Consider the following 144,179-nt stretch of genomic DNA (forward strand, 5'->3'; position numbering starts at 1 on the left):
GTTCGAACTCACTGAGCTCTCATGTTCTCCTTCTGTTCCTGCTTCTCTGCACACAACACAATACTACCAGCCTCTTTTTATACATCTAGTACTCAAATCTGCATTATTTATGCTGTCCAAATACTTCTCACCAGATAGTCTATGTCAAGTATAATTGAAAACAAGGAAGCCTTTTAACGCGGCAGATGAATATTTCGTGACTAAATGAAGATGTTCATTAATAAATACTTATTTTGCATATTTTAGAATCTGTTCTGTTTTATTCTGGAATCTATTCTACTCTAAAATCTGCATATTTCAGAATTTAAGCATGGCTGCTGCAGCAACAGAGCAAATCTAATACACACATCAAAAAAAAGTTTTGCATCACCCCGGTTTCGAGAGTTCCGGAACCCGTATAGAAAATAGGAAAAGAGATCAACATAAACATAATTTCCTCACTTTTTATTGCTCATGAAAACCATACATTCCACGTTGTACCATCATACAGCGACACCTTCAGAGCTGGTGGTCCAGATTTCTGTACATACCGGTACCTCTAATACCCAGTAGCACGTCCTCTTGCGTTGATGCATGCCTGTATTCGTCGTGGCGTACTAACCACAAGTTCATCAAGGCACTATTATTCCATATTGTCCCACTTCTCAATGCCGATTCGGCGTAGATCCCTCAGAGTGGTTGGCGGCTCACGTCGTACATAAACAGCTCTTTTCAGTCTATCCCAGACATGAGCACTTGCCCGCGAAAGGCAAAGGTCCCGAGCTCGAGTCTCGATCCGGCACACAGTTTTAAGCTGCCAGGAAGATTCGATAGGGTTCATGTCTGCAGAACATGCTGGCCACTCTAGTCGAGCGATGTTATTCTGAAAGAAGTCATTCAAAAAATATGCTCCCTCGGGGCACGGATTGTCGTCCATGAAGACGAATGCCTCGCCAATATGCTGCCGACATGGTTACACTATCTGTCGGAGGATGTCATTCACGTATCGTACAGCAGTTACGGCGTCTTCCATGACCACCACCGGCGTACGTCGGCCCCACATAATGCCACACCAAAACAGCAGGGAACCTCCACCTTGCTGCACTCGCTGGACAGTGTGTCTAAGGCGTTGAGCCTGACCAGGTTGCCTCCAAACACATCTCCGATCATTGTCTGGTAGAAGGCACTTGCGGCACTCATCGGTGAAGAGAACGTGATGGCAAACCTGATTGGTCCATTCGGCATGTTGTTGGGCCCATCTGTACCGCGCTGCATGGTGTCGTCGTTGCCAAGATGGACCTCGCTATGGACGTCGGAAGTGAAGTTGCGCTTCATGCAGCCTATTGCGCACAGTTTGTCGTAACAAGACGTCCTGTGGCTGCACGAAAACCATTATTTAACATGGTGGCGTTGCTGTCAGGGTTCCTCCGAGCCATAATCCGTAGGTAGCGGTCATCTACTGCAGTAGTAGCCCTTGGGCGGCCTGAGCGAGGCATGTCATCGACAATTCCTGTCTCTCTGTATCTCCTCCGTGTCCGAATAACATCGCTTTGGTTCACTCCAAGACGCCTGTATACTTCCCTTGTTGAAAGCCCTTCCTCGTACAGAGTAACAATGCGGACGCGATCGAACCGCGGTATTGATCGTCTAGACATCGTTGACCTCCTCCCTGGTGGTGGAATGACTGGAACTGATCGTCTGTCGGACCCCCTTCGTCTAATAGGCGCTGCTGATGCATGGTTGTTTACATCTTTGGGCGGATTCAGTGACATCTCTGAACAGTCAAAGGAACTGTGTCTGTGATACAATATCCACAGTCAACGTCTGTCTTCAGGAGTTCTGGGAACGGGGGGATGCAAAACTTTTTTTGATGTGTGTTGCGGAAGGTAGTGGCCAAAAGCTCTTGACCTAGGTTTCAACCCATATAAACGGGGCATCACAGAAGTCTTATTATATTTTACATGCTATTCATGATGTGCCTTCAATAAGCTTATTATGATTAAGCTTTGAAATTGTCTGTGCTACATTTTCCAACAGGAAAGTCGTAAAAAACTTCAGCGAAACCTGTACTGAGGGAGAGGAATGCATTTCCAGCACAGAGGTCGTGGTACAATAGTTAATGTTCGCCTACTCTTTCATTATTCAGTTTATTCCTCCGAAACTCTTTAATCCACTACGTACCAACTACCTTCCGAATTAAACTCTCGACAAAATCAGTTCACTAACAGTCAAATGTTCACGAAGTATTCAATGATTAGCTTTCCTCTCCAAAATATTACACAGTTCCTTACTCCTCAGGGATCTTGCCTCACTAGGTGAAGTCTGTCTAATATGTATACCACTCAGTGTTATGAAATACTTCAATGAAGTTATTTTTCAATTAATCTAACAAAATTTTTGGTAAAGGCATCTAAATCGGATATTAATCATGTTTGCTAACATTTTTTTCTGTTACAGTGTTCATCAACAGTATGCCTTATGGAACAGAGCCACTAAGAACACGTATTTTCCCTGTGAGAATCAGAATTCTACTCCCCCATAATTCAGCCAATAGAGCCAATTCGTCAACCAGTCCCAGGACGTGGGGTCACGCCCAACTCTGAGCGTTGTAGCTGCTCTTGTATAGCTGGGTGCTTCACCTATTTGCCCAACAGTAACTCTTAAATGAATTTACGTATTATGCCGAAAGGTATTCTCAAAAATTCCAGACCAACTTTAACTAACAATACCATTACGTGTCTGAAAATCTATAGGAAAGACTTCTTTTAGTCATGTTGTGCCACAAACTGCTTTTTTTCGGAGTTCGATTCGGTACCTCGTGTTTAATTACTGGATCTACAGATATAATTCTCTTCTGCTACACCATACTTCAAAAGCATATACTCTCTTCTTGTCTGAACTGCTTATCGTCCACGTTTCTCATCCGCATAACTCTACATTCCACAAAAGTGCCACCGAAATAACTACCTGACATTTAAATTTATATTCGGTGTTGACAGGTTTCTCTTCGTCAGTAACGCTTTTCTTACTGTTATCAGTTCGCATTCCATATTCCCTTAAATTCGGTTATAGTGATTTATCATACTATGTAAATAGCGAAACTCATCTACAATTTTTAAAGTATCGTTTCCTAATCTAATTCTGACAGGATCATACAATTTAATCCCACTACATTCCGTCACTCTCATTTTACTTTCGTTGATATTCGTCTTGTAACGTCCTTTCAGTACTCTATCCATTCCCTTCAACTGTGCTTCCAAGTTCTTTGCCGTATCTGACACACTTAACAATGTCATCAGAAAACTCAAATTTTTTATTTCTTCTCCCTGGCTAACATCGAGTAGATGCTAGAACTCTGTATCACTGCCTCTTCACCTATAGCTTCCCTCTCATCTCCGACTTATGAATGCAGTCCGGTTTCTGCAGAAGCTGTAGACAACTTTTTGCTCCCTCAGTTTTATCCATGTGTCATATCGTGATTTCAGAGAGTCTATTCCTGACGACATTGTCACAAGCCTTCTCTAAACTGTTCATTGTTGATAGAAAGACACGTATTTTGTTGCAGCTGCAAGGACAGATTAACAATAGCTTCCTCTAAACCTTCAAATGCTACAATTGTAGGCTTGCCATTCTTCAGTCTCTCTCGGGTCACAATGGCCTCACAGGTTCCTATTTTCTGAGTAATCCAAACGAATCTTCCCCGAGGTCGTCTTCTACCAATTTTTGTATTCTTCTGTAACTAGTTCGTGTCATTACTTTGCAACCATGACTTATAACATTGATGTTCCAGCAATTCACAACTGTCAACATCTGAGTCCTTTGGAATTGGAGTTATTACATTCTTCTGGAAATCTGAGGGTATTTCGTCTCTGTGACAAATAGCAAACACCAGGTGGAATAATTTCGTCATGGTTGCCTCTCCCAAGGATCTCAATAATAATAATGATGTAAGAAGATTTACTTTTAAAAAAATTTTATCCTTTAGCATTAGGCACTCTTAAAAACATTAGGCTGAGCGCTGATGCCCAATCTTTGGTTAAGTTCACAGACATACAGGTGCGAAACCATTCTGGATGTTTTGTACTCTCTTGCATAATGTTCATATACTCCTCAACTGCCTACTTGCTTTACCAGCTTGCCATATTAACCAGCTTGCCATATTACTGACGATAAGAATGTCCTCTTACAGAGCAAATATGTCCCACATCTACTTCTGAAAGTTTTGACATCTGAGCACAGAACTTTACATTATGTTTGTTCTGTTTACCACATGAATCTGAAAAAAAACTGCTCTATTTATATGCGGCATTTCTTCAAATTTTAATATAATAAAATTATACAGAAAAGCAACAGAAAGTATTACTACCATCGTTATTACAATGTAAATTGACAGTGTAAAGCCACAGCAATTTTTTGTAGAATTGAGCAGCTATATTTAGGTGTGGGAGAGGGAGGTATTGAGCCTGATCAAATACAACTTGAGCAGGTTACAATCATTCTTAATTGTATCTGACAGAATTCTTGGTTTGCTATTATTGTAACTTTCAACCTATTGTTGTGAAGGAGATATTGAATTTTTCATTCACTGTCTGGATTTACTTTCAGGGATGTTGCACATTCAGTACAATAATCTTTAACATCTGTTCCTGACTGTCTGGAAGAGTACTCACTGTGTTCCTTGTAGTATTTATGGTACGTATTACGTCATGTTCAGTGGCTTTCCTGTGTTATAAAAAGAAACTGCCTGAAAATGCTGTAAAGCTTTACAGTGCTTAAATCAGCATTTCCAGAATACTTTCATCTCGTCTTTGATCTGCTGCAATCAGTTTATTTCTTACGAACCTTTGTTTGGGCGGTAATAGTATTTTCCCCTATTCTCTGCTAGAAAAACATCTAAAAAAATTACGTGTTTCAGTTATCCTTAAAATATGTTATCCAGTGTCAAAAACTGTCCCTTTATTTGTACTTGAGCATTCCTGTGCTAAATTATTCCATTTTGTTGTATTTTCATTGTTGGTAAAATGTTAATTCGAGAGTGAATCTGCACTGAAAATACAAAATTGAATCTGGAAATAATAATAGCAGTAGTAGTAATGAAAGGACCAACCTGTTATAATATCATTCCTGAAACTTGTAACGTGTAGAGTAGAAGTTGTCATCATTTCGCACCTTTATGGAATAACTCCAGAAATGGTCCCCCTCTTTGTTTCGTTCTTTCTTCTGAAAAGCTTTGTCCTTATTCACGTACCCAAGAAACATCACATCTTCCAATAATTTATCCCCAATATCCCAAAGCAGATTCAAGTAGCCTGAAAACATACGTATTTTAACGCTTAATATTTCAGCTACTAATATTTGTCCACTTTATCGGATGTCTTCTTTTTCACTTCGTTTCCAGATGTACGAGGAACATAACTTTTCCCGCAGTTTCTTAAATGTTTACAAATTTCAGCACCTCTGCCTTCCATTTCACTACAGTTGCCTCAGTCACTTATGATTGTGCGGGATTCACAATAATTTATTTCACTTGCATCTACAGAAATCTCACCTATCGGCGCCCTACAAATGCAATAATAACTGCACGCGCAACTGTGACCTCTTTAAGCAGAATTAAGACCCAGATCGCAGAAGAGCAGTGTGTGCAGGGATTAAAAAAAAAAAACTATAATGCGATAACAGCGTAAGTGGCTTTACGCTGTTATTGTTTCTAAGTCTTCAATTCTGAGCGGCTGAGTGTATGATTCAGTGACTCTACACGCGCTAGCACTGCGTGCACTAGGCTAGATGATGCAAACATAACGTAGGAACGCATTTCTTGAGCTTATCTCCGAACAGAATCTGCACAGACGCTCAGCTACTGCTTCTTAAACAGTAATTACTTGTTGTTAAGCGACATTAGGCTGGAATGACGTTGACTGTAGAGAAATTAGTAGGTGCAGTTTGATGTTAGGTTGGTTGAATGGTTGATTGATTTGGTGGAGGGGACCAAACAACGAGGTCATCTGTCCCATCAGATTAGGGAAGGATGGGGAGGGAAATCGATTGGGTGTTTGGTTGGTTTATTTGGGGAGAGGCGACCAAACTCCAAGGTCATTGGTCCCATCAGATTAGGGAAGGATGGGGAAGGAAATTGCTTGGTTGGTTGGTATATTTGTGGGAGGCGACCAAACACTAAGGTCGTCTGTCCCATTGGATTAGGGAGTTGGTTGGTTGTTGAGTTGGGGGAGGGGACCGAACAGTGAGGTCATCTGTCCCATTGGATTAGGGAAGGGTGGGGAATGAAATCGGTTGGTTGGTTGTTGATTTGTGGTAGGGGACCAAACAGCGACGTCATCGGTGACATCAGGTTAGGGAAGGATGGGGTAGGAAGTTGGTTGTGCCTTTTCAAAGGAACTATTCCGGCATTTGACTGAAGCAAGTTTGGGGAAATCACGGAAAACCTGAATCAGGATGGCCGGACGCGGGTTTGAACCGTTATCATCCAGAATGGGAGTCCAGTGTGTTAACCACTGCACCACCTCACTCGGTTTGAAGTTAGAAAGTTGACGATTGCTCATCGGCGGTCGAAATTATCTTTCGATGTTCTTCACTGCATCTGTAGTATGAGTGTCAGGACCAAAAGTGTTGAGTAACGCTCATAAACGAGTCATGAGAGAGTCCGATGAAGGCGCCCAGAACGCGCATGAAGGTCGCTCGTTACTGGTGACCTTGGCCGCTGCTGGGGAATGAGAAACTCGCGGTGCAAGTGCAAGCGTTCACGAGCGAGAAGAACCCGTCACACTCTCTGCGGAAGGGAAGTCGAGGAATAATGACTGGACCGCAGCGCACACTCACACATGAGGCCTACGCGTTTCATGTACTCATTATTTCATCATCATCATATTTTTACTCTCCGCTCCACCCACAGAATGGAAATGAAGCTGAAGTGGGCATTCAGATGTATGTAATTGATTTTGTGTTGTCAACATAGATTGCACCGTGATCGTGTGATCTTGTTACGGCGTTGGTTTTGTCTGCATTAATAATAATAATAATCACCATCATCAGCGAGTTCAATCATTAAATGATGTGTGCTCTTCGAGTCGTTTTCAGGTAGGCTTTCAGCAGCCCAAGTGGAACGGTCTTGGGCAGTTCTCTGCCAGGTGCTACCAGCGATCTTCTCGATATCTTTGTTCCATATGTCCAGTGGTCTTCTTCTAGGCCTCCAGTGCTCACAGACCGGATGACATCTCCCCTTTTCCTATTCTTTCTTGTACAGTCCCGCACTGATCTGTAATGCTACATATAAATTTTAAATGTCGTTATACCTAGTAGAGAAAGTTCTCTTCTTAGCTGCTGTGGATTTCGTACGGGCAGTTTGTAAACACCATAACAATTTGCGTTTCATAACTGGAATAAATTAGCTCTTTCAAGAGCAATATGAACGGTCATCTTGTCACGGCACCGTCACATAAGCGTGTAGTTACACTGTCCGCCACGCGACGTCACGTCCAGTACCGAACGGCGAAAGTGAGGTTGTGCGTCGCCATCCGTGATACAAAAGCTCACAGTAGAGTATCGGAATTATGCAACTAACAAAGACAAAGTTTATTAATGTCCAAAGCAAGCTTCAGAACGAATGTTCTTCATCCGTTTTGTTTGATAAAGTGCTGAGAAGTGAAACAACATTTGAAAACATTGACTACTTGCTATAGAAAATATATACATACAAACATATCAAACAGCATCTTGAAAACAATAAATTAAGGCTGTTTTTCTTATCCAATATATTTTTTCCTCCAGTATCAATTTTGACGTTACTGAGTGGGAACCGGAGGGGAGAAGAAGAAGAGGACGACCTATGACAACCTGGCTCCAAAATGTACAGCACATAATGAGGAGAATGGGCGCAGAGGAAGAGGACACACAAGATCGAAACACCTGGAGAAATATTTTGAGATTATAGTTTAGGAACGTTTATTGTTTGTATTGTAATTTCCAAGTAAATTATTATGTTGGAGATAAGCCTCTGTAATGAGGAAAAGCTCAAAATAATAATAATAATATTTTCTCCTTACGTAACTAATAACGTCATAAACAAAACTGTATTTTTCGCCTACATTAAAGACGAACTTCTGTATTAAAAAATTCTGTAATGGAAATCGTGAACTTATGTTCCTATTTATACAGGGTATTCCCTTAAGACTGTGCAAAACTGTAACAGAGAGGATGCTCCATTGAACAATTTGAGGTGGGGAAACTGGGATCGGAGAAGTCAGCTTTATTCCTATTATATAAGCGTAAAATCACGTTACTGTGCATTTTTTATTTACATTAGTTACAGTTAAGTGCAAATACCATCACTGACACAGTGAACATACGATTCGTTCTGTATCTTACAAAATGTTCTGAAAGTAACCTCAGTGCAAGCATGACACTGGCGAACAATATTGTGACATATCCTGACGAAATCCCTGGTATGTTTCTAAACACATAACAGGCAGCTTCAGTTCTGGCAACTAATTTCATCTCCGTATGCACTGGGGTGTCATACGCAAGTGATTTTAGTAGCCCTACAGGAAATAATCGACGGGATTCGTGGCAGGAGAGCCCGCAGGCCATGGAATAGGACCTTCCCTTCCGATCCAGCGACCAGGAAATACTGTACCGCTACTCTTCCATCATATTGTACTATACGTCTCTGAACAGCACTGAATAATGTATGGGTCTGCCATTGATTCATAGAACGTTCTGATAATGGGCCATCTAAATACGATACAACAGACCCACCTTATGGACGATTAAAGTGAACAAAACCTGCATCATGACTTCCTGGTAATCAGGCTCGTCCTCTGTTCTGTTACGGTAAAACCTAAATAATTTTTCATATTCAGGTATCGAAACGCGCTTGAGTAATAGCACTCAATGGAAAAAAATATCCAAGTCGTCATGGAACATTTGAAATTTTCCACGAAATAAATCGTTATAATAAAATAAATGTTACAATGGCAAAAAGCATGAAACCCGCTACTATAGCACGATTGAGCACGGCGAAAATAGGTTAACTTGTAATGTTAGTAGACGGCGATACCGTCAAAACTTTCTTTCTCAGAAATCTTCAGGTGTCACCTCGTGACTTTACATGACAGTCCGTCAACGACCTGTGTGAAAGGCGCTATCTGAACTGCATTGTAGAATATTTTGACGTGATGTGATGTGACGTGACAGTCAATGTGAACAGGCCTTAAACAGTGTTCTCCCTAGATGACGTGATAATACCAGATTCCTATTGGTAACAAGCACAGAACGCAATGCTCACTTCATAGATGTTTTTCTGTTCTTGGGTTCCACCTTGGTTAAGGGTTGGGGTTGTTTGGGAGAGGAGACCAGAGAGCGAGGTCATCGGCCTCATCGGATTAGGGAAGGACGGGGAAGGAAGTCGGCCGTGCCCTTGCAAAGGAACCATCCCGACACTTGTCTGGAGCGATTTAGGGATATCACGGAAAACCTAACCAGGGTGGCGGACGCGGGATTGAACCGTCGTCCTCCCGAATGCGAGTCCAGTGTGCTAACCATTGCGCCATTGCGCCACCTCGCTCGGTCCTTGGTTGTTAGCATCTTTGGTCAGTAATTTAAACGTTCTACATTCCCGTGTTCGCTCGCAGTCTCTGCTTAAAATCTGAATAAAAATCATCAGTAATGTCGACCGAAGACTACCTCATAGTCACCCTCGTGCTGCCAAAGGCCTTGTCAAAGAGGGTGGAGGAGCAGGCAGAGGTTCGACCCTCTTGCCCGTGAAGATGCAGAAGGCCATGGAAACAACTGTATTCAAGATACACAGTGTGTGTTCACTGGGCATGTGTCCACAAACTGAAAAAGTTGAGGTCTAGCGGTTCTAGGCGCTCAGTCCGGAGCCGCTCGACTGCTACGGTCGCAGGTTCGAATCCTGCCTCGGGCATGGATGTGTGTGATGTCCTTAGGTTAATTAGGTTTAAGTAGTTCTAAGTTCTAGGGGACTGATGACCTCAGATGTTAAGTCCCATAGTGCTCAGAGCCATTTGATAAAGTTGACCTCTCTTTTGATAAGATGATTAGACGTCCAATCATCCTGTCATTCCTTCTTGTCATTTTCCATGTATTCTGTAGAGTACCTCCTCATTACTTACCTTACCAGCCCATCTAATTTTCAACATTCTTCTTTAGCATCACATCTCAAATGATCCACTTCTGCTTCGATTTCCACACAGTCCATATTTGACTAATGTATAATGCTGCTCTCCAAACGTACATTTTCAGAAATGTCTTCCTCAACTTAAGGCCTGTGTTTGATACTAGTAGACTTCGCTTGACCAGGAACACCCTTCCTGCTAATGCTGGTCCGCTTTTTATGTCCTCACTCCTCCAATAATCCATTTGGCTGCCTAGTAACAAAATTCCTCAACTCCATCTACTTCAAATGGCTCTGAGCACTATGGGACTCAACTGCTGAGGTCATTAGTCTCCTAGAACTTAGAACTAATTAAACCTAACTAACCTAAGGACATCACAAACATCCATGCCCGAGGCAGGATTCGAACCGGCGACCGTAGCGGTCTTGTGGTTCCAGGCTGCAGCGCCTTTAACCGCACGGCCACTTCGGCCGGCCCATCTACTTCGTGATCCCCATGTCTGATATTGGATTTCTCGCTGTTCTCATTTCGACTGCTTGTCAATACTTTCGCCTTTCTTCGATCTACTCTCAATCCGTATTCTGTACTCATTAGACTGTTCATTCCATTCAGTAGATACTGTAACTTCATTTTCTCTGAGGACAGCTATGTCATCAGTGAGTCTTACTGTTAACATCCTTACACCTTGAGTTCTAAACTCACTCTTGAACCCCTATTTTATTTCCGTCATCATTTCTTCGGTGTATAGAGCGAACAGTAGGGGTGAAAGACTACATCCCTGTCGTGCAGCCTCCGTTCTTTGTCTTCCAGACTTACTTTTCCCTCTTCGTTCTCGTACAAACTGTGCATTACCAGCTTTTTTCGATTTTCTCGCGATTTCGAACATCTGGCACCATTTTAAGTTTTCGAACACTTTTTCATGTCGACAAATCCTATGAACGTGTCTCGATTTTCCTTCAGCCTTGCTTCGATTGCCAACCACGACGTCAGAACCGCCTCGCTGGTGCCTTTATCTTTCGTGAAGCCAAACAGATCGTGATGTAACAGATCCTCAGTTTCCTTTTCCGTTCTTCTGTGTATTATCCTTGTCAGCAACTTGGATGCTTGAGCTGTTAAGCTGAATGTGCGACAGTTCTCTTACTTGTCGGCTCTTGCTATTTTCGCACTTGTGTGGCTCATGTTTTTGCGATAGTTTCGTGGTACGTTCATTCTACACACCAACGTGGTTGTTTTGTTGCCACTTCAAATGGTTCAAATAGCTCTGAGCAGTATGGGACTTAACATCTGAGCTCATCAGTCCCCTAGAACTTAGAACTACGTAAACCTACCTAACCTAAGGACATCATACGCATCCATGCCCGAGTCAGGATTCGAACCTGCGACCGTAGCGGTCGCGCGGTTCAAGACTGAAGCGCCTAGAACCGCTTGGCCACTCCGGCCGGCGTTGCCAATTCCTCCAAATAATTTAATAAATTCCGATGGAATGTTATCTGTCCCTTCCGCCTTATCTTAAGTCGTCCAAAGCTTTTTTAAATTCTAACGCTGGATCCCCTATCTCTTCCCTGTCGACTCCTGTTTCTTCTTCTGTCACGTCATCAGACAGGTCCCCCTCCTGACAGAGGCCTTCAATGTACGCTTTCCACCTATCCGTAATTCCCATTGCACTCTTAATGTTACAACCCTTGCTTTTGTGTGGACACTCAAAATGCAAGCGTAGTTCTCCTTCTCCCTGCAAACGCTAGACGTCACACAAGTCTTGCAGTGGCGAGACGAGCCCATAAAACTTCATAAAACCTCATTAACCCAACAGCCCGGATCTCTCACGTTCCAATTTCCACCTGTTTGGGCCACTGAAAAACGCACTCGGGGGGGGGGGGGGGAGGCAGTACATGAATGGTGAATGGTGGAGAGGTTACTGATGCAGCAACAGATTGGCGAGCAAGTAGCCAGTAAAGTGGTAGCATGCGGGTGCGTAGGCCATCCCAGTAAGGTGGCGTAAGGCCGCCGCATTGAACGGAGGTGACATTGAAAAATAGGGTTTTGTAACCAAAAGAATGGGGAATAATGTGGTGCATTGGAATCCTGAATAAAACCAACCTGCTTTCAGAAGAAATAGTGCTGTCTCACTTAAATTTAGATGATCTGCACGTTGTCAGTCTTTACTGGATTTCCCGAAAAAGGTGTTACGTCATGGCTAGGAAGAGATAGTTGGAACTTCCAATACGTCTTAATATAGCTAAGATGCTTTCCGAAGACATTACACAACTACTATTAATATATATTTTTTGCCGTTCAGCTTGGTATATATTTTTTTGTTATTTTTCAGGAACTTTGCTATTTTCCAAATTTTTTACAGATGTGCGTATTTATATTGCCAGCTTTCATATATGCTTATTCTGATTTACATATGAGTGTACATAATAATATGACACAACACAGATTTTTTTTTTTACCTGATGCATTTCCCACGCTTATACAAATTCTGTTGGTGCCTTGTTTTCACGATTCTTTGATTAGTCAGCATTTTAGTAGGTGACGTGGTGCTCGACAGGGAGAATCTTGCAGGTCGGTTCTCTTACTGTAAGCTTAGGTCTTGCACTTCTTTCCGTTTTCATATGCAAGTGCATGAAATTAGCAACTGAAAGAGACACCATTTATTTTGACATGTGTACAGCGGATCACATCCCTTGGGTGGTCTGACCGCTGCAAACTGTAACTTTAACATTTTTTTTATGTAACAAGATTTTGTGTCCTTTTTGTATATAGCCTCTATACAGCTAGTGTTCATTTATTTCTGATGCTACTTTGTTTTCACTGATACTATGAAATGTGCCATTTTTTTATGATGCTATGCTACTCCGCTTTGCTATTATTGCACACCCTAGGCAAGGTAGTATTACGACTGACATTTATGCTATTGTCAGATGAATTATTATCACATTGTTTGTTAGGTTAGTCACTCTTTGTACTTTATAATGTTGCCATTTTTCATTTATACCAAGTCTTGGGCTCTAATTTGATGTATATCTATTGTGCTTGATGATGTCATTAGTTTGCTTTCACCTATGTAGATTTAAGAACTCAATGTACCCTGTAACTCGTGTCCATTGCATATACTCATCCATTAGCTGTATTTTGCAGAACCAAGTCTCATTGTATCCAAACGAGACAATATGTTCATAACTAGAGGAGGAGGAGGAGGAGATTACTGTTTAATGTCCCGTCGACAACGAGGTCATTAGAGACGGAGCACAAGCTCGGATTAGGGAAGGATGGGGAAGGAAATCGGCCGTGCCCTTTCTAAGGAACCATCCCGGCATTTGCCTGAAGCGATTTAGGGAAATCACGGAAAACCTAAATCGTTCATAACTAGAAGCACATGGAATAGCAGGAAATGCAGTACATAGAAAGCACGACATAAGCAACGTACATGTAATATTAAACACTAGGCGAGTTGAACGGAATTATATCAGAAACGTACGTCCCTTCTGTTACATTTTGTAGGACGCCCTCCTCCGTCGTCATAGCACTGTGACACACAGCACCCTAGTGTCGACTTGCGAGAAATGCGAGCACAGTGGGAAGACATAGGCCCGCTGTGCGTCTGCGGAAATCTGCGACCTTGCGCAGCGCTCTGACGTTTACCGTGGCGCGTGAGAGGAGAGCGGCAAGCGGAAGCCAGCCTGGCTGTAGCGGTGAGCGAGTGAGTGAGTGGGTGTGCCGTCAGGCTGGTAACCGGGCGCTGGCCACCGCTGCGTTCTCCGGCTCTCGCCGCTGACCGCTCTCCGTCGTCCAATTACCTGCTGCGGGCTCCCTCTCATCAGAGCGGACCCCGTCTTGTTGGCCGGCGAGGCATCTATTTCACGAGGTACCTCATTACTATCACAGTCTTTCACCGAGAAATTTCCGCCTCTCGTTTGCAGAGAACACACCATGATCCTCGAGCCTGTAAAAGCCAGCGAGGTCTTTGTGCGAAACTATTATAGTAAACTTCCGCAATAATGAAAAACCTTACTGTCAGCAACAAAGAATGAGAACCAGTTAGGACTCTATATATACTAACAAGGGAACCTCCCCATCGCACCCCTCTCAGATTTAGTTATGAGTTGGCACTGTGGATAGGCCTTGAAAAACTGAACACAGATCAATTGGGAAAACAGGAAGAAGTTGTGTGGAACTGTGAAAAAATAAGCAAAATATACAAACTGAGTAGTTCATGGGAAGATAGGCGACATCAAGGACCCTTGGAACGCAGGAGCGCCGTGGTCTCGTGGTAACGTGAGCAGCTACGGAACGAAAGGTCCTTGGTTCAAATCTTCCATCGAGTGAGAAGTTTAGTTTTTTATTTTCAGTTTATGTGACAAACTCTTATGTTTCCATCACTTTTCTGGAGTGATTGTCACATCCACAAGAAAACCTAAATTGGCAAGGTACAAGAATCTTTTTACCCATTCGCCAAGTGTACAAGTTAGGTTGGTCGACAACATATTCCTGTCATGTGACGCACATGCCGTTACCAGTGTCGTATAGAATATATCAGATGTGTTTTCCTGAGGAGGAATCTGTTGACATATGACCTTGCGATCAAATGTTTTCGTTTCCCATTGGAGAGGCACGTCCTTTCGTCTACTAATCGCACGGTTTTGCGATGCGGTCGCAAAACACAGACACTAAACTTATTATAGTGAACAGAGACGTCAATGAACGAACGGACAGATAATAACTATGCAAAAATAAAGAAAGTAAAATTTTCACTCGAGAGAAGACTTGAACCAAGTACCTCCCTTTCCGCAGCTGCTCACGCTACCACGGGACCACGGCGCTCCTCAGCTCACATTGTCCATTATGTTGCCTATGTGGCCCTTGGACTACTCAGTTTGTATATTTTGCTTATTTTTTCACAGTTCCACACAACTTCTTCCTGTTTTCTCAATTTATCTGTGTTCATTTTATCAAGGCCTATCCACTGTGCCAACTTATAACTAAATCTGAGGGGGGTGCGATGGGGAGGTTCCCTTGTAAGATGGTATCTGTTCTTTCGGACATGTCCGAAAGAACAGATACCATCAGTGACCATGCAGCTCGTTAGAATGAAATTACAATGAAATGAACACCCTTAGCTGCTTACAGGCGTTGACATTCGTCAACGGGGAGAGACGAAAATGTGTGGCCTGACCGGGACTCGAACTCGGGATCTCCTGCTTAAATGGCAGACGCTCTATCCATCTTTTTTTTTTGTTATCTCATTTTGTTCGTTAAAGTTCGTTGCTTTTGTTCGTGGCCGACGTCCCCTGACGCCCGTTGAAGTTCATTATTCGTCCGTTGACTCAGTTTTTTATTACAGAGGGCAGCTAACCCTCTGACCGAACACAGCTACCGTGCCGGCTAGTCCATCTGAGCCACAGAGGGCACAGAGGATAGCGCCACTGCAAGGATTTATCTCTGGCACGCCTCCCGCGAAACCCACATTCTCAACGTATTGTCCCGCACTACATTCGTAGTGCCCCCGCCCATTATACTCATTACTCGCAGCGCATTGCCGATTCCCGTAAGAGTTCGCGCACTCTTTGTGCATTCGCACAGAAGAAGAAGATGTCAAGTGGCCAGTGAGCCTTAACTGTATATATACTAACAGGGCTAACAGTGCCCGAACTCTTATGGGAATCGGCAACACTACGCGAGTAATGAGTATAATGGGCGGGGGCACTACGAATGTAGTGCGGGACAATACGTTGAGAATGTGGATTTCGCGGGAGGCGTGCCAGAGATAAATCCTTGCAGTGGCGCTATTCTCTGTGTCCTCGGTGGCTCAGATGGACAGAGCGTCTGCCATGTAAGCAGGAGATCCCGGGTTCGAGTCCCGGTGGGGGCACACATTTTAATCTGTCACCGTTGACGTATGTCAACGGCTGTAAGCAGCTAAGGGTGTTCATTTCATTGTAATTTCATTTAGGACTCGGAACAAACTTCTCAGCTGCACGATAATTTGTAAGCCTGGTAAGTACAATGAGGTGACAGAAGTCATATGATACCTCCTGATACCGTGTCGGACCTCCTTTTACCTTGCATAGTGCATCAGCACCTGCACGAAATAGTCAACCATGCTGCCTGTGTAGCCGTCCGCAATTGCGAAAGTATTGTTGGTACAGGATTTTGGGCATGAGCTCACTTCTGCATTATGCCCCATAAATGTTCGATGCGACTGAGGTCGGACGACCTCGGTGGCCAAATCGTTCGCTCGAATTGCCATGGAGCATTGTCATCCATAAAAATTCCATCGTTGTTTGGGAACGTGAACGCAAATGGTCTCCAAGCAACCGAACATAAGTAGTTCCAGCCAATTACAGGCCAACGAAAATTTTTTTTTGAAAAACTTTTTTTACTTTGATAGCTGATCTTTATAGATTTTTATGAGCTGAATTCCAATCCAGCCTTAGTTTTTTTTGTATCACCCATACTTTTCTACCAATATACTTTTTACTATATGGTATAAAAATCCTATACTATACGGTAAACGGGGAAATTAATGAAACGCTTTGTTAAACATAGGCATGGTTTTTATTTACAGTAAGCTACTTAAAACAATGATATGTGTTAACAGAAGTTTCACTTGTCACCTGGAATTGGTTTGTATTTTCTTTCTCTTTTTTCATTGAAGCTTCTTGTGTAGCTTTTTCTACGACGAGTCGCTTGCTGAACTTCTCGGTGAAGTGACCAACAGTAGTCCCCCATCATGTTGGCGTTCCAGCGTCCTTGGTAGCGTTTTTCCGTCACATTAATGTCCTGGTGGAAACGCTCTCCTTGCTCCTCACTAACATCTCCCATATTGTCCGGGAAGTAATCAAGGTGACTGTTCAAAAAATGAACTTTCAGGCTCATTAAACATCCTAAAGGTTTAAACTTCTTTAACATTGTAGCTATAATAGAAACATATTCTGTTTTCAAGTCGTAAGAACTTTGTAACGACTTGCTTGAATGATACCCATGCTTCTTTCTCATTTAAGGTCATTGTGGATTCATCAATTTTCTAATTTCAGGTCCGACAAAGACGCCTTCTTTTAGTTTAGCTTCTGAAAGGTGTGGAAACTTCTGGCAGAGATACTTAAAACATGGCCTATCTTTAGGCAAAGCCTTTACAATAGGCCTAACTTTATATGTAGAGGTGTTATGGGTACGTTTTTTGGCTCTACAAGGTTTTTGTGTAGAATGTTCTTCTCACTAGGTTTTAAAGACTCCCTCACAGGGCAGTTCTTTCTGCACCGGTGTTGATCCCTAGCCCTAGAGCCCCTTTCACACATGAAACATGGAAATTTGGTAAAGCCACCTTGCTGACCAAGGAACATGCATGTTACTTTTAGATCGCCACATATCATCCAACCATGAGTAGAATAGCCTATTTTATTTAGTTATTCTTGGTTTTCTAATCTATTTCTTGGTTTTTTATAGCTTTCTTTCACATGTAGAGAATGTCCAACAGGTATAGATGCATACATGTTACCATTGTGTAACAAAACAGCCTTTAAACTAGTTTCGGATGAATAAATAAACAGCCTCCAGTCTTCCTTTTTGTATTCAGTGCCAAACTCATTCATCAGCCCTGGAATGTCCGAGCAGTACACTAAATCACCTTCTTGTTGAAAAAACTTGGAAAATTGCTGCTCTCTCTTTCTATACCTGTAGATGTTGGTCCCAACTGCCAATACTCTTTCTATACATGTCCATGCTGGTTCCAACTGCCAATAAGTTCTTTCCTTTTAATCTGGAGCCAAACAATTCAGCTTTTTCTTTCGTTAAGCCCAGATACCTCGGTCTAAGTAAACAATTTGGGCTCTAGACTTGCTGTATTACAATGGAATTCATCATCATCTGGTTCATCTAAATCAGACTGTTCATCAGAAAATACTTCTGTTGGAATAGAATTTAAATCATCTGGTGGTTCAGGAACCGGAATATCTACACCACTGGTCGGATGGCGGACGGAACGTTAGGGTAGCTTATTACCTTCTTGTTTTTCGAATTATGACCAGTAATATCAACACTGCAGAAGTAGCAATCATCGGAATGATTTCTTAGCTGCCTCCATATCATAGGAACAGCAAATCTAAAGCCTTCTTTTTCTCCTTGTTGGACAATTTCCTCAGATCTTCAACACACATATAACATACCTTACACGGCGCCCAAGATTTATCTTGATCACCAAGTTTAGATCAAAGTATGATAGATAAACCTTTTTCACAGTGTCTATAATGTTTCTTTGGTGTTTTTTAATCACAAATTCACCACAGATATAACAAAAACTGTCAGCAGAATTTTTACAACCACGATTAGACATTGTACTAAGCACATTACAGGAAACGGGAAAGTGAGGTTAGCTTGACAGTGAACAAAACACCATCTGTTAACACAAAAATATAACCGACCTTTTTTTGCCGGCAAATGTTTTTCAGCAGTGCTACCAACGTCATCTACATTAATTACACCTCCTTTCTAAATTATTTCAACCATATAAAAGCTGTTAAATTCTTTAAAAAATCGCTTAATTTAATAAATTTAACTGTAAAATGCGAAGAAAAGGTGGGTGATACAGCTTTTCAAGTATCATATTTGGATTTACCACCCTAAAAAACATAAGAATAAGGTATTTTCAGCAAAAAAGTTTTTCCATCGTTGGCTTGTAATTATCAGTTACACATGTTTGTATCATTTACACAGAATATTATGACCACCGACCTGCCATTGATGTAAACCTGTCCAAGTAGCAGCAGCGTCACGTGGCGAGGGATGACTGCTAGATACACTCACAGTGCATGTAGTATCAGTGAGTGTACTGTCCATGGGTAGAATGGGAAAGGTGCGCTAACTGTCTAAGTTTGACCAAGGGCAGATTGTGACGGCCTGGAGGCTCGGCACGAGCAATTTGGAAGCTGCACGGGGTGTCGGGTATTCAACACGTGCAAAACAAACGTGGGACCACTTCCAGACGTCGTGTTGGGCGGCTTCCCCTCATTACAGGTGTTGGACGTTGTAGGCTGAACAGCCTGATAGAAAAGGACAGGCGGCAAACTGTGGTGGAACTAAATCAGACTTTCATGCTGGGCAGAATACAAGTGTGTCTGAACGAACAGTGCACCGAAGACTCCTACCGATAGACCTCCTCAGCCGATGGCCTATGCATGTGTCAATGTTAACACCACGACATCGGCAACTACGACTGAAATGGGCATGCGACCATCGGCACTGGGTACTGGCAGAGTGGCAGAGCATTGCATGGCCAGACGAATCCCGATAATTTCTTCATCATGCCGATGGGAGGGTGAGAATCAGTCTTCTTCTAGAGGAATAGCTCCTTGACACGTGAACTCTGACATGGAGACAAGCTGGCGGCCGCGTTATGCTCTGGAGAACATTCACATGAGCATCCATGGGTCCAGTGGAGCTCGTGCAAGGCACTATGTTGGCCAAAGAGTATGGTACCCTCCTTGCAGACCACTTACATCGCTTCATGATGATCCTGTTTACCAACGGCAGTGGCATATTTCAGCAAGATAATGCGCAGCGTCAAAGGGCCAGGAGTGTGATGGAGTGGTTTGATGTGCTGGCCCCCCAGTTTGACAGATCCGAAGCTGATCAAACACCTTTGGGATGTGATTGAACGTGGTGTCAGAGTTGATTGCCCCCTCTCCAGAATTTATGGGAATTTGGGAATTAGATTACTTGTGTGTGTAGACGTGGTGCCAATTCCCCCAAGCGATCTACTAAGGCCTCATTGCTTCCATGCCGTGACACGTCGCCGCTGTTATCCATGCCAAAGGTGGATATATTATCTTGCCAAAAGTGGATATACTAGGTATTAGGTAGTTGGTCATAATACGAGTATTATGGCTGGTCAGTGTATAAATTAGGGGTGCGGCGAAAAACATTATACAGTAGGAATTCGAATATATGGCGCTCGAATCTTTCCTGAATAACATGTCATCTGATGTTTCAAGGTGGGTCCAGAGAGTTGTACACAAAAATCTGTATTCTGCTGTCAGGTTAGCAACAGAATTTGAGAAGAATGACATGGCAACAGGAGTATTATCCGCTAATGTGTAATGTTGTAGGTGTGGACAGATGGGACATGTCCAGAGGCCGTGTCTCCAGTCTCAGTGGGGCGAAAAATGTGGATACCTGCAACGGAATTGTGGATGCAATGACAGAGGTAGACGAGGTGGAAATGGACAAGCATTAAAAACACAAGAAGTAACCCCAAGTTCACCGAGCGCCTTTCCCATTAAATTTTGACGCAGAGAATACGTATGCGGAGGTGGAGTTTGCCATAAAACGGACTGTCAGCGGCAGGAAACATGGGTTTTTGTTGGACATAGGACTATCATGTGTCAGTTGCGAGTATGGACCTTTTGTGTCGGAATCAGCTGAACTCACTGTGCTACAGGTTTCACTGGGTGGGAGAAAATGTTTTGAGATCGGTAGCTTCAATGGGATTAGATTTCCAGGCTGGGGCAGTTAAGTTTCAACACTGTGTGTGTGGAAGTAGTACCTCATGTAAGCGAAGGTTACCGTAGAATTTCTTGGGTTTGACTTTTTATATGAAGATTACATACAAAACTGTCCTTCAATGACGTGTGGTGTAACTTAGTGAGACAACGGTGGAAATGAAATACTGTCGCAGACTGTGACTATCTTAAGGGACAAACCAGTTAAAATATGTACAAAAATACTAAGGTTTGATATGCATGATGCGAGAGGGCAATGGAAAGTTGCTCTGGGTAAATGTCGATTTGGAGTTGCCTGTTGATACGCTGCATGTAATAGAGCCACTAATGGAGAGAGTGGTTCAAATGGCTCTGAGCACTATGGGACTTAACATCTATGGTCGTCAGTCCCCTAGAACTTAGAACTACTTAAACCTACGTAACCTATGGACAGCACATGTAGTGTCGGCAGACTTGCCAACACTACGCACACTAATTGAAAGAGGCGGCCAAGATGCACGCGCTAACTCACGAAGGATGGAGTGAGGTCTGAAACAGGAGACTTAATGAATGTGATAAAGAAAATACGTAGCTTTGGAATAAACTTTTAATACATCCTTGTATACATCGTTCTTGATGAGACATCTGGAGATTGTGGCGATACAAGTGACTCTTTATATACAAGCTATTTAAGGCTAATGGCGCCTTGCTAAGTCGTAGCCATTAACTTAGCTGAAGGCTATTCTAACTGTCTCTCGGCAAATGAGAGAAATGGCTTCGTCCGTATAGTCGCTAGCAACGTCGTCGTACAACTGGGGCGAGTTCTCGTACGTCTATCGAGACCTGCCGTGTGGTGGCGCTCGGTCTGCGATCACACAGTGGCGACACGCGGGTCCGACATGTACTAATGGACCGCGGCCGATTTAAGCTACCACCTAGCAAGTGTGGTGTCTGGCAGTGACACCACAGCACACAACACCCAGCCATCATGAGGCAGAGAAAATCCCTGACCCCGCCGGGAATCGAACCCGGAAACCCAGGCGTGGGAAGCGAGAACGCTACCGCACGACCACGAGATTCACTAATGGAGAGAGACATATAGGATACACCACATTGTCGTCTAAGAAGGAGAATTGTATGCATACAGGAGGGAGATGGCAGGAAAGTGGTATATGTGAATCTACATAATTTTGGCGCTGATGAAGCAATGTTAAGAAAGGTGATGTTAGTAGCAACATTGGACATCCAGGAGCAGGATTACTGGAACACTGCGTGTGCAATATTGTCAGTCACAGTGCACCACTAAAATTGCATTACGTAAAAAGATGGCACATGCACAAGGGACAGAGAGAGCAGCAGTGGAGAAGTTACTATTGGAGGTCGAGGACTTGTTTTAACTTCAGGGTCTGCTAACAGTGACACCCATAACACCTCACCGAATTCCAGTGAGAAATGAAGCACTAGTATATCATAAAGCATGTCCTTTTATCTTAGGCTTTACAAAAAGTTGGGCAGCATTTCATATGCCAACAGTCAACCAGTGGAATGTTAAAGGAAAACCCTAGGTCGCCATTGTGGTTGTACTCAGAAAGTCAAGAGGTAGCTCCAGCAACAGTACAGGATGTCCGAAAAGTCTTTCCCTGATTACATAAATTGATAACTCAGGCTAGAAGTAAGATACAAAAATATGAAACTGGTGTCTAATTGTTTATAAACTATCAAAGTTTTTTTCACACATCAGTAAACTTCCACTTCCATTGTTGCCCAATGACAGTACACGTCGATATGACTTTGCGGTCGAAATGCTATCACGTATTGAGGATGATGATGGTTATCTCAGACGAATTGCCTTTTCCGACGAAGCGACCTTTTTTGTCAGTGGAGTAGTGAATCGCAATAATGTGCGCATTTGGGGTTCACAACCCCCCGGTGAGGTCATGGAGTGCACCAGACGCAGTCCAAAGGTGAATGTTTGGTGCGCGCTATTGCAAGATCGAATTATCGGGCCATTCTTCTTCGCTGAGGCTACCATCACATCTCCAGTGTATCTGGACATGTTGCAACTGTATGCTGTTCCTCAGGTGCTTCAGCATCACCCCGATGTCTTGTTTCAGCAAGACTGTGCACTGCCTCATTGGGGTTTGGACGTCCGTGCCTATCTCGATATGACCTTTCCTGGGCGATGGATTGGTCGTGATGGGCCAACGGTTTGGCCTCCATGCTCTCCGGACATAACCCCATTAGACTTCTTTTTATGGGGTTATGTCAAAGACGAGGTCCACCGAACACGTGTACCGTATCTTGAAACCCTGCGGCAACGGATAACCACAGTCGTTGAATCGATCCCTCCAGTGATGTTGGCTAATGTGTGGACGGAAATTGAATATAGCCAAGATGTGCTACGTGCTACCAAGGGTGCTCATGTGGAAGTTTACTGATGTGTGAAAAAAACTTTGATAGTTTGTAAACAATTAGACACCAGTTTCATATTTGTCACTTACTTCTAGCCCGAGTTATCAATTTACGTAATCAGGAAAGACTTTTCGGACACCCTGTAGATTCTCCTATGATTGTCACCATCATAGTCATAAAATAGTAACTGATACACACCCGAACCCAATGTCAAGGATAGCTTCAATAACCTGGGACTGTTCCAGCATTTCTCTAGCCTGGAATTAAGGAGCAGGTACAATCCATTAGAGCTGGTTCTAGTGGACCCAGCAATGACAGTGTTCTCAGTTCCTTGCGGTAACTATCTGTCCCAAAAAATGCTATTCAGAATAAAGAATACACCAGAAATATTCCAGTGGTTGTTGGACAGGATACTAATGGATTTGAAACCTCGACAATGTTTGATGTATTTTGATTATATAATTGGGTTTTTTATTGATATGTAGAACGTCATTTTGCGTTAGAGGAAGTGTGTTCCTTTGGACATGTAATTAGCAAGGAAATGATAGACAGCCCTCAGACTGATAAAATGGCACAGAATTTTAAGTTTCTAAGTGAATCACAGACCTGCATTTTTACCAATTTCGATTTTCCCTGACTATCAGAGGAAATCTTTGCTAACATGTGACATATGCAGTCAGGTATTAGGGCTCATTTAGAGCCATGTGGTGAATGGCGAAGAACATCGCGTGGCAACTCAATAATGCAGAGAAAAACTGTTCCACCACAGAGAAGGAAATGTTCCGATTCACATGTGGAATTACAAATTTTCAGTGATAACTTGCGTGGTAAAATATTCAAGATAGTATCCAATCATGTGGCTCTAAAATGGTTATTAGAGTTGGAGGACCCTTCTAACAGGCTCAAGTAGAAAATATTGAAGAAAGCATATAATCACATGCTATCCACGCATGGCAGTTATAGGACTATTAACTGAAAGGTAGCAGGTAAGTAATGATGGTTGTGGAAGAAGGAAGATGTAGACCAGAGTTGTATATTGTGTGTGTGGCAAGTGGATATGAACCATAGGTAAGTACTGCTGGGAAGGTTATCAGGAGGAATGGAGGTATCTGAAATGATAGAGGGGATATTTTAGGCCCATTTAGTTGGACTCCAGCTTGAAAATCATTTTGTTCTCACAACTGCTGATCTCTCATTACATGGAAATCGTCAGGATCCCAAATCAGCAAGCCACTATGGCGAAACTAGGCTTCGTCAACAGCTGGATGCTTACGTTTTATGTGCTTGAGACAACTGGTCATAGACCAGGGGACAAATTTCATGTCAGGCTTGATAAAACAATTGTCACTTGCTTCAGGTTCAAAAACTAAGAACTAGACTACTGTAGACACAGACTGTTGGTACAATAGAGCAGGTGCACTATATTACTGCTAAGGCGTTGAGTTACTACATGCCTTAATGACTGGGATATATATATATATATATATATATATATATATATATATATATATATATATATATATATATATATGTCCTGGTAGTATACAACTGCAAAGATTAGATTAATACTGGAATGTCTCCATTTGAGATAGTGTAAGGGAGACGGATATGATTAGAGAATTGTGCAGAAAGTAAAAACAAAGGCTGTGGAATGACAAGTGGCAGCAGTAAAATGCACTGGGAGATTACCACATTACCAGGTAGGGCAACAGGTAATGTTGTGAAGCCCACATATCCCAAAGCATAAAACAAAAAAATATGTAACAGGGGACTTTGGCGCATACCAAGAGATTCATTCAATGTCATCAGTCAACGCCAAACTCCAGTTACCGATGAAAACGACGACGGTGTATGTTGGACGCCGTCGACTTTTTCAAGGCACTCTAGATTCATTTTTATGGAAATCGGAACGCATCCCTGAGAGAAAGATGACGAGAAATAAGCAGAAGAGTGAGAATGAAGAAGTTTTGAGACCCATGGAGGAAGTACTATAAGTAGTGAAGTCGAGTAAGTGAGAAGGATTGTTGAATGTGTTTTTTGATACATGGTGTTGTAACCACTGCGTTAGGTGACTTTAGGGTATATATGTAATTATCAGAAGGTAATATTCTGTTCTAAGATTATGTAGGGACTAAGATTTTGTGAGCCGCAGTATCGTGATGTGTACGTGAAGGATCTATTTTCGTTGCATTTGTGATATATATCACTGGTGACAGCAGACCTTTCCGAAGGGGAATAGAGTGATGGTAGTCCTTCTTCTCAGGTTGACGCGCATCATGGATAAGGATGAAGGAAAATTTCTACAAGTGAGAACTGCTGAACTTCTGCTAATTTCGGAAGAGAAGCATAGGCATGCAGTAATGATGGTAGAAGAAATCTTGCACTGTCAAAGGGAAAATTTACTATGTGCCCAACATGAATAATTCAGGCTGGCGCAGATGCAAGCGAAATTCAACTGTTTCTAGGCGAAACAGAAGGACATGTGGTCCACAGGACATTACAGAACCTAAACTCTATTTCCAACAAGCAGGGCTACAGTGGATATACTCCATGAATGACATCATAGTGGTGGTAGCAAACTTCTATGAACAGGTTAGATTCTCAGGGTCAAAGCGATTGGAACTCAGTGGTAATGGGATATTAATTAATGGAACAACACGTGACATGAAGGACCAACAACCTATCCACCAGCCATGGTTACAGGAAATACCAGGTTAAATGTAACACAGCCACAGTTTTACTGGTCAGACCAGTCGCTGTAAGCACTTTTAGTACAGAATTTAACCTAACTCAGTAAAACATTGGAGCCAGACCTCATCCACTCCGTCAACTAGGTCGTAGTAACTCAATAAGTACACATTTTGGCCTAAAATATTCTACAACATGTGCAGCAGTGTCCGGAGAAACAGCATCACATGACTCTTGTTTTCTAAATGTTATGACACCTGGCACCATTGTAGCTCTGACTCTGTTTTCTGGAGCCTTATTCTGCTTTAGATAGAAAGCCAGCCATACTCTCCACCTTTTAGTATACGTCCCGGTAGACTGGTTTGCCAATCTTGCTTCAGGTACGAAGGAGGGAGAGTGAAAGTGATTGTTCTTCTGACACTGTGATTTGCATGGTAGTAAGAAACGTATTTCCTACCGTTTAACAGTTATAAGACTATTGACAGGCCATGATGACCTTAAGTCTGATAAGCGGTATATGGAGGGTTGTCAAGATGACGTGACTTGTAGGATATTAGTGTTTGTGTGTTGAATTTAAGATTCTAATGATAACTAATGGACTAGTAATTAGTGTGACACCAGTGTACCCATGTAGTTATAAGGAAGGATCACATGAACTAAACGTTGGAGAGTAATTCTGCAGTATCTGAACTAAGGCAACTGGAACTTAAAAAGTTGAAAGTCTTGTAAATATTGTACACTGTTGTCCATGCATGTTCACTTTTGTTGCAGACCAGTCCAGAGTAGAGATCCAGGGGCTGGGTCTTGCGAAGGACAGCGATGCTGTTATAACCGCCACTGTATCTTGGCGGATCTATACATAGGAATGCAGTACTGCAGGAACCATCGGCAGACAGTGAGCACAGTATATCAGCATGCCAGTTGCAGCAAAGGGACTGTTGACGTATTGTAGACAGACCAGGCTAAGCACAGTGAACCTGCCAGTGTCATGGAATGAGCAAAGTACCTTCTCCACTGGTGGACCATGGAAAGTTGCCAGGATCATGATTAGAAGCTGTGCACTCGTACAAAAAATGACATACTAACGAGAGGTTATGGCTACACCAGGCAGCACTGCACCATGCACCACCCCAAGCCCTGCCAGCTACCACCACAGTTCCATCTACTAGCTCCAGGCCCTGCTCCTGGGACTTGTTGGCACTGTATTAGTGGGCCACTCTGGCTCGCGTATTGGTACTGTTGATGTAGATGACAGATCAAAGTGAATAAAATCATAACTTCAGGGTAATGAAAGTCACCACAATCCGGGTAATGGTAGTCACCATACCAAATGAGCATGATTACCCCAATAGTACCTCTTTACCACGTGTCCAAGATAATGGTAGTCACTATGATTGAGGTAATATCTGTCACCATATCAAATGACCCTTATTACCGTCAATGTAACATTAAACAAAATTGTCACAGAATAACTTATCATTCTGCAGTGGAGTGTGTACTGATTAAAACTTCCTGTCTGTCAGACTGGGATTCGAATGTGGGACCCTTGCTGTTCTCAGGCAAGTGCTGTACTGACTGAGCCATCCAACCATGACCCTCCTTCACAGTTTTAGTTCCGCCTGTACTTCATTTCCTACCTTCAAAACATCACAGAAGTTCTGTATACCTTGCACGACCAGTACTCGTGGAAAAAAGGATATTGAGGAGAATAGCTTATCCACAGTCTAGAAGATTGTTTGCAGAATGACTTTTCGCTTTGAGGGTGGGTTGTGAATCATGCTTGGATAGCTCAGTCAACACAGCAATTGCCCGCGAGAGGCAAGGATCCCAGTTTCGAGTGCCAGTCCAGCACACCGTTTTAATCTCCTAGAAGGTTTCAAATCAGCACCAATTCCATTGCAGAGGAAAAAGTCGTTCTGGAAACAATCCGCCAGGATGAGGCTTAGCAATACCTCTGCAATGTCCATTTTTCCAGGATTGCTGCTTTCACAATCTAGAAGAACTTGGATGATGTTTGGAAGCTAGAAAAGTAGGTTCTAATAAAAGTAAAAGTAAGGGGGGGAGGGGGTGGGGTTCGTGGATTGTCCTTGGATGCTCAGTCGATAGAGCACATCCCTGCAAATAACAAAGATTCGAGGTTCGAGCCCTGGTACTGTAGACAGTTTTAATTTGCCAGGAAATATAAAAATTGTAACAAATTACTCCGATTTATATTTGATTACATATGAGTATGAGAACTAAATGGTAAGAAAATATTCCATATATCACCAGTTCCAGGTAAGCTTGAATAAAGATTGTAACATATTGTCTGGTTTTATATGCAGTTGCTCATAATAATCGAATAATATTGTAACAAGTTAGCCCATGTTATAATCAGTTATAGATAAATGTCAGACACATTGTAACAAACATCTCCATAGTTACAGATAAGCATCAAACAAAATTCTAAAATTTGTCTTATGCATCAGCATTGTTACAGATGAAAATCAAAGAAAATTGTAATAAATTGCTCCAAATGTCACCATTGGTGCTAAGATGTGTATGCACATTTGGGAGGGCTACTTGTAACAGTTTTACTTCATGCTTGTTTGTAACAAGGCAGTGTGTAACAACATGTCTCACCTCACATGCATAGCGTCATGGGGAGCAATTTTGTTACAATTTGTTATGTTGCAACAACCTACCTCATGTCACACACATGCTACAAATTATTTAACACAGACTACATTCTTTAGATCATGTGAAAGAAAACATGTGATGCAAACACATCTTTTGCAATAAACAATAAGGTTGTAGGTGGAGTAGTTTTGGCTCGCCGGTCCTTCATGAGTCGGCTGTGTGTGTGCACCGACTTCCAATTCTTTTCGTGTGTGCTTAGTTACTGTTCGGTATCGTTCAGGTCTTCGTGCAAGTGTTTGTCAAACTGTGTGTGTAGGTTGGCGTTATTTTCACTGACGACTATTTTAGATGTTGTCGGCATTCTGAGGGGAGTCGGTCGGTTGCTGCAGACCAGGGAATTAATCTCCGTGCGACGTAGTCGAATGGGCCGCTGGCGGTGTCTGCGCAGTGTCGGAGTCTGTCTGGAGCTGTCCGATAGGTACGAGCATCGGCGCTCGCCGACCCAGGACGTGAAGGTTGAGTGGTTTTGAGCATTACGTTGTTGGTTCCGGCGTTGCTGTTGTGGAGGTTTACCTGTGAGGAACAACGAGTGAAGTGTTCGAGATAGCCGCCGTCAGGTGGAACTGATTACATTAATTTATCCATAGTCAAGTGCACCAGCGGAATTTTCTGCCTTATGACCATTAGTGTTCTGGTTACCTGCCCTGGCCGCTAACGTAGTTTTTAGGCAGTGTCTTTTCCTCACCTGTTGTTGCTGTCCAACATGGTGGGTGGTTTTGGCAGCTCAGTTCACATACGCGTTTGTTTGGAGATAGTGTTACGTGTATTTTTTTTTTTTTGGTTGGGGGGGGGGGGGGTCTTTAATTCTCGGTTGGTCGGTCTGTCCGCGATTGTCCCTTGGTTGGCGTCGCAGAAATTAAGTGTAGTTGGACTCAGCACCTGCCTCGCCTAAGTGAACGAGGGCAGACCGATCCACTGGAGACTCCAGAGTGCCATTCTCTTAATTATCCTTTTGGCAGTCTTAATGCCGTTGTAATTTAACTGTATTTTATATTTTTAATTTGGCAAGGTTAGTTGTGGGCCTTCAGCCCTGGAAACATGTTCTCAGAGTTTCCTTCAAGTCTATAAACATTATCGCCTTCTGCTCTTGAAAGGTTACTGTAATTTCCTCTGAAAGATTTTACAAGTTATCGTGGGCCTTCCGCCGTTGGTGTTGCAAAAAGGAAATTGTTAAACTTAATGTATTGCTTTGCCGATTGTTGCAATATATATTCCCTCATTTGCAGAATTCAACTTGGCGGCCTTCAGCCATCTTATTGCGTTTGTTTATCTCTTTCTGTGCACATTGGGTGCCATCAGCCCTGTTAGCATCTTAAAATATTTTGACCTTCTGCCCTCAGTAATCATCATAGTATATTTGGAATTTTGAAGATTTAATCCGGCGGCCTTCAGCCATTCCGCATGCTGATCTCATATCTGTATACTTATACTAAAGCGTCTGTTTGGAGGCCTTCAGCCGCGAAGCAAATTTAATTCTTTCAAAGTGTATTTGTGAATGATAATAAATTACAACTTTGAAATGAATCCAGCTCCCTTGGCCCTTTCCACAATCCTAATTACCTGTTAGCCGTGCGTGATTCAGCGGGCGTTTCAGACGCGACAACTGACGTGGCACCCATATGGTATACAATTTACTGAACTGCAGTAAGCCTACATCATGAAAAATATTGTGTGCTGAACCACCTCTAATGTCCAAAATACTGGCAGATTTCTTCACAGTAAGTGGCTACTTTCCTTCACAAACTCTTCCACTGCGGCAATCACTTTTAACTGTGAAAGTTTCACAATAACTTGTTGCTCACGTTGTGAGTCACCCTGAGTCTTCAGTTCCTAGTGGTGGCTGTCCGGCACTTTGTCGCCAGTTCCAGAACTTCTCTTTTAATGACCAGAGGGATCAAAATGTGCTATCGTTTGATGGAAAGACAATAAAATATGTAATGTGACCGTACCACAGTCTTTGACTCAGAATAATAACTGCTACGTGCATTTTCCTCTCTTCGACACATCTCCTGTGATTTTGAGGTTCATTATTTCCCACACTTTGCTTATAGTGTTAATACCATCAGGTAAGGCAAGTCCAGTGTAGAAGCGTCTCTGCGGTCTTACTGTAGTAGCAGCAATGAACAGGAATACTTCTTCAATAAATGCCTTTTCTTTTCGCCTGCGTTGACTAGAGACAATAATCTCAAATAAACTCGATAAAAACTGTCGACACCTACACGATGCAAAGTGCCTGGCATTTTAGCTCATCGTGTTTGGGAGACGACAGTAAATTTAAGTCTGCATGACTGGAAGATAATTTGCAAATCATGATAGTATCCACTGCGTTACATTGCTCGCTGAAAATGCAGGATTTTTAGGTTCTTTCATTACTGAAGATAGAGAAGACTTGTACGAAAACTATGTGCTGCTCTCCACAGATACGTGCATGGTGAGGGCGCCACGATTTCAGATCCTGTTGGCACCAGTGTGGTTAGTCATGGAGGGTATGCACCCTCCTCTTGAAATATGACCGAAGCTCTAGGATAGAGATCTATGGGATAAACCTGCACTCCACGGACGTAATTTTGGCGGTTGATTGGAGCTGTTCTCAGAGTATTTTACTGTCAGGGAACTGTGATCTCAGGTGAATCGTTACAGAGTATTCGCAGTTCGTTCGATTTCTTACTCCTATTTTTCTTTGTATCTGTACTGGACTGGAAATAAGAGGTTATAAATCAACTTCTTCCGTTGACTCACAGTACTTGTTTTTCCTTTACGCTTCGTCCCCAAGCTTGGACTCAATGATGTTTGGTTCTGTCTCGGTTTATTTTATATGCAGTTTCAATTGTGCTTAACAGTGACAGAGGGTACTACAAATAAATTTGCCAGTGAAGAATTTGCAGATAGTGTTTGGGTAGACTGAATACAATGCGTCAGAGGATTGTTGCGTTACTCTGCGATTTGTGTCGTGTGTTTTAGTGACTGCATAGTGCAGACTTCCCCTCTGTTGTAATTTTCACAGAAACAAAGGTAATGATACTAGTAAAACCAATAAACCAATTAGAATTATGACTGTATAACAAAGCATGTCGGAAATGCTAATAAGACGACACGGATTCTTCAATTTTCATTACAGTTGCTTAGCGTACAACATACAAACATAAGGAACTTTATCCACAACTATGACATTGGAGAGTTAATCTCCTATCACCTGGCTCCCCGCGTCTAATCCAACAAATCCACGCTGTCTCGCCGTACACTGGCTTTTTCTGTTGAACATGCTTGAAGTTCACTGAACAAACTAGTCTACGGGAAAACAGCTTGTGTGATGTTAAGAAGACGCGACTGGTGGTTGACTTCGGTTAATAGGCGATAACGTCATAAGGAAAGCAGAGGGACAAGAGTTGCCTATTAAAGTAACACAAGGACTTTAAGTCCAAACATTAACAATTATTTTATTTTACGACCGGTTTTTAATGCGTGTTTGGGATGAGCTAAAGCGAATAGCCAGACGACGAAAGCTTCACCCTCGAAAAACGTATCTGTGGATAAAATAGTGATACGTGAGGTTTCCTCGCCGCGACTGAATAGTAGTATACCTCCGGGTGTGCGACCGAGTTGTGTCCAGTGTATGCGCAATAATATTTTTGTTTAAAAATAGGTTCTCTGCTAGCAGTCACGATTTTCTTTTGTACATATTTTACACAACGCGTTTCGGGAAATAATTCCCATTTTCAAGTGTGTATTTCTTGGTATTATGCCATTTTTACGGAATGTTTTCGATCTGTCCGGTTCTGCTTCGTTTGTTTTCTTTTAGTCCATTTTTGCAGGCTTTCACACATGTTAGAGTGTAACGGCGTGAAGTCAATCACCGGCACCCCAGTCGTGAACGATGGAGAAGAGATGAATGTGAGAAGACATCAGGCAATGGCAAGCTGAGCGGACGCCTCTCCAGGACGACAACGCGACAGCAGCGGCCCCTGTGTGAAGAGGACATAAGCGCCGTGATCGACTGGCGACGCCCCAGTTAAATAACAGCTTCAAGACTAGCGACTTGTATAGCAGCGACTTAAGATTGTCTATAGTGAACAAGCTTGTTTATTTCGTATGTCGCCCTTTGCTTGCGACCCATGTATGTAATCACAAAGTTATTGCCTCTTTCCATTTTGTAATAAAACTCATTAATACGATTTGTTTGAATTCTTTGTCTAGCGAACCGAGTACGTAGGATTCCTAGACTCCTCATATTCGACGACGAGCATAGAGACGTAAAATAGAGCATCACTCACGAGTTTCAGTGCACAGTGTACACATGTGTACATATGGAGATGTGTGCTGTGCAGTGCAACTCGTAAATTGGCTGACGGATCCCCAGCGTTGTCTACATCAAAACCTCGTTTTATCCATCCTACAAACTGGAGGTAGCGGTTATGAAGCTGATCGTTATAATTATTTAGCGTACAACACGAATGTGAGGAATCTTATCTAGAGTTCACACCGTACTTCTGGGAGTGCGACAGAGTTGCTTGTCCAATTTATGCAGAATAGTTTGACGACCGACCCCACCTGATTAAGACGACTGGGTACGTCGGTCAACGAAACATATGCATACACATTTGTTCACATCGAGAGTGATGCTTTAACGTGTGTGAAAGACTGCAAAAATGGACCAGTTATTTTTAAACAAAACTGTTATTGTGCATACACCGGACACAACTCGGTTGTACGGACGGAGGTATACTATTAAACAGTCGCGGCGAGGAAACCTCAGGTGCCGGCCGAAGTGGCCGTGCGGTTAAAGGCGCTGCAGTCTGGAACCGCAAGACCGCTACGGTCGCAGGTTCGAATCCTGCCTCGGGCATGGATGTTTGTGATGACCTTCGGTTAGTTCGGTTTAACTAGTTCTAAGTTCTAGGGGACTAATGACCTCAGCAGTTGAGTCCCATAGTGCTCAGAGCCATTTGAGCCATTTTTGAAACCTCAGGTATATCTACTTTATCCACAGATACGTCATCTAGCTATTCGCTTTAGCTCATCCTAAACATGCATTTCAAACCAGTCATAAAACAAAACAATTGAAAATGTTTGGACTTAAAATCCTTGTCTTACTTTAATAAGCAACTCTTCTCCCTCTGTTTTCCTTATCACGCTATCGCCGGTGTAGTTGAGCGGTTCTAGGCGCTATAGTCTGGAACCGCGAGACCGCTACGGTCGCAGGTTCGAATCCTGCCTCGGGCAGGAACACTGATTTTGTCCATTACAAATGTTTTTTTCTAAGCCTGTCACTGAAAACAATGGTTTTGTTTATAAATAACTTTTATGCTACCAGTCACCTCTGGCCATAATAACAGCCTTGATACGCCTGGGCAACGGTTAAACAGGGTTTGCATGGCCTGTACAGATACAGCTGCCCATGCAGCTTCAAAACGATACCACAGATCGTCAGGAGTAGTATTGCGTATTGCGACGAACCAGTTGCTCCGCCACCATTGACCAGATGTTTTCAATTGGTGAGAGATCTGGAGAATGTGCTGACCAGGGCATCAGTCGATTTCTGTATCCAGAAAGGCCCATACAGGACCTGCAACATGCGGTCGTACATTATCCTGCTGAAATGTAGGGTTTCGCAGGGATCGAATCAAGGGTAGAGCCACGGGTCGTAACAAATCTGAAATGTAACGTCCACTGTTCAAAGTGCCGTCAATGCGAACAAGAGGTGACCGAGACGTGTAACCACTGGCACCCCATACCATCACGCCGGATGATACGCCAGTATGGCGGTGACGAATACACGCTTCGAATGTGTGTTGACCGCGATGTCGCCAAACACGGATGCGACCATCATGATGCTGTAAACAGAAGCTGGGTTGATCCGAAAAAATGACGTTTTGCCATTCGTGCACCCAGGTTCGTCGTTGAGTACACCATCGCAGGCGCTCTTGTCTGTGATGCAGCGTCAAGGGTAACCGCAGCCACGGTCACCGAGCTGATAGTCCATGCTGCTGCAAACGTCGTCGGACTGTTCGTGCAGATGGTTGTTGTCTTGCAAACGTCCCCATCTGTTGACTCGGGGTTCGCGACGTGGCTGCACGATCCGTTACAGCCATGCAGAAAAGATGCCTGTCATCTCGACTGCTAGTGCTACGAGGCCGTTGGGATCCAGCACGGCGTTCCGTATTACCTTCCTGAACCCACCAATTCCATATTCTGCTAACAGTCATTGGATGTCGACCAACGCGAGCAGCAATGTCGCGATACGATAAACCGCAATCGCGATAGGCTACAATCCGACCTTTATCAAAGTCGGAAACAAGATGGTAGGCATTTGTCCTCCTTACACGAGGCATCACAACTGCGTTTCAGCATGTAACGCCGGTGAACTGCTGTTTGTGTATGAGAAATCGGTTGGAAACTTTCCTCATGTCAGCACGTTGTAGCTGTCGGCACTGGCGCCAACCTTGTGTGAATGCTCTGAAAAGCTAATCATTTGCATATCACACCAGCTTCTTCCTGTCGGTTAAATTTCGCCCCTGTAGCACGTCATCCTGGCGGTGTAGTAATTTTAATGGCCAGTAGTGTAGTAGTGGTAACTCAGTCCTAGGTAGGTTCGCGATATATCCGCACAGACAGCGTCCAGTGTGCGACTTGTCGTCTCCAGAGGTCTGGAGAAAGTGGGGAACGTCGCTGCAGCAGACACAGCTGTAGCGCTAATAAGCCGCACGCCGCAACCGTCAATGGCTGAGCTGCGGTTTCCGATGCGGTTTGCTCCGGCACGTCCGCACACTGACCCCACACACTGGTCACAGCTGATTCGCTGCCTGCGCCTCAACTCGGCTCTCTGTTACTGGTTCGCTTCTTAATCCCAGCCGTACTGACGTCGGACTAGACACTTTACAGTGTACGATGTAGACGTGTCAGATTCCTTAACGTAACATTTAAAGACAGAAGATCATGAGCGTCGTCATGAATAGCACCATCAGGTATCTCACACCAACTGCTGAATTAAGGGCCACTTGCTTGTGAATCTGGTTCAAAAATTCGACTTCTTTCTTTTTCGTCTTAAAAAGATGGTTAGTTTTTATTTAACAAAATGGTAAGTAAAAGAATTTAATTGAATATCGGGAAGTTATATTATTATAAATATTTTGAATGGGGGGAAATGGAGAGAGTTATTTTGCCGTTTGGTACCTGATGTTTTAGAAGATGTCGTTTTTTTAGCCTCGTTCGAGTACGCCGGACTTCGACATAAGCGCACCTTGTTCCGTGCAATGACGAGTCGGACACTTGAAAGAAGCGATAAATAATTTTGATATCGTTTTCTGGGAAACAAAAACGGGGATTGTAATCAAATTTTCGGCGGATAGCTTCTGAGCCTGGATTTCAATAGGATTACCAAAGGGACCTACGTTTGGAAATAAAGTACAGTGAATTACCATGCAGTGACGAATAGTAGTTTGCTGATTACGACAGCTTCTTTTAAGTCCCTTCGTTCTGTGGAACCGTCGATGATTTCTGTGAACATTTGTAGTAAAATGACAAACATTTATGAACATAGGGCATGAGAAATTGGTTGGTGATGCTATTTAAATAATAAGTCAAATAACTGCATTCACTTTAGAATTAACTTTTAATAAGCTAAAGAGAAACTTACTTTGAACATTTTTTCACACATTATCGTGGCTGGCAATGCCACGTAAACCAGCTTTTGTGCTAATAATTACAATTCCTCAGAAACAGACAAATATCCATTGCTTTTTTTTTATGTCTTACTTCTTGATATATTGAGACGTTTCACATCGAAACTATTCAGGTTACATATTTTTAATTATAAATTACAATGAACTATAATAACGTGCGTCAACACATACAGACAGACAAAACATAACTGGTATAGGATTTAGTACACATTTTGTTTTCACATTGTATCTCATATTTTGTTTCACCGCGGTCGGGCTTAAAAAATGTCAATGACCGTTTTTGAGTATATCGGATTTCACTCACTCTTTCATTCTCTAGAGAACTTATTCAGTTAAATTCGGTCGATCGACACACATAATGTTACAAAGCCGTTTAAAGACCAACTTAAAAATCTATCGCTGCGCGACCACACTCATGTTTCCGCGTCTTTCATACTCAACACACTCCCATTCGAGAAAGATATTATACTACATAACTGTTACTCACGTTGGCAGCCCTGTTAGAAGATATGTTTTCCGAAGTTCTTATGTTTCTCCTTGTATAACTTTAGTTTTCGAGCGTTATTTTGCTTATAAACACTTCTGTAGTTTGAATTTTTGCTATCTTGCAATTCTAGAAAATTATTACGCCCTCAAAAAATTGTTTTGGTACTAGTATGAAGTTCTACAGTTGCTAGGAATACTTTCTGGTTTCAGTATGAGGCAATCACTGGGGGCATTTGGCTCCATGAGAATGGCCGAACCTGAAAAATTGATCTTTGAGGCAACTAAAGAGACCAGGATAAAAAGCAGAAACAAGGGAAGGAAGAGAGAATATGAGAGGGCGTAAATCAAGGAGGTTATGCAGCTGCAATGTATCAGGAACAGACTTGTTTATTTTACGCACAAAAAATCTACTTGATATAGATGTCTGAATTTTTTGGGCTTTTCCAGGATTTTGTTTGAATTGCAGTAGGCTACAGATACTAACGCCTTACCAACAGAAAGAAAGATACATACATAGACTAGTAACCTTAATTTCGATAATCAGATGTAAACGTTCCTAGAATAAAAATTTGTAACTGAAACGACATGGTTGTAATCTGCTTTTTAGATGGACATGTTAATGTGTACGTGAAGTTGCAAGCTTCTAAGTAACATAGTTAGTCAGTGCGTAAATTCACAAAAACTGACCGACAAGTAGGACATATATTTCATTATTGATTTTCACAAAAAATTGTATTAAAGTTAATAAGAGAAGTAGAATGACTAATTGAATTGCATATCAAAATGTTCACCAAGAAGGACCCTTTTTGTCGTACAGTTTTCATTCTACTAAGAGTTCACGTTTTATAGTTACATCCACGTAAACTTTATGAAAGTATTTTTCCAGGCGTTCACAGGCAAATCGCCTTAAACCGCCTTGCATAATAATCTTCGGCTGTACACATATATACTATGTCTGCATGTATCACAATGTTATTATATTACTCACTTACTTCCCATCGGACATATGTCTCAGTTTTTTTTTTTTTTTTTCCTCCCACTGTTGGCGAGTAAAGTTGCAACAGCATCAAGGCCCATGATCTTTGCTATACGTTTAGATACGAGTGGACATTCTCATGCCAACAGCCTTATCGTAATGGTAATCCTGGTTCCTGTCCGATCACCAGAGTTAAGCGCTGTCGGGTTTGGCTAGGAGTTGGATGGGTTACCGTCCGAAACTGGCGAGCGCTATTGGCAACCGGCAACAGAGTCACCCCTACTCAGCTCAAATGATGAGCTGCTTGACAAGATACGAGAAATTAGGTTTCACACGGAGGCATAGAGATCGTCGTTTTTCCCTCACTCTATTTGCGAGTGAAGCAGGAAAAGAAATGACAAAGAATGGTACAGGGTACCCTCCACCATGCGCCGCACGGTGTCTTGCAGAGTATCTTCAGGGTGCGACACTCAAATCCGGACAAACTTCGCTTTGAATTTCCCACCATATCGTAGTTCCGCCGGAGGTCACGGTTGGCGTTCTTGAAAGTCACAGTCAGAACCTCAAAATGGCACAGAATTACGGACAAGTGCGGAGTACAACCGAAGAGCCGCGATTATCGAAAGTCTTCGCGCTGGGCGTTCGCCCGCTGAAACAGCTCGATTCTTCGGGTACCCGAGATCCTCTGTTTACGATATTGTGGTCGAGTGTTATGCTGAAGAGAAGTCTGGGATTCACGTCCTAGGTGATGCGTCTAGTGAGGCTGGTATCATCCCACCACATGTCTTTGAAAAGGGACAAACTGTCACAAAAAAAGTTTATCTGTAAGTTTTGACGAATGTCGTGAAACCGTAGATGGTAACTGTAGCCTCCGGGAGGCAATATGTTCTTGAACACAACGGTGCACCGGCTCATACGAGCCGTTTAGTTGAAAATTGGCTCTCGGATAACGTTGACATGTTCTGGTCAGAGGAGTTCTGGCTCCTGAGTAGCCCGGACGAACCGGCTCGACTACTACGTTTGGAACGCAGTCGAAAGAGTTAACAATAAGAACGAGGCACCCTAATGTCGCATCTCTACGCACGGCATTCGAAGCTGCATTTGCGAATATGGACAGCGCTATTTTAAAGGGTGCGTGAGATCGCTTCAGGACAAGACTGTAGGCGGTAAGTGCGGATGAAGGGGGTTACATCGATTAATGTTACTCGTGAAACATACCACTACTTGTATCTAAGAGGATCTCCAGCACGCTCACCCAGCTCCGTAATGGGCAGAGAGGGACTAGTCGCCGAGCGAACACTCACTACAACTCACCAGCCTCTACAACTCAGCAACTCTGGCCCTGAGCTCTAGCAGTGTGGTGTGATGTACCCGTGTCTGTCGTCCAGTTTCACTTCGATTCGACCCCTGCCACAATGGCAGCTCTGTACTCTGAATTTCACACTCTGTTTACACCCCCAGATTTCGTTATTTCCTATCGCTCCTACCGTTGCAGTTTTAACTTCGAACAGTTTACCCCTTGGCGTCAACGAAACAACTTTTACGATCGGACTAACATCGTTCCGCCTGTCTACATTTTCTACTGACTTACATCATCTCAGTCATAATTACATCTCCCACGTAATACATGCGTTTTAATCTTCAACACGCATGTATACACTGTCTCCTGAACTGCTCTTAGTTTCACTATCAAATGTTAACGCTGCTCCTACACACAAAATTTAAAATATCCCAATCAGAAACATGCGAAACATAAATAAGTCGTACTCACTGAGTCAAATGAAAACCTTAAGTATTTTTTTAAATGTTATTTATTGTGCAGAAGTGGTACAAAGATGTATCACTTTTAAACATTATCTCCCCCTTACTCAATGCAAGTCCTCCAGCGCTTTCCTTTAGAAAAAAAATTCTTTTGGTAGTCTGCGCAACCACTCATGCACCGCGTGGCGTACCTCTTCATCAGAACGGAACTTCTTTCCTCCCATTGCGTCTCTGAGTGGTCCAAACATGTGGAAATCACTTGGTGATGAGGAATGGCGCCATTCCTTGCTGGCTCTCTTCGTTTCCGGTTGGTGGAAGTGAACCCAGGTTTCGTCCCCAGTAACGATTCTTGCAAGGAAGCCATCACCTTCTCGTTCCAAGCGCCGAAGAAGTTCTTCACAACCGTCAACACGTCGTTCTCTCATTTCAGGAGTCAGCTGCCGTGACACACATCTTACAGACACTTTGTGAGACTGGAGCACATCATGCACAATGTGGTGTGCTGACCCATGACTAATTTATAGCCGGCCGCGGTGGTCTAGCGGTTCTGGCGCTGCAGTCCGGAGCCGCGGGACTGCTACGGTCGCGGGTTCGAATCCCGCCTCGGGCATGGGTGTGTGTGATGTCCTTAGGTTAGTTAGGTTTAAGTAGTTCTAAGTTCTAGGGGACTTATGACCTAAGATGTTGAGTCCCATAGTGCTCAGAGCCATTTGAACCATTTTTTGAACTAATTTGTAAATATGCTGCAATGTCATTCTGTGTCACTCGGCGTTTTTCCTTCACTATGGCTTCAACAGCTGCAATGTTCTGTGGAATCACAACTCGTGCCTGACCTGGACGACGAGCATCTTCCACTGAAGTCACACCGTTTTCGAACTTTCTACTCCATTCGTAGACTTGCTGCTGTGACAAACATGTATCACCGTACTGAACCATCATTCGTCGATGAATTTCAATAGGTTTCACACCTTCACTATGCAAGAAAACGAATAACAGACCGCTGTTCTTCCCTGGTACAAGTAGCAAGAGGGACAGCCATCTTTATACTGATACTGCGACGGCATGTGTGCATCTGCACTACGCTGCCACCTACAGGCCATTCTGCACGGTGATTGTATCACGCTTATCAACTTACAGGATAACAGCGCGAAATTTCGATTTGTTATTACAAATTTAAGGTTTTCATTTGACTCACCCTCGTATTCACGTATGGACCCAATAGTACCACGCGAGGCACAACCAATCAGCGTCGCCTTTGGTGTCTTTTGTACCCCGCCTGGAAGGCGGCCCGTGGGTCTCCTCCTGTAAACTGAAGGGTACGCCGAAGGTAGGAAGTGAGTAGGAGCAGGAAAAGGTGAAATTCTTCGGTACAGCGTTTAAATCTAAATCACTTTTGCTATAGGAAGAATTAGGATTACATTAGGCTTACGTAAATTTGGCTGAGACGAGCACGTAGGTGCGAAGCCGTACATCAATCAACCGTAACAGCTACTAGTAATTCGACAAACCACACTACTGGCCATTAAAATTGCTACACCAAGAAGAAATGCAGATGATAAAAGGGTATTCATTGGACAAATATATTATACTAGAACTGACATGTGATTACATTTTCACGCAATTTGGATTCATAGATCCTAGGAAATCAGTACCCAGAACAACCAACTCTGGCCGTAATAACGGCCTTGATACGCCTGGGCATTGAGTCAAACAGAGCTTCGATGGCGTGTACCAGACGTTTTCATTTGGTGAGAGATCTAGAGAAGGTGCTGGCCAGGGCAGCAGTCGAACATTTTCTGGATCCAGAAAGGCCCGTACAGGACCTGCAACATGCGGTCGTGCATTATCCTGCTGAAATGTAGGGTTTCGCAGGGATCGAATGAAGGGTAGAGCCACGGGTCGTAACACATCTGAAATGTAACGTTCACTATTCAAAGTGCCGTCAATGCGAACAAAAGGTGACCGAGACGTGTAACCAATGGCACCCCATACCATCACACCAGGTGATATACCAGTATGGCGATGACGAATACACGCTTCCAATGTGCGTTCACGGCGATTCCGCCAAACACGGATGCGACCATCATGATGCTGTAAACAGAACCTTGATTCATCCGAAAACATGGCGTTTTGCCATTCGTGCACCCAGGTTCGTCGTTGAGTGCACCATCCCAGGCGCTCCTGTCTATGATGCAGCGTCAAGGGTAACCGCGGCCGAGGTCTCCGAGCTGATAGTCCATGCTGTTGCAAACGTCGTCGAACTGTTCGTGCAGATGGTTGTTGTCTTGCAAACGTCCCCATCTGTTGACTGAGGGATCGAGACGTGGCTGCACGATCCGTTACAGCCATGCGGATAAGATGCCTGTTATCTCGACTGCTAGTGATACAAGGCCATTGGGATCCAGCACGGCGTTCCGTATTACCCTCCTGAACCCGCCGATTCCATATTCTGCTAACAGTCATTGGATCTCGACCAACGCGAGCAGCATTGTCGCGATACGATAAACCGCAATCGCGATAGGCTACAATCCGACCTTTATCAAAGTCAGAAACGTGATGGTACGCATTTGTCCTCCTTACACGAGGCATCACAACAACGTTTCACCAGGCAACGCCGGTCAACTGCTGTTTGTGTATGAGAAATCGGTTGGAAACTTTCCTCATGTCAGCACGTTGTAGGTGTCGCCACCGGCGCCAACCTTGTGTGAATGCTCTGGAAAGCTAATCATTTGCATATCACAGAATCTTCTTCCTGTCGGTTAAATTTCGCGTCTGCAGCACGTCATCTTCGTGGTGTAGCTGTTTTAATGGCCAGTGGTGTAACATTGAAGTAACAAAGTCTGTAATGGCTAGCCCCCTAAGAATTAGTACCTAAATTTCTTGGTCGTCGGCTCGGAATCAAATGGGCCGAATCCGGAGCGGCGCTCGTAGAGCTGCACAGCGCCTGCTAGAGGGCGCTGTCGTCGGTGTCGTAGTACCAACCTACCACAGCGCACCTACGTTGTGGCATCGTAGCTATCGATACCACGGTTTTGTTTCATGCTCTCAGAATGAAGTCTTTTTCTTTCATCAGACCACAGTGTTCCAGTTCGTTTTCTAATTTCTCTCTGACTAACTTTCCAATAAGTGAGTACCCGTGGTCTAGGGATAGCCGGCACGGTAGCTCAGCGTGTTCGGTCAGAGGGTTAGCTGCCCTCTGTAATAAAAAAACTGAGTTAATGGGCCAACCACGAACTAAAAAGGGTGTCTTGCTACGTCCGCCCCGGGCAGATACAACGAGCAAAAACAAAAAAAAGAAGTCTTCGGTCCCGCGTTCGATCCTCGCCACTGCCTAAATTTTGATAAAATAATTAGCATTGGCGACCGAAGACTTCCGGCATAAGAAGTCAGCCTCATTCTGCCAACGGCCTTGTCAAAGAGGGCGGAGGAGCGGATAGAGGTTCAGGGCACTCTCTTGTCCTAGGGGTGGGAAATTGCCCCTAAAGGCGGAAGAATCAGCAATGATCAACGACATGAGGATGCAGAAGGCAATGGAAACCACTGCATTAAAGACACGTAATGTGTATCCACAGGACATGTGGCCTGTAATTGAAGAAGTGTCATGATGATCTCTCCATTGGCAAAAGATTCCGGAATAGTCCCCCATTCGGATCTCCGGGAGGGGACTGCCAAGGGGGAGGTTACCATGAGAAAAAGATTGAATAATCAACGAAAGGATAACGTTCTACGAGTCGGGGCGTGGAATGTCAGAAGCTTGAACGTGGTAGGGAAACTAGAACATCTGAAAAGGGAAATGCAAAGGCTCAATCTAGATATAGTAGGGGTCAGTGAAGTGAAGTGGAAGGTAGACAAGGATTTCTGGTCAGATGAGTATCGGGTAATATCAACAGCAGCAGAAAATGGTATAACAGGTGTAGTATTCGTTATGAATAGGAAGGTAAGGCAGAGGGTGTGTTACTGTGAACGGTTCAGTGACCGGGTTGTTCTAATCAGAATCGACAGCAGACCAACACCGACAACGATAGTTCAGGTATACATGCCGACGTCGCAAGCTGAAGATGAAGAGATAGAGAAAGTGTATGAGGATATTGAAAGGGTAATGCAGTATGTAAAGGGGGACGAAAATCTAATAGTCATGGGCGACTGGAATGCAGTTGTAGGGGAAGGAGTAGAAGAAAAGGTTACAGGAGAATATGGGCTTGGGACAAGGAATGAAAGAGGAGAAAGACTAATTGAGTTCTGTAACAAGTTTAAGCTAGTAATAGCGAACACCCTGTTCAAGAATCACAAGAGGACGAGGTATACTTGGAAAAGGCCAGGAGATACGGCAAGATTTCAATTACATTACATCATGGTCAGACAGAGATTCCGAAATCAGATACTGGATTGTAAGGCGTACCCAGGAGCAGATATAGACTCAGATCACAATATAGTAGTAATGAAGAGTAGGCTGAAGTTCAAGACATTAGTCAGGAAGAATCAATACGCAAAGAAGTGGGATACGGAAGTACTAAGGAATGACGAGATACGTTTGAAGTTCTCTAACGCTATAGATACAGTAATAAGGAATAGCGCAGTAGGCAGTACAGTTGAAGAGGAATGGACATCTCTAAAAAGGGCCATCACAGAAGTTGGGAAGGTAAACATAGGTACAAAGAAGGTAGCTGCGAAGAAACCATGGGTAACAGAATAAATACTTCAGTTGATTGATAAAAGGAGGAAGTACAAACATGTTCCGGGAAAATCAGGAATACAGAAATACAAGTCGCTGAGGAATGAAATAAATAGGAAGTGCAGGGAAGCTAAGACGAAATGGCTGCAGGAAAAATGTGAAGACATCGAAAAAGATATGATTGTCGGAAGGACAGACTCAGCATACAGGAAAGTCAAAACAACCTGTGGTGACATTAAAAGCAACGGTGGTAACATTAAGAGTGCAACGGGAATTCCACTGTTAAATGCAAGGGAGAGAGGAGATAGGTGGAAAGAATACATTGAAAGCCTCTATGAGGGTGAAGATTTGATGTGATAGAAGAAGAAACAGGAGTCGATTTAGAAGAGATAGGGGATCCAGTATTAGAATCGGAATTTAAAAGAGCTTTGGAGGACCTACGGTCAAATAAGGCAGAAAGGATAGATAACATTCCATCAGAATTTCTAAAATCATTGGGGGAAGTGGCAACAAAAAGATTATTCACGTTGGTGTGTAGAATATATGAGTCTGGCGATATACCATCTGACTTTCGGAAAAGCATCATCCACACAATTCCGAAGACTGCAAGAGCTGACAAGTGCGAGAATTATTGCACAATCAGCTTAACAGCTCATGCATCGAAGCTGCTTACAAGAATAATATACAGAAGAATGGAAAAGAAAATTGAGAATGCGCTAGGTGACGATCAGTTTGGCTTTAGGAAAAGTAAAGGGACGAGAAAGGCAATTCTGACGTTACGGCTAATAATGGAAGCACGGCTAAAGAAAAATCAAGACACTTTCATAGGATTTGTCGGCCTGGAAAAAGCGTTCGACAATATAAAATGGTGCAAGCTGTTCGAGATTCTGAAAAAAGTAGGGGTAAGCTATAGGGAGAGACGGGTCATATACAATATGTACAACAACCAAGAGGGAATAATAAGAGTGGACGATCAAGAACGAAGTGCTCGTATTAAGAAGGGTGTAAGACAAGGCTGTAGCCTTTCGCCCCTACTCTTCAATCTGTACATCGAGGAAGCAATGATGGAAATAAAAGAAAGGTTCAGGAGTGGAATTAAAATACAAGGTGAACGGATGTCAATGATACGATTCGCTGATGCCATTGCTATCCTGAGTGAAAGTGAAGAAGAATTAAATGATCTGCTGAACGGAATGAACAGTCTAATGACTACACAGTATGGTTTGAGAGTAAATCGGAGAAAGACGAAGGTAATGAGAAGTAGTAGAAATGAGAACAGCGAGAAACTTAACATCAGGATTGATGGTCACGAAGTCAATGAAGGAATTCTGCTACCTAGGCAGTAAAATAACCAACGACGGACGGAGCAAGGAGGACATCAAAAGCAGACTCGCTATGGCAAAAAAGGCATTTCTGGCCAAGAGAAGTCTACTAATATCAAATACCGGCCTTAATTTGAGGAAGAAATTTCTGAGGATGTATGTCTGGAGTACAGCATTGCATGGTAGTGAAACATGGACTGTGGGAAAACCGGAACAGAAGAGAATCGAAGCATTTGAGATGTGGTGCTATAGACGAATGTTGAAAATTAGGTGGACTGATAAGGTAAGGAATGAGGAGGTTCTACGCAGAATCGGAGAGGAAAGGAGTATGTGGAAAACACTGATAAGGAGAAGGGACAGGATGATAGGACATCTGCTAAGACATGAGGGAATGACTTCCATGGTACTAGAGGGAGCTGTAGAGGGCAAAAACTGTAGAGAGAGATTGGAATATGTCAAGCAAATAATTGAGGACGTAGGTTGCAAGTGCTACTCTGAGATGAAGAGGTTAGCACAGGAAAGGAATTCGTGGCGGGCCGCATCAAACCAGTCAGTAGACTGATGACCAAAAAAAAAAAAGCTTTCCAATCAGATATCTTTTGTCTGAATGTTTTTCTATCCATAACGCCTGTCTGAGTCGCCTCCTTGTCGCAGCGACCCATTTAATTGGTTCAGTTTTGGCCTTCTTTTTGTTTTCGTAGTACTCTACTATTTTTTGTCAACCTAGTGGGTGCCATTCTTTTAATGTGACCATAAAATATTAGTCTTCGTTTTCTCAAACCACCATGTATGTCTGTGTATTCTTCTATTTCCTTATTACTTCTCAGCCTATAAGTTCCTCCGTCAGGAATTTTTGGCCTAATATTTTCTTAATAATCTTTCTGTATTTCTTCCGAATTGCTTCAATATCCCTGTTTCTATTATAATTATTGTTCTGCTCCAAAAAGAAATTCAGGTTTGATTACAGTGCTGTAATATCTAAGTTTACTGCATTCAGAAAGTGATTTTTTATTATAAATATTTTGTGTTAATCTGAATGCAGTTGCCATTTTTTGACAACGATCCTCTTTTGCTGCTTTTTCCAAACTGTTTTCTTGTATGGTCTCCCCGAATTATTTAACCTGAGAAACCCCTTTTATTTTTCCATATTTCGTGTTGGAAAACTTCGTTGCTTGTTTTTTGCATGTCATATATTCGAATGATGTTTGTAGTCCAACTTTTTCCACAACTTATTTAAGAATTTTAATTTGCTTTTGAGCTGTGGTAAAATTCCTAGTTAAAACTGGCAGGTCATCTGCAACGGCGAGGCAGTCTACTGTAATATTATTTCTACCTAGCTTGATTTATTGATCTACGTTTTCACTCTACTTTTGCTCTCGGCATTCTGTAATCACCTCTTCCAAAACACAGTTAAACAGTAATGGGGAGAGTCCATCTCCCTGCCTAACACCAGTCTTTATATCAAATGGTTCAGAAATTTCTCCCATGAATTTAACTTTACAGCTAGTGTCAATTAACGTTTTCTTAATCAGTGTTAGAGTTTGTAATCTTCCCTCTCCTTCCTTCTTCCATTTATTGTTCACATTAAACAATGCCCAGTCGATGAAATTAATAAGCAAAGACCTTTATGAAGATTTGAGAGGAGCGAAGATTACAATAAACTTTCAAGTTTACTTAGCTTGTCACGTTGAGATGGCTCCACTTCTTCTTCTCTAGGGGTCTTATTCTTGAAGCTGAAATTCTAACATCAGGTCCTCATGGTTGGTTTCAACTAAATAACTTGTAACATTGTTGTTGCAGAATTTTTTACGTAAATGTATTTTCCACTGATTTTATCACATTTCAGCATATCATACAGTATTTTGATTTTTCACATTAACAAAACCTGAATTACACTGTTCACACCTATTTTACAAAAATAAGTCCGGTCACATCAGAGGCAAGCTTACGACTCTCAAACACTCTGCGGAAATAACAATATTCGAATGGGCTTACAATTTTTCTTAACAAATGAATTCCTGCTAGATTTTGTTACATTATAAATGATTATTATTCCATAAATGAATCCATAAACAAACGTAGTAAACAGTACAGGATTGCGTGATTAATAACAGAAATTTTAAGTGTGCAAATAATTCGTAATTTCAAATATTTATAAAAAAAATAATTATACCTGTACATGCAGAACTAGTACTTATCGATTATAACATGGAAATTAAAATGTTTTATAAATTAATTCCCTTTCATAAATTTTAGCTTGAAATATAACATACTGTCTATAAAATTATCTGATAGTTCTCGGATAAGCAACTGAGATGGTACTGACCTGTCCAAAATTCGAAAAATAATTCTGGTACTACTGTTGATGAAAAGCAATGCTAGCAGAGGATGTCACGTTACAACTTTTATTATCTAGCCCTTGTTCGTTCAAAATTTGGAAAAGAGATTCACGATCAACTGAGTCGTAGGCCTTTTCTTTTTATTAAAACGTTGGAGGAATTTTTACTCTTGCGATAATTTCTTCTTATGTCCATCCAGCGGTTGTTACCAATTGCCACAATACGAATATTTATCAACGAGATCTATGACTCAATACTTGAGGAAGCTATGAAGTTCTTATTAGCACCTCGAAAACGACCGAGGTGGGACAGTGAATGTTTCGTAATAGTACCAGTACCTCCACTCGTACGTAGTCACCCTCAAGTGTACACATTGGACGAGTTGGAGTAGACTTTTTTTGTAGAAATCTGCATACTGGCTGCTCAAGAAACGTTCCGCCTCCAAAATCAGCCCGTCATCATTCTTGAAAGGCCTCCCGCTCGAAGCTTTTTGCATCCGACGAAAGACGAAGAACTCAGTCGTCCATAAGTCAGAAGAATACTAGCTCTGAGGCGAAATTTGTGTAGCCGACGTAAGCAGCAAGTGTGACGGTGCCCTCTGAAGAATGAATTGGGGCGTTGTCGTGGGACGACACTGTCTGCGAGACGATTAAAAATAGCGAATAAGGGCGGAGCAAGGAGGACACCAAAAGGATAATTTTTAACATTTTTATGCAGCGACAGCAACTGATATTGTTTATATAAGAATATACAGCCTACAGTTGTAGGTTAACTTTATCGTTTACCTAGCTTTCAACGTTAGTAATAACGTCTTCTTCATAACCTGCAAAAAGTTAATATTATAATGCGCTAGTAAATTACATTAGATATGGTCATCTTACAGGATGCAACGTGTAGTACTTACATAAAATACACTCCTGGAAATTGAAATAAGAACACCGTGAATTCATTGTCCCAGGAAGGGGAAACTTTATTGACACATTCCTGGGGTCAGATACATCACATGATCACACTGACAGAACCACAGGCACATAGACACAGGCAACAGAGCATGCACAATGTCGGCACTAGTACAGTGTATATCCACCTTTCGCAGCAATGCAGGCTGCTATTCTCCCATGGAGACGATCGTAGAGATGCTGGATGTAGTCCTGTGGAACGGCTTGCCATGCCATTTCCACCTGGCGCCTCAGTTGGACCAGCGTTCGTGCTGGACGTGCAGACCGCGTGAGACGACGCTTCATTCAGTCCCAAACATGCTCAATGGGGGACAGATCCGGAGATCTTGCTGGCCAGGGTAGTTGACTTACACCTTCTAGAGCACGTTGGGTGGCACGGGATACATGCGGACGTGCATTGTCCTGTTGGAACAGCAAGTTCCCTTGCCGGTCTAGGAATGGTAGAACGATGGGTTCGATGACGGTTTGGATGTACCGTGCACTATTCAGTGTCCCCTCGACGATCACCAGTGGTGTACGGCCAGTGTAGGAGATCGCTCCCCACACCATGATGCCGGGTGTTGGCCCTGTGTGCCTCGGTCGTATGCAGTCCCGATTGTGGCGCTCACCTGCACGGCGCCAAACACGCATACGATCATCATTGGCACCAAGGCAGAAGCGACTCTCATCGCTGAAGACGACACGTCTCCATTCGTCCCTCCATTCACGCCTGTCGCGACACCACTGGAGGCGGGCTGCACGATGTTGGGGCGTGAGCGGAAGACGGCCTAACGGTGTGCGGGACCGTAGCCCAGCTTCATGGAGACGGTTGCGAATGGTCCTCGCCGATACCCCAGGAGCAACAGTGTCCCTAATTTGCTGGGAAGTGGCGGTGCGGTCCCCTACGGCACTGCGTAGGATCCTACGGTCTTGGCGTGCATCCGTGCGTCGCTGCGGTCCGGTCCCAGTCGACGGGCACGTGCACCTTCCGCCGACCACTGGCGACAACATCGATGTACTGTGGAGACCTCACGCCCCACGTGTTGAGCAATTCGGCGGTACGTCCACCCGGCCTCCCGCATGCCCACTATACGCCCTCGCTCAAAGTCCGTCAACTGCACATACGGTTCACGTCCACGCTGTCGCGGCATGCTACCAGTGTTAAAGACTGCGATGGAGCTCCGTATGCCACGGCAAACTGGCTGACACTGACGGCGGCGGTGCACAAATGCTGCGCAGCTAGCGCCATTCGACGGCCAACACCGCGGGTCCTGGTGTGTCCGCTGTGCCGTGCGTGTGATCATTGCTTGTACAGCCCTCACGCAGTGTCCGGAGCAAGTATGGTGGGTCTGACACACCGGTGTCAATGTGTTCTTTTTTCCATTTCCAGGAGTGTATTATTTGAATGTTTGCCTAAAACAAGCCATGTCCTAGGTCAACTTTATAAAACTTCATGCATAACCGTACGGTTTTGTCACTTCCACTAAACAAGCTGTAGCACATTCACTTTAAGCCCGTTGTGTGGGCCTCGTCGTGTGACTAGAGACTGCGGACCGCGAGGGCTTCGCGGCCTGCCTCACAGAGGGCGGCGCGCATGCGCGAGACGTATAGAATGAAACTCTTATCACGCACGCGTCAGATAACATTTTTGCTATGAATTAATTTTATACTTTTCTATTGTAACTTAATTACAGTATCCACCATGACTACGTTTTACATTCTACTACAGAGCCATATAAACTGACCAACAAATCTCGTATAAACATCTGTAGGAAAGGTTCTATTATTAGAGAAACTGTAATGGTCACATGCATTATGAATTATTGTAAACCTAATATAGGCTGGAAGCCTTCGAAGTATGCCCTATTTTTTTGGATACAGTTGATCGTTTAGTAAATTGCCTCTATCTGTAATTAGGTGTGCATAAATTTGTAGTTTCTCAAGCGTGTCGAGTTTAATAGAAGTGACAAAACATTATGGTTATGCATCAAGTTTTATAAGTTGACTTAGGACATGGCTTGTCTTAGGCAAACATTTAAATAATATTTTATGTAAGTACTACATGTTGCATCCTGGTATATGGTCACATATCTAATATATCTGGTATATGGTATATGGTCACATATCTAATATAATTTACTAGCACATTCTAATTTTAACTTTTTGCAGGTTCTGAAGAAGACGTTATTACTAACGTTGAAAGCTAGGTAAACGATCAAGTTAACCTGCAACTGTAGGCTGTATATTCTTATACAAATATCAAAAGGAGACTAGCACTGGAAAAAAGTTCACTCCTGGGCAAGAGAAATCTACTAGTACCAAACATAGGCCTTAATCTGAGGAAGAAATTTTTGGGAATGCACGTCTTGAGCACATAATTGTGTGGTAGGGTGAAAGGGTACAGTACCGCCCGACATTGAAAATAGGTACAAAATACTTCATTATTCTTGTCAGAACAACACATTTTTTGTGTAAAAATAACTCAATTTCAATTAATGCAGCGAAGCCGGATACCAGTGTGGGAAAGAATGACAATTTATTTATTTAATTGATCGCATGTGCACTCCCACAAAGTAAATCCCTACATCCAGTTTGGTGAGATCTGTGAAATGAATGAATGTATGGTCGTCTGCTAACCACAGATAGTGAATGTGAATATATGATCATCTTTGAGTCGATCCTTTGGCCACCTTTGGTGGGACCAAAGACATGAAATTTACCAGAGCTTTGAGGCCTGAAATGTGGCTGACCAATAGGGTACCAAGGTGTTTCCCCCACCTCGACAGAGGTGGGAGAGGACCCAGAGAACGGCCATATTTCGGCACTCTGCCGCTGGATCTTGTGCTGTTAAGACCTGTTTTAGTTGTGCTCCGTAATGACGAAAGAGTGGAGACATGGTATGCATGTGGAATATTTAAGAGTAGTTTGAACTAATAATTTCTCTATCTCAGGAACTTTTGTGGGGAGAATTAAATGTCAGGCAGGTAACATTAATGGGATTGTAGTAATCTTCGGAAGTGACCAACGGTCACAATGAAACCACGTGTAGCAATAAGTTGAAATACTTCCGTGTGCTTAAGTTAAGCTGAATTACTAGCGTGTGTACAATAAGTTGAAATATTTAAGAAATAGCGTGTGTACCATAAGCTGAAATATTTAAGAAACGGCGTGTGCAGGACTTGAAATTAGAGACGAGTACTTCCACGTGGTGAGTACTGTGTGAGTCTCAATCTGTGTATGAGACATAGGATAAAGAGAAGTACTCGTCCATGGTATCAGTTGAGGACTCGCGTGTGTGATGAATATGTTCTTAATGTTATTCCGTGTGACGCTAGATTTAAAGTCTGAGAGAGAATCAAGGTGAGTCGGCCGTCTATCCAGCAACGCCACTTGGCTTGCATTGCACAGGAAGACGTGCATATATCTCCAGAGTTCATAGTAGGAAAGTAGAATTACAAAGTGGGGCAGTGTCGCGTGAAACTGGGATAAATATTAATTGAAGTGGGAAAGCTGAAAGTGACTATTTAGTGTTGTGTTTCATGTTGCAGTGTGATGTATGTCATGTAATTTTGGGTATGTGTGGTTTGCATGGGAGAGTAGCAAGGTAGTTTCAAAAGATTAGTGGGTTATGCTTGTTCCTTCTGTGTCGCTCGATCTGGAGGAAAGTTTCGTGATGATGATTGTGAGAGTCGAAGTGTGAGGTATAATGAAAGATCCACCATCCTATCCATAAAGTGTACTGTAGCGTTAAATAAATTACGAGACCATAATATAGAGATTCACTAATGTAAAGCCATGCCCACTGGGCGGAATTTCTCATATGTTATTGTTGTAGGTTATAGAATTTGTGTGTTTAGGTTAGAGAATTTATCGGAATAAATCAGATAGTGAAAAGAAAAAAGATTGGTGGCCTTTTCCACTGAATTGTATGTTGTCATAATGTCCCGAATTTATAATGTGTGCGCCATTCATATTCAGTGGGATGGCCACGTGTTAATAAAAGCCGTTAAATAAAAGACAAAAAGAAAATGTAGTATTGCCAGTGTGTAGTGTACAGTCAGAGTTCTGTAAATCACTGATAGTCAGATATGCGTTTCCATTGCGTAGTAATCATATAGGAGGATAACTTGTAACTAAGTGTGAGTACTAGAGTTCATGTTACTCGTCAAATAAGAAAGAATCCACTCGCTTGGCAGACCACTCATCTTGCAGGCCTGACTGCTTGATGCCACAGTATGAGCAAGGCATGTGGGTGCCTCTCATAATTTCGACCCTGCCAGGATATTTTGTTGCCAGGATATTTTTGTCAGGATATTTTTTGCCAAGATATTTTTTCAGGATATTTTTGCTGTTAGGGTTTGCTGTTAAGATTTTTTTATTTTTTGATGGAATTTATTGTGATAGCGCTAAGAAGTAAAATTTTTTCTGTTTGCAATTTCTTTCTGGATTGGTGAGGATCTTTTATTTTTTTTGATGTAATTAATTGCTATATCGTCCGAGGCTGGAAGATCGTTGCATAATTTTTTTTGCGTAATGTCCGTAGTAACTAGGTCGCAGTCGAAAAGCGTAGCCACCATGGAGAATAGCGATTCTGGCGTGAACGTAGCAGTGCAGCAGGAAGTAGCTGTTGAGCATGGGTTAATGAGCGAGAAAGACAAACACTCGGAAGAGGCTGAATTGTTCAGTGGACCGCTGCTAGGTGTTCCTTTATGCGGCGGGCTTTGTACACAATCGGGGGCTTTTCCCGACGACGCGGGCGAGCTGGGACTAGGTCAGGTATGCAGTGAAAGTGCAGCTACCCTTAGCGAGGCTACGGTTTCTCAGGCGAACGAGGTGAGCGTGTCGAAAGTAGCAAATGACAGTGTGCTACTGCAGTTTTTACAGAGGATGGATAGAGATAATAAGGAGAGAGATAGGGAGAATAAGGAGAGAGATAGGCAGAATAAGGAAAGATTTGAAGCAACTAACGAAAGATTAGAAGCGATGAATAAAGATAATAAGGAAAGATTGGAAGCGATGGATAAAGATAGTAAGGAAAGATTGGAAGCGATGAATAAAGATAATAAGGAAAGATTAGAAGCGATGAATAGAGATAATAAGGAGAGAGATAAGCAGACTAAGGAAATATTGGAAGCAAATAAGGAAAGATTGGAGGCAACGGATAAGGGAAATAAAGAGGCAATGAGGAAGCTACACACAGTTATCGGTGAGCGTCTGTCTGCAGTTAATAATCGGTTAGACGAGGGGGAGAAGAATCTGGGTGCGGTGAAGCAAGTATGTGATGCCGTGAAAGAAAAAGCCAATAATTTGGAGGTACGAATAAGTGCAATAGAGAGCGATATTACAGAACATAGGGGCGTGTGGCCGGATGAGCGAATCAAAGAGATAGTGGAGGACTTACTTGCAGATAAACAAGGGGCATTAGACAGCGTGGAAGCTCAAGTCACACGGCAGGAAATGACGCTAAATAAACACAGGGACGAAGTTGCGGAGGTAGTGGCCAGAATGAATACGATTAGTGCAGATGTAGAAAAGATCAGTATAAGAGGCGAAACAGGCTCTCACAGTACGCAGCGAGAGGTTTATGCCGACCAGGAGGAGATACAATCACTATTACAGTTTAAAGAGGCACAATTAGAAACAAATAGGAAACATAGGGAAGAACTAGCACAGTTGCAATTAGCGTGCAGAAGCGAAGGTGAAACACCACCAGGTAGACTGCAGAGGGAGAGTGAGATAAATTCAAAAAACGAAAATAGGCAGAAAGAGGAAGATGAACTCAGAGAGTTAGAAGAACGGTTGTGTCGGATAAAACAGGTGGCAAACCCAACTGGGTATAGCCCAAGGTCGGAAAACATAAATGCGGAAGAAGAATGTAGGAGGCACTTCGTGTCGGTACAAACGTACACTTGTTTTCCGGATCCTGATAATTACCAACATCCATGCCTGTGGCTGTCTCAATTTGAAGATTCATTACCTTCATCGTGGGGACCGCTCCTCAAAATGAAGTTTGTGTGTAACCATTTGACGGACGAGGCTAGAGCGAAAATGCAGGAAGTTATTAAAGACTGTAGTAGCTACAAGATGTTTTGTGACAAGTTTTTGAATGAATTCTGGTCGAAAAGTAAGCAGGACCAGGTTAAGCAAAGCATATTGATGATGCCAAATTGTAACGAAGGTGGTATAAGAGATCCAGTGTCGTGCTATCAGGAAATGCTGAGACGAAACAGGTATTTGGATGTGCCATACGAAACTGGGGAGCTCATTAGGATCTGTATAACGAAGTTGCCAGTGAGATTGCGCAGAGATATAGTGATAGCAGGCAGAGGCTTGAACGATTCTGCGTCATTTCAGCACTTCTTACAGGAACTGGGTAATGAGAGCAACATTGTGAACGGCGACATGACTCATAGGTCAGACAGAGTTGAGGATAGGAACTGTAGAAATTATCAGAATGACAGGAGAGCATGGAATCAGAGGAATGACGGAAATGGAAGATGGCGAGGAAATAGGGTGCAGAATTCATGGGGATATCGACCAGCAAACCGGGAAAATAGAAGATGGGACAGAGATGGAAGAAGAAGGGAAAATGAAAATGATGGGCGAAGAGAGGATAGGCAGTTATTGGGTTCACGACAGGACAATCATTGTCACAGTGACGGAGGGACAAGAAGGTGACTACTTGATAGACGGGTACAAACCAGGACTATTAACGATGTAAATATTAGGTATATCGATTACGGAAAACTAAGGGAGAACCTGTTAGAGGAGGTAGGAGATGTGGGGAGTGAAGTCCACCCAATAATTAGCGTAGAAATAAATAATATAATCGTACCTTGTGTCATCGACACAGGCAGTGTAATGAGTGTTTTGAGGGAAGATGTGTTTAAGTGTTGTAGTCTTACAAAACCATGGCCAACGTTGCCATTGCAAAGGACAACAGTGAGAGGGGCAATTACAGGAAAGGGAATTGAGGTGAAGTTACAAGCGCAGGTAGACTTTGTGTGCCTGGCGAAGAGGTTTAGTACAGTGTTCATGATTGTGTCATCTCTAACTGTTGAAGGGATATTAGGCGTTAATTTTTTGAACCAATATAAAGCAGTCGTTAACATGAAAAATGGTTCGATGGAGTTGAAACGAGACTCGGAGGAAATTACATTAAGATTCGACGATTGCTTACATGGTAAAGATAACGCACACTTAGCATTATGTCTGGCGGTAAAGTCCGGTAGACAGGCACAGAATACGGGGTTCGAACAAGAGAAGAAGGAAATTCATAAATGTTTGGAGGAGGAGATCAGGGAGAAAATCTGGCATTTACGAGGGACCACGGTCTACGGGGAATTGCAGAAAATTTTATACGAGAATAGAAAGGTATTTAAACATGCTGCGGGTACAATAAGAAATTTTGTGTATAGATTCAAGGTCAAGCCACATGAACAGTTTAGGGCCCAAGTGTACCCGATACCTGTTGTGTACAAAGAAAGAGTGGAAGCTGAGATCGAAAGCATGCTACAACAAGGGATTATCGAACCAGCATCCAGTCCGTACAACAGCCCTTTAGTTTGTGTTGAAAAAAAGGATGGGTCAATTAGATTAGTTTTGGACGCAAGAAGGATTAATAAGATAATAGAGCCAGAGACAGATCGGCCGCTGACACTTGACGAATTGCTACAAAAGTTCCACGGGATCAGAGTTCTCAGCTCAGTTGATTTGAGAATGAGTTTCTGGCAGGTGGAGTTAGACAGGGGGTGTAGAAAATACACTGCTTTCTTGTGCTACGGGAAATCGTATCAATTCCGAAAACTACCATTTGGGTTAAATGTATCATCCGCGGCATTTATCAGAGCGCTAAATACTGTCATTCCTAATGAAATAAAAGATAAGGAAACACAGTACGTGGATGATGTCCTGATAGCCGAAAGAAACTGGGAAGACCACAATAGAACGTTAGGCATATTGCTCGGTGCACTGGAGAGACATGGGGTGACCGTGAATTTGGGAAAATCAGAATTTGGACGAAAAGAAATCGAGTTTCTAGGTCACATTGTGAAGCCAGAGGGAATAAGAGCAAATCCAGACAAACTCGAAGCAATCAGAGATTTTCCGGTGCCGAGAACAAAACGTCAGCTACGGTGTTATTTAGGATTAATCAGTTTTTACAGGAGGTTCATTAAGATTGGGGGTGCAGCGACACCCAGACTATGTCAGCTGACTGGAAAGAAAACGGTATGGAATTGGGACCCTGTCGCGCAGGAAGAATATGAGGCGTTAAAGAAGGCACTGCTATCGGCACCTCTTCTCGGGCATCCAGACCTAGGGAAAGAGTTTTGTATGGCCACGGACAGTTCCCGTAGTGGACTTGGGGTAACATTGTTCCAAGAGCAAGAGCAAGGAGGAGAAGTGATACAACAACCTATTGCATTTGCGAGCCGAGTGCTTAGCAAAGCTGAGAGAAATTACACGGTAACTGAGCTTGAAGCTTTGGCAATAGTATGGGGTTTTAGTAAGTTTAGATACTATTTGTATGGAAGGCATACTAAAATCTATACTGACCACAAGTCACTACAGTTTCTGATGTCGGCCAAACTTAACCATAGACGACTCGCTAGGTGGGCACTCTATTTACAGGAGTTTCAGTTTTCGGTCATGTATATTCCTGGGCCACAGAATATAGTGGCAGATGCGTTGTCAAGGAACCCAGTAGGTCATGGCCAATGCTTTGATGAGGAGGTAAACGAGAACAGATATGATATATTGTATATGCAGGGCGTGCCGTTCGAGAAATACATAGGGGCGGTACTCACAAATATCGCGAAAGAGCAGGATAAAGACGCGTCATGGAGAATGGTGAAGGACAGAGTTAGAGCGAACTTAGATGCCAATATAGCACGTTTTTATACAATTCAGAACGGGGTCCTTTTCTACCGTAGAAATCCGAACACACAGGACTGGGTGTTGTGTATACCAAATGAAATAGTCAACAAGCTGATCTGGTACACTCACCTAAGTTACGGGCATTACGGGGCAAGGAAATGCTGTAAGAAGTTAAGGGAATCAGTTTATTTCATTAGTATGGAGAGGAGGATCAAGAACGTGCTTGGTAGTTGCAAATTGTGCCAGAAGGCAAAATCGTTAACTATCTCATGCAAAGCACCGCTTTTTCCGATAGTGCCAGGTAGATTGAGGGAATTCGGAGCAACAGATTTGTTTGGCCCGCTACCTAAGTCAGTGCAGGGATATAGATATGTTTTAGTAGCAGTGGAATTGGTGTCAAAGTATGTGACTTTTACCGCATTGAAACGTGCGACGGGAAGGACAGTAGCAGCAGCGATCGTTAAAAACTTTTTGCGAGAAGTAGGAACTGTAGAAAAGTTCATAGCTGACAATGGACCACAATATAGATCCAGACAATGGCTAACCACACTGAAGAGAAGAAGGATAAAACCGGTGTTCATATCCCGATACCACGCTGCAAGTAACCCCAGTGAAAGAGTGGTAAAAGAACTGGGAAAGTTGTGTAAGATCTATTGCCATAGGCAACATAGAAGTTGGAGTATTTTTCTCAAAGATTTTCAGGACATCCTCAATGAGCTACCACATGGAGCAACTGGTTTATCACCAATTACGGTACTAAAGAATGAACCACCACCAGATCGAGTCAGGGAGCTGGTAGATTTTCCGCGATCAGGAAAGCAGAGGCACACAGAAATTGTCAAGGTTGCGATAGAGCGTATTAAGAAAGCAGCTAAGGATAGGCAGGAGAAGCAGAAAGGAAAGATCCGTAAGATCGAATTGGCAGTAGGGGACAAGGTTCTAATAAAAACTCATCGATTATCAAAGAAGCACAGATTCCTAACTAGCAAATTCTTTACGGTGTACAGTGGACCATTCAGAGTGAGGCGGATTGTCCATGAAAATGCTGTACTGATTGAGACGATCAAGGGAAAACAATCTCGTGGGCTTCATCACATTTCTAACATCAAATTATGGAAAAGTTAAGGATAGATCTAAAGTAGGCAATTTATGGTAGATAGTCAGTGTATTTATTTGTGGTGTGTAACGTTGTGCAGGGGCAAATCGAACATAAGAATTTTCAGGCGGGATGTCAGGAAGTATGACGGAATAGACTGGTCGAATGAGTCATGAACAGAAGTCGACAGAGTGGTGTATGTACGTATTTTTTGTCATATGAATAAGGATCAAGCAGAAACGACGTGATGATTAATGAGTGGATAAAGATGGTAGATAGAGAAGCGACGTGATAAATAGTAGTGGATAAAGGTGATATATAAGGAGAGAAGCGACGTGAAGCAGTGTGATTAATAAAGAGTGATTCGATGTGATGAAACAGTGGTAAATAAAGATGAGTAGAATTAATAATGTGGAGATGTCTTAGATGTATGTTACAGAGAGGCCTGTGTATGCTGCAATAGAGATTGATGCCAATGGCGAAGGAAGACCAGGAAATGATGGAGTAATGTACGGACGGAGAGCCGAAATACGAATGAAAAGATGAGGACAACTGCACAATGTGAAAGGACATAAAGGGAGTATGAGATCCAGATGGTGAACGTTGTGGAATACTGACGTAGGGTGTAATATAAATGCAAAATCTAATTCTTACCATAAAATATGCAATTTGGCGAAAATAATATTTTTTGTTGTTGTTGAAGCCTGGTACCAGGATAACTAATCAAAACGGTACCAATAATGTGTACTGTTATTTTGCAGGTTGAATAATTTGTGTATTTTTGTTCTTAGATGAAATGTCGCAATTCTAAGTTGATATTTAGCATAAAGTGAATGCAGAGGTAAGCCGATGGAGAGAGGTGCCAGAGTGAAAGGACGAATTCGGAGACTGGAAAGCTATCACCGAAACAACTTCATGTGTTATGAGGATGAGTATAAGGGAGGAAAGGTATGGTATGTTGTCGTGAGTGTGGTGGTGTTATGAGTGTAAGGGAGCAAAGGTATGGTATGTTGTCGTGAGTGTGGTGGTGTTAAGGTTAGCTGACTTCTAGACCTATTCTGTTAGTGTATTAATGGGTTGAATGAGCAGGAAAATGTGATGTCTGGTGAGTGAGAGTCGTAGAGTAGTGTGATCAATGCGCACACTCCTATAAAGGGGATGCTACCGATCCATAACTAAAACATTATTGTGTTTTATTGTTTGTTGGGATGAACCTCGATGTCAGGTCAGGATCTGACATCATGTGGATGGTTCATACATGTCCTAGAAAGGTTGTTATATATAATAAAATGTAAAATGTGTAAAGAGATACTAATTTCAGTCTGTCATGAGCACAAAGGTGCATTGTATGTTGTAGATTTACAGTCACCAGTTTCTAAAACTTTCACTGTGTTAGGATGTTAAAGTAGTTTACTATTTAACAACATGTGGTAGGTAATTGTGAGCTGTGTAGATTATTTCTTATTTTTTTGTTAGAACACTTTAAAGGGGTATTAATTTCAGTCTGTCACAAACACAAAGGTTCATTGTATATTGTAGTTTTAGAGTCAACAGTCTCTAATATTTTCACTGTGATAGGATGTTAGAGTAGCCTACTATTTGATATTGTAATTATGAGCTGTATAGATTGTTTATTATTCCTTTTGTTTTTTTTTATACTTTCATGTTTTGTATGAGGGACGACAGGCACAATCAATAGCACAAGGGTGGGCTGTATATAGAAAAGAGATAAATGTTGATGTTGTATGTGTAGAAAACTAGGGTGTATAATTTTATGTTTTTTAGAACAAAGATTCTTGTATTACCAATGTATCTAATAGATCATACATGCAATCAATGAGTACTTAAATAATGTAAGAATATCCTTTTGTATGTAATGTTGCGAGATGCACGAAAGGGTCTGACTGATTGGGTGTCGTAACGCCCATACCGCTAGCGGGCCGAGCTGACGTCGCCATGGCGACGGGCGACAGAGCCGCGGCACTCCCCACTCCACTGTCGGACGAGGTACACTCCACGCGCCCGCTACAGCAGGTCAACGGTCTGGGGTGACACGCACGTACCACTGGCCATTCATAAGTTCCGCCACCCTTACGACTGGGGAAAGTATCTCCTGCTCAACGGCGCGCGCGGCGGCGCCACGGCAGAATGAACGACGCGCGGCAGAACCCGGCGGGCATTTGTTACCAGCAACTATTAACTAGTACTGGACTGTGGAGCCGTGAAACAAGATGACTGCGACTTTCCATACGGTGGAAAGTGAAGGACTGGTGTTCCCACGTTGTGAGTGGTGGAAAAGATTTTGTCTTTAGCAGACAGGACGATCGTTTTGTTTTGTCTTGACCACTGAACGGTGGGATCCACAAACTTTTGGCAGTGACTTGTTAAGTGTGCTTTGTGAATTGCATGTGGGACGCTTGGTATTCTTGAAGAGGACAGTTGTCGTATGGTGACTAATTATTGTATGAGCGCAAGAAACTAGAGTGGGACATTGACATTTGCGTCTGTAGTAGGAGACATTTCTTGAATTGGTGCAGGAATAAGTGCTGTTTGTTGGAACTTACGACTTTTAATTACATCATGAACTGAAAGGACAGAACCGTGGGTAATAGTAGTTGTAGGGCCATTTCTGGACGACCAGATTCGTGTGGATGGTACTCTGAGAGTGACTATAACATTTGTGTTTAATCTGAGATACAGTTCACTGTTCAGTGCGTGTTCAAAATGCCGATTTGAGTGACTTAAAGACTTTCGTCCGGGTAACCATGGGAGAGCTTTGACACCGAGACAGTGTTTCTAGGAAAACTATCAGCAACTTTTTGACCCCAAGAAAATCACAGAATGAAATGTTTCCGTGTGACTCGCAAGATAGGGAATAATGTATTTGTAATTGTGTAAATGTTTTTTTATATGTTTCATTCCTGAAGGGACAGTAAGTGTAGTTGTATTTCATTAACATTTGTGTTTAGAATAGTTAGTGTTTGTTTTTTGTTTGTTCTGGGTTATCAAGTTCACGTAGCATATTTATTAGAATATTTGGTACAATGATGCTTTAATTATTAGCCAGTGGCGTAATACTAACGTAGCGGCTCTTGTTGCATTGGTCAGTAAGGTTGTCAAAAGGGACAAGAGTTTGCATTGCACAACAAATATCGGAATTAATTGATGCATTTTGATGTCATGGACAGTAATGATCTTGTTGGTGTGTTGACTGAAGCCACTTATTTTATTATCACAGTGGTGATATTTCACATTAAAGTGTAACGAAGGCTAGTCGAAATGCAAGTTCTTGTCGTCCAAGTGTGTAACAACAGAGAAATGAGCAGTAGAGTAAGATACGAGAGCTACTAGTGGATTCAAGTAGTTATTGCTAAACTATTTACTGCGTGTATTGATCAAAGTTGATCGACTGACTGGCTCAGCAGCAGGTATTTGTACTGGTGGATAAGGATAAGGTTAAACTCACTGTCGAGTAGTTGTGGCAATTGCTTAGGTGATGACAGTTAATGAGGTATGACATGATGTCTTAGGTTGACTATATTACGTAACCAGTATGTAACTTGTGGTATATTTCATTGTTTTTCTTCTCAGTTTTATTTCTCTGTAGGTTTGATGTATATTTTAGAGTAATGGTATGGAGCCTGACATTCTACATGTAACTAGTGTACACAATGTTTTTCTTTTGTTGATTTTGTTTTGTATTTAGACTTTGCTGTGTAAAGGTTTTTACAGCGCAATTTATCAATGTCAGATTACTTGCTCTGTGTTTGGACGGTGAGCTATTTAAAATTTCATGGGTACAATTAGTATTTTTTTTATTTGTCATAGAATTATTAAAGTTTGGATTACTCCTAAAAATAACGGAGATCCCGGTAACTAAGCCAAATTTTATCTCACCATTATTTTTTATTTCTATGATGTGATGTTTTATTTGTCATGTGGATTGTTGTAAATTTGTATGTGTACGTTACTCCGGATTGTGGAGAGTACAATAATGCAACAACTGTGTCAATAATTTGGTAAAGTAACAACATTTGGTCGTCAATTTGAGGTCACCAGGGGCTAAGGTCACCTCCTGGTTATTTTAATGACTTGCTATTTTTGTTCTAATACAGTTTTCTTAAAAAAATGTTCGGAACTACCCTCGCATTGCAAGGATAGTACCGTGCCATTTTTTTCTGCATGGGTAGCCGGTGGTGAAAGGGTACAATACCGCCCGACATTGAAAATAGGTACAAAATACTTCATTATTCTTGTCAGAACAACACATTTTTTGTGTAAAAATAACTCAATGTCAATTAATGCAGCGAAGCCGGATACCAGTGTGGGAAAGAATGACAATTTATTTATTTAATTGATCGCATGTGCACTCCCACAAAGTAAATCCCTACATCCAGTTTGGTGAGATCTGTGAAATGAATGAATGTATGGTCGTCTGCTAACCACAGATAGTGAATGTGAATATATGATCATCTTTGAGTCGATCCTTTGGCCACCTTTGGTGGGACCAAAGACATGAAATTTACCAGAGCTTTGAGGCCTGAAATGTGGCTGACCAATAGGGTACCAAGGTGTTTCCCCCACCTCGACAGAGGTGGGAGAGGACCCAGAGAACGGCCATATTTCGGCACTCTGCCGCTGGATCTTGTGCTGTTAAGACCTGTTTTAGTTGTGCTCCGTAATGACGAAAGAGTGGAGACATGGTATGCATGTGGAATATTTAAGAGTAGTTTGAACTAATAATTTCTCTATCTCAGGAACTTTTGTGGGGAGAATTAAATGTCAGGCAGGTAACATTAATGGGATTGTAGTAATCTTCGGAAGTGACCAACGGTCACAATGAAACCACGTGTAGCAATAAGTTGAAATACTTCCGTGTGCTTAAGTTAAGCTGAATTACTAGCGTGTGTACAATAAGTTGAAATATTTAAGAAATAGTGTGTGTACCATAAGCTGAAATATTTAAGAAACGGCGTGTGCAGGACTTGAAATTAGAGACGAGTACTTCCACGTGGTGAGTACTGTGTGAGTCTCAATCTGTGTATGAGACATAGGATAAAGAGAAGTACTCGTCCATGGTATCAGTTGAGGACTCGCGTGTGTGATGAATATGTTCTTAATGTTATTCCGTGTGACGCTAGATTTAAACTCTGAGAGAGAATCAAGGTGAGTCGGCCGTCTATCCAGCAACGCCACTTGGCTTGCATTGCACAGGAAGACGTGCATATATCTCCAGAGTTCATAGTAGGAAAGTAGAATTACAAAGTGGGGCAGTGTCGTGTGAAACTGGGATAAATATTAATTGAAGTGGGAAAGCTGAAAGTGACTATTTAGTGTTGTGTTTCATGTTGCAGTGTGATGTATGTCATGTAATTTTGGGTATGTGTGGTTTGCATGGGAGAGTAGCAAGGTAGTTTCAAAAGATTAGTGGGTTATGCTTGTTCCTTCTGTGTCGCTCGATCTGGAGGAAAGTTTCGTGATGATGATTGTGAGAGTCGAAGTGTGAGGTATAATGAAAGATCCACCATCCTATCCATAAAGTGTACTGTAGCGTTAAATAAATTACGAGACCATAATATAGAGATTCACTAATGTAAAGCCATGCCCACTGGGCGGAATTTCTCATATGTTATTGTTGTAGGTTATAGAATTTGTGTGTTTAGGTTAGAGAATTTATCGGAATAAATCAGATAGTGAAAAGAAAAAAGATTGGTGGCCTTTTCCATTGAATTGTATGTTGTCATAATGTCCCGAATTTATAATGTGTGCGCCATTCATATTCAGTGGGATGGCCACGTGTTAATAAAAGCCGTTAAATAAAAGACAAAAAGAAAATGTGGTATTGCCAGTGCGTAGTGTACAGTCAGAGTTCTGTAAATCACTGATAGTCAGATATGCGTTTCCGTTGCGTAGTAATCATATAGGAGGATAACTTGTAACTAAGTGTGAGTACTAGAGTTCATGTTACTCGTCAAATAAGAAAGAATCCACTCGCTTGGCAGACCACTCATCTTGCAGGCCTGACTGCTTGATGCCACAGTATGAGCAAGGCATGTGGGTGCCTCTCAAGGGAAACATGGGTTGTGGTAAAACGAGAACAGAAGAGAATCGAAGCATTTGAGTTGTGGTGCTACAGACGAATGTTGAAAATTAGGACGACTGATAAGTTAAGGAATTAGGATGTTCTACGCAGAATCGGAGAGGAAGGGAGCATGTGGAAAACACTGACAAGGAGATGGGACAGGACGATGGAACATCTGTTAAGACATCAGGGAATTACCCCCATGGTACTGGAGGAAGCTGGGAAGCTGTAGAAGGCAAAAACTGTAGAGGAAGACACAGCAAGTAATTGAGGACCTAGTTAGCAAATGCTACTCTGAGATGAAAGAGTTGCCACAATTCGTGAGTGTGAGGTCTTGCACATGAGTACGGAAACCAATCCGTTAAACTTCGGATACACGATAATTCATACAAATTTAAAGGCTATCAATCATTGAACTAAATAGCTAAGAATTACAATTACGTGTAACTGAAATTGGAATGATCACGTGGATAACGTTGTGGAGAAGGCAAAGCAAAGACTGCTTTTTATTGTCAGGAGATGCAACGGGTCTACCGAAGAGACTGTCTACATTTCATTCGTCCGTCCATTGCTAGAGCACTGCTGTGCGGTAGGCGATCCTCACCAGATACTATTGACGATGGTCGCCTAAAAAGCCCAAATAAGCTGTAATCTCCCCCCTCCTTCCTAATTCCATCTATTGACCACATTAGTCTTTTATGAAGATCTGAAAAGATTGAAGATTACAATAAACTTTCTAGTTTACTTAGCGTTTCGTGTAGAGTTGGCTCCAGTTTTTCTTGTCTAGCGGTCAGATTCTTGAAGCTGAAAATGTCACATTTTAGGTCCTCACGGTTGGATTGGTTCAAATGACTCTGAGCACTATGGAACTTAACTTCTAAGGTCATCAGTCCCCTATAACTTAGAACTACTTACACCTAACTAACCTAAGGACATCACACACATCCATGCCCGAGGCAGGATTCGAACCTGCGACCGTTCCAGACTGTAGTGCCTAGAACCGCTCGGCCACCCCGGCCGGCTCGGTTGGATTGATCTAAATAAATATGAAAACTGATATTTCAGAATTTTTTTTTTATGCGTAAATCCATTTTGTCACATTTTAGCATATCATACAGTGTTCTGATTTTTAACATTAACAAAGCCTAAATTACAATGTGCGCACCTATTATACAAAAAATACGTCCGATTACATAAGAAGCTTGCTTGTGACTTCCACACTCTGTGAAAATAACCAAATTCCAAAGGGTTTACAATTTTTCTTAACAAATGAATTTCTTCTAGTTTGTGTTACATTATAACTTCCGATTATTATTTCATAAATGAATCCAGAAATAAACATAATTACCAGTACACTATTGCGTAATTAACAATAGATATTTTAAATGTCCCAATAATTCGTAATTTCTAATGTTTCTAAAAAATAATTTTAACTGTACATTCAGAACTACGTAGTACTTATGCACAATAATATCGAGACTAAAACCTTTTATAAAGTAATTCATTTCCATAAATTTTAGACACCTCAAATATCTCTAGAACAACAACAAATATTCAAAAACGGTTTTTAACAGTATGAACGTATGGCAGGGGCTTAGAAACTAAATATTATGCGAAATTTTAAAACGTAAACAACCACTATTTTCAACACAAACTTGCGTATTTTTAAATTGACACCCCCTATTATTTCGTATGCAACCTATAGTATGAAAAATCACAAAAATAATGGCGTTGGTTGCATCGCAATACGTCAATTACATTCCGAGAAATTGCGTAGCGAAGTAGACGAAACAAATGAAGTGCACAGCTAGCGCACATCCTGAGACGCAAGCGTGTACCTCAGCTGGCTGTGTCAGGGCTCACAAATGGGAAGGTATGCACTTCCACAAAAATAAATAAGTAACACGTCCAACGCAAAGTTACGTTTTTCAAATTGTAAATGTATGTCTATTCTAGCGAAATGACGACTGCCGGCCGGAGTGGCCGAGTGGTTCTAGGCGCTACAGTCTGGAACCGCGCGACCGCTACGGTCGCAGGTTCGAATCCTGCCTCGGGCATGGATGTGTGTGATGTCCTTAGGTTAGTTAGGTTTAAGTAGTTCTAGGTTCTAGGGGACTGATGACTACAGCAGTTAAGTCCCATAGTGCTCAGAGCCGTTTTGAAACGACAACTAGAGCTACAATTAGAGATAACACACTTGAATTCACTTTGCTAAATATATTTGCTAATGCCCTGTCGCCCACAGAATCTGTGTTGTTGTGCATTACATCCAGCATAGAAAATACACCCACATCTTGACCAACGAATCTGTGTCACGTCAACATATGTTCGAAGTGCCGTCCGTCTGCATCAGTACACGTTTGCAGACGGGTAACGAGAGAGTGTTGCACAGATATTGCCGCACACGCCGCAGTAATTCGTTGTTGAATATCCTCTACAGTCGTTGGCGGTTCTTGATACACACTGCCTCTCACTGCGCACCAGAGAAAGAAGTCTAATGCCGTCAAGTCGGTGGACCGTGCCTGCCATCGCACAGTACCTCCCCGCCCAATCCACCTATTTGGAAATGTCGCATCTAGAACGACTCTGGCAACTTTTGCATTGTGTGCGGGATATCCATCATGTTGGAACCACATTGATAGATCCTCCATGAGGAGCGCTAGTGTGTGTTGAAGAAATGATGAATATCGCTGTCCATTCAATGTTCCACGGTAAAAATAGGGACGTACAATACAGTTAGCAATGATACCGCACCAAACATTTACACTCCTCTGTCGTTGTTGAGCAACTTGACGAATCCAGTGGGAATTTTTTGCACGGACCAGCAATGCATATTCCACAAATTCACATTACCATGATTTGTAAATGAAGCCTCGTCCGTAAACAACGTATTGCTTAGGAATACTGGATTACCTTACAACTGCTGAAATGCAAAACGACAGAATGCAATGCTGGATTCAAAGTCATTCCGGTACAGTTCCTGGTACAGTGAGATATAGAACCGATAGAACGGATGCCGATGCATGATTCCGCACACCCTACTGTGGCTTATTCCTACACCTCGTGCAATTTCTCGTACATCTACCTGAGGATTGTGCGCCGCAGCAGCCAGAACATCAATTTCGTTCCCATTGCCAGTCGCTGGCGTTGTACGTCGACGTTTGGTGGGAGACAAGCTTCCGGTTTCAGTGAGTGTCTTGCAGATGTTGCCAATTTTTCTTTATTTATCGTATGGTTATGGCTCCCCGTCAGGCAGAGCGTTCGCCAGGTGCCTGTATTTCAATTTGACGCCAGTTCGGTGACCAGCAGTCGATGAGGGTGATAGGATGATGATGAGGACAGCACAACACCCAGTCCCTGGGCGGAGGAAATTCCCTGATCCAGCTGGGAATCGAACCCGGGCCCAGAGGATTGACAATCCGTCACACTGACCATTCAGCTACCGGGGGCGGACATGTTGCCAATGGTTCGACGTGACGGACGCGGTCGATCTGGGTAGCATTCAGCATACAGTGTCACAGCTGCGGTTGCATTTCTGTGACATCCGCCATAAATTAAAATAATATCTAGTTTTTCTTCATTACTGGAGGCCGGTATATCGACTAGATGACTGCAAATGAAACGGGCCATAAGAAAACAGGCTTTAAAGTGGTAACGTATGTAAATTACGTTACAGTATGAGGGCAGTTCAGCAGACCAGATTAGGAGACACTTGTACACTGCCGGCCACGGTGGTCTCGTGGTTCTAGGCGCGCAGTCCGGAACCGTGCGACTGCTACGGTCGCAGGTTCGAATCCTGCCTCGGGCATGGATGTGTGTGATGTCCTTAGGTTAGTTAGGTTTAAGTAGTTCTAAGTTCGAGGGACTGATGACCACAGCAGTTGAGTCCCATAGTGCTCAGAGCCATTTGAACCATTTTTGAACTTGTACACTGGAGGTAGAGCATGCCGTGGTGATACTCGTATGTTTACGGCAGGATACAGGCTCCAGTGCAGGCAACCCCTGCTCTCAGCACAGTACTACATGCGATGCATTACGTCACAAACTGTGATGCCGTTGTTATGCTTTACAAGCCACATATTTCAGAACTTATGAGGTTTAGAAACGTGAAACCAAGAGTGTTAGTGATGTGTCGGCAGCTGGGCCAACACCTTCTAGATAGAGGTGGCTTAAAAAGGCACGCGAGACTAATGCAGACGGGCGTGAAGTACTGGAACAGGATACGTAATTAATGCTATGAAGAAAAGTACGTAGCTGGTATAATACTTATCTTTAATAACTCATTGTGGTACATCGCACAAAGGAGACTTTAATTACAATCACTGTAAGGCTAATGGCGCCTTGCTAGTTCGTAGCCATTAACTTAGCTGAAGGCTGTTCTGTCTCTCGGCTAATGAGAGAGAAAGGCTTCGTACGTCTAGTCACTAGCTCTGTCGTCCGTACAACTGGGCTGAGTTCGAGTCAGTCTCTCGAGACCTGCCTTGTGGTGGCGCTAGGTTTGCGATCACACAGTGGCGACACGCGGGTCCGACATGTACTACAGGACCGCGGCCGATTTAAGCTACCACCTAGTACGTGTGGTGTCTGGCTGTGACACCACAGTTAGCACTAATTGTACCTCTAGTTGTCATTTCGCAACAATAAATATTATTCACAGGACATCCTTCATACTGATACCGCACTATTTGACACATTGTAAGAAGTGGACCGGTTCAAGTAAGGTACAGCTCAAGAAGGGGCTAAACTATCCCCTTTTAGGAGTGCCATCAGTGAAATATGGGCCAATGATGTGTTGTCATACAATACCACACCTAACATTAACACTGCACTTACGTAGTACGTCAATCACATCACAACTACCGGCAGCGTGAGGTGCACGCTTGATTCTCAGGACTTGCGCTTCATGTATTTCAAGCGTCAACTCCGCTTCGCAGTTTCTCGGGATGTAATTGACGTATTGCGATGTAACCAACGCCATTATTTCTGTGATTTTTTATGCCATTGACTGCATACGAAACAATAGGGGGTGTCCATTTGAAATACACAAGTTTGCGTTGAAAATAGTATTGGTTTACGTTTTAAAATTCTGCATAGTGTTTGGTTTCCTAAGCCCCTGCCGTACTTTCAAGCTGGTGAAAACCGTTTTCGAATATCTATTGTTGTTCCACAGACATTTGAGGTGGGCTGAGAGGTTCTAGGCGCTACAGTCTGGAACCGCACGACCGCTACAGTCGCAGGTTCGAATCCTGCCTCGGGCATTGATGTGTCTGATGTCCTTAGGTTAGTTAGGTTTAAGTAGTTCTCAGTTCTAGGGGACTCAGGACCTCAGAAGTTAAGTCCCATAGTGCTCAGAGCCATTTGAACCAACGTTTGAGGTGGCAGACTTTGGTGAGAGTAACTGAGGTAATATTGGCCTCTCCACAATTCGAAAACTAATACTGGTATCGACAACTATTGTTGAGGAAGAGTAATACTTGAGGAGGATGTCCCGCTACGAAGGTCATCTCGTTTTCTATTACTGCGAGGTACGGGAGACAGTGTCACGGATATGATAAGCGAGTTCGGGTGACATCTTTTCACGAAACCGCCTTTGTCCTCCAAATGCGAAAATATTTTACTGTCGCCAGCCTACAGATCGAGAAATGATAATCGTAGTAAAGTAAGAGAAGTTGGAGCCAGTACAGAAATACCGGATGATTAAAAAGTCAGTATAAATTTGAAAACTGAATAAATCACGGAATAATGTAGATAGAGAGGTACAAATTGACACACATGCTTGGAATGACATGGGGTTTTATTATAAGCAAAAAAATACAAAAGTTCAAAAAAATGTCGAACAGATGGCGCTTCATCTGATCAGAATAGCAATAATTAGCATAACAAAGTAAGACAAAGCAAAGATAATGTTCTTTACAGGAAATGCTCAATATGTCCACCATCATTCCTCAACAATAGCTGTAGTCGAGGAATAATGTTGTGAACAGTACTGTAAAGCACGTCCGGAGTTATGGTGAGGCATTGGCGCCGGATGTTGTCTTTCAGCATCCCTAGAGATGTCGGTCGATCACGATACACTTGCGAGTTCAGGTAACCCCAAAGGCAATGATCGCACGGACTGAGATCTGGGACTTGGGAGGCCTAGCATGACGAAAGTGGCAGCTGAGCACACGATAATCACCAAACGACGCGTCTGATAATTCAGCTTCAGCAAAAGCGCCTTTTCAGGTAACGTCAGCATGCTGCGACTGCTGGCACATCTGATTTTCTCTTCCGTTACAGCTCCTTACATACACGATTGTCCTGCGCAGTCACTGACGTTTTGCTGTCCAGCGCCATCTGTAGGACATTTTGTGAACTTCGTTTTTTTTTTTTTTTTTTTGTTCTAATAAAACCCCATGTCATTCCAAGAATGTGTGTCAATTTTTCCCTTTCTATCTACATTATTCCGTGGTTTATTAAGTTTTCAAATTTGTACTTTTTGATCACCCGGTATTTAAGTACTCAATCTTCATACGCTTTGTTAGAGAGTGGAATAAAGGTAATTCGAAGAACCCTCTGCCACGCAATTCAGTGTGAATTACAGGCGCACATGGGGGTAGTATTACGTTGCTGAAGAGGAAAAAATAAAGCTGCGTGGTGCCACTAGGCAGCGGAAGGGCGACGTGGAGGAAGCGCTTCTTCTTTAAACCGCACAAACAATTAAACTTTCCTGGCTACTGCGTCTATCGTACCGACCGACCGGGCGACGCCGTGGCGGGTGAAACTGCGATTGTCATACACAAAGACACTGAGCACACAAACATAGAGCTCCCTGAACTGGAAAAAATCGAGGCCACGGCCGTCAGAGTCTAGTTCAACGGAGTCTACACTACACTGATATCGGTATAAAACAGACCTGCAGGCATTTCAACACGCGATATCAGCACACTAATCAACATCTCACCGCGAGTAATAATCGCTGGAGATCTGAACGCAAAACACCCAGAATGGAATTCACGCATAAGAAATCCCAACGGCAAAAAACTGTACGAACATTCAATAGGCAGAAACTACATTACACTAGCGCCGACTGAACCGACGCACATTCCCTATCAGAGGGGACACAGGTCAGACGTGTTAGATATGACCCTCATCAATGGAATTACATCGACACTCAACGTTGCCGCTGAAAACCATCTGCCCTCAAATCACCAACCTCCTGTAATACTATACATTGAGGAAACACTGCAGCACATGGAACAACGCAGGATGTTGAACTACGGGCGTGCGAATTGGACATTGTTCAAGGAAACGCTCGATAGTCACATCCCACCCATACACGAAATTAACGAAACAGCACAAATTGACGAGGCAGTAGAAACCCTCACTAACGCCGTCCAGGACGCAATGGCGGGCACCATACCTGACCGCACAACAACGCAGTGCGGCCCTGCCCCAGGAAATCCTGGGCCTAATCCCAATGAGGAATCGCCTCAGGAGACAATGGCAGCGTACCAGGCGTCAGTACTTCAAACGGCACATTAACAGGCTACAGCATACACGACAAAATACAAATACATGGAACCAAAAACTCGAAGGGCTGGACACCGTGCGACCTGTCGTGTAGCAACTAGCCCGACACTTCACCAGGGAAAAAATGTACACCCCAACGCTCCGAGGGCCTGACGGACCTGCATACTCAGCGGAAGAGAAAGCAGAACTAATGGCCCGCACACTCGCAGCGTCATTCACACCGAACCTGGTACCATCAGATCCAGTGTTCACACTTGCTACTGACCAGGAGGTTACACACATTTTAGCCCAACCATCGCGCGACGACATTCGACATGCTAGTACAGCTGAAGTCTTCTGGGCTATAATGCATTCCGCTGCTAGGAAAGCCCCTGGTCATGATGGCATTCAAAACCGTGTCCTCCAGGAGTTCACGGATAAAGCCACTGAATACCTAACACACATAACGAATGTCATACTGAAACATCAACACCTCCCCGCCTTTTGGAAGACGACCAAGGTCCTGATGTTCAGGAGGCTGGGGATAGGCCATAGCCTCCCACAAAATTACCGACCCATCAGCCTTCTGAGCTCGCTCAGTAAGATTGTTGAGAAGGTGATTCTCCAACGCATCACTAGGCACTGCATAACAAATGACATCCTGAGACCGGAGCAATTCGGCTTCAGGAATCACCACTCCACAACACAACAACTCTTACGGGTCGTTGAACATATAACACATGGCTTCAACATAAACAAAGCTACAGGGGCGGTGCTCCTGGACATCGAAAAGGCTTTCGACATGGCACAACGGCCTCATCCGCAAACTCAGCGACGCCGGATTCCCCGACGGGCTGCTGCGTCTAATACACTCATACCTCACAGACAGGAGTTTCAACACTGACGTACAGGGAAAACAACAACACGACACGGTATACACGCGGGAGTACCTTAGGGAAGCATCCTAGGGCCCCTACTGTTTAACCTCTACATAAACGATCTCCCAACCACACACAACGATGGCAATCTACGCGGATGACACAGCCATCCTCGCGCAAGATTGGAAACCATCAAACATTACGTCACGCCTATAGACCCCACTCAGAGTGGCTGAGCCTTGGTTGGAGAAATGGCGTGTTAGAGTAAACGTCGACAAGTGCGAAGCCGTTCTGTTCACTAGAAGACCGAAGCAACTGCGCAAACACCGATACTGCAGACCAATAACTCTACATGCACGCCCAATGCGTTTCCGCGAGAAAGTCAAATACCTCGGTGTCTGGCTGGACCGGAAATTACTCTGGGGGGACCACATATAACACATGACCAACCGAGCAAGCACGAGGCTCAAACATCTCTACCCTATGCTCAACAGGCGTAGCACAATCAACAGAAGGGTGTCGAGGTCCATGTACATGACACTTATTCGACCCCTGATGACGTATACAGCTCCTGTCTGGGGATACGCTGCGCCCACACGCCTGCGCCGTCTGCAGATCATACAAAACAAAGTACCCAAAATCATAAGCAATGCTCCACGATACGCATCGCGGACCTTCACCGGGAATACCGACTTGAGACTCTCACGGAGGTAATCCACAAACTCACCACAAGACTATACAGAAACTCCTGACATTTGCAGAAGCTGTTTGTTCTGAATCTGGGGAACTACGACCACAACCATAGATGGAAACATAAAAGACGAAAAGACATACTTGTAAGGACCTAACATCTATGGCCAAGTACACGCAAACACAACGGTACAGATGAGCCCCTGTTAATCAGACACCACTACTGGATATTCTGCTGGAACACACTTGCCGAATAACTGGCACCACGCAGGGAAGCCGTACCGTACACTGCATGCAGACAAGCTCCACACACCCCCCACACAATGATCTATGGCCGATCTCCCACTACTATATAACGATCCTGATTTTTCCAGGAATACAGCGGCTGCAGCAAGCTCGGATACATCGCCATCGCCTGCCACGGTAATGATGCATGATACCCACACTAACAAACCCAACCTTGCATGATCTATCGCACCTAGTAATCCACTACTGCTCTTACTATCCATCCCACTGTCGCAGAGGTTTTTTCCCACAGCACGAGCCTTGGCAGTTTTTCCCTCTGCTTTTCAAATTGCTACCCTCATTTTTCGTGCTCTATCTATCACCTGATGGACTGTGTTAATGCGTAGACTTACCCAGACACACGGATAACATCACGGCACAGCATCCTGTGATCCACCAATTAGATAACTAACATGTTGAAGGACGTGACAGTAGAACTTTTGATTTGAATTGGAAGGAGAATCAGCATTGGCCGTATTTTTTTGTTTTATTATCCGCAAAATGAATTTTCGGTCACTTAGTGACCATCCTCAGTGCTAGAAGTTGAAAATTTCACATAACGATCAGAGAGTATAAAACAGAAAATCACAACTACACCTGCGTATGAACATAACAGTTAGTAGGAACATACCTGTAATATACAATTAAAATTGGTAATCACTGGTATCAACAAGCTTAGAGCGATCACATAAACTGAGGTCGCTGTTTACATGAACCTGTTCAGCAGACCTCGGTGTGACAGGGCTTGGAACGCCCTCTATGTGACATGTGTCACGTGAAGACTTAATATTACTGGTTTTACAAGATATTAACACAAAATAACTCTTTCGCATTTGTGAATCATGAAGTAATTCAAATTTAAAATGTACGTAAAAAACATAGCAGACGAAGGGGGAAGGAAACATCTAAAATACATTGGCGTATTGTTTTTAAAAAACCAACTTACAAAACATAAAACAGATCGATAATAAGTTGTCAGAGTGCAGGACAAGTAAAAGAGAAAAAAACCAATGAAAAAGAATTATATGAATTACATGAGGTATGACACAGTTTTTTTAAGAAAAACATAATACCCACCATCTGGCGTGGGAAGTTAGAAGTACAACGTTAGCCGGCCGAAGTGGCCGTGCGGTTAAAGGCGCTGCAGTCTGGAACCGCAAGACCGCTACGGTCGCAGGTTCGAATCCTGCCTCGGGCATGGATGTTTGTGATGTCCTTAGGTTAGTTAGGTTTAACTAGTTCTAAGTTCTAGGGGACTAATGACCTCAGCAGTTGAGTCCCATAGTGCTCAGAGCCATTTGAACCATTTGTTACGTTAAGATTAATGAGTCAAATATATAAAAAATAGTAATAGTACGAAAATGCCATTACGCAATAATTAAAATACCGTGAAACACAATATCCATTAAAAAAAAGTTTGTAGGTGTGGATAAACAATTTGTTATCATATTTAACCGACATAATGATGCACATCTCGTTTGTCCCTTTGGACAAGCTAGCATTATTATAACAATGGTTATACGCTTCCGCATAAGCACTGGGTCAGAACCCATACATACATGACATCAAATATACACGGTTGCTTAATGTAAAACATAGCACCCACCATTTGGCGTGGGAAGTTAGAAGTATATCGTTACTGATTTACGTAAAATATTACGTTAAAACTGAGGAGTCAAATATACAAAAATAGTAATAGTACGAAAAATGCATGTTCATACGCAGGTGTAGTTGTGATTTTCTGTTTTATACTCTCTGACCGTTATGTGAAATTTTTAACTTCTAGCACTGAGGATGGTCACTAAGTGACCAAAAATCGATTTTGCGGATAATAAAACAAAAAAATACGGCCAATGCTGATTCTCCTCCCAATTCTATCCAGTATTTGGTCGTGGTGGACAGAAAACTCCATGGAGTCGCCAATCAATAAACTTTTGGTTTGGTCACCACGTTGGTGCGGGCGTGGAGGGGCCCCATCTTTAAATCCGTCGGCACACGGACCGTGCATCCGAACGTTGAGCGTTGAGCGTGCCGAGTTTCTGACGTAATAGCGTGGAGTAGCACGTTCGGGAGTCTTTCCGAACGTGCAGAGCAGTGTCTGGCATGTCAGATATTCCGAGCGTGCGTCTGAGCGTTGACCAATGAGATGGCACAACGCCACCTACGTCACACGCACGCTGTCTCCCTTCAGTGAGGCGCCATATTGGCATTCATTACAAGCCTATACGTATATAAGCCGTTTCTGAGCACCAGCAAATTGAGAATCACTGGAAAACCCGTTGTTAACTGTGTGATTAGTTCCAATAAAATAATGAGAAACATCATATTTGTAGTGACTTGGCAAGACAGCCAAGCCACTCGGAGGTAGCCGAAAGGCACGCGTTTACGCTCACGCAGACTGGCGTGAGGTCTAGAACAGGACAATGTCTTGAGAATTGCAAATAAAGTACGAAGATCTTGGAATACTTAACTTTAATCCATAATTGGTGTACATCGCTCTTGATGATACATAATTTATAATCTCAATATAAACTGGTAATGGCGCCTTGCTAGGTCGTAGCAAATGACGTAACTGAAGGCTATGCTAACTATCGTCTCGGCAAATGAGAGCGTATTTGTCAGTGTACCATCGCTAGCAAAGTCTGCTGTACAACTGGGGCGAGTGCTAGGACGTCTCTCTAGACCTGCCGTGTGGCGGTGCTCGGTCTGCAATCACTGACAGTGGCGACACGCGGGTCCGACGTATACTAACGGACCGCGGTCGATTTAAAGGCTACCACCTACAGGGTGTTTCAAAAATGACCGGTATATTTGAAACGGCAATAAAAACTAAACGAGCAGCGATAGAAATACACCGTTTGTTGCAATATGCTTGGGACAACAGTACATTTTCAGGCGGACAAACTTTGGAAATTACAGTAGTTACAATTTTCAACAACAGATGGCGCTGCAAGTGATGTGAAAGATATAGAAGACAACGCAGTCTGTGGGTGCGCCATTCTGTACGTCGTCTTTCTGCTGTAAGCGTGTGCTGTTCACAACGTGCAAGTGTGCTGTAGACAACATGGTTTATTCCTTAGGACAGAGGATTTTTCTGGTGTTGGAATTCCACCGCCTAGAACATAGTGTTGTTGCAACAAGACGAAGTTTTCAACGGAGGTTTAATGTAACCAAAGGACCGAAAAGCGATACAATAAAGGATCTGTTTGAAAAATTTCAACGGACTGGGAACGTGACGGATGAACGTGCTGGAAAGGTAGGGCGACCGCGTACGGCAACCACAGAGGGCGACGCGCAGCTAGTGCAGCAGGTGATACAACAGCGGCCTCGGGTTTCCATTCGCCGTGTTGCAGCTGCGGTCCAAATGACGCCAACGTCCACGTATCGTCTCATCCGCCAGAGTTTACACCTCTGTCCATACAAAATTCAAACGCGGCAACCCCTCATCGCCGCTACCATTGCTGCACGAGAGACATTCGCTAACGATATAGTGCACAGGATTGATGACGGCGATATGCATGTGGGCAGCATTTGGTTTACTGACGAAGCTTATTTTTACCTGGACGGCTTCGTCAATAAACAGAACTGGCGCATATGGGGAACCGAAAAGCCCCATGTTGCAGTCCCATCGTCCCTGCATCCTCAAAAAGTACTGGTCTGGGCCGCCATTTCTTCCAAAGGAATCATTGGCCCATTTTTCAGATCCGAAACGATTACTGCATCACGCTATCTGGACATTCTTCGTGAATTTGTGGCGGTACAAACTGCCTTAGACGACACTGCGAACACCTCGTGGTTTATGCAAGATGGTGCCCGGCCACATCGCACGGCCGACGTCTTTAATTTCCTGAATGAATATTTCGATGATCGTGTGATTGCTTTGGGCTATCCGAAACATACAGGAGGCGGCGTGGATTGGCCTCCCTATTCGCCAGACATGAACCCCTGTGACTTCTTTCTGTGGGGACACTTGAAAGACCAGGTGTACCGCCAGAATCCAGAAACAATTGAACAGCTGAAGCAGTACATCTCATCTGCATGTGAAGCCATTCCGCCAGACACGTTGTCAAAGGTTTCGGGTAATTTCATTCAGAGACTACGCCATATTATTGCTACGCATGGTGGATATGTGGAAAATATCGTACTATAGTGTTTCCCAGACCGCAGCGCCATCTGTTGTTAAAAATTGTAACTACTGTAATTTCGAAAGTTTGTCTGCCTGAAAATGTACTGTTGTCCCAAGCATATTGCAAAAAACGGTGTATTTCTATCGCTGCTCGTTTAGTTTCTATTGCCGTTTCAAATATACCGGTCATTTTTGAAACACCCTGTAGCAAGTGTGGTGTATGGCAAGGACACCACAATATTCGTGGCAAAAGAATTATTATAACTTGCTTATTATGAGAGTAGGCTATTTGAAGGCAGCGACATATTGAAGATCCATCCAAAACGCATTGTCCTTGGTACAATTTGTTATAATTAAATTTTAATTAGCAATATATCTAAGATTAAGGTTTTCAGCATGGCGTAACACAATATGATTATGTACAAATGCTGTGTTGTTGGTTTAGCGTAATGAGTGGGTTAACTGTCTTGAGAAGTTTTGTTTATTGGGGGCGGAGGTTCGCGTCTTGACACTTCCAAATTTTTTTCCCAACCATTCGCTTTTTTATTAGGTTCTGATACTTTATTGTCAGTGTATAATGAGTGATATAGTATAATATTTGATGTTATGTAAATATAAGTTCAACTTTTTTTGAGGAGTGACTTTGTTCGATTGGCTTAATCTGCAGGACAGTTTGCGCTACTTGTATAAAGATATTTTGCTGCTTTTTCTTTTACGCTTCGTAATTCACATGTTGCAAAGATTCTCCTACTGGGTAGGAACAGTGATCAAGTAAGACTGACCTTGGGGTTTTACTAAAATGTGGGAATGATGAAATAATGTTTATCTTATGCGGAGAAGTATTCCAAATTTGTACCGCACTGTTTGTAATGGAACTTTTATAAGCCTGTGTCCTTATTGATTGGACATGGTACTTTCCTTTTCGTGGACGATGGAGGAAATGTGCGTTTTAATAGAGCTAACGTGGGAATTTTACGCGCGCCCGTTGAGTAATCAGTGTGATTTACGAACTAGAAACATCCCTCAACTGCCGCTGGAGTGCGTTGCGATCGCGTATACCACGATGGGGCTCACGTAGCTTATGTACAAGTCGCATCGTTCCTGGGCGTTCAGCAGCACGTTGAACTTGGCACGCTCAGTGTAAACGTTCGACAGCACGGTCCGTGTGCCGACGGCTTAAAGCGCTTCTTCTGCGCGAGGTGACGCGTGGGATCCTCCAACTCGGGACGCAGCGTGGCTGGGCGGTCCGGTCGAAGACAAGCAGAGCTGAACGCTAGGGAACGGGTCGCAGCGCCAGGGAGAAAACCGGAGCTCGTGGTGGCTTGGGCAGGGGGGCGGGGGGAACCGGCCGACGTCGACACGCAGAGGCGGAAATTCCCTTTCACCTCGGCTGCCCCGGGTATAGTCTGTCGGTAAACTGAAGAGCGAGCGAGCGAGTCCCCACTCTGCCAACCCAGCTACGTCACTGGGCTCTTCTACAGGCTGTTTCACAACGTAGTACCGGCCCTGCCGCGGCGCGCGCTTTAAATATGTGGCGACGCCGTGTACAAATACTTCGCGGCTGCGTTTATTTTTAGACAAATGCATTAAGACCATAAGGAATACAAAAAATTATAGCTTCTTTCGAATCACAACATTATAGAGTAAATAATATTAACATAAGAACGGAAGTGACGATTCTACTACAAACATAGGACCGAATGGCTGTTCATGTGAATGTATGTTCGTCTATTGCTATTCGTAATGCAATCAATATGTAGAATTTAAGGCATGTTCCTACTTTGTGTTTCTACTAAGAGGTAGAAGTTTTCTTTGAAGGACTGCGAGGTGGCGCAGTGGCTAGCACAGTGGACTCGCATTCGGGACGACGACGGTTCAATCCCGCGTCCGGTCATCCTGATTTAGGTTTTCCGTGATTTCCCTAAATCGCTCCAAGCAAATGGCGGAATGGTTCCTGCGAAAAGGCATGGCCGACTTCCTTCCCCGTCCTTTCCTAATTCGATGAGACTGATGACGTCGCTGTCTGGTCTCCTCCCGCAAACAACCCAACCCCAACCCAACTGCACTGAAACTTAACAATCCTTGCAACACGAAGAGTAAAAAGTAAGCAGAAATTTATAATTTTGTGTGTTCTATTAGTCCGAATCGCACTACTTTTTTTTCACTGTCTTCGAAAACATGTCTCAAAAGTATGTGTACAATGTTATGCGTATTGGGTATTTCCTCTGTTGTCAGCTGTCAAAAAGGTTACATGTGTTGTGGTAGCATCAACGAATATTTGTTTTGTATAAAAATAGATTAGAGAACCTGCATTAAATTTTGTTGTAAGAAATGAATAAAGTGTATGAATTTTTTAGAAATGTTAAATATTGCTTTTAGTGAACCTGTTGTGAGTAAACCAAGCGCATACAAGTGGTACAAAAATTTCAAAGCAGGCCTTAAAGGACAGCGGTTTTACAAGCATGGATGAGATCAAAAATGCACGGTTAAGAGACCTATAAACTAGCCTGAAGAAACAGTTCGTAAAGTGTTTCAGGAATTGGGAAAAGCACTGGCATAAGTGTACAGTATGTAATGAGGAATAGTTTGAAGAGGATAGCATTGCTGTAGATTACCAAAGTTCCTACCAAAAAAGTAAAAATTAATATGTGAACGCACCTCGTAGGTCAAGCTTTTTACTTAGAAGTCCAGAATCGGTGTACGTGTTTCGAAGAAACTTTCAGCAGTGTTTGAAATAGCTATTGGGCACTTGTTTTAACCAATTTGTCTTAGAATCAGGTGAATAATGACCGAGATAGAGATTTAGTGTCCCGTAAGCATAAAATGTTTTACATGATTTTGAAACTGTCTATAACGATGGTTTTTCTCCAAAAAATTATTAGTTTCCTTTCGTGGCGATTTCAGTAAACCATGCGGCCTATTTTCACGTTCCTTCCTTATGCGTCCTACTGCGCGAGGCTGACGTTAGATAAATTGCCGCCCTTTGATTGAGACTGGTAATATTATTATAGTTATAGTTCCTTTGGGGTCGCCTCTTTAATGCATGCTGTAATAACATTAGAGACGATTGAACGCTCGTTACTCCGCAAATACCTCCTCTTCTTCGTATTCTACACATTTTCTTGCAATGCTAGACGATTTTTCATCACCTCCAGATATCGAAACATATCAGTAAGTATACAAAGTTAACTGACTGACACTGGCAACTAACAACGGAACCTCCCCATCGCAGCCCCCTTAGATTTAGTTATAAGTTGGCACAGTGAATAGGCCTTGAAAAACTGAACACAGATCAATCGAGAAAACAGGAAGAAGATGTGTGGAACTATGAAAAAAATAAGCAAAATATACAAACTGAGTAGTCCATGCGAAAGATAAGCAACAACGAGGATAATGTCAGCTCAAGAGCGCGGTGGTCCCGTGGTTAGCGTGAGCAGCTGCGGAACAAGAGGTCCTTGGTTCAAGTCTTCCCCCGAATGAAAATGTTTAATTTTTTATTTTCAGACAATTATTATCTGTCCGTCCGTCCGATGCGAGATGCGCCGTAGTATGGGGACGCTACACCTAAACAAACATCGAAACACACGACGTCAGTCGACTACAGCGCACGGAAGAGAGAGTTTTCCTGCTAACGAGGCTCCCTGGCTGGCAGTTGACTGTTCGCTACTTTGGACGAGAGTGCATTAAATACGTGAGATGTATTTCGTGGGCAATATGTTTTCGGTTCCCATTGGAGAGGCACGTCCTTTCGTCTACTAATCACACGGTTTTGCGGTGCGGTCGCAAAACACAGTACTGAACTTATTACAGTGAACACAGACGTCAATGAACGAACGGACAGATCATAACTTGCCGAAAATAAAGAAAGTAAACTTTTCACTCGCGGGAAGACTTGAACCAAGGACCTCTTGTTCCGCAGCTGCTCACGCTAACCACGGGACCACGGCGCTCCTGACCTGAGATTATCCTTGATGTTACCTATCTTGCGCATGGACTACCCAGTTTGTATATTTTGCTTATTTTTTTCATAGTTCCACACAACTTCTTCCTTTTTTCTCAATTGATCTGTGTTCAGTTTTTCAAGGCCTATCCACTGTGCCAACTTATAACTAAATCTGAGGGGGGTGCGATGGGGAGGTTCCCTTGTAAGATCCCACTAACAGAAGCGACGTATATCATCGCACGCCGATCTACACCGCTAGACAGGTAACGGGCCACAGATTTTGGGTGCCCCTGTAGACCGGTGGCAGCGTTCTTCCGGGAAAGGCCGCTTCCCCCACCAAAAGCGTTGCTCGCTCTTCAGTTTACAGACAGACTATAGCGCAGGTGTGCGGACAGCGTGCAAGCGGGCCGAGATTAATTGGCTGCCCGCGGCCGAATCAACGACGGAGGTTTGCTGCCCCTGTGCGACAGGACGTCGTTAACTGGCAGGCGCGCACACTTTAACGTGAACTCTTTGCATCAAACGTCCGGCAGTGATAGATCATCTCGCTGGGAACAACTTTTGTCACACACAAAACGGCCTTTTAGCGTTTTGTGCCTCAGCCGCTAAAACAGTGAAAGTAGCTAATTAGAGCTCGTTGTATGGGAATGTATAGTTATACACCGAAGAGCTAAAGAAACTGGTATACCTGCCTAATATCAAGTAGGCCCCCCGCGAGCACGCAGAAGTGCTGCAACACGACGTGGCATGGACTCGACTGCTGAAGTAGTGCTGGAGGCAATTTACACCATGAATCCTTGAGGGCTGTCCATAAATCCAATAAGAGTACAAGGCGGTGGAGATGTCTTCTGAACAGGAAGTTGCAAGGCATCCCAAGTATGCTCAATAATGTTCATGTCTGGGGAGTCTGGTGACCAGCGGAAGTGTTTAAATTGAGAAGAGTGTTCCTGGAGCCACTCTGTAGCAATTCTGGACGTGTGGGGTGTCGCATTGTCCTTCTGGAATTAGTCAAGTCCGGTGGAATGCACAGTGGACATGAATGGATGCATGTGATCAGACAGGATGCTTTCGTACATGTCACCTGTATCTAGACGTACGAGGGGTCCCATATCACTCCAACTGCACACGCCCCGTACCATTGCAGAGCCTTCACCAGCTTGAACAGTCCCCTGCTGGCATGCACGTTCCATGGGTTCATGAGAGTGCCTCTATACTCGCACACGTCCATCCGTTCGATACACTCTGGAACGAGACTCGTACGACCAGGCAACATGTTCGCAGTCATCAACAGTCCAGTGTCGGCGTTGACGGGCCCAGACGAGGCGTAAAGCTTTGTGTCGTGCTGTCGTCAAGGGTGCACGAGTGGGCCTTCGGCTCCGAAAGCCAATATCGATGATACTGCGTTCAGTGGTTCACACGCTAATAACTGTTCATGGCCCAGCATTGAAATCTGCAGCAATCTGCGGAAGGCTTGCACTTGCGTCACGTTCAGCCGTCGTTCGTCCCGTTCTTGCAGGATCATTTTCCGCCGCAGCGATGTCCGAGATTTTATGTTTTATTGGGTTTCTGATATTCACGGTACACTCGCGAAATGGTCATACGCGAAAATCTCCACTTCATTGCTACCTCGGATATGCTGTGTCCCATCGCTCGTGCGTCGACTATAACACCACGTTCAAACAGACTCGCATCTTGATAACCTGCCATTGTAGCAGAACTAACAGATCTAACATCTACGCCAGGCCCTTGTCGTCTTATACAGGGTGTTACAAAAAGGTACGGCCAAACTTTCAGGAAACATTCCTCACACACAAAGAAAGAAAATATGTTATGTGGACATGTGTCCGGAAACGCTTACTTTCCATGTTAGAGCTCATTTCATTACTTCTCTTCAAATCACATTAATCATGGAATGGAAACACACAGCAACAGAACGTACCAGCGTGACTTCAAACTGTTACAGGAAATGTTCAAAATGTCCTCCGTTAGCGAGGATACATGCATCCACCCTCCGTCGCATGGAATCCCTGATGCGCTGATGCAGCCCTGGAGAATGGCGTATTGTATCACAGTCGTCCACAATACGAGCACAAAGAGTCTCTACAGTTGGTACCGGGGTTGCGTAGAGAAGAGCTTTCAAATGCTCCCATAAATGAAAGTCAAGAGGGTTGAGGTCAGGAGAGCGTGGAGGCCATGGAATTGGTCCGCCTCTACCAATCCATCGGTCACCGAAACTGTTGTTGAGAAGCGTACGAACACTTCGACTGAAATGTGCAGGAGCTCCATCGTGCATGAACCACATGTTGTGTCGTAAAGGCACATGTTCTAGCAGCACAGGTAGAGTATCCCGTATGAAATCATAATAACGTGCTCCATTGAGCGTAGGTGGAAGAACGAAACTAAAATGAGCTCTAACATGGAAATTAAGCGTTTCCGGACACCTGTCCACATAACAACTTTTCTTTATTTGTGTGTGAGGAATGTTTCCTGAAAGTTTGACCCTACCTTTTTGTAACACCCTGTATAGGCGTTGCCGACCGTAGCGCCGTATGCTGCCTGTTAACATATCTCTGTATTTGAATACATATACCTATACCAGTTCCTTTGCGGTTCAGTGTATTTAAGGTTTGATTTGTTATTAGGTACTCTGTACGTCAAACAATAAAAGGAGTCGGTCGTTCACTTTCGTCATATATAGGATTCGTCTGGAACACTTCATCTCGACTTGTTTTTTCATATCTGCCAAAGCGAGCGACCTAGCTGCCTTGACGTCAAATATGTTGGGGTCTATGGAGCCTGCCTTCTCGCATCTTTAGACGTCATTAGAAGAAATCGTATTAATGAGTTTTACCACGAAATGAAGAATGACAATACTTAACTTTCACAATAACGCAGAAGTCTCGCAAGCAAAGGGCGGCATCAAATAAGAAATCTCTTCAGTGTATACAATTCCCAATACAAGTGAAGTAATACAGTTGACTCTTCGATTCAGGTCGCTACTCGTGAAGCTTCAGTTGAACTGGGCATCGGTCAGTCAGGCGTTGCGCTTATGTTCTGTTCACATAGAGGTCACTGCTATCGCGCTGTCGTCCTAGTGAGGGGTCGGTCAGCGTGCAATTGGCTGACGTCCTGTCACCGCCCCCCTGCTGTGTCGTTCCCGACTGGCGTGCAGGCGCTTGACTTTACGCTGTAACACTAGCAGTTCTAGAGTGAAATATGCGTGCTGAAGTTAAGCGTTGCAGTTTCTGCTGGTAGCGCCGAACAATGATTCGGTCAGCATTTCCCCTCCCACGTTTCCACTGTGGTTACGGTAGACCGAGATTGTGAGTTCGTGAAACGACTTCTGGTGCAGTACAGCGCTAAGATAATTTCTGCCTACCACTATTACACAGCTATGACCAAGTGTCCGGTAACAGGGTATGAGAACGAAGGTTCTTCAACACTCCAACGAAGCCACGCAAATGAGTTAAAAAGGCTTTCTTATCCTTGTGACTGGTTGAATGATTAAGTCTGCAACACTGCTTTTAATAATACGCCACAAAAAAAGGCTCTCTATGGCTAAATACAAATAACCATACGTAAACTTTACAGTACATAGGAAATACCATTTACAACAACTGTCAGTTCACTTCAGTAAGTAAATCAGTAAGTGGCTCGAAACAGCATATCCAGACACTCCGGGATGATGATGGCATTGAAACAGAGGATGACACGCGTAAAGCTGAAATACTAAACACCTTTTTCCAAAGCTGTTTCACAGAGGAAGACCGCACTGCAGTTCCTTCTCTAAATCCTCGCACAAACGAAAAAATGGCTGACATCGAAATAAGTGTCCAAGGAATAGAAAAGCAACTGGAATCACTCAACAGAGGAAAGTCCACTGGACCTGACGGGATACCAATTCGACTCTACACAGAGTAAGCGAAAGAACTTGCCCCCCTCTCTAACAGCCGTGTACTGCAAGTCTCTAGAGGAACGGAGGGTTCCAGATGATTGGAAAAGAGCACAGGTAGTCCCAGTCTTCAAGAAGGGTCGTCGAGCAGATGCGCAAAACTATAGACCTATATCTCTGACGTCAATCTGTTGTAGAATTTTAGAACATGTTTTTTGCTCGACTATCATGTCGTTTTTGGAAACCCAGAATCTACTCTGTAGGAATCAACATGGATTCCGTAAACAGCGATCGTGTGAGACCCAACTCGCTTTATTTGTTCCCGAGACCCAGAAAATATTAGATACCGGCTCCCAGGTAGATGCTATTTTTCTTGACTTCCGGAAGGCGTTCGATACAGTTCCGCACTGTCGCCTGATAAAATAAGAGCCTACGGAATATCAGACCAGCTGTGTGGCTGGATTGAAGAGTTTTTAGCAAACAGAACACAGCATGTTGTTATCAATGGAGAGACGTCTACAGACGTCAAAGTAACCTCTGGCGTGCCACAGGGGAGTGTTATGGGACCATTGCTTTTCACAATATATATAAATGACCTAGTAGATAGTGTCGGAAGTTCCATGCGGCTTTTCGCGGATGATGCTGTAGTATACAGAGAAGTTGCAGCATTAGAAAATTGTAGCGAAATGCAGGAAACTCTGCAGCGGATAGGCACTCGGTGCAGGGAGTGGCAACTGTCCCTTAACATAGACAAATGTAATGTACTGCGAATACACAGAAAGAAGGATCCTTTATTGTATGATTATATGATAGCGGAACAAACACTGGTAGCAGTTACTTCTGTAAAATATCTGCGAGTATGTGTGCGGAACGATTTGAAGTGGAATGATCATATAAAATTAATTGTTGGTAAGGCGGGTACCAGGTTGAGATTCATTGGGAGAGTCCTTAGAAAATGTAGTCCATCAACAAAGGAGGTGGCTTACAAAATACTCGTTCGACCTATACTTGAGTATTGCTCATCAGTGTGGGATCCGTACCAGATCGGGTTGACGGAGGAGATAGAGAAGATCCAAAGAAGAGCGGCGCGTTTCGTCACAGGGTTATTTGGTAACCGTGATAGCGTTACGGAGATGTTTAATACACTCAAGTGGCAGACTCTGCAAGAGAGGCGCTCTGCATCGCGGTGTAGCTTGCTCGCCAGGTTTCGAGAGGGTGCGTTTCTGGATGAGGTATCGAATATATTGCTTCCCCCTACTTATACCTCCCGAGGAGATCACGAATGTAAAATTAGAGAGATTAGAGCGCGCACGGAGGCTTTCAGACAGTCATTCTTCCCGCGAACCAGGTAATGACAGTGGCACGTAGGGTGCCCTCCGCCACACACCGTTGGGTGGCTTGCGGAGTATAAATGTAGATGTAGATGTAGATGTAGACTTCTAAGAGTTCACTAAAAGACGTTCCCTGTCTAAGTCAGTCCTGGACGATGATCTGTTGTTGAGTGGTACTTAAGATAGGTAAATAAATTAGTGAAATCAATGTCAAGTGAAGTAGAAATTACAAAATAAATGAAAAACTTAGTTTAGTTTAGAAGAATTACACACTGGCAAACAGCAGTGGCAACAGCCGGCGCTTGCAAGTCAGCACGTTCAGGAGAAGCCATCGCCCTCCCCACATAAGCGGAAGCTGTCGATTTAGCCGTCAGGGCATCGCCCGACCGGCTCACGTGTTTCTCAATCGTCACATGTGATAAAAGGCCCTCGCCTACATTCCAAGAGCCAATGACCGACGTTAAGAAGATTCTTCAAGAAGCTTTTCAACGTGACAGAAGAGGCAATGACCGTGAAGTCGTTCACCTCCAGTGAACTGAATAAATACGGGAGACGCAGTGGGTCCGACAGGAGTAGTTTTCAGTTCAGTTTTGGAGCTGAAGACCGTCATGCAGGAACAGACTACATCGTACACAGAAGCACCAAGTCCGCAGCTGTAATGGAATAGCAAGCAGCAGCCTCGCCGCCAGAAGGTATTTGAAGACTGATTTTACGTACCCGGGTGACTCGTGAGGACGGGAGGGAGACGGTCTCACATCAGCAGTCATCTGTGAGCTGGTGATGAAGATCTGACAGCTGAAGGCTGGCAAGCGGGAGTCCGTTGTTCGAGTCCGGGACACTGGCCTTCCCCCGCCGCGCCGCTCCGCTGGCCGACGCACAACACTGACACACGCGGCCGCTTAGAGAAGAGAAACACTGGAACGCCACATCCAAGGTATCACCGTCCAATTCACGAGTTCGTTCTCAATAATTAAAGGGGCCACCTCGCGCTGCGCGTCTCCAGTCAACTGGGCGAGACGGCGACACGAGATACACACCGCCAAGTGTAATCAGACGCCACCGCTCACACAGCATGAAGGCTTCGCAAACGACACAGCTGCCGCTCTCCCAGCCAGGACAATCCAGTAAGAAAACCGTTGTACAAAACTTTCAATAAAAGTTATCTTATGTAAAAATGCTGTTTCATTCTACCTCATACCAGAGCCAAGGAAGAACCCACCCTGCCCACATGTTGTCAAGAGAGAAAAAGTAAATTATTTAGTGGTTTCCACCCTGACATAATGCTCATCCTGACAATTGAATAGCATCAAAAGAGAAAACCCAGTTACATTTAGTGTCAGAAGAGTTACATTGTAACCAAGTGGGCGAGAGCTGCTTACCTTCCGAGTAGGCCTCTGCCCATTGTCGCCCGGTCATTGGAGGATTGCACTCGGCCGGCAATTGGCCGAGGCGAGATCGATATCTTCATCCTCAGCGCCGCCCGTGGCGCTGCTGAGACCCTAGCAAGTGGCGAGTCTCTATAGCACCGGCACCAGCTCACATCTTGACGCCTGTGGTGCTTTTGTCCCGGCTGTGTCTTGTTCGGACGACACAGCTGTTTTCCAAGGATGCCGATGTGAAGAAACAGCGCACTAGTCGCGTTTAATTGATTTTTTCACGCAACTGGTGCGCTTTTTCTTCACACTAAAAAATTTTGCTATTGGCAGCGCCATCCGTGATTGCAATCGGACTTCTTCTTTGAGACACCTATAATTGTTTCACACAGTCGAGGAGAAAGAATAGATGTGATGACAGCTGAAAAAGCAGTAAGACTCCACACAGTGGAAATAAAATTGAGTTCTACTACAATTTCAAAAGAACAGTTTCATATACACTACTGGCAGATGATAAACGGCTATTCATTGGGCAAATATATTATACTAGAACTGACATGTGATTACATTTTCACGCAATTTGCGTGCATAGATCCTGGGAAATCAGTACCACCTCTGGCCGTAATAACGGTCTTGATACGCCTGGGCATTGAGTCAAACAGAGATTGGATGGCGTGTACAGGTATAACTGCCCATGCAGCTTCAACACGATACCACAGTTCATCAAGAGTAGTGACTGGGGTAATGTGACGAGCCAGTTGCTCGGTCAACATTGACCAGACGTTTTCAATTGGTGAGAGATCCGGAGAATGTGTTGGCCAGGGCAGCAGCCGAACATTTTCTGTATCCAGAAAGGCCCGTACAGGACCCGAAACATACGGTCGTGCATTATCCTGCTGAAATTTAGGGTTTCACAGGGATCGAATGAAGGGTAGAGCCACGGGTTGTAACATATCTGAAATGTAACGTCCACTGTTCAAAGTGCCGTCAATGCGAACAAGAGGTGACCGAGACGTGTAACCAATGGCGCCCCATACCATCACGCCGGGTGATACGCCAGTATGCCGATGACAAATACACGCTTCCAATGTGCGCTCACCGCGATGTCGCCAAACACGGATGAGACCATCAGATGCTGTAAACAGAACCTGGATTCATACGAAAAAAAGGCGTTTTGGCATTCGTGCACCCAGTTTCGTCGTTGAGTAAACCATCGCAGGCGCTCCTGTGTGTGATGCACCGTCAAGGGTAACCACAGCCATGGTATCCGAGCTGATAGTCCGTGCTGCTGCAAACGTCGTCGAACTGTTCGTGCAGATGGTTGTTGTCTTGCAAACGTCCCCATCTGTTGACTCTGGGATCAAGACGAGGCTGCACGATTCGTTACAGCCATGAGGATAAGATGCCTGTCATGTCGCCTGCTAGTGATATGAGGCCGTTGGGATCCAGCAACGCGTTCCGTATTCCGCTAACATTCATTGGATCTCGATCAACGCGAGCAGCATTGTCGCGATACGATAAACCGCAATCACGATAGGCTAGAATCCGACCTTTATCAAAGTCGGAAACGTGATGGTACCCATTTCTCCTCCTTACACGAGGCACCACAACAACGTTTCACCAGGCAACGCCGGTCAACTGCTGTTTGTGTATGAGATATCGGTTGGAAACTTTCCTCATGTCACCACGTTGCAGGTGTCGCCACCGGCGCCAACCTTGTGTGAATGCTCTGAAAAGGTAATCATTTGCATATCAAAGCATCTTCTTCGTGTCGGTTAAATTTCGCGTCTGTAGCACGTCATCATCGTGGTGTAGCAAGTTTAATGGTCAGTAGTGTATTTACCGAAAATTACGAAAAAAAATATAATATAAAGTAAAAATATCGGCACTCAAGTTATCGATATATCGATATTTTATCAACAGCCCTACTTAGTGATTCGTAGATCGCCACATAGGCAACAATTTCTGTTACTAGCTGCTAAGATCCCTTTTTCTCAGGAACAAGAGCAGGTGCCCAGATGACATTTATGTCACATAGTAAGTGTGAAAAATTTAAGCTTCTTAAGCCAGTGCAGCCGAAAGTTACGGCCATTTATGTCGCATATATCGGTCCTCGCAAACTCATCCAAACATATATAGGGTGTTACAAAAAGGTACGGCTAACTTTCAGGAAACATTCCTCACACACAAATAAAGAAAAGATGTTATGTGGACATGTGTCCGGAACGCTTAATTTCCATGTTAGAGCTCATTTTAGTTTCTTCAGTATGTACTGTACTTCCTCGATTCACCGCCAGTTGGCCCAATTGAAGGAAGGTAATGTTGACTTCGGTGCTTGACATGCGACTCATTGCCCTACAGTACTAGCATCAAGCGCATCAGTACGTAGCATCAACAGGTTAGTGTTCATCACGAACGTGGTTTTGCAGTCAGTACAATGTCTACAAATGCGGAGTTGGCAGATGCCCATTTGTTGTATGGATTAGCACGGGGCAATAGCTGTGGCGCGGTACGTTTGATTCGAAACAGATTTCCAGAACGAAGGTGTCCCGACAGGAAGACGTTCGAAGCAATTGATCGGCGTCTTATGGAGCACGGAACATTCCAGCCTATGACTCGCGACTGGGGAAGACCTAGAACGACGAGGACACCTGCAATGGACGAGGCAATTCTTCGAGCAGTTGATGATAACCCTAATGTCAGCGTCAGAGAAGTTGCTGCTGTACAAGGTAACGTTGACCACGTCACTGTATGGAGAGTGCTACGGGAGAACCAGTTGTTTCCGTACCACGTACAGCGTGTGCAGGCACTATCAGCAGCTCAAATGATTCAAATGGCTCCGAGCACTATGGGACTTCTGTGGTCATCACTCCCCTAGAACTTAGAACTACTTAAACCTAACTAACCTAAGGACATCACATACATCCATGACCGAGGCAGGATTCGAACCTGCGACCGTAGCGGTCACACGGTTCCAGACTGAAGCGCCGAGAACCGCACGGTCACACCGGCCGGCGTATCAGCAGATGATTGTTCTCCACGGGTACACTTCTGCGAATGGTCCATCCAACAATGAGTTAATCCTCTTTTCAGTGCAAATGTTCTCTTTACGAATGAGGCTTCATTGCAACGTGATCAAATTGTAAATTTTCACAATCAACATGTGTGGGCTGACGAGAATCCGCACGCAATTGTGCAATCACGTCAACCCAGATTTTCTGTGAACGTTTGGGCAGGCATTGTTGGTGATGTCTTGATCGGGCCCCATCTTCTTCCACCTACGCTCAATGGAGCACGTCATCATGATTTCGTACGAGATACTCTACCTGTGCTGCTAGAACATGTGCCTTTACAAGTACGACACAACATGTGGTTCATGCACGATGGAGCTCCTGCACATTTCAGTCGAAATGTTCGTACGCTTCTCAACAACAGATTCGGTGAACGATGGATTGGTAGAGGCGGACCAGTTCCATGGCCTCCACGCTCTCCTGACCTCAACCCTCTTGACTTTCATTTATGGGGGCATTTGAAAGCTCTTGTCTACGCAACCCCGGTACCAAATGTAGAGACTCTTCGTGCTCGTATTGTGGACGGCTGTGATACAGTACGCCATTCTCCAGGGCTGCATCAGCGCATCATTGATTCCATGCGACGGAGGGTGGATGCATGTATCCTCGCTAACGGAGGACATTTTGAACATTTCCTGTAACAAAGTGTTTGAAGTCACGCTGGTACGTTCTGTTGCTGTGTGTTTCCATTCCACGATTAATGTGATTTGAAGAGAAGTAATAAAATGAGCTCTAACATGGAATGTAAGCGTTTCCGGACACATGTCCACATAACATATTTTCTTTCTTTGTGTGTGAGGAATGTTTACTGAAAGTTTGGCCGTACCTTTTTGTAACACCCTGTAGATGACCTATCTCTGTACATCTCTGTATTAAACGCCACAGCACCTAAAAGTAAAGGGGACTTATGACCACAGCAGTTGAGTCCCATAGTGCTCAGAGCCATTTGAACCATTTTTGAACCTAAAAGTAAGTGGCCACCAACTGTCGCCACTAGGAATTTACTCCGGGCGGCCGAAAAGGAGGAAAAGCTCAACTTATTAGAAGAGATGTAATTTGCTATACGCTAACGTGAACATAGTGGTACTCTTCTTAATGATCAGCTAATCAGCAAGAATCAGACATCTTATGATTTAACTTTTCCAGTCAGAACGTGACTCCATCGTCTTAGCATTACTATTATAATAATTTGTTTTATCATTGTATTCTCGTATTCTAACGTAAAAGACCTACTCAGTGTGCACCATTGGTTACGGACCTTCTGTTTATGGTATTTTGTATGGTGTATAATGTGTTTTAATTCCATGACCACCTTGTAGGCGCTCAAATATAGTTTCTATTAACCTGTATGAGCATCCACTATAACTGTCTGCTTTTGAGCGTGGATTTAATACTGCAGTGCCACAGCACTCTGCCTTTCACACAGACGTATGTAATTTTTTAACGTTTTCAAAATTTTTAAAACTTTTATTGCAGTTTTACTGGTGGTTTATTTATTTAATTGTACATGGACACTGATTTTGTGTATGCTTCACCCATTTCGTTCTTGCTAGCTAACTTTTAAAATTACCGTCGTTTACCACGATACTATTTATGGTTCAAATGGCTCTGAGCACTATGGGACAACTTCTGAGGTCATCCGTCGCCTAGAACTTAGAACTACTTAAACCGGACTACTCTAAGGTCATCACACACATCCATGCCCGAGGCAGGATTCGAAACTGCGACCGTAGTCGTCGCGCGGTTCCGGACTATAGCGCCTAGAACCGCTCGGCCACCCCGGCCGGCTACGATATTACTTACCCCGCATGTACCGTAAGCATCATAGCATAGAAGGTGATTTGGATGACCCATATCAACTGTCCAGTAATTTTATTTTCATTACGCTTTTAATTTTAATTCAGATCTAATTTAGTCCTTCTTATCAAATTCGGGTTAATCGTTCCATATTAGCCTCGTCGGTAAGTTAAGACACTAGCGCCATCTGTGGTACTTTTGTTGTCTGCTGTATGCGTGGTTCTACGCTCTGCTCTACTTGTTCCTATAACACTTCAAACGTATTTGTAATTCTTCGGTGGTTTCCTTTATCAGTTTGTCAGACCTCGTCTCGTTTGTAGCTGTGTGTTGATTTCCGAAGTTTTTGCGTCCAGATTCCCACAGTTCCTTTTAGTTATTCTGACGAACAGATTTTCATCCAGATGGTTTTATGTGTGTGTCTTTGACATAGAGCTTTGGTAGCCGACACAGTCAACTTCATTAGACATTTTACATGAGCACTATGTACAGTTATAATTAAATTACACACATCAAAATGAGTTTTTCATCACCCCAGAACTCCACGTTGACTGTGGATGATGTATCACACGTGTATCACCTTTGTTTAGAGATGTCACCAAACCCGCCCAAAGATGTAAACACCCGAGAATGAGCAGCGCCTATTAGGCGGAGGGGGTCCGACAGCCGATCAATTCCAGTCATTCGCCCAGGAAGCAGGTACACGGCTCTTGTTGTCTATAGTTCAACCATGCCTAGACGGTCAATACCGCGGTCAGGAAGGGCTCTCAACAAAGGAAGTGTCCAGGTGTCTCGGAGTGAACCAAAGCGATGTTGTTCGGACATGGAGGAGATACGACGACACAGGAACTGTCGATGACATGCCTCGCTCAGGCCGCCCAAGGGCTACTACAGCAGTGGATAACCACTACCCACGGATTACGGCTCGGAGGAACCCTGACAGTAGCGCCACTATGTTGATTGATGCTTTTCGTGCGACCACAGGATGTCGTGTTACGACTCAAACTGTACGCAATAGGCTGCATGATGCGCAACTTCACTCCCGACGTCCATCTTTGCATCCACGACACCATGCAGCGCAGTACAGATGGGCACAACAACATGCCGAATGGACCGCTGAGGATTGGCATCACGTTCTCTTCACAGATGAGCGTCGCAAGTGCCTTCAACCAGACAATCGTCGGAGACGTGTTTCGAGGCAACCCGGTCAGGCTGTACGCCTCAGACACACTGTCCGGCGAGTGTAACAAGGTGGAGGTTCCCTGCTGTTTTGGGGTGTCATTATATGGGGCCGAATTTCTCCGCTGGTGGTCATGGAAGGCGCCGTAACGACTGTACGATACGTGAATGCCATCCTCCGACCGATAGTGCAACCATATCGGTAGCATATAGGCGAGGCATTCGTCTTCATGAACGTCAATTCGCGCCCGCATCGTGCACATCTTGTGAATGACTTCCTTCAGGATAACGACATCGCTCAACTAGAGTGGCCAGCATGTTCTCCAGACGTGAAACCTATCGAATGTGGCTGGGATAGATTGAAAAGGGCTGTTTATGGACGACGTGGCCCAGCAACCACACTGACGGATCTACGCCAAATTTCCGCTGAGGAAAGCTACAATCTGGACCAAGAGTGCCGTGATGAACTTGTGGATAGTATGCCACGACGAATACAGGCATGCACCAATGCAAGATATCGTGCTAGTGGGTATTAGAGGTACCGGTGTGTACCGCAATCGGGACCATCACCTCCGAAGGTCTCGCTGTGTGGTGGTATAACATGCAATGTGTGGTTTTCATGAGCAGTGAAAAGTGCGTAAATGTCGCATGTTGATCTCTATTCCAATTTTCTGTACAGGTTCCGGAACTCTGGGAACAGCGGTGTTGCAAAACTTTTTTTGTTGTGTGTAGTAGTGCAGCTTAGAAACTTGCCTTATGTTTGTTGGATAGTTATTTAATTACCTTTCTTTTTCCTTTTAAATAATCTGATAATGCCTAACCACGGCGAAACGCGTTATTTTTAAATAAAAATAACTTTGCAACCGTTACGGTTTTACTTTGGACGTAACTATGAAAACCGGTTGCTGTATCAACCAGCCAACGATGCTTTCGAGGAAATTCTATCCCCATACATTTCGTTTCTGGTGGTCTAGCGGTATAAAGCAAGTGCCTGAAAACCAAGAGGTGCTGGCTCGAATCTCGGTCAGGCCATGTATTTTTCAGTCTTAACCTAGCCTTCACCTTTCCACAATGTGAGGAGCCCCTAGGAAGGAAGGTGCTTTCGGTTCCTCCTTAAACTGCAGACCCTCTTTCACCATTTGGATAACCTGGGTAGGTCAGGGGAACAGAAACTGCCTGAATGGCATCTAATAGAAAGACTTGCAACAGGCCACTGAGCCACACAATATTATCGGTATAATGTACAGGGCGATTTTTTCCACCATGTACAAACTCTGGGGATTCATCGATGAGAGTATACAACCAAAAAATGTCTAATGAACTTACGTCCGGAAATGCATGGTTTCCGTTCTACAGACCATTTGTTCAAACATACATTGCTACAGAGACTGCGGTCTAAAATGCGCTGTACCATGCCGCCACGTTTACAGTACGCACGGTTTCCGCCTAGAGGTTGGTACTGTTCCTCATACGTCATGCCCTAGCGCACTCTCCTGCCATAGGACACTACTGGCCATTAAAATTGCTACACCACGAAGATGACGTGCTACAGACCCAAAATTTAACCGACAGGAAGAAGATGATGTGTTATGCAAAAGATTAGCTTTTCAGAGCATTCACACAAGGTTGGCGCCGGTGGCGACACCTACAACGTGCTGACGTGAGGAAAGTTTCCAACCGATTTCTCATACACAAACAGCAGTTGACCGGCGTTGCCTGGTGAAATGTTGTTGTGATGCCTCGTGTAAGGAGTAGAAATGAGTACCATCACGTTTACGACTTCGATAAAAGTCGGATTGTAGCCTATCGCGATTGTGGTTCATCGTATCGGGACATTACTGCTAACGTTGGTCGAGATCCAATGACTGTTAGCAGAATATGGGATCGGTGGGTTAAGGAGGGTAATGCTTGATCCCAACGGCCTCATATCTCTAGCAGTCGAGATGACAGGCATCTTATGCGCATGGCTGTAACGGATCGTGCAGCCACGTCTCGATCCCTGAGTCAACACATGGGGCGTTTGCAAGACAACAACCATCTGCGCGAACAGTTCGACGACGTTTGCAGCAGCATGGATTATCAGCTCGGAGACCGTGGCTGCGGTTACCCTTGACACTACATAACAGACAGGACCGCCTGCGATGGTGAACTCAACGATGAACCTGGGTGCACGAGTGGCAAAACGTCTTTTTCTCGGATGAATCCAGATTCTGTTTACAGCATCATGATGGTCGCATCCATGTTTGGCGATATCGCGGTGAGCGCACATTGTAAGCGTGTATTCGTCATCGCCATACTGGCGTATCCCCCGGCGTGATGGTATGGGGTGCCATTGGTTACACGTCTGTTACCTCTTTTTCCCATTGACGGCAGTTTGAACAGTGGACGTTACATTTCAGATGTGTTACGACCCGTGGCTCTACACTTCATTCGATCCCTGCGAAACCCTACATTTCAGCAGGATAATGCACTACCGCATGTTGCAGGTCCTGTACGGGCCTTTCTGGATACAGAAAATGTCGACTACTGCCCTGGGCAGCACATTCTCCAGACCTCTCACCAATTGAAAACGTCGGGTCAATGGTGGCCGAGCAACTGGCTCGTCACAATACGCCAGTCTCTACTCTTGATGAATTGTGGTATCGTGTTGAAGCCGCATGGGCAGTTGTACCTGTACACACCATCCAAGCTCTGTTTGACTGAATGCCCAGGCATATCAAGGCCGTTATTACGGCCAGACTTGGTAGTTCTGGGTACTCATTTCTCAGGATTTATGCACCCAAATTGCTTGAAAATGTAATCACATGTCAGTTCTAGTATAATATATTTGTCCAATGAATACCCGTTTATCATCTGCATTTATTCTTGGTGTAGCAATTTTAATGGCGAATAGTGTATTTGGTAACGTTTTGTCCGATTCACATATCTTGCTGACTCACCTCGTAGTGGATTTGATGCAGCGTTGTACACAGTGATGCCATATTAGAATCGAGAGCTTGCCGACATGGTGTTTACTTACGGAAAGGCAAATGGCAACTGGAGGTGGGCAGTAAGGTTGCATCAGGAAACCTACCCCACCAACCACAGCATTCACTGTGTGAAACAGTGTTTCGCCGTTTGTCTGAGACATGGTCGTTTCAGGAAGCAGGAAATAATGAAGGACGTAGGCGAAATGTTCGGACCTAGACGTGGAGGAAAATGTGATTAACACTGTGGAAGGCAACCGCCGTGTCAGTACCAGGCAGTTGGCTCGCCAGTACAGGATAAGCCAGACGACCGGCTAGAACATTCTCTAGTACCCCTATCACTTTCAGCGTGTGCAGGGCTTTTTAGCGATATATTTTCCACATAGGGAGCAGTTTTGTCGCTAGTTTCTTCAGCTGGCAATCACGATCCCGGGATTTGTGTCATCCGTCCTATTCACAGACGAGGCCACCTTTATGCGGAGTGGATAGTATACAAGATCCTCATGGTATGGTGACAGCGAATCACCAGCATCGGTGCAGTTGGAATGTGTGGGTCGGGAAAACTGCGACCGTATTATGGGACCAATCTCCCTTCCACGTCCAATATCACGCCGGAACTATAGGCGTTTCTTGCGGGTGACTTTGCCTCCCCTGCTGGAAGAAGTGCCGTAGGTGATTCGAAGGATTACGCAGCTGCTACGCGATGGCGAAGGTCCCGAGTTCGGGTCTCGGTCCGGCACACAGTTTTAATCTTCCAGCAAGTTACATATCAGCGCACACTCCGCTGCAGAGTGAAAATCGCATGCTGGAAACATCCCCCAGGCTGTGGCTAAGCCATGTCTCCGCAATATCCTTTTTTCAGGAGTGTTAGTTCTGCAAGGTTCGCAGGAGAACTTCTGTAAAGTTTGGAAGGTAGGGGACGAGGTACTGGCAGAATTAAAGCTGTGAGGACGGGGCGTGAGTCGTGCTTGGGTAGCTCAGTTGGTAGAGCACTTGCCCGCGGAAGGCAAATGTCCCGAGTTTTCGAGTCTCAGTCCGGCACACAGTTTTAATCTGGCAGGAAGTTTCATATCAGCGCACACTCCGCTGCAGAGTGAAAATCTCATTCACGTTAATGAGTACGCGAACAATTTCCCGTGCAATGCGTCACACCTAATTCTTCAAGCAGAAGTGGATGAGTTAAACATATGAACTGAAGCCGTCCTGAAACGGAAACGGCACGTTTCCGGACGTTGGTCCCTATTCAAAATATTACGTACTCACTCACCTCTACAAGTCGTAAAAGTTTGTAACGGAAATTTGCGAGTAGCAATGTGTTGGAGAGAGAGTTACAAACCGACCGTTGTGACCGAGCGGTTCTAGGCGCTTCAGTCCGGAACCGCGCTGATGCTAAAGTCGCAGGTTCGAATACTGCCTCGGGCATGGATGTTTGTGATGTCCTTAGGTTAGTTAGGTTTAAGTAGTTCTAAGTCTAGGGGAGTGATGACCTCAGATGTTCTTCCGTTGTGCTTGGACCCATTTTTGAGAGTTACAAAAAGCCAACAACTGCGCTTCGCTGACAGGTTAGTAGACACCCAGAAGAGGCTCCATGGTGGGACACTTGCAGAATGCCATGAGCAGTCTAACGGAAAGACACTTCCAGAATGACTCCAGCATTGTGATGCAGAGACACTCGCAGTAGGCCTGCAGAAGTGTCTTGGGAAGGCATTTCGTGAACGCCAGCAGCAGTGTTATGGTGTGGCGTCTGCAGAATGCCTATGGTAGTGCAATAGCGAAGCAATTACAGTGTCTCAGTAGCTATATGATATAGAGAGAGTTACAGAAAGCCTGTAGAGAGCAGTCTATGCGTGGTGTAGTGTAAGACACTTGATTTCCCTTAGGTGCACAACTACTTCATTCTGAAGAGACATGAGCTCTATGTGGACTCCTATGGTCTATGATGGTATAAGGACCGTAACGGCTGTTTTCCTCTTATTTACCGGGAGTGTTTCACAGCTGTCAATAATGTCAGTTCTCGTAAGTTCCAGTGAGGTGTTCTGAAAGGGCAGGTTCATATCAACACGAAATAACACAGAGACTTTGGATGGTAAATTTTTCGGTAGGTCATTGACGTACACCAGAAGAGCCCTTACTATGGAGCACTGGGGGACTTTCTTCCCCTGAGTAGCCTTTACTTCCCTGTTAATTTATCAGGCACAAATATCCCGGATTGTTTCAGTGCACTGTTGCCAGACAACCTCTCGAAGCAGTCACATCTATTTGTGGAGTATCTGTAAAGAGTGACTTATTGAGGAAAGACCACTGAGCTATGCTGCGGCTTGCGTTGGTGCCGTTGTAGGTTTCCGTCTTCTGTATCGTTTAGCTGACATGGTTGCGGTTGTTTGTCTTCTTCTTGTGTTGACTGGCGCCACTTGGTTTCGCAAGTGTTTGTTGCCTGTCCGCTAGTGGCAGCAGCGGCGTTATCGATATGTAGTAACTGTGGCCCTATCTTTGGGGTGATGTCGTTGTTCTTCCAGGTCGTGTAACGCCGGGATGGCTGGAGAGACGCATGCACTGCCAGATGGAAGGGCTGTGGTCGCGAGGGTACACGACCTAGTCGTCAACCGGATCCAACAAGCCTCAAGTTGAGTGGATTTTAATCCTAGCAGTGAAACCTCCACCATTGTGAGATCTCGCGATTCTCCAATGACTTGGGTTCGTGTTGCTGCTCGTAGTGTCGCCGAGACGAAAAGCAGCGAGTGGAGTGCTTGGGGAAGGCGGATCTAATTAGCTTTCCTCTACTTCTTGTTACTAATTGCTGCATTCTATGTGTTACTGTTTGTTGAGCTCAACCAGCGGTATTTTTCCTGACTGGTGGCCGCTAACGCCCCAGTTACCTGCCCTGGAAGTTAGTGTATGTAACGGCAGTGAACGTTTCCTCGCCTTGCCGCTGCTGTCTGGTAAGGCGTGTAGTTTTGACAGTTTCCTTGATTTGTGTTCCTTCTACTCTGGTAGTAGTGGTTCTTTTCTCCTTTCAGACGCTCTAAACGCTGCATTGTGAGGACGTAGTGCTGACCATCGGTTCCGGCTTTGGGGTGGTGTTCCATCGTTGCATTGGTTATCTGACGTTAGGTAGCTTAAGCAGATTGTCATTAGACATTCGTCAGATTGCCACTACTCTGAGTTACCATCTTGTGAAGTGAATGCAACTCCTGACTGCCTTTCTCATCGCTCTTGAAAGTGTCTTTGGCCTTACCTACCCAGAGGTCGATTCCTGGAGCACCGTCTGTGACTATCCCTTGTGTTTTATTATTGTGTTATTGTTTTATTATTGTATTATCAAGCTATCATCATTTGTCTAACCTGTTTGGTGATCAGTTACTTGTCCTTTTGAATTAACCTTATTATTATATTTACTGTTTTATTGTATGTTTCTAAATTTTTAAAATATAATTGCCATTCTTGGCGCTACAGCAAGTTTAAACGGCTGTGCTACTAAGTTTACTATCATTTTGTCTCACCTGTTTGATGATCAGTTGCCTGTCTTTTAAATTAACTTTGGCTACTGCCTTGCTGTTTGACAGTATGTTTGTTAAATTTTGTTAATAATTGTCATTCTTGGCGTTAAAGGCCTTCAGCCGTGAGTGTCGCTAGTTGTCTTAAAATTCTAATGTGGCAACTGTATTTTAGCAGTTAACCTTTAAGACCTTGGTGACTTGTTTTAAATATTTTAATAATTGTAGTTTGTAAGTTGCAACAAGTTAAAAATTTCTTAATTTATTGCCATTAAGGCCTTCAGCCGCGAAACAATTCCTAGGTTGGTTGGTTGGTTTGGGGAAGGAGACCAGACAGCGTGGTCATCGGTCTCATAAACAATTCCTAATTTATTACCATTACGGCCTGCAGCCGTGAGTGTCGTTACTTGTCTTACAATTTTAATCTGGCAATTGTATTTTTTGCAGCAAGCTTTAAGACCTTGGTCACGTGTCTTTTATATTTTAATAACTGTAATTGTAAGTTGCAGCAAGTTTAATCAATTTTTAATTTATTACCATTAAGGCCTTCAGCTGTGAAATAATTCTTAAATTATAGCCATTATTTTAACTTGTTCTTGATTTTAAGTAAATTGTGTGTGAGTAAAAGAAAATCCAACCAATAGTAACTGATTACGGCCCCGTCGACAATCGTAACCGAATCCTGCCTTCCTTGACCACCAGCTCTCGAAAAGCGTGGATGTGTGGACGGGATCACTTTTATGCAAGATGGGTGCACCTCTACACATTGCAAATCCAGTTAAGCAGCTGCTGAAGCGCCATTTCAGAAATGCCAGAATTATCAGACGCCATTCCCCTACAGCCTGGCCGTCCCGATCACCTGATCTTAATCCGGCAGTGGGGCTATCTGAAAGATGTTGTGTTCATTGTTCCGATTGCAAACATAGTTACTGCACTGAAGGCAAGAATTGCGCAATACGCTCTGAACGTGACCCCAGAAACACTTCGATCAGCTGTAGAACATGCTTTTTCTCGATTTCATCTTGTTTCAGGAAACGGTGGACAGCATATTGAACATGTTTTGCGCCAGTAACACGGAAATTAATAGTGCGATTTGATTTTTATTGATGCTTTTTATGCGGTTTTTGGCCTCCGGAAAATTAATAACCGATTTTTCCCATCCGATGTGATATGAACTTGCTGTGGTGGATGGGCTTACGTAACTAACAGTGTCACACCTGTACACCCATGCACACTGAGTAGTGCAGTTTGTTTAACGTCAAACGTACACCTTAGGCATTGTTGTATGATTCATTTGCCATTTGTAGTCGACCACTATTAAATTATGATGCTTACAACACCATCCCCCCCCCCCCCCTGAACCATGGACCTTGTTGTTGGTGGGGAGGCTTGCGTGCCTCAGCGATACAGATAGCCGTACCGTAGGTGCAACCACAACGGAGGGGTATCTGTTGAGAGGCCAGACAAACGTGTGGTTCCTGAAGAGGGGCAGCAGCCTTTTCAGTAGTTGCAAGGGCAACAGTCTGGATTATTGTCTTATCTGGCCTTGTAACAATAACCAAAACGGCCTTGCTGTGCTGGTACTGCGAACGGCTGAAAGCAAGGGGAAACTACAGCCGTAATTTTTCCCGAGGACATGCAGCTTTACTGTATGATTAAATGATGATGGCGTCCTCTTGGGTAAAATATTCCGGAGGTAAAATAGTCCCCCATTCGGATCTCCGGGCGGCGACTACTCAAGTGGATGTCGTTATCAGGAGAAAGAAAACTGGCGTTCTACGGGTCGGAGCGTGGAATGTCAGATCCCTTAATCGGGCAGGTAGGTTAGAAAATTTAAAAAGGGAAATGGATAGGTTAAAGTTAGCTATAGTGGGAATTAGTGAAGTTCGGTGGCAGGAGGAACAAGACTTCTGGTCAGGTGACTACAGGGTTATAAACACAAAATCAAATAGGGGTAATGCAGGAGTAGGTTTAATAATGAATAAAAAAATAAGAGTGCGGGTAAGCTACTACCAACAGCATAGTGAACGCATTATTGTGGCCAAGATAGACACAAGTCTCTACATTTTACATACGGGGACTGTATATTTTTTACCATCATCGTCGGTTCATTTATTTCATTCAGCATGTCCTGGGGGCACCATCGTAATAGACAACCTTCAGGAAGGTGTTACAAGTCCATGTTTAGACTAACAAAGTGGAGTATGTATCGTTAGTGTTTCACTAGTTAACTCTAGATAATTTGCTACAAATTATCTGCGCTTATAAACACAAAGTCAAATAGGGGTAATGCAGGAGTAGGTTTAATAATGAATAGGAACATAGGAATGCGGGTAAGCTACTACAAACAGCATAGTGAACGCATTATTGTGGCCAAGATAGATACGAAGCCCACAACTACTACAGTAGTACAAGTTTATATGCCAACTAGCTCTGCAGATGAAGAAATTGAAGAAATGTATGATGAAATAAAAGAAATTATTCAGATAGTGAAGGGAGACGAAAATTTAATAGTCATGGGTGACTGGAATTCGAGTGTAGGAAAAGGGAGAGAAGGAAACATAGTAGGTGAATATGGATTGGGGCTAAGAAATGAAAGAGGAAGCCGCCGGGTAGAATTTTGCACAGAGCATAACTTAATCATAGCTAACACGTTGTTTTTTTAATCATGAAAGAAGGTTGTATACATGGAAGACCCCTGGAGAAACTAAAAGGTATCAGATAGATTATACAATGGTAAGACAGAGATTTAGGAACCAGGTTTTAAATTGTAAGACATTTCCAGGGGCAGATGTGGACTCTGACCACAATCTATTGGTTATGACCTGTAGATTAAAACTGAAGAAACTGCAAAAAGGTGGGAATTTAAGGAGATGGGACCTGGATCAACTGAAAGAACCAAAGGTTGTACAGAGTTGCAGGGAGAGCATAAGGGAACAATTGACAGGAATGGGAGAAAGAAATACAGTAGAAGAAGAATGGGTAGCTTTGAGGGATGAAGTAGTGAAGGCAGCAGAGGATCAAGTAGGTAAAAAGACGAGGTCTAGTAGAAATACTTGGGTAACAGAAGAAATATTGAATTTAATTGATGAAAGGAGAAAATATAAAAATGCTGTAAATGAAGCAGGCAAAAAGGAATACAAACGTCTCAAAAATGAGATCGACAGGAAGTGCAAAATGGCTAAGCAGGGATGGCTAGAGGACAAATGTAAGGATGTAGAGGCTTATCTCACTAGGGGTAAGATAGATACTGCCTACAGGAAAATTAGAGAGACCTTTGGAGATAAGAGAACGACTTGTATGAATATCAAGAGCTCAGATGGAAACCCAGAAGCAAGGAAGGGAAAGCAGAAAGGTGGAAGGAGTATATAGAGGGTCTATACAAGGGCGATGTACTTGAGGACAATATTATGGAAATGGAAGAGGATGTAGATGAAGATGAAATGGGAGATACGATACTACGTGAAGAGTTTGACAGAGCACTGAACGACCTGAGTCGAAACAAGGCCCCGGGAGTAGACAACATTCCATTGGAACTACTGACGGCCTTGGGAGAGCCAGTCCTGACAAAACTCTACCATCTGGTGAGCAAGATGTATGAAACAGGCGAAATACCCTCAGATTTCAAGAAGAATATAATAATTCCAATCCCAAAGAAAGCAGGTGTTGACAGATGTGAAAATTATCGAAATATCAGTTTAATAAGTCACAGCTGCAAAATACTAACACGAATTCTATACAGACGAATGGAAAAACTAATAGAAGCCAACCTCGGGGAAGATCAGTTTGGATTCCGTAGAAACACTGGAACACGTGAGGCAATACTGACCTTACGACTTATCTTAGAAGAAAGATTAAGGAAAGGCAAACCTACGTTTCTAGCATTTGTAGACTTAGAGAAAGCTTTTGACAATGTTGACTGGAATACTCTCTTTCAAATTCTAAAGGTGGCAGGGGTAAAATACAGGGAGCGAAAGGCTATTTACAATTTGTACAGAAACCAGATGGCAGTTATAAGAGTCGAGGGACATGAAAGGGAAGCAGTGGTTGGGAAAGGAGTGAGATGGGGTTGTAGCCTCTCCCCGATGTTATTCAATCTGTATATTGAGCAAGCAGTAAACAAAAGAAAAATTCGGAGTAGGTATTAAAATCCATGGAGAAGAAATAAAAACTTTGAGGTTCGCCGATGACATTGTAATTCTGTCAGAGACAGCAAAGGACTTGGAAGAGCAGTTGAATGGAATGGACAGTGTCTTGAAAGGAGGATATAAGATGAACATCAACAAATGCAAAACGAGGATAATAGAATGTAGTCGAATTAAGTCGGGTGATGCTGAGGGAATTGGATTAGGAAATGAGACACTTAAAGTAGTAAAGGATTTTTGCTATTTGGGGAGCAAAATAACTGATGATGGTCGAAGTAGAGAGGATATAAAATGTAGACTGGCAATGGTAAGGAAAGCGTTTCTGAAGTAGAGAAATTTGTTAACATCGAGTATAGATTTAAGTGTCAGGAAGTCATTTCTGAAAGTATTTGTATGGAGTGTAGCCATGTATGGAAGTGAAACATGGACGATAACTAGTTTGGACAAGAAGAGAATAGAAGCTTTCGAAATGTGGTGCTACAGAAGAATAGACGGGTAGATCACATAAGTAATGAGGAAGTACTGAATAGGATTGGGGAGAAGATAAGTTTGTGGCACAACTTGACCAGAAGACGGGATCGGTTGGTAGGACATGTTCTGAGGCATCAAGGGATCACCAATTTAGTATTGGAGGGCAGCGTGGAGGGTAAAAATCGTAGAGGGAGACCAAGAGATGAATACACTAAGCAGATTCAGAAGGATGTAGGTTGCAGTAGGTACTGGGAGATGAAGAAGCTTGCACAGGATAGAGTAGCATGGAGAGCTGCATCAAACCAGTCTCAGGACTGAAGACCCCAACACAACAGCACCATCTATTGCTACATTTTGTAACTGTTTATTTTTCTTATGTTGTACGTTTTCTCCCTACTCCGCTAATATACCTTATGCAATCTGACGTCATTCTGACCAGTGGTGTTATTTTTACAGCGGTTTGAAATTTTAACTTTAATTATAATCACCCTTGTGTTAGTAGTCTACAGTATGGACTTAGATGCGCCGAAGATGTAGGTCGAGCATAAGGATCCGAGGTCGTAATTTCGAACACCTTCTTTCATGACTATCGTTGCCTGTTTTTGTTCCGGTTTCGTGGATTTTGCTGTACTAAGAATAAAAAGAAACACGTTTTCTCACCCTGTGCTTGTCATTCCTTTCTTTTGTTCTGCGTCGTTTTTAAGCAGCTCTGAAAGCCACAAACGGAAACTAAATAATGAACTACTACAGGGATCCGTTTTAGCCCCATCACTATTCAATTTATACATTAATGATTTATCAATCACAACATGAACTAAATTCGTCTATGCTGATGACATCGCACTGGTAGCACAGAGCGTAATTTTGAAGATGGTGAACGAGTTCTTACGGAGGATATGGAGAAGATGTCAACTTTCTTTACGACCTGGAGATTGATCCCATGCACATCAAAAACTGAAGTCTCTTGTTTCCATCTAGCGAATCGTGCTGCGAACTAGAAACCAAGAGTTCCTCTCAATGGACAAACGTTGAGGTACAATCCTTTCCCAAAATATCTCGGAATCACTCAAGATAGAACCCTGAGCTACAAAGCGCACATCACCAAACTTTCTCATAAAGTTGCTGCAAGCAACGGCATACTACATAAGCTCAGTGGTACCACCTGGGGAACCTCTGCTGACTGTCAGCGTTTAACTGGCATCAGCCTTGTGTACTCTGCTGCCGAGTACTGTGCATCTGCCTAGTTGGAAAGTGTACATGTGAAGAAGGTAGACACACAAAACTGAACGATACAATGCGCTGCATTACTGGTTCCATGAAACCAACCCCATGCCACTGGTTACCTGTACTGAGTCACATCCCTCCACCTCGCTTAAGGCTGAAACAAGCTCTACTGAGGGAGGCCGAGAAAACCTCTGCATCACCCTCTCTACCACTGCAGCAGGGATTCTGTCATCCGCCATAGCAACGATTGCAATCAAGAAGACCAGCAAGTTTACTGCAGGACAACTCATCGATGCTGGTTTTGTTCTAAATGAAAGCTGGTCAACAAAAATATTGGGAACAAGAACCCATCACCTTGACCCCACAAAGAAGCCAAAAGGTTTTGACCTTCCGATGAACCTCTGGTGCCGCCTCAACAGGTTAAGGACTGGACATGGTTGTTGTAGCTACTTCAGGTACAAATGGGGCTGGATCAGTTCACCAATGTGTGAATGTAATCAAGAAAAGCAGATAATTGAACTTCTAGTCCAACGCTGTCCACTTCATTCATACCCTGGAATTCCCGACGACTTGTTCACTCTCACACCCAGCTTAATTAATTGGTTGAAAAACACGAACTTTAAGGTTTAATCTTGTCTTGTATCACATGTATATTGTGTAAAATCACTTGTCTTATATCAACTGTATGTTGTTTAAAATCATACCATTAAGTAAAACTATCCCACCAGGAGCGTTTCCGACCATGGGCTGCTACGTTTTTCTCCATCGCCTAGGTGTACTGTATCTCTCCTGGAAATCTGTGACCGTTGTACTGAAACACCCTGTACGTATTCCGAACATCAGCGTTGTTGAGCGCCGACGCAGCTTTCAGAAGCCCCACGGAAGCACTAAATGGACCCCTCAGCTATCCCGCGAAACACCTCACGCAAGGCAGTGTCTGCCAATTAGTGAAACTGTTCGAGGGCAGAGAGAGCGAGAAAGGTAACAGGCGGGTGATCGAGGCCTGACGCAAGAGTCTATCCTCCTTTCCCTGACGAGTGAGTCCCATTGTGTGTAGCGGCGCGTTTGTAAATCTTCGGGTGAGGAGAGGCCAAGGCTGCAAGTGGGCGTGGCCCCGTGTTCGCCCACCAGCGCTGTCAATGAGAGCTGCGTCTCAGCGCCGCTTTCCACTGGGCGACACACGCGGCAGGCAGCGAGGAGAAAAGGGCCGGTCCGAACTGTATATAAGCCACTGACAGCCAAAGTGGTATAACTCAATTTTTCCCACTTCTGAGAAATGAAGAGCTTTGCGTTTCGTTGAACGTAAATTCATGCTCTACATTTACTCGCGATTCATTTGATGAAATGTACAAATGAAATATTATAGTTAAGTTTACGACAGACATTTCAGTTATTTGTACCTTCAAGTGCTTTTTATAGTCGCTAAAGTTTGGAGTACCACTTTTCCTCTCAGAAATTTACTCATAGTGGAAGGTAAACTGGTATAAATCAAGACTTTCACGACCCCCCTTATAAACGTTTTGGTGAATACCTGAATACAAATACGCTGTTTTTTAATCTCCACATCAGCAATTTTTTAACAAAACATAAACGTAATGTGGTACAGTAAATATGTGAGTGCACTTGTTGTTCTGGTCTTCAGTCTTGAGACTTGTTTGATGCAGCTCTCCAAGCTACTCTGCAAAGCTTCTTCATCTCCCAGTACCTACTTCAACCTACATCCTTCTGAATCTGTTTAGTGTATTCATCTCTTGGACTCCCTCTACGATTTTTACCCTCCACGCTGCCCTCCAATACTAAATTGGTGATCCCTTGATGCCCCAGAATATATCCTACAAGTGATCCCTTCTTCTAGAAAGTTGTACCACAAATTTCTCTTCTCTCCAATTCTATTCAATACCTGCTTATTAGTTATGTGATCTACTACCCATCTAATCTTCAGCATTCTTCTGTAGCACCACATTTCGAAAGCTTCTATTCTCTTCTTGTTCAAACTATTTAGCTCAGCATGTTCGGTCAGAGAGCTGGTTGGCCTCTGTAATAAAAAACTGAGTAGAAAAATCAACAAACGAACTTTAACGGATATCATGTGACGTCCGCAACGACCAAACACAACGAAAAAAAAAAAAGAAGGGTAGCGTCTTTGATTCATAATCAAAACGTCTTCGGTCCCGGTTTCGATCCCCGCCACTGCCTAAATTTTGATAAATAATCAGCATTGGCGGCCGAAGACTTCCGGCATAAGAAGTCAGCCTCATTCTGCCAACGGCCTTGTCAAAGAGGGCGGAGGAGCGGACAGAGGTTCAGGGCACTCTCTCGTCCTACGGGTGGGAAATTGCCCCTAAAGGCGGAAGAATCAGCAATGATCAACGACATGGGGATGCAGAAGGCAATGGAAACCACTGCATTAAAGACACGTAACGTGTATCCACAGGACATGTGGCCTGTATTTGAAGAAGTGGCATGATGATCTCTCCATTGACAAAAGATTCCGGAATAGTCCCCCATTCGGATCTCCGGGAGGGACTGCCAAGGGGGAGGTTACCATGAGAAAAAGATTGAATAATCAAAGAAAGGATAACGTTCTACGATTCGGGGCGTGGAATGTCAGAAGCTTGAACGTGGTAGGGAAACTAGAAAATCTGAAAAGGGAAATGCAGAGGCTCAATCTAGATATAGTAGGGGTCAGTGAAGTGAAGTGGAAGGAAGACAAGGATTTCTGGTCAGATGAGTATCGGGTAATATCAACAGCAGCAGAAAATGGTATAACAGATGTAGGATTCGTTATGAATAGGAAGGTAGGACAGAGGGTGTGTTACTGTGAACAGTTCAGTGACCGGGTTGTTCTAATCAGAATCGACAGCAGACCAACACCGACAGCGATAGTTCAGGTATACATGTCAACGTCGCAAGCTGAAGATGAACAGATAGAGAAAGTGTATGAGGATATTGAAAGGGTAATGCAGTATGTAAAGGGGGACGAAAATCTAATAGTCATGGGCGACTGGAATGCAGTTGTAGGGGAAGGGACAAGGAATGAAAGAGGAGAAAGACTAATTGAGTTCTGTAACAAGTTTCAGCTAGTAATAGCGAATACCCTGTTCAAGAATCACAAGAGGAGGAGGTATACTTGGAAAAGGCCTGGAGATACGGGAAGATTTCAATTAGATTACATCATGGTCAGACAGAGATTCCGAAATCAGATACTGGATTGTAAGGCGTACCCAGGAGCAGATATAGACTCAGATCACAATATAGTAGTGATGAAGAGTAGGCTGAAGTTCAAGACATTAGTCAGGAAGAATCAATACGCAAAGAAGTGGGATACGGAAGTACTAAGGAATGACGAGATACGTTTGAAATTCTCTAACGCTATAGATACAGCAATAGGGAATAGCGCAGCAGGCAGTACAGTTGAAGAGGAATGGACATCTCTAAAAAGGGCCATCACAGAAGTTGGGAAGGAAAACATAGGTACATAGAAGGTAGCTGCGAAGAAACCATGGGTAACAGAAGAAATACTTCAGTTGATTGATGAAAGGAGGAAGTAAAAACATGTTCCGGGAAAATCAGGAATACAGAAATACAAGTCGCTGAGGAATGAAATAAATAGGAAGTGCAGGGAAGCTAAGACCAAATGGCTGCAGGAAAAATGTGAAGACATCGAAAAATATACGATTGTCGGAAGGACAGACTCAGCATACAGGAAAGTCAAAACAACCTTTGGTGACATTAAAAGCAACGGTGGTAACATTATGAGTGCAACGGGAATTCCACTGTTAAATGCAGAGGAGAGAGCAGATAGGTGGAAAGAATACATTGAAAGCCTCTATGAGGGTGAAGATTTGTCTGATGTGATAGAAGAAGAAACAGGAGTCGATTTAGAAGAGATAGGGGATCCAGTATTAGAATCGGAATTTAAAAGAGCTTTGGAGGACTTACGGTCAAATAAGGCAGAAGGGATAGATAACATTCCATCAGAATTTCTAAAATCATTGGGGGAATTGGCAACAAAACGACTATTCACGTTGGTGTGTAGAATATATGAGTCTGGCAACATACCATCTGACTTTCGGAAAAGCATCATCCACACAATTCCGAAGAGGCAAGAGCTGACAAGTGCGAGAATTATCGCACAATCAGCTTAACAGCTCATGCATCGAAGCTGCTTACAAGAATAATATACAGAAGAATGAAAAAGAAAATTGAGAATGCGCTAGGTGACGATCAGTTTGGCTTTAGTAAAAGTAAAGGGACGAGAGAGGCAATTATGACGTTACGGCTAATAATGGAAGCAAGGCTTAAGAAAAATCAAGACACTTTCATAGGATTTGTCGACCTGGAAAAAGCGTTCGACAATATAAAATGCTGCAAGCTGTTAGAGATTCTGAAAAAAGTAGGGGTAAGCTATAGGGAGAGACGGGTCATATACAATATGTACAACAACCAAGAGGGAATAATAAGAGTGGACGATCAAGGACGAAGTGCTCGTATTAAGAAGGGTGTAAGACAAGGCTGTAGCCTTTGGCCCCTACTCTTCAATCTGTACATCGAGGAAGCAATGATGGAAATAAAAGAAAGGTTCAGGAGTGGAATTAAAATACAAGGTGAAAGGATATCAATGATACGATTCGCTGATGACATTGCTATCCTGAGTGAAAGTGAAGAAGAATTAAATGATCTGCTGAACGGAATGAACAGTCTAATGAGTACACAGTATGGTTTGAGAGTAAATCGGAGAAAGACGAAGGTAATGAGAAGTAGTAGAAATGAGAACAGCGAGAAACTTAACATCAGGATTGATGGTCACGAAGATAATGAAGTTAAGGAATTCTGCTACCTAGGCAGTAAAATAACCAATGACGGACGGAGCAAAGAGGACATCAAAAGCAGACTCGCTATGGCAAAAAAAGGCATTTGTGGCCAAGAGAAGTCTACTAATATGAAATACCGGCCTTAATTTGAGGAAGAAATTTGTGATGATGTGTGTCTGGAGTACAGCATTGTATGGTAATGAAACATGGACTGTGGAAAAACCGGAACAGAAGAGAATCAAAGCATTTGAGATGTGGTGCTATAGACGAATGTTGAAAATTGGGTGGACTGATAAGGTAAGGAATGAGGAGGTTCTACGAAGAATCGGAGAGGAAAGGAATATGTGGAAAACACTGATAAGGAGAAGGGACAGGATGATAGGACATCTGCTAAGACATGAGGGAATGACGTCCATGGTACTAGAGGGAGCTGTAGAGGGCAAAAACTGTAGAGGAAGACAGAGATTGGAATATGTCAAGCAAATAATTGAGGACGTAGGTTGCAAGTGCTACTCTGAGATGAAGAGGTTAGCACAGGAAAGGAATTCGTGGCGGGCCTCTTCTCTATACTCGATGTTAACAAATTTCTCTACTTCAGAAACACATTCCTTGCCATTGCCAGTCTACATTTTATATCCCCTCTACTTCGATCATCATCAGTTATTTTGCTCCCCAAATAGCAAAATTCATCTACTACTTTAAGTGTCTCATTTCCTAATCTAATTCCCTCAGCATCGCCTGATTTAATTCGACTACATCCCATTATCCTCGTTTTGCTTTTGTTGATTTTCATCTTATATCCTCCTTTCAAGACACTGTCCATTCCGTTCAACTGCTCTTCCAGGTCCTTTAATGTCTCTGACAGAATTACAATGTCATCGGGGAACCTCAAAATTTTTTATTTCTTCTCCATGGATTTTAATTCCTACTCCGAATTTTTCTTTTGTTTCCTTTACTCTTTGCTCAATATACAGATTGAATAACATCGGGGAGAGGCTACGACCCTGTTCACTCCCTTCCCAATCACTGCTTCCCTTTCATGCCCCTCGACTCTTATAACTGCCATCTGGTTCCTGTAGAAATCGTAAATAGCCTTTCGCTCCCTGTATTTTACTCCTGCCACCTACAGAATTTCAAAGAGAGTGTCACTGCTAACATTGTCAAATGCTTTTCTAAGTCTACAAATGCTAGAAACGTAGGTTTGCCTTTCCTTAATCTATTTTCTAAGATAAGTCGTAGGGCCAGTATTGCCTCACGTGTTCGAACATTTCTACGGAATCCAAACTGATCTTCCCCGATGTCGGCTTCTAACAGTTTTTCCATTCGTCTGTGAATAATTCGTGTTAGTATTTTGCAGTCGTGGCTTATTAAACTAATAGTTCGGTAATTTTCACATCTGTCAACACCTGCTTTCTTTGGGATTGGAATTATTACATTCTTCTTGAAGTCTGAGGGTATTTCGCCTGTCCTTTACATCTTGTTCACCAGATGGTAGACTTATGTCAGGGCTGGCTCTCCCAAGGCTATCAGTAGTTCTACTGTCTACTCCCGGGGCCTTGTTTCGAGTTATTGCTCCCATTATGCACTTTTTTCTCACGAATTTAGTTAAAATAATTGCATTGTTGTTGTTAATTAGTAGAATGCCATCTACTGTCTAATACTTCAGCAGTGCGTTCCTCTACAGATTATTAACAAGTTGTTGTTCCTAAATCTCATAATTTCTTAAATTCTTGTCGTGCTGATATTAGAAGACGCTTTATAATGGAGCATGTCTATTTACTCGTTTTCACCTTCTAAATCGCCTTCTTATTCCTAAGGATCAACATGTCCATGTCCAGATTTCTGAGACGAGCTTGCAGTTGTCGGCTGAGTGAAGAAAGCGTGGTGCACCGGAGGGATGTACGTGAGAAGTGTCATCGTGTCTTTCTTTTCCCCCTTGGTGGCAGGTCGCACAGCATTGTTGAGTGGGATGAGTTTTATGGTTTATGTACTTAATGTGGAACATCATTGCTTGAGTCGTGTGGGCTTTAACCTAGACTTCGACGTAGAGTGCAAACTTTCATTATAAAGACAATTTTTGCTTTAATAACATTTAGATATTACAAATCTAAAAAAAGAAAAGAATGCTAATACTTACTAACACTGCTGCAGTGCCTTTTTGATTTTAGAGCGCAAATAAACATGCAAAACAACACAGAACTCCGGCATCTGTGGCCGAACCGTTCTAGGCGCCTCAGTCCGGAAGCGCGCGACTGCTACCGTCGCAGGTTCGAATTCTGCCTCGGGCATGGGTGTGTGTGGTATCCTTAGGTTGGTTAGGTTTAATTAGCTCTAAGTTGTAGGGGACTGATGACCTCAGATGTTAAGTCCCATAGCGCTCGGAGCCATTTGAACCATTTGAACCAACACAGAACTACCATACTACGTGGCCTTGCCGCTTCACTTATACCGCCGCGAACGCACTTCACTGTGACATTGGAGCTCTCAAGTGGCTCCGGTGGGAATTGTCATTATACCACCTCTTCGCAACAAATTGCCATGTGTTGCGAGTAAACTGAGCGGTATAGCTGAAAAACTAAATTTTTTTGACTTAGGCTGTTTTCGTTCTCAGCGACTCATTCTCTGTGTCGGACATTAAAACTGCAATACCAGTAAACGTAGCAAAAATGTCTAAATATTAATGTTTGACGTATACGGGATCTTATAAAAGGGTATCTGGAGAAGGAGATTAGTGTTTAACGTCCCGTCAACAGCGAGGTCATTAGAAACGGAGCCCAAGCTCAGATTAGTGATGGATGGAGAAGAAAAGAGGCCGTGCCCTTTCGGAGGAACCATTTCGGCATTTCTCTTAAGCGATTTAGGGAACTCATGGAAAACCTAAATCAGGACGGCCGAACACGGGTTTGAACCGTCGTCCTCCCGAAAGCGAGTCCAGAGTGACAACTGCGCTAAGTAGTTCTGTAAAAGTATGCTTGCAGCCCTATTTGATGTGTAACTGACCGCTTTCGTGGGGCAAGGGGGTTGGGGGTGGGGGGGGGGGCGCTACGTAGAAGTAAACGCCGAGCGATCTAGGCGCTGCAGTCGTAGACTGTGCGGCTGATCCCGGCGGAGGTTCGAGTCCTCCCTCGGGCATGGGTGTGTGTGTTTGTCCTTAGGATACTTTAGGTTAAGTAGTGTGTAGGCTTAGGGACTGATGACCTTAGCAGTTAAGTCCCATAAGATTTCACACACATTTGAACATTTTTGAAGTAAACGCTATTCTACCACCGTGCGCATGTCGTCGCAGAGGAACACTTCGTGCCCAGTTTTATGTTGTATGTTCGAGGCTGTATGATTTCTGGAATGTTTGGAAGTTTCTCATTGTTAATACTTTCGTGTTAGTGTCATGATGGCTCCTGACAAATGTACCTGGTGGTTATAATTAAACTCTCCCTGTTGAACACGTTATGACACCGAAAGTAAGTACGGTACGAGTACCAAACATGGTAGCATTAATGTCCAGATTAAGGGGTGCATCAATTCGATGCGTCACAGCGCCACCGCCCAGATCCAACTAAGGCCTCCTGGTGCCGTGATCAGTCATCGTCATTCATAGTGTTACACACCTGACCAGTCGCAGTGCACTTGTTGACGTGTCCAATGTGAGCTTGGACGCAGGCCATTATTGGTGAAGATCTATTATTAGCACAACGGTACTAGCACTTCAAGAATATCGCCAGCTGAAAGGGTCCTGCCGGCCGCGGTGGTCTCGCGGTTCTAGGCGCGCAGTCCGGAACCGTGCGACTGCTACGGTCGCAGGTTCGAATCCTGCCTCGGGCATGGATGTGTGTGATGTTCTTAGGTTAGGTTAGGTTTAAGTAGTTCTAAGTTCTAGGGGACTAATGACCACAGCAGTTGAGTCCCATAGTGCTCAGAGCCATTTGAACCATTTGAAAGGGTCCTCTTCCTCCACCTGCTGTGCGGAGCATGATGAAGAAAGTTCGCTCCGGGAAGAAGGCAACGACCGGTTGCATCACAGGTGGTTCATGAAATCGCTGTTGCTATAGCAGACAACCCTGCGCTCAACTCCTGATCTTCAGACCGTGCGCGTGCTGTGTCAGGACAGTTTAACATCCCGTGGTCCATTGTACGGAAGGTCATTCGAACCATTCTCAAATGGTATCCATACAAGATCCATACTGTACGGGAGCTTGCGCCACAGGACGCAGAACGACGGATTGTCTTCGCTCTCCGCTTCCTCCCAAGGATAGAAGTTGATGATGGCTGGCCCTGGACCATGTTTTGGACAGACGATGCTCATTTTTCTCTGATGGGTGAGGTGAACACACAGACTGCCGAGTGTGGGGACCTTCACCTCCAGTCACTGTGCACGAAGTTCCTCTGTATGGTGAACGTGTCACCGTATGGTGTGGCTTCACGGCTACGTTCATCATTGGCCAATTCTTTTTTGGACAGGTTGGCGTTCAAAGATCAAAGACCCGCAGTGTGACTGACCAGCGCTACAGCGATATACTTCGCCAGCATGGCATACCCGCCCTCCAGGAGAAAGACGTATTGTATGCAAAAGTTTTCATGCAAGATGGGGCGCCACCGCACATCGCTCGTGAAGTTCACCTGCTCCTCCGAAACACATTAGAAAACGATCGAATTATCAGCCGATCATTTCCAAATGCTTGGTCGGCATGATCTCGCTCCCTATGATTTCTGGTTGTGGGGCTGCCTGAAGGACAGGGTTTACCAGGGGAACATTCACACATGAGTTGATATGAAGCGCAGTATATCAAGAGAGGTAGCCATTATTACCTACGGACATGCTTTGTTCTGCTGTGCAGAATGCAGTCCTGCGCTTTCAGACTGTTCTAGACATTGATGTCCGCCGATTGAGTCCCTTTTGTTGCAGTAATGGTGCGGCATGTAATGTATGATGTATCGTAGCAGCACATTAAAAGTGTTTAAATTGAACTGATTCTGCATTAACTCTCTTCTCCATGTCCCTGACATCAATGCCACGAAGTTTCGTCCTCGTACGGTAATTAGTCTCCCTGTTATAATGTGGTAAATGGGGAAAGTTTAATAGTAATAACCCGGTATAAAACTTATTTTGTTATCGAAATATGTAATCCTCAGTGCAGGGTAACAGAATTACATGAAAATTTAATTTTGATTGGAAATACGTGGACCTCACGCCATACGACGCGAAATCGAAATCTAGCAGATACGTCAAACAACTCTCCTGCGAGAAAGCAATCCGTTTTCAATAGAATTTACATCTGACTGCAAAACAAAATGATTTACATTTCAATGTTGGACCTGAATATATCTGATCTTTGTCTTTAGTCTTTCAAACAATCACTGTACCAGAATTGTAATTGTAATTACACACAGCCGGCCGCGGTGGTCTCGCGGTTCTAGGCGCGCAGTCCGGAACCGTGCGACTGCTACGGTCGCAGGTTCGAATCCTGCCTCGGGCATGGATGTGTGTGATGTCCTTAGGGTAGTTAGGTTTAAGTAGTTCTAAGTTCTAGGGGACTAATGACCACAGCAGTTGAGTCCCATAGTGCTCAGAGCCATTTGAACCATTTTTTGTAATTACACAGCAAATGAACATAAAAGTTAACGCTCCCGACTATCTGATAAAACTGCTAGAAAATTCACAGGAGAGCACTTTACTGAAAACTTTTACTGATATTAAGGCTCAGAACTGATACTGATCTTTATTTTCACAAATGCACCCTGACAGTGATTGTGCCTTACAATGAACATGAACTTTGATGGCAATTACATTTAAAGATTTTTTGAAGATTGCTGTCAACAGCCGTTAAGTAATGGCTAAAATGCATATCTCAACCATTACCTGTTTCTATTTTAAACCCAAATATCTACCGGTTTCGGTCTTGGACCATCTTCACGGACGCTACCCAAAGATACAAGTAATTAGATATATTATACAGAAAATGTTAACAGTTCTTTCCGAAGAAGTGCAAAATAACATGAATACTTACAGGGTTGAAATGGTCTAAGCCACCATATTGCATTAGTCATTACAATAAATTTGTAATGCTTGCCATGAATATACGACACAGGACTTTAAAAGCAAACATACGAACACTATGTTATACAGAGCAGTACTGAAGAGAAGATCAGGATTGTAAATATTACTTTATACAAAATATTGAAAAGTTGGTCAAAGCTCTTTAAAAGAATACATTCGACATATGATATAAAAACATCTCGATGTCAAGTTACTTGGTAATGTAGAGGACTAAACTATCTTTGGTGAACAGCTTTGGTACAGTTTCATATGTAAACTGGAAATGAAGTTGCTACCTCCAAGCTTAAGATAACATAGATGTTACAATACAAGGTAGGAAACATTATATAGCCCTGATGAAATATATAAAAAAACGCAATTATATCTTAACGCAATGGAAATCGCAATTACATTTGTTGGCTTACCTGTGCGCACGGAACGCTCATCTGCTCTAAATCTGTCGCTATTAGCATAATGATGAGACTGTCAAAAATCATATATAATTTGAATTACTTGCGATGTGCAATGCAAGACCGTACCTTATCAATTTACACAAAATGCTTGCTAGTAACCAACTCGCGATGTGCAATGGGAGTAACCATACACAGTCGTGAAAGAAAATAAGCGTAGGGAACTAGTCTTAACGACTGACAAATGAGAATAAGTTTCCTTTAATTTACGTCTATGGTCACAAACTTTTTGTTAACAGATTACCGGTTTCGGTCTTTAATAGCCAAAGACCAAAACCAATAATTTGTTAACAAAAAGTTTGTGACCATAGACGTAAATTAAAGGAAACTTATTACATATACGGATCACTGTCTTTTCGCGACGATGTCGCAGCTTGTGAAATGAGAACAAGACTCCAAGTTAAAGCCGACCGAAGTGGCCGTGCGGTTAAAGGTGCTGCAGTCTGGAACCGCAAGACCGCTACGGTCGCAGGTTCGAATCCTGCCTCGGGCATGGATGTTTGTGATGTCCTTAGGTTAGTTAGGTTTAACTAGTTCTAAGTTCTAGGGGACTAATGACTTCAGCAGTTGAGTCCCATAGAGCTCAGAGCCATTTTTTTTTCCAAGTTAAACTACGCTCCATTAAGCCATAAGAACAACACACATTTTCATGAAGTTCACGCACCTAGAAAAGTTAGCAAAGTATTTCTTACTAATTTTCCTCAGTACAATTGCTGTCCTTGACACTTGTTTCAGTTATAAGGCAAAACCATATGTTGCGTTATAATATTTCTGTAATAAACTTCAACCATATGCAATGTTACAACAATAAGAAGTTACCCAAATGTATGTAAAGAAATTAACTATCTTAAAAATTCCTCTTTTGTCACACTTCTACTGACATAACTTCTTTTTCTTTCCTCAAATAATGTTAGTGCAAAATCCTTCTAAATGAGTGCTGGCTCCACTACACGGCAGGCCGGCTTCCATCGTTTCCAAACCGAGTGCATTACCAGACGGTGCAACACACAATACACACTGCTGCTCCCTGACTTACTCTGACATTCCTAGTCTCAAAACGCAGACTTAGAAAGAATATGATTATATCGATACTACAGATGTCGAGTGCATTTATTAGATTCACAACTTCATTCGCAATTACTGCCAAAACTTCTTGAAAATCGACGTTGCAAATCAGACAGTCCCCCATCAAGTTGTCTTTTTCGGTTAATTAGTTTTGTGTAGCGAGTAATTTAGAACTGAAAGCGTTTTGAGTGCGTGCGAAGAATTCCAGGTTGTGCTGTTGTTGCCTGTAATTCTGACAGTCGCACTACTAAAGGAACTGAAGTAGCGCTCTATGCTTTCCCTCGTGATGCAAACTGAGTTTCGCACGAGCGATGTTTTCTAAAACCATGCAGATTCGTGGACATGAGCCTCTCAGTCTCAAGAAATTTTATTATATTCGAAGGTAACTGGATGAAAGGCACAATGACAAAACAAAAATGACGCTTTAAAACTTCCTAACAGTACTAAAGTCAGTAGTGGCGTATGTCTGAAAGTTATAAGTAGCCAGTACGTGTGGGCTGCGGTGCTGACTGATGTAAAACTGTCTTCTAAGCGCTAAAGCTCACAGTGCACTATGCTATAAAAACAAACAGTAAATAGGAATCACTGTGTATACTAAAAGGGTTCACTTTATTAAACCACATATGAAACGCAAGGAAAAGAAAGGAAGGATTGATACCCAGGTAACTGGATCCACACAGAAGGTATTATAGACCGGCAGAAGTTGCACAATCGCTATATGCGCGCAATTACACCAAAGAGGTTTGCACCAGCTGACTTCAGATGAACAATAAGTGAAATAACCACACGCACGGGATACAGTAAATGATCCGAAGAATATGCACTTGCAAAGGAAAAGCCTACATGGTTTATTCTAACAAAAAAAACAGGTTCGCGAATTACCATAAAAGGATGAAAGTTGAGAATGTAAGTAACGCATGTTCGGCGAGGGACTAAGAGATATGCGGCGGTACCGATTAGTTAACGAACAGCAGAAACTGAGAACTCTACTTGCTTGCAGCAACAAGTACACGCGAACAGGCCAAGATTCAGAAATACAGAAATCCACACGAAAAATAGAGTTCACAATGACGGAAGCTTATGAATGTAAAAAAGAAAAGATGGAGCTGATGGCTGGTTTAATGAAACACGAACACGTGAATTGAGTGGGACAAAGTACACAGATGAAGGATACAAAGAAACCCGTTTAACTGTTGAAACTGTGGCAAGAAAAAGAGTTTCACACGGACGAAGAAACAGTTTCACACAAATTCCCGCTAAAGAACGAACTCTTCCCACATACCTAAGCCTCACGTCGTATCTCACACTTTTACATCTCAGATGCCAGGGTACCAGCGGGAAACAGCAGCTGCCCGAATAAATTAATAAATCATAGACATCCTATCATTCCTTTCTCTTTTTTGAGTCATCAGTCTCGTGACTGTCTTGATGTGGCCCTCCCACGAATTGTGACAACGTTTTCATCTCAGAGTAGAACTTACAAACTAGGTCCTCAATTACGTGCTGAATGTATTCCAATCTCTGTGTTCGCCTGCAATTTTTTTTCCCCTCTATATCTCCCTTTAGTACCACGGACGTCATTCTACATCTACATGTACATCCATACTCTGCAAGCCACCTAACGGTGTGTCGCGGAGGGTACCTTGAGTACCTCTATCGGTTCTTTCTATTCAAGTCTCGTATTGTTCGTCGAAAGAAGGATTGTCGGTATGCCTCTGTGTGGGCTCTAATCTCTCCGGTTTTATGGTCTCTTCGCGAGATATATGTAGGAGGGAGCAATATACTGTTTGACTCCTCGGTGAAGGTATGTTTTCGAAACTTCAACAAAAGCCCGTACCGAGCTACTGAGCGTCTCTCCTGCAGAATCTTCCACTGGAGTTTATCTATCATCTCCGTAACGCTTTCGCGATTACTAAATGGTCCTGTAACGAAGCGCGCTGCTCTCCGTTGGATCTTCTCTATCTCTTCTATCAACTCCATCTGGTACGGATCCCACACTGCTGAGCAGTATTCAAGCAGTGGGCGAACAAGCGTACTGTAACCTACCTCCCTGATGTCTATGCCTTCTCCTTGCCACTGTTTCCCATATATCCTTGCTGATTCTGTGGCGAGCCTGCAGATTCCTTACCTCATCAGTCCACCTAATTTTCAACATTCTTCTGTAGCACCACATCTCAGATGCTTCGATTGTCTCCTGTTCAGGTTTTCCCACAGACCTTGTTTTACTACCATGTTATACCGTGCTCCTAACGTACATTCTCAGCAATTTCTTCGTCAAGTTAAGGCTTATGTTTGATAATAGCAGACTTCTCTTCGCCACGAATGCCCTTTCTGCCACTGCTAGGCTGCTTTTTATCCCTCCGACCTCCGTCCTTCATGGTTCATTCTGCAGCCTAGGTAACAGAATTCCTTAAGTTCATCTACTTCGTGATCAACAATCCTGATGTCAAATTTCTCATTGTTCTCATATCTGCTACTTCTCATAAGTCTATATTCTGCACTCATTACACTGTTCATTGCACTCAACAGATGCTGTAATTCTTCTTCACTTTCACTCGGGATAGGATTGTCATTAGCGAATCCTACCATTGATATCGTTTCACCTCGAATATTAATTCCACTCTTAGATATTTCTTACTTTTCTGTAATTACTTTTTCAATGTATAGAATAAACAGGAAGGACGAAAGACAATATCCTTGTCTCGTACCCTTTATAATCCGAGCACTTCGTTCTTGGTCCTCCAGTCTCGTTGTTGCCTCCTGTTTCTTGTACATATTGTATATTGCCCGTCTTTCCCTATAGTTTACCCTTATTATTCTCGGAATTTCGAACATTTGAACCACTTTACATTGTCGAACGCTTCTTTCAGATAGATAAATCCTATGAGCGTGTCTTGATTTTTCTTCAGTCTTGCGTCCATTAGTCACACGGGCCTCTCTGGTAGCTAGCTTTACCTTTCCTAAATCGGAACTGATCGTCATCTAACAGATCCGCAGTTTTCTTTCCCATTCTTCTATGTATTATTCTTGTCAGCTACTTGGATGCATTAGCTGTTAAGCTGACTATATGATAATTTTAGACCTTGTCTGCTCTTGCAATCTTCGTATTGTGCGGATGATGTTTTTCCGAAAGTCTGATGCAGTGTGAATAGACATCTTGTTGTCATTTCCCCCAATGATTTTATATATTCTGATGAAATATTATCTATCCATTCTGCCTTATTTGATTCCATGTCTTCTGAAACTCTGTCAAATTCTGATTTTAATCCTCAATCCCCTATCTCTTCTCAATCGACTCCTGTTTAGTTTTCTACCACATCACCAAGCACGTCATCCCTCTTGTACAGGCCTTCAGTGTACTCTTTCCACCTATCCGCTGCATTTAACTGTGGAATTCCCATTGCTGTCTTAATTTTACCGCTCTTGCTTTTAATTTCATCGAACGTTGTTTTTACTTTTTTATGTGCTGAGTCCGTCCTGATGATAATTTCTTTTTAGATTTCTTTACTTTTTCATGTAGTTATTTCACTTTAGCTACCGTTCACTTCCTATTTATTTCATTCCTTATCACGTGTGTTTCAGTAATCGTGAATTTCCCTGAAGGTTTTTGTACTTCCTTCTTTCGGGGATCATTTGAAGTACTTCTTGTGTATGTTTCTTCGCAGTTACTTGCCTTATACTTATGTTTTTCTTTCCAGCTTCTGTGATTGCCCTTTTTAGAGATGTTTATCACTCTTCAACTGAACATTACTGAACTATTCAATATCGCATTATTTACAGCCTCAGAGAACTTCAAGTGTAAGTCATCATTTCATAGTACTTCTGTATTCGACTTTTTGCTCACTGATTCTTCTCGGCTGGTGTGTCAAACCTCAACCTACTGTTCATCATTACTAAATTGTGATGTTAGTCTATACCTGCTCCAGTATCTGATTTCGGAATCCCTGGCTCACCGTGATGTAATCTCACTGGATTCTCCCGGACTTTTCCAGGTATACTTCCCACTCTTGTGATTCCGCATTTACGTACACGTACATGTTGCCAACCTAACCAAGTACATGCCAAAGACTAACGACTATTCAGTTCTGTTACGTTTGTCTCTCTCTCTCTCTTTCTGTGTGTGTGTGTGTGTGTGTGTGTGTGTGTGTGTGTGTGTGTGTATGTGTGCCGTTATTTTTCATCATATGTTTCGTTAGGTTGGCAACAGTTACGTTTACGTAAACAAACCAAACAGGATTAGATACGCAGTGAACTCAAAGTAGTTATGTTCATATTAGTGTTATATCTGTATTAGTGTCAGAAGACTGATAGTGCATTACGACAACAAGGGCAAACAAAATGAAAAGTGGGAAGAAAAATGTTGGAAACGCATAAACATGCTTATGTTTCGTAATAGAACGGTTGTGAGACCTCCAGCATGAGACCAGGTGAGAGGAAACGCTGATGCCAACTAAAAACGCGAAGAGCTGTAAGTAACCATTTGTTTACATAAAAAGCGAGAAGTGAACAGTTCTGTAATCTACGAATAATACATGCCAAAACAAAAGCGTATCATAACTGTACCATTGTAGAGCCCACTGATGATTCCCTAAAGTGGAAAAGGGTGAAACACGGTTGGGAGAGTAAAGTACAGTGCAGCAAGAGAAGGCATTTTTCAATTTCAAAACAAACAATGTGTCCCTCTGCAAGTACTGCTTGGCAGCAAACTGCGAAGGGCCCAGGCATTGCGCTTGGGGGTAGTTTGGTAAGGGGCAGTTGAGTCGACATCACAAGCTGTTCTTATCCGAATAGGCAGACACGTGAGGGCTGCTGATGCTACTGCATGTAGAGTGATATTTACTCACCACCACTCATCATAGCAAAACTACTGGTAGGTGAGCATAGCTACAGGTGGCACCAATTAGAGACTAGAGTTCCCCAAACCTGACTTCGACCTTTCCATCAACATTTCCTCGACATCCTCAGCATCTTTTCAACACCTCACGAAGACAACTTCAGTAGACGTTGGACTACAACTAGAAGTGGAACAAGTGCTTGCCGAAGTAAACTGGCTACTAAAGCTAGATGACTGTTTACAAATTATGTTAGTTACTATCATAACTTCTGATATTTTTTTCTAATGATCAGTTATTCAGTACATAGCTGGAGGTATAATTCACGATTATTTTTTATAATTTATTAAAAACATTAATACATGCGCAGCTTAAAACTTTTTACAAGAAAAAGGTACAAGAGCAAAAAACTTTCTGTTCTGCGCCTTATTCAGACCTTTTTTTTGGTTTTCTTTTGTACAACCTACATGATACTCATAGTACACTACATGTTCGTTATGAAACAAGAACAACTGCATTATTAATGCAAAATTAATATAACAAGCTGTAAAACAATAGGTAGATAGCAGACAGAACAAAAATACAAAAACTTGAGTATATTGGTGTCGTTCCAACATGTGCAAGAAATTATTCATTGTCACTCTCTATAACCTTCTCGCAGTTAGTACCTTAATACAGTATCTGAATCATTTCACTTTGCGGTATCTCCTGAAGAATATACCTCTTGGGCAACATTTGTAATTTCGTACCATTGTGTTGCGCCTTTTGGCAGAATTCATCGTCTCCTTATTTGGCCATGTCCTCTTCTTTCTCCACTCCCTCTTACAACCATGGTAAATGGTGTCTGGAAATGGGATGTTTTGGTCTTAGAAGTAATGATAAATTAGAGGGATGCAGTTCTTTATTTCCTAAAGATTTTTCCACTTCTCAAAAACGTTTTTAATACTCATCTTGACGCAAAGGCTTCAGAAAAGACAGTGGTGGGCCACCAATTTCCTGCCTCCTGAAATCCGCTTCAATAAACTCAAGATCGCGTTTTAGTGAACATTTGAACTGCATTCTCAGAAGCATTTCTTCTCTGATTCTGATTCTGATAATTATATTCCTCCAATGTATGTCGTTCTTTCAGTATCTTTTGCAACTTTTTCCTTTGCTAGCATGTCCATGGCTTTCACTGAAAGGAAGTTTTAATTTTTTCATTTCCACTTTGGAAAACTTTTGACTGATCTCCTTCACTGCCTCCATCCCATCGTGGGGAGTAAATAAACATTTCAAGTGTTTCCTTGCATTACCACATACAATGAACGTATGAGGAGGTTCAAGGAACTTGTGATTTTTTTGTGTCAATATGCTGATTTTGCCTAAAGATGTACATCCATCATATCAAAACAGAATCTGTTTAAATATCCATGAAATATTGTTGTAACCAATCTTAAAAACATACACATTAGATTTTGCTCTACTTTCAACATAGTGCGTACCTGAAGCTTCATTATACATAGCCGCAATTTTTTTTCGGCTGCCATCTCACTTGTACTGGCTGTATTCTAAATGCAGTTCACGCATTGGCTTAGGCCTAAATTTTATCATGACAGAGCCCAGAACTCTGCAGGAAATCGCTTGTTCTTCTTTTACCCGGAAGGAATTCGCAGTTTAGCTTCCCAAATGTGAGCTTAGATTATTTGCTTATGAAATGTTTCGTCTAGCACTTGTACTCTCAGCTCCTCATATATAATCTCAACGTATTCTTAAACCCATCAACTTCATGTAATAGATCATTCTGTATACAGTGTATTCATAGGTGACCTACAATCAGTTTTAGTATATATGTGCTCCAACTATTCCTTCAGGAATGTTACTACCATTAGCAATGTTATTCTCACTGCGTTCTGAAAATCAGTTTCCTTGCTTAGATAGCATTTATTACTTAATACCATTAGGCCAATAGTTCAAAGTTATTATAATACCTGAAACAAGTGCTGACTGTGAGTCAGCAACATACCAAGTCTGATTCATCTTCAAAATAACATAAAAAGGTTCCAGTAATAACATATGTGAATTTATGAATGGAGAGTCTCGGAGCGATAACATTGAATAAAATGTTCTTGGGTTTCCAACCGCGTCAATTGCTTAAAACTACATATGTGAATTTGCCTGTTCAAATACCTTCTAAGTAACTAATGCAAAATAAATTTAGCTTGTTAAATGGCGCATTTGACATCAGCCATAAAATATTAGCCTTGATTTCGAAGCGAAGATCATGTAACTCTAAGCAGAGATAAGTATAGTTCGGATGTTGTAATGTGAAGGGTGATGCCTCAAAAAATGTGGATGGAAAGAGGCACAGGAAGCCGGTATAGTTGGAAAAGTTTAGCCGAAACCACTGCTCATCAACAGAAGAAGAAAGATAGGACAGCAACAGTGACAGGGTGACAGGAAAAGAATGTGAAAGGGCAGCGCTCAAAAATTAAGCTGAGTAACACCCGATGGCAACCGCCCACCAATATGAAATCACAGCGGAGGTTGCCAGAGGGGACAAATGTAGTCGTTCCACTAACTGCAGCACAAGAAACGTCATCACTGAAAAATTTGTCGGAATTTAACTCTGTGTGCCACAGAAGATGAAAAATGATTATCATTATGTGTATTGACACATAGAAAGAACCTAAATGATGTACTTGACATAGTCATACAAGTGATAAGTGCCCAACAACTCATTCTCAGATTTTAATGAAGATTCCTGCGATATGCAATATGTTGCAGAAACATTTGAATTACTGATAAAACTCAGCACATAATGAAATTATTTACAAGCCGCAATGTGTATATCAAAACCATTGTTCATTCAAACGGAAGAGAGTTAGTATAGAGAGAGAGACATGATGTTGATAAATTTAAGAGATAGAGGATGCAGCAGAATAAATGAGGAGGAATCAGTGCTACGACGGCTCTAGGCCCTGTACTCGCTAAGCACATAATATACCAATGAGTGTCTATTCCTCTGGAGGAATTATTTTTATCACAATACATCGTTAACATATTGCAATCAAAATAATGAAAATAATGCTAATTACGAGAACGTGCTGAAAAGTAATGCCTCCGAATTTTTTACGTGAAAACTGTTAGGTTGAAGCTTTTTAAATAAAACAAATGGTATTAACATTCTACCGGGTGATCAAAAAGTCAGTATAAATTTGAAAACTGAATAAACCACGGAATAATGTGGATAGAGAGGTAAAAATTGACACACATGCTTGGAATGACATGGAGTTTCATTAGAACAAAAAAAAAAAAGTTCACAAAATGTCCGACAGATGGCGCTGGACTGCAAAACGACACTGCGCATGACAATCGTGTATAAAAGGAGCGCCAGCAGTCGCAGCATATTGACGTTACTTGAAAAGGCGCGTTTAGTGAAGCTGTATTATCAGAATTGGGAATGTGCTAGTTCAGCGCTACGATCCTATCGCCATAGGAAGGGGATTCGAACGGGTAGAGGTCCGTTGACAAATGCAGCTGTGGCGAGAATGATTTCGAAGTTCGAAGCCACGGGTTGTTTAGTCGATAGACCCCGTAGTGGCCGACCGAGCACAAGGCGTAATAATGCTGAGAAAGTTCAGTAAGAAATATAGACTGTAGCGGGTTCGGCTATGCACGGGGAAGTCAGCGCTCGTGCAGTCGCACGTCGCACCGGCATTCCATACACTACTGTTTGGTTGGCACTCAGGCGTACCCTCCGATGCTATCCGTACAAAATCCATCGGCACCATGAACTGTTACCTGGCGATTTAGTGAAGCTGAGGGCATTTGTGGTGTGGGCGTTTCAAAAGATGGCGGAAGATGACGATTGGTTGAGTAACATGTTGTGGACCGACGAAGCTCATTTCACGCTCCGAGGGTCTGTCAACGCCCACAACTGCAGAATTTGGGCTTCCGAAAATCCTAGATCTGTCGTGGAAACTCCAATGCACGACGAGAAAGTCACGGTATGGATTGGATTTACTACATCTACCGTTATCGGGCCTTTTTTCTTCGAGGAAATCCGTGACGGGTGAGAGGTACGCCGATATGTTACAGAATTGCATCATCCCCAGCCTGGCTGATAAACACCTGCTGGAACGTACGATGTTTATGCAGGATGGTGCTCCACCCTATATTGTTAGACGCGTGAAAGATCTCTTGCGCGTGTCGTTTGGTGATGATCGTGTGCTCAGCCGCCACTTTCGTCATGCTTGGCTTCCCAGGTCCCCAGACCTCAGTCCGTGCGATTATTGGCTTTGGGGTTACCTGAAGTCGCAAGTGTATCGTGATCGACCGACATCTCTAGGGATGCTGAAAGACAACATCCGACGCCAATGCCTCACCATAACTCCAGACATGCTTTACAGTGCTGTTCACAACATTATTCCTCGACTACAGCTATTGTTGAGGAATGATGCTGAACATATTGAGCATTTCCTGTAAAGAACATCATCTTTGCTTTGTCTTACTTTGTTATGCTAATTATTGCTATTCTGATCAGATGAAGCGCCATCTGTCCGACATTTTTTTGAAATTTTGTATTTCTTTGCTTCTAATAAAACCCCATGTCATTCCAAGCATGTGTGTCAATTTGTACCTCTCTATTTACATTATTCCGTGATTTATTCAGTTTTCAAATTTATACTGTCTTTTTGATCACCCGGTACATCTGTATTCTTTGTGTCTATACGTATTTGCACCCTTCTGCCGCTAGAGGACACCCAATTCCAGTGCGTGAAACGACGGCATGTAATGTAACTACGTCGGTGCGTGGGAAATAGCCTGATGTAGCCGAGTTTCGAATTTGAAGAGTTCGGCTACATGTGGAGCGCCCTCTCCGTCGCATGACAATGCCACACAACGCACGAGTGCTGCACCAGCTGCAAAACGTAAGGATCACCTTTGAGGACTTCACTCTGATAGTGAAGAACCGGCACAAGCAGAGGTGAGGCTGTGGCTGCGCCTGAAACGTCAGAGATTCTACACTGACGGTATCAACGAACTGCTGTATCGTTGGGAGAATTGCGTTTGTCATCATGGTGACTATGTTGAGAACTAAATATGTAGACATACAGAACAAAGACGTAGAAAGTTAACAACGTTTGTTTTGTTTAAAAGGTTTGCAAGAGGTTTCACACAAAAATCCTATGGCATTACTTTAAAGCATGCCCTCGTACAATAGACACACAAATCTGATAATTTTGTAAATGTATCTTTCAAGATTTAATTAGTACAGTAAAATACTCAAATCTTCCTCAGGCACAAAATATTTTTCTCCATCTTTAAATTCTTTATGATTGATCTCTGCCCTTCATCCTATGAGACCTGTCTTATCAAACAGGTGGTATAAAATGTGGGTCAGCATTCTTCATTGTATTACCGTCCGCCCCCGGTAGCTGAGAGGGTGCCGGCACGGTAGCTCAGCGTGTTCGGTCAGAGAGTTTAACTGCCTTCTGTAATAAAAAACTGAGTTAATCAACTCACAACGAACTTAAACGGATGTCTTACGACGTCCGCCCCGAGGACATGCAACGAACAAAAAGCGAACAAAATGAGATTTTTTAAAAAAAAGTGGTCAGCGCGGCAGAATAACAATCCTAAAGGCCCTGGTTCGATTCCCGGCTGGGTCGGAGATTTTCTCCGCCCAGGGACTGGGTGTTGTGTTGTCCAAATCATCATCGTTTCATCCCCATCGACGTGCAAGTCGCCGAAGTGGCCTCAAATCGAAAGACTTGCACCCGGCGAACGGTCTACCCGACGGGAGGCCCTAGTCACACGACACTTTTATTTATTATATTACCGATACTTTCAGTGTTTTCAATATTTCTGCTATTAGTTATCCCATAACATGTTTTGATTTCCGAATAACGTATTGAAATTAGTGTTTTTCTTAGCTATCAAATCCGCAGTAAGTACATTAAAACTTTCAGCTCCTTCCCTTATGCAGACACATATTTGATATTCACAACTGACAATACTGCGCTACAAATCGGAATACAGTTCCACAACCCCAACTTCATCATCTTCAACTTTAAATACATCATCGTTTCAGCATCACCTTAATCGCTTCATTTCTCAAAATACGTAGACCTCTTAAAACTACATCTACTACACAATGTGGAAATAAACAAAAAATTTTTCACCATAGCAGATATATTATTCAAATTATAATAATTCAGTATCTGTTAAAATCTCTCCTGGCTTCCATGTAATGACTTAGTTTTCCAATTCTACCTATATGATCTGAATGAACACTTCTCTTTCTATATAAAAAATTCTCATCAAAAAGGTGGCTGGGATGGGATTAAAAATTGTTTAACATGGTCTCAGGTTAATGTATTACATATTTAATGTGGAGCACTCTTTGTACATTTGTTTTTTACGACAGTTCCGTTCAAGTGCTGAAAGTAAATAATGGGTGCCACAAAATAGGTGATAGAAAGTTTTTGTCTACTATGACATTATGTAGGGGGATATATTCGTGTTATCGTATTTATGCTATAGCAGACAAGGTGAAATTTAATATAGAAGGTTTATAGAGTGGTTTCGTTCTGCAGCAATGACTGTGCGGAAGCTTGAACTTAATTCCGGAATGACTTTCAAAAGAACATCATTTTCGGTTGCGCTAATCTCTCTGAAAATTTCAGTACGAAGTGCCTGGAGTGTCGTAGCGACATCTTTAAAGACTCTGTCCTTTAGATAACCCCATAATAAATAATCACACGGTTTCACAGTGTGGCTCTAAGAGTGGCCTTTTAAACGAAGTCCGACGAATGCTAAGATGTCCAGGGTGACGACCCAGTGTCTGTATGTCACCCAAAGGAAATGGAAGACGTCCGCAGTACCGTATGGTGTGGACGTTTCCATGAATCAGAAGTTCCAGAGCATTCGGCGGCGGCATGCAGCTGATACACATTCATTTTCCAGTTCTACCTTCTTCTATGACAGGTTCCACACTAAAAACGGGTGCAATAATGCATTGTGCAGTGACTGCATACCAAAGAGTGATTTTTTCGTTGATGTAGTGTAGCAGAGGCTTGAACGTGAGGATTAACAGTACCGTTGTTGCAACATTAGTGCTTCCATTCTGAAATGTGAATTGAGACCTCAGTGACAAAACTATACAACTTTCAGAGCTACAGTGCAACAATATCACAAGGAGAATTAACTATGGCGTACGATAAAAGTAAAAGATCGTGTCTGACATAAGATATTTTCAAAATAAAATTTCCCATAAATGTTTTCCTATAATTCCCAAAGTATCCAAAATCTTCTGCACACATCAACCACCAAAGAAATCCAGAAGACATATTTTCCCGAAAGTATTTTCAATACAGTTTCTGTAACAAAGTTCCAAATAACTATAGACTTCAACAACTAGTATTTTTCTATTACAAAAAAAAAAAAACATGACAGAGAACATCTAATGATTAGTCCTTCAGTACTGATCGTCCTACAACTAAAGCCAAATAATAGTGATATTAAAGGCAGAAGCATCGGGTAATCACTGTACAGTAACTATCCAACCATTGTGTAGATTCAAATATTAAATGTTCTTTATGTATCATTAGCTCATATATAGCCTAATAAGTCACGAAAATGTTCATTACCAAAACGTAAATATGTCTTTGCCATTGACTGTGAGAAACAAAAGAAATACAAAACATCACTATTGTTGCTTTGAAACATGTTCTTTTCTGATGGCCCCTTGACTTTTTCAAGAAGACATCTTTATCAATACGAAATTAAATTCAAAAATAATTTCGCTGTTACATTTTTGGAACAATTTCTCAACTAATCTAACAGTCAGTCCAAGTCTGTGACGTGGTTAAAAAAAAGGAAAAAGAAAAAAATGCGTAACTTTCCATTCACAGTTTTACTGCAGAGTTCTTACCGGCTGTTCTTTCAACAGAGTGAAATATTTTAGGAACGTCATCACAGCTTACCGCATTAATGTTAAATTCTTTCGAATCAGCGTAAAGTTTCCTACAAAATACTTTCAGGTACTCCTCCCACCGATTAAGCTTTAACGTTTCACAGAATTCTGACAACCTTTCCTAAACAGTTTTGTTTTTAGTAAATTTATGTTTTATAAAACTTCCTGCATATAATAGCGAAAGTTAGTTTTTTCACAACAGCAAATCAATGTGTCTCAATAACAGGATCATCAATGGCATTTTACTAAAAGTTGTCTGCTGCACTCAAAAAAATTATCGTCCGTAACATTTCCATTCATAGCCTGGAAAATTACTAAACCACCTTCATCATGTTTGATGGACTCTAAAATAAGGCTTTTGGAGCTACAATTTTTTATTTGTAATTTCCTGAGCTTCAATAACTATTGCTTTTACTTCTTGACTCAAATTTACGAGATGATGAGAATTTTGTTCAACCCATACTTCTACAGCTTTTAATAATTGGTTCACGAACTCCGTAACCCCAGTTTTAATTGATTGATCTGTTAATGATAATATTATTTTCATTTCTGGATTTTCCTCTTCCGCTTGTTTAAACAATTCGTCCTTGTTTTTAATTGTTACGTCTGGGTCCCTCTTGCCCGACATCTCATCGCTGTCTTGCATCTCTTCTTTTTCGACTTTTGGCTCAAAAATAGTCATTTTCGCTAAACATTCTTCACATGTACACAAGAATACTATAAATAAGTTAAAATCACTACTTAACTACAAATGCTGAACTGCCGTTGTTGGTTAGGCCATTTCCTTTATTGACAGTCACCATTTGTCATCCTTTGTTTGGAAAATCGTTACTTTTGGTTCAGTTTACAGTATCTCAGTTTTCCATGATTTCCTGCAACATATATAATATCAGTACATGTCTATGTTCATTTCTATCCCGGGCATAGAGACCCCAAGTTCTGACCCACTCCTTGCGCGGTTGTCTACAGTAGTCGCAGTACTAAATAAAATAGCTAATTTCACAGTCTACTGACCCTGCATGAAATTGCTTAATAAACACAAATTAGTATGAGCACGTGCAGATGGAACAAGTAAAGTTTGTTGCATCTGCTTAACTTTGGGCTGACGTAGTCTTTGTTTGGCTGTTTGTCTAGATGGTACATAGTGCTTGCTGCGAAATGTAGTTGTTGTTTAGGAATTGTACACCGAAACAATATTATTATGCAGGTTACTTTCCTCATATTAACTTTTTAATGAACGTCAAACTACTTTCCATTACTGCAGAATAGACTGACTCCAACGGCCAACTTGCCACTCCATAACAGACAACAAACTATGTATTACATGTTACTCCATAATTGCACAGTGCACAGTAAAGAGACTAACTACTTGTTAACGATTACAAAGATAAAAAAAATTCATATACAAAGATATTCATGTGCAATCGATATAATCGATGTATCCTAACCAAAGAGGTACAATAAATTAATATTCCATAAACAAAAGTATTTATTATGCTTTTCCATTACGAATATTTTAGAACCGTGACTGTTAATTGAATGTAAATAAGTTATATAAAACTGCAACCAGTCACTGTTTTGAATAATTATGTTTTATTCCATGAGCCGATTTTAGAACCTTTTTAGGTTCATCTTCAGATGGTTTCTGGAAGTTACATCATTATTTCTAGCATAATGCTGGGTGCTGACTCTATGACACTGTCATAGAGCCACACATCACGCCAGTAAATGCCAAACGAAGCCTCGCTTGAACAGTGAAAAAAGTTGTGTGGAGTGACAATCATGGTACACGGTACACGGGTGTGGGTATGGCGAATGCCCGGTGAGCGGCATCTGCCAGTGTGTGTAGTGCCTACAGTAAAATTCGAAGGCGGTGGTGTTATGGTGTGGTCGTGTTTTTCATGGGGGCTTGCACCCCTTGTTGTTTTGCGTGGCGCTATCACAGCAAAGGCCTACATTGATGTTTTAAGCACCTTCTTCTTTTCCACTGTTGAAGAGCAAATCGGGGATGGCGATTGTATCTTTCAAGGCGATCGAGCACCTGTTCATAATGCACGGCCTGTGACGACGTGGTTACAAGACAATAACATCCCTGCAATGCACTCGCCTGTACAGAGTCCTGACCTGAAGCCTACAGAACGCCTTTGGGATGTTTTGGACCGCCGACTTCGTGCCAGGTCTCACCGACCGACATCGGTACCTGTCCTCAGTCCAACACTCCGTGAAGAAAGGGTTGCCATTCTCCAAGAAACCTTTCAGCACCTGACTGAACGTATGCGTGAGAGAGTGGAAGCTGCCATCAAGGCTAAGGGTGGGCCAACGCCACACTGAATTACAGCATTACCGATGGAGGGTGCCACGAACTTGTAAGACATTTTCAGCCAATTGTCCGGATACTCTTGACCACATAGTGTATATGAAGAACAGCAGAAGTCAAGACCAATGTGTAGTATGAGAGGAGGCCAATTGGACCACATAATATGCTTGGCATAGATTATGTTTGTTGTTGTGGTCTTCAGTCCAGAGACTGGTTTGATGCAGCTCTCCATGCTACTCTATCCTGTGCAAGCTTCTTCATCTCACAGTACCTACTGCATCTGTTTAGTGTATTCATTTCTTGGTCTCCCTCTACGATTTTTACCCTCCACGCTTCCCTCCAATACTAAATTGGTGATCCCTTGATGTATCAGAATATGCCCTACCAACCGATCCCTTCTTCTAGTCAAGTTGTGCCACAAATTTCTCTTCAGTTCTATTCAATACCCCCTCAATAGTAATGTGATCTACCCATCTAATCTTCAGCATTCTTCTGTAGTATCACATTTCGAAAGCTTCTATTTTCTTCTTGCTCAAACTATTTATCGTTCATGTTTCACTTCCATACAAGGCTACACTCCATACAAACACTTTCAGAAACGACTTCCTGACACTTAAATCTATACTCGGTGTTAACAATTTTCTCTTCTTCAGAAACGCTTTCCTTGCCATTGGCAGTGTACCTTTTATATTCCCTCTACTTCAACCATCATCAGTTATTTTACTCCCCAAATAGCAAAGCTCATTTACTACTTTAAGTGTGTCATTTCCTAATCTAATTCCCGCAGCATCACCCGATTTGATTCGACTACATTCCATTATCCTCGTGCTTTTGTTGATGTTCATCTTATATCCTCCTTTGAAGACACTGTCCATTCCGTTCAGCTGCTCTTCCAGGTCCTTTGCTCTCTCTGACAGAATTACAATGTCATTGGCAAACCTCAAAGTTTTTATTTCTTGTCCATAGATTTTAATACCTACTCCGAATTTTTCTTTTGTTTCCTTCACTGCTTGCTCAATATATAGATTGAATAACATTGGGGATAGGCTAAAACCCTGTCTCACTCCCTTCCCAACCACTGCTTCCCTTTCACGCCCCTCGACTCTTATAACTGCCATCTGGTTTCTGTGCAAATTGTAAATAGCCTTTCGCTCCCTGTATTTTACGCCTGCCGCCTTCAGAATTTATGTGAGTATATGTCAAAAGATTACGCGCTTATTATGAGACACGAGTACATGTATTGCACGATGTAATGTATAACTAAGGGAAGTATAGCCAGCGCATTGATAAATGTATTGACGATTTGCAGTGTTTGTTTATGGGAATTTGTAAATACCCGAATGCTCCCTTGGGGAACCCCAGTTACTACTCCCGTTTCACTGGATGGCTTATTGTCAGTTCTTACGCACTGTGACCTTTCTGATAGGATTCACGAATATAGTCGCACATCTGAGACGTTACTACCTAATTACAAGCCGATTGTGCGGAATGATAACGAAAGCGTTGTGGAAATCTCGAATTAAGAAACAAAGCTGATGGCGCATGCCGGAGGGACTCATTACTCTGTATGAATAAAGAGCCAGTTGTTATTCCCAAGAACGGTATTTCGTGAGTATCCATGCCAGCTACGTACCAGTAGATCGCTTTCTTCCAGGTATTTCATAACGTTTGATAACGTTTCATAGAGTCGCAAAATTTTCTCTCGAGTGTAGTGGAAGTGGCCTTCCGTAAAGTGAGCTGGGGGTGCAGGACCGGGTGGCCGGAAAGCCGATCCGCTGGCCCGCGTGGGCGGGGCGAGATTTCGCCGCCTGCCGGGACTCGGGCTTCCGCTGTGCACGGTGGACCGTCGCCGCGCTCCGGGGCTCTCAGTCGCGCCACGCGCTCTCCGTAAAGTGGGCCGCTCCCACCGCGCCCTAGGGACTCAGTCTATGCCATTGGTGCGCAAGCTTCCGGTAGGGCCTAAGGCTACGAAAGTAAACAGGAAACCAGTAAGATAAACGTTCGCTTTGCACAGCGGAAACGGTCCAGTACTGACATGGCACGATCCCACACGCCTGTTCATACCACAGGCGAAGTCAGCAAAATCGGTGAGCTCTGTGGAGACCGTAGGGTTACCTCACTCACAAGGAACCCCTCGAGTGGGAGATCGCAAAAGGCTAACGATGTTTGCGGCATTCGACGCCCCACATGTTGTCTACCGTGCAATCACAACATGGGCTGCTATTGACAGCAGTGCTGCGGTGCTAGTGGTGTTGATATAGAGCACAGCAAAGACAACAATAAACAAACCAAAGTCTATATTATGCACTACTGGCCATTAATATTGCTACACCACGAAGATGACGTGCTACACACGCGAAGTTTAACCGACTGGAAGAAGATGCTATGATATGCAAATGATTAGCTTTTCAGAGCATTCACATAAGGTTGGCGCCGGTGGCGACACCTACAACGTGCTGACATGAGGAAAGTTTCCAACCGATTTCTCTTACACAAACAGCAGTTGACCGGCGTTGCCTGGTGAAACGTTGTTGTGATGCATCGTGTAAGGAGGAGAAATGCGTACCATCACGTTTCCGACTTTGATAAAGGTCGGATTGTAGCCTATCGCGATTGCGGATTATCGTATCGTGACATTGCTGCTCGCGGTGGTCGAGATCCAATGACTGTTAGCAGAATATGGAATCGGTGGGTTCATGGGGGTAACACGGAACGTCGTGCTGGATCCCAACGCCCTCGTACCACTAGCAGGACAGGCATCTTATCCGCATGGCTATACCGGATCGTGCAGCCACCTCTCGATCCCTGACTCAACAGATGGGGACGTTTGCAAGACAACAACCATCTGCACGAACAGTTCGACGACGTTTGCAGCAGCATCGAGTATCAGCTCGGAGACCATAGCTGCGGTTACCCCTGACGCTGCATCACAGACAGGAGCGCCTGCGATGGTGTACTCGACGACGAATCTGGGTGCACGAACGGCAAAACGTCATTTTTTCGGATGAATCCAGGTCCTGTTTACAGTATCATGATGGTCGCCTCCGTGTTTGGCGACATCCCGGTGAACGCACATTGGAAGCGTGTATTCGTCATAGCCATACTAGCGTATCACCCGGTGTGATGGTATCGGGTGCCATTGGTTACACGTCTCGGTTACCTCTTGTTAGCATTGACGGCACTTTGAACAGTGGACGTTACATTTCAGATGTGTTACGACCAGTGGCTCTACCCTTCATTCGATCCCTGCGAAACAGTACATTTCACCAGGATCATGCACGACCGCATGTTGCAGGTCCTGCACGGGCCTTTCTGGATACAGAAAATGTTCGACTGCTGCCCTGGCCAGCACATGCTCCAGATCTCCCACCAATTGAAAACGTCTGGTCAATGGTGGCCGAGCAACTGGCTCGTCACAATACGCGTCACTACTCTTGATGAACTGTGGTATCGTGTTGAAGTTGCATGGGCAGCTGTACCTGTACACGTCATCCAAGCTCTGTTTGACTCAATGCCCAGGCGTATCAAGGCCGTTATTACAGCCAGATGTGGTTGTTCTGAGTACTGATTTCTCAGGATCTATGCACCCAAACTGCGTGAAAATGTAATCACATGTCAGTTCTAGTATAATATATTTGTCCAATGAATACCCGTTTATCATCTGCATTTATTCTTGGTGTAGCAATTTTAATGGCCATTAGTGTATCTACAACAACAGTTGCTGAAGTTGAAGTATCGTCACAAAGGAATCCAAGGAATTTCGCAGCTCGAGAAAGGTGTGGTAGATGAAATATTTGCGTTTCTACAAGATGAGTCAGTGGAATATGTGGTGTTATATACGCTCAACTGTACGGACAATGTACATGAGGAGAGGAATGATAATAAGTGTTTAACTAGTGAAAGTGGTATTGAAACTGTATCGACCTGTGTAGATCATACTGTATTTCTTGTCGGACGGGGAGCCACAAATCTCGTCTTCAGTGAAACGCAGTAAAGGACAGTCACTGTCCAAGGTGAAGGTGCTAAACATAAATACGTGCGTGGAAGATCCTGAACATAGTGAAAAAGCAATTATGATCAGATTTCGAATAAGTCCGCAGCAATATCACTGTGCAGTGCATACGAGAAACCTCGGATATTCAAGGGAGGACGAGGTGCACTTGTTACAAAAACTGGTCTTTGCGCGTTTCAAGAATACTCGATACAATTTACAGGATGTGCATGATAGTAACCTACTACGTTATGCACATCAAATTGCACGCGGCATAGATTAAACTGATTTCAAGGGAAACAATGGAACGTTGCATGACTTCAAACAGTGCTGCAGAAATGAAGAAGGTAAGATAACGAAATTCCAAACAAACCGTCAACTTAACGATGTGCAGCAAACTGCTGAATCGGCCCGAAAATTTGTAGATCAGTTAACAAACTTATCCCGTCGTTCAATAACGAATTTGTTTTCAACTCCGGCCAATCGGAGCTTGAAGATGAAATACATGTGAAAGGAACCCTAGAAATTAGAGATACCAAGAGAGTTGTGCAAGATCAACTAATATAACTGCCTTAAGGCATTCATGGAAAATAATGCCGTCTGTTAATCTGGAATGTAAATTGGCTGGAAAGTTATTTATAGTGCTGTCAGAAGTTGGAAGTGCTCTGCAATCTATGACTCTTTCTTGTGTGCGTGATTTTGCAAGGACAATAGGGAATATTTGCGTCACAGCAAGCAAAAGAGGGAAAATGAGCGTTAGAGAACTGTAACTATGGTATGACCACTGTTTCTGGCCAGCAGCTGATGAAAATAACTTACGTCTGCTTGATTTCTGGTTTGCGTATAATATCATACTCCTTTAGGGCAAACTATTCCTCCTGAAAAGTATGTGAGGTTGCAATTCGTACCACCTGATACAAGTTGACAAATTCGGCCTCTGGATGTTTTTCATCCTGAGTATAAAACATACTATCGCACTCTCTGCATCTACGCCTTAAAGGATAGCTAGTTTCACGATAAGCTCCGCGACAGACTGTTTAGCATTTGGTCGCATGGCATCACGATCCATCAGTTCTCACCATCCCTTTACATCAATATGATTCTATACGCATTCTTTAAGAGTGGATATCTAGCTCAACATCCTGCACGGTTTATAACCCCAAACGAGTTCACCTTAGATCTTGATGGTGTGAACCTTTGTGATCACTGTTGCGCATCATTTTTCATTCGGTGTTCATGTGCAAGTTAATGCTTTGTTTTGAACATTTCATGAATGTCGACGATGCACATTTTGTGGAGTGTGATAGATACATGTAATAGGAGGTTGATCTCTAACCCTACCGGACTCCGTTTGCTGTCGCCCTCCTGATGCACATGGTGAGTCATTAGCAGTTAATATTTTTCCTGTCCTAACTGTTGACACAACACCATCAAATGAGCCTTACTAAAGACTGAACAAGCGACCTCGTACTCAAGGGGTTCCTTGTCAGTATAAACTCTTCCGTCCTTATAAGCCGTGTATACTACATCCTACTTTTCTTTTTTTTTCCAGTTCAGGAAATAAACTCTCTGTACTCTTTGGGCATACATAGCTTAGGTACATGATAGAAATATTGTTTTGCCAATTTTTAAAAGCTATTACAATCTTCTAAAAAGTTCTTGGTAGACGCATTAGCTTTTAGCATTTCCTTTGTTACAGGATCATATGCAACCGGTTTTGCGATGATTTAATCGCATCCTCTCGGGTATACATATGTGAAAAAGTATAATATGAATTAGAAGGTAAGAATTAGCTGGTTAACAGAAGGACAGAGGAACGAATACGACTAATTTAACACTGGTTCGTAAAAATACACTGTATCCCAACGTTCGTATTGTATTCGAATTGCCAAAACCACCTAAATTGGATGATTACAAGATGATCTAAAATTCCAGCGGGTAGCAGGCACAGGCGGTGTACATGAGCACTAGGAGTTTCAGGTACTGACCTGAAGAAGGAGCTGAAATAAGGCCTCGGAGAAAAACTGTACGGAATTAATCCGTGTTTGGATGGAAAAATATAAGGACTCACCACTGATGAAAAATCAACAGACGACCGTAAAAGCCACATTGTGGAGACGTGACTATGCCTGAAATTGGAAACCCAGGCCACCTAACAGCAGCATTAGGTTGGGGTTGTTTGGGGAAAGAGACCAAACAGCCAAGTCATCGGTCTCATCGCATTAGGGAAGAAAGTCGACCGTCCCCTTTCAAAGGAACCATCCCGGCATTTGCCTGGGGCGGTTTAGGGAAATCACGGAAAACCTAAATCAGGATGGCCGAACGCGGGATTGAACCGTCGTCCTCCCGAATGCGAGTCCAGTGTGCTAACCACAGATCCACCTCGCTCGGTAACAGCAATGTTATTGAAACTGTCGGTGCGCATTGTCCTAGAGAGAAGCGACCAAGAAAGAGTATGGAAACAAGCCGATAGACGATGTAAAGATGGAAACAGGAGAAAAACGTCGACGTATCAGCCGACGTTTCGGAACTGTTCCAAAATAAATTGAGGAGGAGAAAGGCAGTGAGTAATACACTGGAGAGCCAACGAAACTGATACACCTCCCTAATATCGTGCAGGGCCCCCGAGAGCACGAAGAAGTGCCGCAACACGACGTGGCATGGACTCTACTAATGTCTGAAGTGCTGCAGATAACTGACTCCATGAATCCTGCAGGGCTGTCCGTAAATCGGTAAGGGTACGAGACGGTGGAGTTCTCTTCTGAACATCACGTTGCAAGGTATCCCAGATACGCTCAGTAATGTTCATGTCTGGGGAGTTTGGTGGCCAGCAGAAGTGTTTAAATTCAGAAGAGTGTTCTTGGAGCCACTCTTTAGCAATTATGGACGTGTGGGGCTGTCACATTGTTCTGCTGAAATTGCCCAAGTCCGTCGGGATGCAAATGAACATGAATGGATGCAGGTGATGCTTAAGTAAGCGACACCTGTCAGAATCGGGTCTAGACGTATCAGGGGTCACATATCACGCTAACTGCACACGCCCCACACCATTATCGAGCCTCCACCAGCTTTAACAGTCCCCCGCTAACATGCAGGGTCCGTGGATTCATGAGGTTGTCTCCATACGCACACACGTCCATCCGCTCGATACATTTGAAACGAGACTCGTCCGACCAGGTAACGTGTTTCCAGTCATCAACAGTCCAATGTCTGTGTTTTCGTGTCCAGGCGAGGCGTAAAGTTTGTGTCATGCAGTCGTCAAGGATTCACGAGTGGGCCGTCGACTCCGAAAGCCCATATCGATGATGTTTCGTTGAATGGTTCGGACGCTTGTTTATGGACCAGGATTGAAATCTGCAGCAATTTGCGAAAGGGTTGGACTTCTGTCAAGAATGGTTTTCTTCAGTTTCCGTTCGTCCCCTTTTTGCAGGATGTCTTTCCGGCCGCACCGATGTCGGAGATTCGATGTTTTGCCCGATTCCTGATATTCACGGTACACTCGTGAAACGATGTTACGTGAAAATCCCCACATTATTGCTACCTCGGAGATGCTGTGTCGCATCGCTCGTGCACCGGCTATAGTACTACGTTCTGTTTCACTTAAATCTTGATAACCTACCATTGTAGTAGCAGTAACCATTCTAACAAATGTGCCGGAGTCTTGTCTTATATGGGCGTTGCCGACGGCAGCGCCGTATTGTGCCCGTATTATGCCTCCGTAGCGCAGCGGTAGCGTTACCGCTTATCACGCAAGGGGGCCCGGGTTCGATTCCCGGTAGGGACTGGTTGTGTGTCCTTCTTCATCATTGACACGCAAGTCGCCGAAGTGGCGTCAACTAAAGAGACTTGTGATACGGCGGCCGAAGCGCGAAGGGGATATCCCGGCGAATAAATGCCAGACGATCATTTCATTTTTCATATCTCTGTATCTGAATACGCATACCTATTACTTCAGTTGATTGATGAAAGGAGGAAGTACAAACATGTTCCGGAAAAACCAGGAATACAGAAATACAAGTCGCTGAGGAATGAAATAAATAGGAAGTGCAGGGAAGCTAAGACGAAATGGCTGCAGGAAAAATGTGAAGACATCGAAAAAGATATGATTGTCGGAAGGACAGACTCAGCATACGGGAAAGTCAAAACAACCTTTGGTGACATTAAAAGCAACGGTGGTAACATTAAGAGTGCAACGGGAATTCCACTGTTAAATGCAGAGGAGAGAGCAGATAGGTGGAAAGAATACATTGAAAGCCTCTATGAGGGTGAAGATTTGTCTGATGTGATAGAAGAAGAAACAGGAGTCGATTTAGAAGAGATTGGGGATCCAGTATTAGAATCGGAATTTAAAAGAGCTTTGGAGGACTTACGGTCAAATAAGGCAGAAGGGATAGATAACATTCCATCAGAGTTTCTAAAATCATTGGGGGAAGTGGCAACGAAACGACTATTCACGTTGGTGTGTAGAATATATGAGTCTGGCGATATACCATCTGACTTTCGTAAAAGCATCATCCACACAATTCCGAAGACGACAAGAGCTGACAAGTGCGAGAATTATCGCACAATCAGCTTAACAGCTCATGCATCGAAGCTGCTTACAAGAATAATATACAGAAGAATGGAAAAGAAAATTGAGAATGCGCTAGGTGACGATCAGTTCGGCTTTAGGAAAAGTAAAGGGACGAGAGAGGCAATTCTGACGTTACGGCTAATAATGGAAGCAAGGCTGAAGAAAAATCAAGACACTTTCATAGGATTTGTATACCTGGAAAAGCGTTCGACAATATAAAATGGTGCAAGCTGTTCGAGATTCTGAAAAAAGTAGGGGTAAGCTATAGGGAGAGACGGGTCATATACAATATGTACAACAACCAAGAGGGAATAATAAAAGTGGACGATCAAGAACGAAGTGCTCGTATTAAGAAGGGTGTAAGACAAGGCTGTAGCCTTTCGCCCCTACTCTTCAATCTGTACATCGAGGAAGCAATGATGGAAATAAAAGAAAGGTTCAGGAGTGGAATTAAAATACAAGGTGAAAGGATATCTTTGATACGATTCGCTGCTGACATTGCTATCCTGAGTGAAAGTGAAGAAGAATTAAATGATCTGCTGAACGGAATGAACAGTCTAATGAGTACACAGTATGGTTTGAGAGTAAATCGGAGAAAGACGAAGGTAATGAGAAGTAGTAGAAATGAGAACAGCGACAAACTTAACATCAGGATTGATGGTCACGAAGTCAATGAAGTTAAGGAATTCTGCTACCTAGGCAGTAAAATAACCAATGACGGACGGAGCAAGGAGAACATCAAAAGCAGGCTCGCTATGGCAAAAAAGGCATTTCTGGCCAAGAGAAGTCTACTAATACCAAATACCGGCCTGACTTTGAGGAAGAAATTTCTGAGGATGTACGTCTGGAGTACAGCATTGTATGGTAGTGAAACATGGACTGTGGGAAAACCGGAAGAGAAGAGAATCGAAGCATTTGAGATGTGGTGCTATAGACGAATGTTGAAAATTAGGTGGACTGATAAGGTAAGGAATGAGGAGGTTCTACGCAGAATCGGAAAGGAATATGTGGAAAACACTGATAAGGAGAAGGGACAGGATGATAGGACATCTGCTAAGACATGAGGGAATGGCTTCCATGGTACTAGAGGGAGCTGTAGAGGGCAAAAACTGTAGAGGAAGACAGATATTGGAATACGTCAAGCAAATAATTGAGGACGTAGGTTGC

Source organism: Schistocerca nitens, chromosome 10 (genome assembly GCF_023898315.1).
Source record: "Schistocerca nitens isolate TAMUIC-IGC-003100 chromosome 10, iqSchNite1.1, whole genome shotgun sequence".
NCBI classification, from domain to species: Eukaryota; Metazoa; Arthropoda; class Insecta; order Orthoptera; family Acrididae; genus Schistocerca; species Schistocerca nitens.